Consider the following 128296-nt stretch of genomic DNA (forward strand, 5'->3'; position numbering starts at 1 on the left):
ATGCCTTTTGATATGACACAAAGATTGTGATTTTTATGCACAACTTCTATTTCCACCTTCCTACTAGTGACAGTTAATCACAGTTGTGGAACGGCAGTCTTTGTCTGAGCAGGTATGCATTCATTTTGTTGCTCAAATGATGGATGCCATCTAAGACAGCGTTTTGAAACTGGGTGCTATTTCTTCACGAAACCACTCTCACAATCACTCAAACCTGAAACTACTGTAACCCAACAGACCAATTACTAACCGCAGCGCGATCATATTGTTTGCTACATGGCATGACTGCATGTCATTGTTGGAAGATTTAATGCTGAGAACTCTATAGTGCAGGTTTGAGGTTTTGCTTAATATCACATTGATAACTGAGTAGAGTGCATTCGGTTCATCGGATTGATGATCTCAACTTGGACTTAATGTAAACTGTCATATCTGATATTCGGTATTTAACATTTCCACATGACATAATTTAATGCATGGGGCTTTTAACCTCCATTAGCCACTTAAAAAATTAAATACATATGAATAGAAGTTTGGCTAATAGCAAGGAATTAATGGTAATGTGTAAAAAAAAAAAACCCGTTCTTTATTTTCGCTCTCCTAGCAAACCAGCACCGGCACAATGTGGTTTTTTTATTTGATGTAAAAGTTTGAAGTAATATATTACATTAAATAATAATTTGTCTAATTCACAAGTATGATGCAGATGTATTGTGAGGTGAACAAGCATGCTGAAGTAGTAGTATGTGACAGAACACAGCTCGTCATGGCACGGGAACGTTATTTTCTCTCAGCTAATACCACACAATCATGCACGCATTGCTACCCTTTGCTTTTACAAGTCAGCATATATGCCAGTATTAATTAGTTGTGTTCATAGAAGTGAAATACACATAACAACGATATTTCTACATTGGCCATACCAATGTAAGCAATGGTTTCAACCACTGTGTCAAACCATGCATTGGACACTTAATCAAATGAATTTTCTTCCCAAAATGCAAAGCTTTTTTTTAAAAAAAAAAAAAAAACAATTTAATTGTTAGTGAGTTATGGCTTTCCTTTGAAAGGTTCAGCTCTGTTTCTTGTTGTGAATAATGGATACGAGTTTCAGACTGGCTTAATGCAACAGTGATCTGATAAAATACACCACACAAGGCCTGGAGAGGTCTCCATTTATGGGTACGGGAGGCGGGGGTAGGGGTGATTATATTGTGCATGTTACTGTACCTTCAAGTACCTTCAAAGTCAAAAAATGCTTTCTAAGCTAACTTCTAAAGTAAACTCTTGTTCCAGAACAGTTCAAAACAAAAAAGCAGATACTTCCACACGTGTTTGCCCCAATCCTCAAAATGTAGGGCAAAAGAACAGGAGTGTTTTCATCTTAAGACACACCTGCAGCTTGGCACAGCCTCTCAAGAAGTACAGTGCAAAGCAACAAAATAACACACCAGACAAGGTTCAAAGGCACTGTAAATACTAAACTGGAATATGATAATATTGTGATGAAAAAGATTAAATAGGCGCATAAACCACAAAGCAGGTAATTGCATGCTCGCTGGAATTGAAATAAACAGGTATAAATATTTAAGTCCTCACTGACAGTGATGAAGTACACCATGTATGATCTGTGAATGTGATCATGTCATGTGAAGTTATTCATTATGTTCTCTCACTCACAATTGGCCAGCTGTTTGAAGAAGTCAAGCTGAAATACTGGGACAGATGTTTCAAGACTGTAAGTGAGGTTTTGCATTATGCATACATTTTTTTAACCACCTGGTTGTTGTTTGTGTAGAATTGCCAAAGCTTAAGAGAGCGAATGACTGAGTGAGACAGAAAGAAAGAGAAACTGCAAGGATGCAATAGCACATCATTATGCTCCATGTCATGTTCGCATGCAGGCAGTGGTACTGAAACTACAGCACCATGGACAGCACCTCAGTTAAAGGCACCTACCGCTAATCTGTGCTCAACTTTTCTGGACAGTTTTTTTTATGTTTGTTAGCTTTTTATGTTTTATGCTTGGTTTGCTTGTCATATATATATATATATATATATATATATATATATATATGTATATATATATATATATATATATATATATATATATATAAAGATATACACACATATACACATACATACATACGTATACATAACTAAAAGGGTAAAAAAATAAAGGTGAAAGAAAAAAAATTATATTTAACTGTCTAATCAGCATATTTTAAAAATACCTGCGAAATACGTCCCCAGCATAAAATGTGTCACAAGATATATACAGCATACTAAATGCTATTAATTAGTATTAAGTAGTACTTAATAAGCACATTTCTGTATAATTGTATAAAGTGTAATACATAAATTTAAATATTTTATATTAGATTTTACAATAACATCCAATTTGCACATTATATTGATTGATGAAGACCATACACGACTCAGGGATTATCAGGGATTGTAACATCTAGTCCTTTTACTGAATTTTCCTTGACTGGTTGGGCTGAAGGGAAAGCAAAGATAGAAAAAGAGAGCATAGTAAAGTGAAATGCTATATACAGTAACAATAAACACCGGGCAGGCTGGAGAGACAAGTAACTGCAAATCAGGAGCAAGCAGCCACAGAGCCTGAGGCACCTGCAGAAAGGTACAGGGAGAGAGAAAAAAGCTATAGGGGAGAGAAGGCACAATGATAATGACATGATATAGTGGCATATAAATGCATGGACAGCAAAAAAAGAATAAAGTAGAAGATAGATGCTCAGTGCATCGTGGGAAGTTATCCAGCAGTGTCAGCTTACAGCCGTATAGCTACAGGAAGATTTTAATACTGATTTTGAAAGCAAATTCTGTGTTTACCTAGAAAAATACAATATCAGAGCTAGTTCCACAGAGGAATGTGTCTGCATAAGCTTTAAAAAGTGGTGTCTGAGAGCAACGTTCTCCATTGAGATAATATGGTGATTTTTAAGCTGAGATGGTCATTAAAGGATTTGTATGTAAAGAAAAGAGTTTAAAATTTCATTCTGGATTTTTTGGGACGAACCAAAGGAAAAACACTGAAAAACACTTTGAATCATGGGTTTGGAACATTCTGAAAATAAGAAATAACAATAACCCCTAAAAGTAGTGACCAACTTTTTTAACATCGCTCAAAATGAGAAAGGATTTTCCTCATTTTGACAATGTTTCACAAATGAAACAAATTCACAAAAGACTTGTTCTGTATAGTTTAAGGAGATAGTCTCATTTAAGTAAAATAAATAAAATAAAAAGTACTTTACACTCACATATCCTCTTTTGTCAAGCCAAGCAGAAGCCTACAAACTCGGTCACTCAGTTTATGGCATAAACTGAGTGCAGACGAGCTGAAAAGTTGTCTAGATTCTGGGTTTACATTCATGTGCAGGCCACTGTAAATGTTTCTTGAGCTGATGTCACTGCTTTTTCAGTAAAATAGAATTTTGAAGGAGAAAGTTAAGAAAAACAGCTGTCACACAGCAAAAAGACATGGGGATTGAATGTCTTGGTCAGCAAGGTCTTTTCTGTGTGGTGCTTGCATGTTAGCTTAATTGGCTATTCTCAGTGGACTGTGGATGTATGAGCATTGGCAACCTGTCCAGAGTGTACCCTGCCTCTCGCCCTGCATTTTCACCATCACTTGAATCTATTAGTCTTTTTAACGCAATGGACAGATGTCCGAAGTGATTCTTAAGGACTTAGCATACCTATAGGATTATTTTTTCCAGTTGCTCAAGCTATATGAATCTACTCAAGCTGCCGTTGATCCATACGGTACAAGAAAACTAACAGAAGAGTCAGGGAGGTCAGTCAAATGCAGCTTGCACAGACCCACTAACCCAAGAAAATGTAAAAAATATAAGAAACGCTGTATGGTTATGTCTGTGAAGATTCTCAGTCATCCAGGTCATCGTAGTCAAAGGAGCTTGCAAAGAAAAGCGTCTGGACTTCTTTAAGTTGCTTGAAGCTGTATGGTTATATATCGAATCTAATTATATGACTTTTGATTGATTTTTGTGTGCCTGTATGAAATATTTAAGCTCATGGTACATGGTGTTTCTGTATAACACGGTGTTTAACATAACTGTTGAAGTTTTACATAAGTTTTACATGTATAATATTTTACACATTAATAAGGTAAGTGCATTTTGTCGGCAAAATTATATGTTTGTTTGCTTGTTTGTTGGGTGGATTCTAGGAGACCACCAGATATCATGAATGCTAATTCTCCTCATTCAAAGAAAAACAGTTCTCCAGTTATAGAAATAAGTCTTTGTTTGTTTTTTCACTAAGGACTTGATGATTAAGATAGAATCCACTCTAATATCTGCCCATTCACTGTAAGGAGTTGCCTAGCTGTAGCCATATTTAGCATAATTCCCCTACCAGCGGTGGGGGTTCGGGTGATGAGACAGTACAGTAGATAGCCTCGGGTTAAAATGTCGCATGTGTTATAAAAAGTAATGATATATGTTAATTAGTGGGCTGCTCAACAAAGCACATAAACATATTTCACAAGCGGTTAGACTCTTTTTGAAATGTTTGCAAATGCTAAGGAACATTAATTCATTAATCAGCGGTCGCTGAGTTAGCTTACATATTCAAATCGGTGAAGTGGAAAAAAGCGCTAAGTAGATGTTGGACAGCAAACATTACAGCAGTCTAGAGTATCAAACATGTATAAACGGTTATTTAAGAGTTCAAAACAGCATGTCAGTTGCCAGTGTTAATATGTGTGCGTTTCAATTTTTATCAAACTGCTGTTAACTATCACCCTCCACTAAAAACTCTCCTGTCATTATGTGGACCCCCCTCCCCCTCAACCACAAACACACACGCACGCACGCACCCATACACACAAGGCAGTATGTAAGCACATACTGTAGTGTATTCCAGCAATGCTCATTGTTGCTCCGCAAGGCTGGGACTTATCCATACGCGGGCTAAGCCCCCTGAGAGCAACGTCATTCCCCTTGGCATATTAACCACTGTCCGCTGTGTGCGCTCAACACACCGCGACAGAGGACGTCAGGATCGCACCCAACCTCAACGCGAAATGCTTTGCGAACTAAACCTAACTCAAGCAATCCTCCCCGATTCCGCGCGTTTCGGAGATGAGCCATTTAGATGCTCAGTCATACAAGCGGGATAAATAACTCTACGGTAAAGTAGAAAGGTAATTTAAAGTGGAAAGAGTGTTTGCGTGTAGCGAATTTGGTAAAAGAAACCCCATAAACAGCGAACCTTTGCAACTTGGGGATTTACTGTGGAGGCACTTTTTACTGAAGATCTCGGGATATTCTTTGTCTAAATATGCCTATAAGAAGAGGTCACGTTGCACCACAGAACACATTCCTTGGAATAATAATTCGGAAATTCGAGGGACAGAGTAAGTATTTTGTTGATGTACAAATTCTGCTACCAGATGAAGAAATAGCACAAAGTAAACGTTATTGACAGAATAAGATATGTATATACATGTGTGTGTGTGTGTGTGTGTGTGTGTGTGTGTGTGTGTGTGTGTGTGTGTGTGTAACTTTATGTTAAGATATTTCTTAAACAAAAGGATAAAACTGAAATGTTAGATTCTTGTTTTATTATTATTATTATTGTTATTATTATTATATAGACTCGGTTTGTTTAGTAGTTGCCATGCACTTCACTTGATTGCTGACTGTTAATATATGTGAGCCATGGTTTACACTGAGATCACATCAGATCATATATATTTGTTCCCCTCTTTCATACAGACCGGAAATTTGTGATAGCTAACGCCAGGGTGGAGAACTGTGCAATCATCTACTGCAATGATGGCTTCTGTGAGATGACAGGCTTCTCAAGATCAGACATCATGCAGAAGCCATGCACGTGTGACTTCCTCCATGGTGACCTCACTGACAAAGAGGCCATCAACCAGGTGACACAGGCAGTGTTTGGGTCTGAGGAGCGCAAGGTGGAGATCACCTACTACCGCAAGGATGGTAAGTAACTGATCTGGTAAAACAGACGGGGGCTGGCACAGCATGCCCGTAAGCTGAGAGGTGTCTGGAGAGCACCTGGAGTTCTCCTCATTTCATGTTGTGTCAGTCAGTTGGTCACTAACCAACCAGAGGTGCATGTCCACAGTACCTCAGACAGAGGAAAACAGCAAGGCTAGTCTAGTCTAAAATTAGATCTTCCTGTAAGTTTATGCTGGTGTTATTTCATGTGTTCTGCAAAAAATAACTAGATGATGGTTATTAGAGATTTATGAAACGTGTTCTTACGAGAAACAAAAAATATTCTGATCATATAATACAACAGGAATGTTGTTGTTTTTTAATATTATTGGATTGTGTTTATTGTTTTGTTTTTTTCAAATAAAAACAGTGTTTCTGTAATATTGTTAGTCTTACATCTCAAATAATGCACTACACAAAGCAGCTCTGCAGGTGAATTTGTAGGACACAGGTCTTTCACATCAGCAGCTGTAAAGTTTATGTTTTGTCTTTTGAATCTTACCTTGCAGTAAATTCTTCGTCTACTTTACAAATTTCAAATATAGTAAAATACACTGATTGTGTGTTTGAATCTCTATGGTGCATTTATTGATGCGGTGGTTTGTACCAAAGGTTTTCAGTTGTTTCAGTAGACAGTGGATCAGTCCATTGACCTATAAAATTGCTGTACAGATTTGCTTGCAGTGAAAATGCTCTCCCTTAAGCGGTAGACTTTTGTCATTCATTTTTGGCCAGTCCTATTATGAATGGTGTACTGAGAGACAGCAATCCTGAGTCAGAGAGATTTAATACGACGTTACCACTCAGTGGCATAAATCCGCAGATTGACCACCTCCTGCCATGCTCTCACATGAGGCTTTTTTTTTATGGTCAGCGTGACATATCTGTACACAGTTAATCCCAAAGGTACTACTCTTGTGGAGCTGCACATTTTGATCATGCTTTATTGTTTTCATTTAGCACCCGTGTTTGTGCCATGTGAGACCTCTTCTGGTGAGACATTGTTGCTTTGCACTAATATTCTTTAGCATTTGATCACTTTAAATCATGGGCAAACAGCAGTTTTATATATGTGGATTCTAAAATAGAAGAAAAGTGTTAATATTTTATTTAATCCTAGGAGCCTAATTTTTAATCATGAGTTTAATTAGATTCTGTGCCATGGATACATGCTTAATCTTCCATCAGTAACCATCAGGCATGTTTTGGGGTTTTTTTTGCTAATCATGATCCAGCTGCTGCACTGTTAAATAGATTGTTGCAGAAACCTGCAAGACAATTTCACACCAAACTCTAGGGTCTAACTGGAAGTGCTTGGTGTATGGCAAACAGGATTTTAAAGAAACTTCATTTAGGTTCCCATCTTCCCATATTGCATGCTTGTTCTGCACTCTGTTCTAAAAGTCGTGAGCATTCAATGCTTAAAGCATTGTGGATGAGAGTCTGAAAACCTTCCAACGTAATCGTTTGTCCCAGTCCTATCACAATCCTCCCTAGTGTGCATTACGAATCCAAAACATAACTCTTAATACTCCTCAGAGGAATTTATAGTTAGCATGTGTGCTCATGAATAAAGATGTCAGGGCTGACAGTGCAGTGACTGGGAATGAGCAGCTTTCAGAGTAGATGCATTACACGGGTATGGAGGACACCATTTGCCTGCTTTAAGGGAATAAAAGATTCATGCCATCCTTGAGAGAAGTAGCCCTATTGATTCAAGACAGCTGACAAATTGAAGTTGATGGGCAGAAAGTGGTTGCATTTCATGTCTCCAAACTGCATTTGAAGTTATCAGTCCTAATGCAAATCAGTTAATCCTTTGTATTAAAGCCCGAGCACACACTGTACATCACAAATTATGAAATAAACCAGTCTCAGCATCGGCAGGTTACCAATGTTCTGTTTCTCCCCTTTTTCATGCATATTTTTCTCCAAGTATTGGTTGATTTTTGATGTGTGCCTAAAATGCCAGAGGTTGAAGGAACTGAAGTGAGGCAGGTGTAGTTTGTTTTCCCCTTCCACCAATAACTGCGGTAAGAAAGTAAGGTTTGGATTTGAGGAAGCTGTGCGACATCAGGAGCAACAAAGCTTTATTTCTCTTTTCACTTAAAAAGCAAAAGTTAAGCAGCTTATGTGAATGCTTAGAAATTAAAAGTAGGGGAACAATAGCAACCATGGGAGCACAGCAAAGGCCTTTTGCACCAGACCATTTGCTTCTAATTTTTGTGCTTCCCCCTATGTGAAGAAGCATGACGTGCTGTTAGAAGAGATACCACATGTGCTGTGTTACACCAGCTATGATACATAATCAATGAGATAAATGCTTTCCCCTGAAGGCTTTGTAGAGCTATCCTATTCCACAGGGTGTAATAATACTTTGTACCTGAATGAGTATTAACAAAAGGAAGCTGACACCATGGAGCAGAGAGAAGTTAAATGGATAATGGCGACATAACAGCAGCAGCTTAGCTAACCATGCTGAATGATGTGGGACATGTGGTATGCTTGGGTGCAGAGTTTCATAGGTGGCACGCCACCAAGGGGACTGCAGGGCCATGTACCCCTGCTGAGGGTTTAGTGGCAGGGGAGTGAGGGGACAGGGAGTGCCTACAGTACATAAGGTGTGCTGCGAGACACTTGGATGACTTCTCTCTAAAATAGCACATCCATTTTTCATCACGCGAGCCTTCTTTGGTGTCTCGTAGTATGAGGTGAAGCAGATAAGGTTTTCTACATCTGGTTATTTTCATCCCGTGCAAGCAGATGATTTCAAGTCCGGTAAAATGTTTGTTAAAACATGCTGTAGCACGAGCTCCTTTCAAACTCAACAAATCGAGATAAGCTTAATTAATAACTGGAAATTGATAGTGATAGTTACTGACATAACCCTAACAATATTTGCATTAGATAGCAGTAGTAAATCATGGACTATTTTTAATGTCATGAGATTCTTGTAGTGGAGTGTGAAATCCAATGTTCCTCTCTATACCATCTGTATTTTTCTCCTAATTAGCTACCGTACGTTAACCTACATTATATACCCTTCAGTTCATTTAACCTGCCAGCATCTGTACCAAATTAAACATAATTAAAAGATCACAAAGCAAAATCTCACCAACTAATAAATATAAATTCAGTACGGCGTGTGCTGGAGCTGCTAGTTATCCCTGATGGCTCTGAAGACACTGATTGAAGATGAAATTAGGCCAGTCTATGTAGCTTACAGCGCTCTCATTGAGGCGAGATATTGCCACAGGGTCTAAGGACTCTAAACAACGGGTTAGCTTGCATGGCCTCTCTCTACATACACCAGTCCTGATGGGCTATGCCCCAGTAATGTTGTATATTGGCTTAAGCAGAATAGCCCTAAAAGAGGAACATGTCAGATTTCATTATACAAGACTCACTAGTAGTTGTGGGGCTGTGTTTAAAAGCTACAGTACAGTTGTGTAGAACATGGTTGGAAGGATACAAATAGAAAAATCTGCATTCAACAATGTTACTCATGCTTCTTCCCAAAGCAGATCAACTTACATAAGAGAATATGAATCCTTAATAAACACTACTGTGTACAAATATGAACACAGCTATGTGCATTTATGCGTCTTTAAGACATCTTAAAGTTGCACCACAGCTTTTTTTTCTTTGTTGCTCATCATTCCAATTGTGTTGAAAGGATCACTTGATTAAGCAGCAATGTTTTAATAATTGATGATGGAAACAGAATCTACAGTAATGAAATTTCCATCATGTATAGGGAGCTAGTCTTAATACAGTGTCCAGTCTTTCAAGCAGGTGTAAATAGCGTCTCTTGGCTCACAGGGAAAACAGTTTATATAAAGATCTCAAAATGAATGCACATTCAGTAAAAAAAAAAAAAAGAGTTTGCTTGTCAAAGATGTTAAATATGTTGATAAGCATTAAACACTTAAAAGGACTGTGACTTAAAACAATTGCATGAAAATGGACTAAATATATATAGAAGTAATAAAACACCCTTATTATTCCATCAACACTAAAAGCCTTTACTGACGTACATTGTGTGATATAAAAATTATCCAAAAAAAGTCAAAATTATTCAAGTATTTCCACAGTTTTTGAGCAGCATGACACATTCGCAATTTTTAACACCTAGAGTACTCCAAGTTCTACAGACATTAACAATTTCCAGGGACGCAGATGGCACGCTTAAACATGTGGAGCTTTCTTCTTTCTTCTTTCGGTATTGAGCAAAATGTGTAATGTATTTTAGAGTTACAGTGGCATTCTAGTCATGTAATACTGATATCAGTAGATATACTGTGGATGGCTGCATACACTAGTTTCATTAACTGACTCAAATTGGCTTTCTTTCCCACCTGTTTGGACTCAGTAATGTCAAAATGTATGTTTTTATCAGTGTGTTTAGAACCTTTGCTGCAGGACAAGTTACAGTCATTTGCATTCAATTGACTTTAATTATATTTTACACATACCTAGTGGAAGAAATTAAGTCATGAGACACTCTGCACACTGCCATGATAACATTTGGTGAGGCATACATCAGGGCAGGGCTTAACCACGACTTTATTCAGGAGGTCTGCTGAGCATGAGGGTGCATCTACTCTTGGCTGCACAAAACACACACAACACACACACACATATTGGCTTTCCTTGTCCCAGTGCTATCCAGTTGCCATGGTTACCATGGGTCATTAAGGGTGCAAACCCTTACTTGTTTGCATCCTTCATAATTTCTAAAGCTTTGAGTGTTCCAAGGCACAAAATAATTGTGAAATGAATTAAATGTGAAACTGAAAGGGCCTTTCATAGTGCTGGTCATTTGGGCAAATTGAGTAATCAAGCACGTTGGTCTTTGGTAAGAGAATATACCACCAGTATTTTGAAGAAAGCTTCAGAAGCTCTCTGCAGAGAGAACAAAACCTGCAGCACAACCCTTTGGCAGCAGTCCATAAATCAGGACATAGAGATAGACAGAAGTAAAATCTATGAGAGGCTTCTTGGCTTTTGCAAAAAATTGCTTTTAAAGAACTGTGAAAGTCTAAAAATTGAATTATTTAGTCAGAACTGCAAGCAGTTTGTCTGGTGAAAACTCGCATCTGGCTAATACTATTCCCCCAGCAAAGCATGGTGGTGGCAGTATTCTTTAGAGGTGCAGGGTCAGGGACATGGAGCCTGGGTTGAGAGAAGAGTGAACACAACCAAAATTCAGAGTGGCTGGAACAAAAAAGGCCTTGGAGTTGAAATAGGGAGCGAGAATGAGGTTCAAGTTCAAGTTCAACTTTATTGTCACTTCAACCATATACAGTTTAAAAATACACAGTGAGGCGAAACAACGTTCCTCCAGGAACCAAGGTGCTACAAGACAAGACAGGTGAGGATTCAGATTCAGGACCACAGTGAACAAAACATAAAAACACATTAATTCTGCAATGGGTTTGAAAAGTCTCTGGCTGTCCTTGAGTGGACCTGTAAAAGCTCAGGCCTTAATTGCATAAAACATCAGTAAACAGACAAAAAGATGATATTTTATTGATTCTCCTAATAGAGTTTAACAAAATCCTTTTGAAAGAATTTATTTTTTTTTTCAGAAGGGCTATAGCTTTTACAAGGCAGTCACTTTATTATTTATTTATTAAAGCAAAAGTGTTTGCTCTGAACTATTTGCAGACATGTTCAGCTCAGGGGCTTCACGAATTTCATTTTGTGTTAAACCTCAGTTTTGTTTCTGACTTGTCGCATTTGTTTATGCAATGTATACTTTGTGCACTATATGCATTCTTCATTTGATTGATAAAAGTTGCAGCTGCTTGAAATAATCTCATTTTTAAGTGTCGCCTGACTGCATCTAAAGGCAAAAATGCTAATCCAAGACACGACAATAGAAAAGTATAAAAACATATACATCGGTAAGACTTGATGGGGCTCACACAGCTTTGATACTCAGTACACCTTGTTTTTAATGTCACTGAGCTTCTTACTCTACTGTTATATATTAATACTGCTTTTTTCTGTTATTTCCTTTCACTCTCTCCTAACTCTGTGATCCAAACATAAATGCTTGTAAATAGGTTAAGTTAGAAATCTGAAAACCTTTCTTGATGAGTTTGAAAAATACCTTAGCTTCATAAAAATTGTCTGGCAGTTTTATTCTAATGATACTTCAGCTGTGAAGTGATGTCTGCCAAGGCAATTTGTTACCCAGCAGGGGGTGGTGTCACATATAATGGGATCTTTTCATCTGAATTTCATTTTTATTCACATATTTTATGGCTTGCCTTTACTGTAACATTTAAATAACAAGCGCACATCCTCAGATAATAAGATTTGATTGAGGTCCGCTATTGTCTAAGTCCCCACTTAATTAACATGTTGGATATTCTAGAATATTAATTTGGTGATAAGCTAAAAAAACTGCTAAATTGATTTATGATTTAACAGTAACAGTTAGTTACAAATAAATTATAACTAATTTTAATTACAATTAATTCAGATTTGTGCCCCTGCAGTAATGTTTACTAAAATACCTTCAGTAGACTTAAACTGTGAATGACACTTTTGTTTTTTCTGGTAACAAATAACTCAACTGATCACATGGCACACTGCCATTGGGGTTTTTTTGGTCAGAGAAACAAGAACTCCCTGTTCTTCTGACTGAATATGCTTGTTGTTTAACAGGAAGAAGCACTGTGTCCTTTGTTTGGTTCCAAAACAATTAAAATGAAAACGTGAATAAGAGCGTATTATGAGATTAAACTTGGTAACACACTGTCCGTGCTGATTCAACTCAAGAGTTAGAAGAAGCTTTGCTTTCATCCGTTTCGGTAAAGGTGACATTCAGCAGGAGACCAGATGAGAAGGGACCCCCATGGCTTAGCCTTTAAACATGACTATTGTTTCCCATCTGGTCAGGTAAAGCCCAGCCCAGAAATATTTTTTGCTGAATTTACAGTTTCATCCTGGCTGATCACGGAGCCTTCTCTGAAAAACAGACTACACCACTATTTCCACTATCAGCTATTAGTAGTAACTACTACTAATATAAATATTTAGGTATTCTTATTATTCAGGCTAGATTTTACAGCATTTAAGCTTAGCATTTAATTATTTTTTGCTGGTTAGTTATGCAGTTACATCACTCTTCTGTTAATTAGCTATAATGTAAATATAAATGTGCCTAACAGAATGAACACAATGTGTCTTTAACCATGCAAACCATATGGTGTTTGTTTATTTATTTATTTATACTAGTGCATGCTAGTAGTTTTCCTTGTTCATGCTGTCGGCAAACTGATATGCTTATCACAATAAAAAAAATTTAAAAGAAAGAAAGAAAGGTAGTTAGTGTTCATATGCCAAAAATTGGTAATATTTAGCCTCAGTCACACAGGCCTAGACACCAATGGGCAAACCCCTGGGAAGCTCGGGTGTATTCAGTGTTTGCAAGTGGTTGGTAGAGGGTATTATCTGTTGCTAGGTGAAATAAAGTAGGCAGCTACACCAAAAACATTCATTGCAATTGCTTTGTACATTAGCACATTAACAATTAGCAATTGTAGTGGTCTTGATGCTTTTTCTGCAAACATTGGCCAAGTACTTACCAAGGGGGTAGTCTTCCATGCAAACTATCGCTAACTGTGCCAATCTGCTATAGTGATCAAAGTAATCGCAAGGAAGTTTTCATTGCAGCACTGTGTATCAATTTCACATAGTTACTGGCAGCATCTTCCCTTAACCCATTACGAGGTGGTTGCTCGACATGTATAATTCAGCTTTTGTGGATATAATTAGATATTATTGCTGTAAAATAATGACAGAAGGTATTGTCGGTGCACAAATGCTTAAAATGGGTCATTTTGGGCTGTCGGTGAGTGGTTGCTAGGCAATATGACGATGCCATAATATTTGATATAGATAAAAATCCTTGGATGTATCCTTTATGCCAATTTTGTTTATTTGATTATCTAGGAAGAGTTTGCGGACAAAAAAAACACATAATCACACAGAAAGACAGAGATTAAATTAACTGGGTGACCTGATGGCTAAATAGTTCAGGCACATAGCACATGGGTGAAAACTGACCATTTCATTCCCCTTCTCTCTTTCCTCTGTCTTCTTTCCTGTTAATCTCTACTAGAGCTGTCAAATTAAATGAAAATTTAAAGTAAAATTTACAGAAGTCTATTCACGGCTGAGCAATAGAGCAAGGATGGTATCCACATCTGTTCAAGTAAGGAAGAGAAATGAGGAAGTCTTGGCCATATTTTTTCATTCGTCCATGCTAATAAACCACTTTGTCCCTTGTTCTTTGTCTAGGATATATCTTGAAATAACTACAACTAACAGTCTACACTCTACCTTACATATTCTTTATCTTATACTCACCTGCTCTGTACCAGGGTGGATCTTTTTACTTGACAAACTGGTCTACATACTTGATCCGAGTATAATTAAAAGTGAGTCTTAACAAAAACTGCTTTTTTTATGTCCATAACACACATCAGAACTGTGACTACAGTTTTCCCACCTTTCTTCTTACTGGTGAACTTTGTTGCACTGTTTTTGTATCCTGTAAGCTCACAATTTTTTACTCTTATTCTGTTTATCAGACAATCAGTTCTGAATAACTCTCATCCACTTACTTTCCCTCCCTGAACAAATGAACAGTGTTAACTCAAAGAGATCAAAGTCAATACCAAAGTGCTCCCTTTTACAGAAAGGACAATGCAGAATTAGGTGAAGGATTTCTGGGAAATGCAGGAAAAGTGCTTTTTATGAACAGGGGATTTAAATTGGGCAAGGACTCGAGGTTGCCCTGCTCTCTAAGCGCCACTTTCGACTTTATAACGTAACATGACCAGGAAGCCTTTACACGAGATGAGATTGCACACAGCACACCTTCTGCTCTTAGTAACACATCACATATGTAACTGTGTTTTGTTCCATTTACTCCATTAATTCACTCAGTACCTGTGAAACACTGAATTCCACTATTCTCTAACACCAGCTGGTGCATTTTCAATGTTTTCCATTTCATTTAGATTACATTATCATCACTTCTGGGGTTTCTGATGCTGAAATCTGTCCAAGAGAACTGTGGCATGTAGAGACAGACCAAGCTTGTTATATTTAGTCAGACAGCAAGTCTACTGCTAATGAATGCTGCTGGCAGGGTGTCTGTGAGCCCTGAGGAAATTGCAGCGAACACTGGTAATATGTGTCCTCTGTGAGTATGAGCACAACACAAACAGACAGACAAAATGACGGACAGATCCACACAGAGAGACAAAGGTGTAATTTTACTATGAAACAATTTGATTTTATAGCTCAGTTCAAAATGATGAATATATCTACACGTGTTAATTTTTTATTTTTATTTTTTTAAAAGGTTCAAATGGGGCTGTTTTTTTTTACTGGTTTTTATAATGTAATAATAACTGGAGTAGTTTCAGAGCAAACATTTTTCCTCATACGAGAAAAGGCCACTGATACTATATGTCCCCCAACTGTAAGTAGCTGTTGTGTTATTGCTTCAAGTCCAGTGGGTAGAGAGTTTTATTGGTGAGCACTTATGCCCACAAGCAAGAGTAGATTTTGCTAACGCAGCTTTAACCAGTGCAGTTGAGAAATTGTGATCTCGCTGGATTTTCTGCTCCGCTGCCTCACACAACGGATATTTTTAGTGATTATTTCTATGTGCACACTGCAGTTTCTGTGTTGGCTGTAATCTGTCTTGCTTGTTTGATCTGTTACACTAAATCGTGCTGTCTCAGCCATCGTATTGAAACTTGGTTATTTTATGTAATATATTTCTCATTAAAATATGCATGCAATATATGCATAAGAACAACAACATACAGACATGAACCAATCTAACCTCTGGATGTTTTTATTTTATCTCATCTATTTCATCTATTCTGGCATACAGCCATTGACCTTTAATATTAACGTCTTCTCTGTTTTTCCAAAGGTGTCGTAAGTCATTTTTACAGTTCTTTATAGTCCTCTCACAAGGACTTTTAACTGGCACGTTGTATGTTCAACTCTCTGACACTGATTCTTTGTTTCTCTTTCAGGGTCTGACTTTCAGTGTAACACTCATATAATCCCAGTGAAGAATGAAGAGGGCGTGGTGATGATGTTTATCTTAAATTTTGAGTATGTTGTGGATGAGGGAAGTGACAACTCCACAGAGAAGATAAGCCCCACATCCCCTACAAAGTCTGATCAAAGTAAGTATGTTAAATACTACTGGAATAATTAGTGATATAGCATGACATACCTCCCTAATGACACCAGTATCTAACAAATACTGTGGAGCTGTTTAACTTTGCTGCCATACAAACATCTGTGACAAAATTTCTGCATACCCGAATGAGTAACTGGTGCATTGCAGGATAAACATTTTAAAAAAAAAATATCAAGAACTCCTGCATGTTTTCTCACTTTCTTATTTCAGTCCATCTGACCTTCATCAGGTATACAAGCAACATATGGACTAAACAAGCATGCACACATGGGAAATTCCTTAGTCATTCCAACATGCAATCAGGGAACTGTATGATCACATAAAACCAGGACAAACAGATTCAGGGATAGCTTCTTTCCCAGAGCTATCACCGTAGTAAATAAGCACAAAAACAATTGAACCTGCTTAGCTATACCATACCGTCACTGCCATTATATTATGCTGCTATTCATACTGTCATTATATTAATGCTGCTATCCTGTATATATCAGACTTACTATTGTTTGAGTACTTGCGATTGTTTTATTGTACTTTTTATATTTTACATTTAGATTTATTATTGAATCTTGCACCAAGGGAGTGGCACTCCAATTTCGTTGTACTCTGTACAATGACAATAAAGGCTATTCTATTCTATTCTATTCTATTCTATTAATCTGAAAAATGAACACTTTGTGTATGTGTGTCAGTAATGTTGAGTGTTTGAAGTGACATCCAGGTAAGTTCAAAACTGTTGAAGTTCAGAGTAAAACAACAGTAGGCTCTTAATACAAACTGTGTGCTTCATCAAAACATCATATTATCAGCCATAGTCCATTAAGAGTATACACAAATCACAAATAATCACAAACATCATACTAAGTAAATATTTCCTATGAAAATGAAAATGACTAGATACTACTTGTTATTACATTTATTCCATTCACTGACTTATGTTACCCGTTGGGTATTTTAATACATTCTGATTCCTATATGGCATATATGGTATATGAATGATACAATATTTTGATGTTTTGAAAGGTTTTCATTTACAGTCTGTCTTGTATTTTGAACTTGAGGAGTTTTGAATTCATTTGGATGTCACTTGAGGTTAGTATTATCACACAGGTGATCCTGCTAATGCTTTTGGTTGACTACTGACAGACATACATGCAAGGTGTTAATCAGTCAGATTAATTTCATTAGTCCTCTCACTGCATGTGATGACGATTGAGATACTTCGCGTGTATGTGGCAATGCAGGGATTGTGCTCATATACTACGAGGTCAAAAGAGAAAAAGAGTTTAATAAATGTAACAGCAGCAAGCAGATCAGTGTGTCTAAGTTCTATTTCTTTTTATGTCTTTGCTGTCATGATTTTTTCTAACACTAGAAATTCCATCTTAATTTTTTTCTGTCTATCAGTCGGCGATGTGGAGAGGCAAATAATAAGGGACCTTTTTTTTATTTGGCTGACAGCAAAGTTCGATCAATAAAGTCCAGAAGGATAACTCAAAACAAAAATCCAAAAACCTGGCATGGGGAGTAATCCAGGAAAACACTGAAGCAAGACAAAGAGCTACATTAGGGGGAGAAAACAGATGGTTTGACAAAGGACAAAGGAAAAAGAAGTCTGAATATACACAGGCTAAATGCTGAGATGAGATGGGAGGCAGGTGGAGAATGAAGAAATTAAACTCATAATTGACAAGATTTATAAGTGAACTAAAAGAAGAATCAAGAAATTCAGCAAGCAAACAAAACAAGCTTCAACCAATCGAACATCTTTTAATAAAATCAGAACCCAAACTCAGTTAACAAAAGAAGACTTGATTTTTTTTCATAAATATGCATCACTATTCATTTATGCATTGCATTTATCATGTAATAACACCATTCACAAAACAAAACCTTCCTCGCTTCTTTAAAGTATGTCAATACCAGAGCAGATGGCTAAAACTAAAATATCCCTCCACATTTGGTAGGCTCTAATTTAGTACTGTGTTCCTTTTCATGCACTGTGTAACTTCTAAACATATTGCTGGCTTTTATTGTTCTAAAAATGGTGCATTATTTAGTTTGCCAGTGTAATATAGTTTACACCAACAGCAATTAAATATACCATCTGCATGCAAGGAGGAAATGGTCGACTTACATAACGTAATCTTGTTAAAAATGTTTAAATATATCCATTTTACACCCTGGGGGAGAGCAGCATATAGCACACCTCTCTTTTTTTTGGTGTATTTCTAGAGGTGTTAATGTCAGTGAAACCTTCCTGCTCTTCTCTGTTTGGAAGCACTCAGCGTCTTTTCTCTTGACCTGAGTTAGGCTATTCGCTCAGGATGTATTCCTCCAGAGCACTGACATTCATCTTGTGCTGTGCTGTGTGTATTTAAGTGTGCATGTGCACGTGTGTATGTCTCTTTTGTTTGTTGCCAGCATTGTTAGTCAGACTTGATTGCTTGTGACTGTGCTTCAGCAGAGGAAACCTGTGGGTAAATTAGACAGATAAACATATGATGTGACATAAGATTAGGAGAGTCAGAGACAATGACTCTTGACTTCATGCACACTTTCACTTTATATATGATAGTAGTATTATTTATTTTTCTCTTTGAGCAGCTCTTAAGTAATAGCAGTGCATTAAAGTGTAATTTTATTCTAGTTGCTTGGTTGAAATGAGTTTTAAAAACTGATGCTAGTCATTTTGAACTGAATCTGCTGGCTATTGGAATGTATTATGTTCAGATATTGCTAAAAGTATTATTTCTCTAAATGAATATGTATTTAATAAGATTCACGTCATAAGTATAGAAGATAGAAAAAAAGAAATGCTTACTGATGAAATTAGTTTTAGGTTATCGGGCATTTAAAGCGCAGTGGCAGACACGTACCATTGGCTGAGAAATAACGTCACTGATTTCAAAATAGAAAGAGCCTTGGAGAAAATTTCCACCATGCCTATTCCTGTGATTTAATATAACAGTCTCTGAAAGGTGATTTTCGTTATACAGGGGTGTTAATTATCATCTGGTGCTGACAGCTGGTTATAGGCCAGCAGGTGTCAACTAGTACTGTACGGAGCTTGGCAGAGAGTAATCCCTCTCGCCTCAAGCTGCTATCTAAAAGGTATCCTCCACTAAATTCAACTGTTAAGGCCTAAAGCCAGAGATGGTACACTTATACTGTGTTATGCAAACCAGACTCTTGCTGCATAAAATGGAAATTGTGTTTTCAGTCAGCGACTTAACAAAAAATCGGTTATTATAGCACTCTATGAATACAGTAATTTTTACGACTTCTGATAATAGAGACTTTATGAGCTTTTTTCTGAAACTCTGAATCTATGAACTTTTAACTCAATTCTAAATGTTCATGCTTGCTCATATCTGCACTCTGGGAATGAGTCTGATGTTGGCCTCTTGTAACTGCAGTGTTATTCTCTGGAATATTGTCCACAGCTCTCGAACATAGCGTAGAGTCCTGGAAAATCAAACATAAATCCAGGCTCAGCCAGATTTTTTTCAACCAACAACAGTCCAGTACTTTGCTAATATGATTGCCAATGTTGCTTTAATCCAAATGTCAATCTCATACTGTATGTCTAAAGGACACCGGACTTTTATTTGAGGACATTAGTCTTTGATGTAGCCTTTTGCACGTTTACACTTGCATCCAAGCCATAATACTAGAAAGGCAAGGCAAGGTAATTCTAATTGTACAAGACCTTTAATCCACATAGATAGATTTAAGGTGTCTTAATAAATCATAATTTTGGTAATTACCTTTCAAATCTTATAGGCTATATTTTCAATTGCTTCAAATTAAAACCAATTGCTTTAGTAGGTTACATTTTTTTTTCCTTTAAAAACTGTTTTAAATTTTGTAGCTGTAATTTTCTGAAAAAAGATTTGTTCTTTTTTATGGCCATCAAACCTTGACGTGGTTAGCTGGAGCAGGTATGACAGATTCAGTGAGAGGAACGCAGCAAATGAGAGAAGGTGCAAATTTAAAGAAGAGAACCAACTAAAAAACATCTCTTGAAATGTTGTGCATGCTGCCAAATGAATACAGCTCAATTATACACATAGGGATGTCCTTGTAAGCCACACTATCATAGTGTCATAAATATGCTAAAATAGATATTTTTTTAAATCCTCTTACTATGATACACAATAATATAATACACTGTCTGACTGAAAATTCCTCCCACATATTCAGAAGGTAAGCAATCTAACTTTGCACACAGGTACACATTAAGCCCCTAAAGTGACTTATCTTATTATGATGTCAGCATTTATGCACTAATAAAAACCTATAAAAGAATTGTATCATTTTGATTTCACAACAACTAATTAATGAATACTGAATACACTTGATATGATATGATATGATATGATATGATATGATATGATATGATATGATATGATATGATATGATATGCTAGACTTACACAATTTGTAGATATCCTTTTTGATATCTATAAATTGTGATCCTTACAGTACTAATATTATATTAATGATTGTTTATGAAGTCAAGCTTACTGTATTTAGGGACTAAATGAAAAGTTTAATGTAATGTATAGTTTAAAATAACTATACAGCATTTCAAGACATGTAAAAAAGTCCAGCCTACAAAATCATCTTTTTATGCATTTATCCAACAATAAGGCATGTAAATATGCCATATGGGTATGTCTTTGATTGATTTTGCATACCATTTTTTCATTATTTCTACTTAAAGGTAGTGGATAGTGCCTGGCTGATAAGTGATAAGACATTTTTTTATAGACCCAGTCCTTTAATCATTTTTCATAAAAGCTTTAAAAAGCTTTTGTCAATATAGCAGCATGATAGTAAAAAATATATCCAGCACAGCACACGGGCCAGAGGAGTAGAAATTTAATGTAACATCACAGGTAGTCTATAAAAGGATAGCATGTCAAAGGAAGTGAGTAGGATCTTTCCAACCTAATAACCAAAGCAAACATTAGCACAACAACAATGATCTGCAGTCCAATTCGAGACTGGCGACATGGAGCATCCATAAAAATAAAAACTGAGGAAGGTGAACTGCATCATATGTTGTCAGTAATTTGCAGCATCATTGTGGTAAACATTTCAGCCTATATAACACTCCTTAACAGCACACCATATTAGACCCCTATGATAACTTTATTAATACTGTGACCTTACTTAATGTCATGTGACATCAAAGTGAGTAAAGTCAGTACACTCAGTTTAAAAGGTTTGGAAACTGCCTAAATCAATAGAACTGATGAAGCCTACTGAATGAGTACAGGCATGTGCTTAAGACTGATGTGTGTAGCTGTCCTTGATTTTTGTGCTTATGAAACAGCCCCCTAATGTCACTGTTACTGAATTTTGTTGTAATGAGATTCACTCTGTGATTAAACAAAGAATTGTTATTTTTCTGTTTCTCTTTTTAAACCTTGAATTAAGTTTTTTATTCATTCATTCTGCTTTCTTTCATACTAGCATTTATGCACCAAAGGAAAGACTCAAGTTAAAATCTAATTCAGAGAATAGTAAATTTACTTCTTTTTTTTTTTTGTCTTGTTTGTTTGTTTTTACAGACATTTATAAAAGTTATAAAGATAATTTGTCATTTGTATGTAGAGACTAGAGTGGAAAGATACCAAGATATCAAAAACCATTCAAGGAGACAGTTTTCATAGAATGCATGTTATGTGAATATTAACAATACAACAAAACAGAATAAACTATGGATAATGTTACTTTGTTTCACTATACCTAATTCAACTGAAACCATTAGAGTAAAATACCATTTTCCTTAGGCACAATGGATAGATGTATTCGACTGTAATCCTTCAAAGATATGCAGGATGCACCAAATAACAACAACAGACTGCTGCAGTACTGGGGACTTAGGAGATGAGTGCAGGACACAAAGACAGATATTTGCAACAAAAAGAAACCTGTTTATTATATTCTGGAAGGTTCATATATAAATCAACCAACCAAAATAAAGGTTTATTACACATTAAGGACTAGAACACATAAGGAACACAAAAAAAAAATCACCAGCACTACAGCAATCAGTCAATGATGACACATACACAATAGCAAACTCACAATGGAAAACAATATCAGACATGCTCCTGGGGCTATTAAATATATTTATAGATATACATATTACTGTGCTGTACATTGAGGTCTTCTCTCAATGTCCTTTCTATTTTTAGGGAGGAGTAGATTCTTCCGTTTCCGCCAGGCTGCTTTGAGCCTGATGAATACCAACAAGCAATCTCTTCCGCAAGAGGACCCAGATGCTGTGATGGTGGACTTGCCCAAAGAGGATGAGGACTCAGTGGCCCTGGAGAGTTTCCCATCACCCACCAAGAGCATTTGCAGTCCCATTGAGGCCAATGACACACATGCCCTCATAGGCTCAAGCCACCACTCCTCCCAGGCTAGCATCGGTCCTGAACCACTTGACCATTCATCCCCTAAACTCCCCTGGGAGAAACTCTACCATTCGGAGCCACACCAGTCCTCTACCTCCCTGTCAAATACCTTCCCCAGAGGCAGCATCAGCAGCATGAGAAGGGCCTCATCCGTTCATGAAATTGAAGGCTATAGTTCCAATTCAAAAAACTTATTCAGGGATCGCCATACAAATGAAGGTATGTGCTACACTACGCTCTATAACTTGTAGCTTCTGTCTGTGTTATGTCGTATTAATATATTGGCCCAGCCAACACCTTACGATTGGCTGCTCATGTTTTAACTCTATTATGATAAGTAAAGTCTGATCAGTATATCAATAGGTTATATGGGCTTACTGCACTGAAATGATTGTAAACTAATGATTGAGACAGATGTCGTCATTTTGTCACAATGTAATCTTAACATCTGTAAAATCGTAGATAATAGCATTGCTTTTAAATAATTTGTCTCAATCCGTGTATAGCTATGAGAAAAACAGAAGGTGAAAACATTGCTTTTTAGGCATATGTAATTTAAAGGCTTGTGTATGAATAAATCAGTTTCCCCCCCGATTCCTAGTAGGCTTTAATTCACAGGCAACCGCAGCTCTAAAAGCACGTTAGATGTGTTGTAGCACATTTTTTCTTGGGTGAAAAAATACTAAAAATTCCCAGTAGTTCCTCCACTATCAGTTGATGTAAGATTACATTAGTCAATGGTGATGTGCATGTACAGTAAATGAGGCTGTTATTCTCTCTGGCTAGAAATAGATTTACAGTATACAAAGCTCAGCTTATTATGGTTATATTGCCATAATACCTAAAAATGGACAGGAGATTAAAAATTTTCTTGTTTAATCAGGGTGAAGCAGGTAATTTCTTAATATTTATTCAACAACAAAAAAACCCACCAAATACTGTGTTAACCTCTACATCTTGCCAAGGTTACTAATGTGGCTGCCATTTGCTCTTGAACACTAGGCCCTTTCAACCACGTGAAGTCCAGCCTTCTTGGCTCTACCTCTGATTCAAACATCAACAAATATAGCACTATCAACAAGATCCCCCTGATTGCACTCAACTTCTCAGAGGGGACAGAGAAGAAGACCCACTCTCCACCAACAAGTGAGAAACCCATCATAGCACCAAAGGTTAAAGAAAGAACTCACAATGTAACAGAAAAGGTCACACAGGTGAGTCTGAAAATTCCAATTTATTTTTACATTGAAGCATCTGTTATTGTTTGACTTGCAAAACTCTCTCAGCTACCATTTCTCTGACCTGGGTCCAACTCTTAGAAATCCATCCATCCATCCACCTTTCCACACATATCCTTGGTTCTCTATTTCAAAGAACGTCACTGAGAGGGATGGATGGGAAGCTTGCCAGTGCACTAATCATTTCAAATGTAGTTCTGAAATTGGATGCCTCCATGAAGATGATGAGATATGATTCACTGACAGCTCATTATATTAAAGAAGAAATCATGTTGCAATCAGATCGCACCAGCCGCAATGCCAATAACTAAATATCATCTAAATTTTTCTCAACTCAACTGAGATAGCAAGACTTTTACATAGAGAGGCATTGAACCAGAGAAGTGTATACCAAAGTGGTCAAAATCATTTTTGCAGTAGTTTTCTCTTCCCCATTTTTCCCATGATGACAGATAGACTCAAAAGATGAAAACAATACAAGCCTTACTTTTGGAGACGCTAACAAACAGCTGACAGTCTATCATGCTGCAGAGATAACATATGGCTACTGCCCATCCACATTAATAGAGGAGTAGTGCCAGGAGTTGAAACAGATATTCAGTCTAGGAATTATTTTCCAGCCCAGCTACACTTTCTTCATGCAAACAAACATGCTGCTAATTTTGTAGGTTTACTCTATGTATTGATTTGGAATGACTCGATGATTTTATTGAATATCTAGTACAATAAGCTGAAAAATGAAACATTAGTATTGCCTATTTTGACAAATAACTTGCTGTCAAAATACAAGTGAATGGAGTTAGAGGAGTCTCAATCCCTAAGTCTAAGACAAAAATGTATGTTTTGTTTTAGTTTACAGTTATTCTGGTGATAAGTTCCAGTTTTGCAATTCTGTTTTGTTTCAAGTCTTACATCTGTACATGTGTTCATCTTTGGAGTGCACCTCTGGGAACCATGGACACAGTTGCACGAGGGCAAGAGTACAAGTGTATTTATTCTGATAGCTCTTTTCATTCCTTCTTGCTATAATATCACTATTCAAGTTGAATATTCACCTGAGCCCTAAACCACCCAGGATACCAGTACATGTCCCGAGTGATGAAAGTACTTTCATCTTGAAGCAAACTTAGTGGCAATATCAGAGAAAAAACATCTATTTCTGTTTCAGAACAACAAGAAGAACATTTCACTGACTCCCTATAGAACCTATTAATTCATTATGTTTACAAGTCACAAGTGGATGTTCTTAACACTTGAACAAACAGGGGTTCTAGGGCTAGCTAGACATGTCAATATTCATTGCGGTTTTATTTTTAAACTAATAAAAAAAACAATGTTTCATAAAATTAAGTGAGGGGAAAAACGTAAAATGTTTACTTGCTGGCCACTTTTTTATGAACACCTTACTAGTATGACCCCGCCCATTTTGCCTTCAGAATAGATTTTGGTCCATCCTGACTTGATAGCATCACAAAGGTGCTCTTTTGGATTGCAATCTGGTGACTGTGGAAGCCATTTGAGTCTAGTCGTGTTTTTCATGTTCAATAAACCAGTTTGAAAGGATCCGAGAGTTGTGGCATGGTGTATTTTATGGATAGAAGCAGCCACTGAAAGATATGTACACTGTAGTCATAAAGGTATGGACAGGGTCAGCAACAATACTCTAGCAGGCTGAAGAGAACATATCCCCCATTACCACCAGCCTGAAATGGTGATACAAGGCAGTGTGGATCCATGGTTTTTGTTGTTTATACCAAGTGCTTCTTCTACATACCTTGGTAAAAACACATGGTTAGTTGATTTACTGTCTTTCTGTCGGTCTGTCAGTCTGGCCTTTCATCTCGGCCTTTGCACATCAACTGCTGGATTGGATATATTCTCTTTTACTAGCCATTCTCTGTAAACCCTAGAGATGGTTGTGTGGGAAAATCCCAGTAGAGAAGCAGATTCTGAAATAGTGTGTATGCCTCCAACAACCATGCCACATTCAGAATCACTTAAAACCCATTTCTTCCCAATTCTCATGCTTTGTTTGGAATGCAGCATGGCATCTTGACCTTGTCTATATGCTTGAATGTATTGAGCTCCTGCTGTGTGATTGGCTGATTAGACATTTTTGTTCGCATGCAGGTGCACACTACCAAACAAAGTATACTTTAGGGATAACGTTGCAGTTATTCTGATAAATAACAAAATGTGTTTTGTTTTGGGATATTTCAGTAAATTAAGAACTCTGTGTAGGACACTATAAAATGCTTTGGGGCCCAGTAACCAAGCAAAAGAAAAGCTGAGAAACTTTATATTTAAACTTCTTTCACCACAGCTTTCTCATCTATAAATGAAAAAGAACCATCATCGTGATTAAATGTTCTCCCTCCCTGCTGATTTTAGTTTGGAGTTTGAAGACACTGCAGAGATGTGAACGCTGCATCTGCTTCCTGACTGCTAGCATGGGGAAATCTATAATTCATGTGCTGAAGATAAGGGAATGTGCTGAAAAGAATAGAAAGACCCATTGCCCTCATCCTCAATCGTACACCATTTTCTGCCATAAGAGAGCCCTTTCTGCTAGTCTGTCGCACATTGTGAAGCCAGAAACAGAGAACGGCTTTGCTTTCCTGACCACATTGAATAATTTACCATCTAACCAGAGCTCATTCATCTGGGGAAATTAAAACAAATATTTGGGTACCACATTGCATAGTAAATTCATATCTATCAGTTAAAATGTATGCAGACTTTACTTTTCTTCAGTCTATCAAGTGCTTTTTCCAAGAGTAATTCAATGTACCTTCTGCAAATGGAGAACAAGTGGTAGTAACATTTATTTATAGTGCCAGGTCAGAGGCAATCCACTTGTCATAATGGCTATCTTTGACTAACTCGGTTTGACTGTAGAGGACACATTGGGTGTCACAGTTGTTATCAATTCATTCCTTAAAGTCTGTGAGCTGATTAAATGACCCGTGGAATTGATATATGAAATGGGAAACTGTGTTTAATCAAATTATAGATTTAAAATATATTGTTTTATACCAAAAAAGCACCATAAGCTTAAAACCTATAGCTTGTAATATTATCAATTATTCTAAGAGGTTGACCCAAAATAAAAATTGACAGCGATGTAATCAAGTGATTTTTGTAGCTCTTCTGACCCTCTCTCACCATTCCTGCAGGTCCTGTCCCTCGGAGCAGATGTGCTGCCAGAGTACAAACTCCAAACACCTCGCATTGACAAATTCACGATCCTTCACTACAGCCCATTCAAAGCCGTCTGGGACTGGCTGATCCTGCTGCTGGTCATCTACACGGCGATCCTCACTCCGTACTCAGCTGCTTTTCTTCTCAATGACCAAGAGGAGCAGAAGAGACGAGAATGCGGATACTCCTGCAACCCTCTCAATGTAGTAGATTTAATTGTGGACATCATGTTCATCATTGACATCCTCATAAACTTCAGGACAACTTATGTAAACCAAAACGAGGAAGTGGTCAGCCACCCAGCCAAGATAGCAATCCATTATTTTAAAGGATGGTTCCTTATAGACATGGTGGCAGCAATTCCGTTTGATCTTCTAATATTTGGCTCAGGATCAGATGAGGTATGTAATCTTTTGTTAATTTTGTACATGTATTTAGTTTTTTTTCAGCTAGTTGTTTTTTTCTCCCAGGGAGCTTTACTGCACATCACCCCAGGGATGCTTGGACTGTTGTACTTGCCCCTGTTCCACTACTTAAAGCCTGAATATTTTGGCTTCATAGAGATTACTTTAAATTGCATGTTTTTTTCCTTTCATTCTTTCTTTCTTCTTTTTTTTTCCCTTTTTTTGAATGGTCCTCATTCTAGAATCCATTTACACGGATTAATGGCTTACCAAATGGCAATCAATGATGCATTTATGTGAGGAGCAGGCCAACAGGGCTGTGTGCACAGCTTACATGCAAATGTGAGATGTCCATTGGTAGGCTGGCTGCCAGGACTGCTGGCTTGTTTGTTGGTAGGATATGTCCCCTAAGGCTCTGGATCCACTTCAGGGCTTTATCGTGCTTTGTAGACACTCCATTACACCCGGAAAGCTCCTGATTATACAGTAAACCATAATAATCTTTTCCATCAATGCGGCTGCTGCTGAGTCAGTTCAGTAAATGACAACAAATCAAAAAGAACATGGACATCTGTTTCACTCATCAGACAGTGACAAACAAAACGAGACCATGATTTGAAACTAAAGCACATCCTCACTACGAGTATGTGACTATGTTTACTTAACTTCCACTTTTGCCAAAAATGAAAAACCAATTGACTCCTGTTCTATAAATAGATAGATAGAGTTATACAGTGAGAACATGTGCTTGCATGACTTCTATTTATAGCTTTCCATCTTGATGTTTATGTCAGATTGAACATGAAAATTCCCGCTCAGCAGCATTCTCATTCAGAAAACAAAACCAGCCGAGACAGTGGCAGATGGTTTTTCACAAGGCTCATTCAATTTAGCAGCTTAATAAGACGGTTTTAACCTACAATCGCTTAAGTAAACCTTTTGATTAGAGTAGGAAAAATATGTGAAATAGATTTCAGTGTCTGTTTGCTTTAAAAACAACTTCGTTTTACCATAGTATTGAACATATTGGGAAAGTTATCATGCAAAACTGGGCAATATGAAAAACTGAATGTTTTGAGAACGTTTATTATATAAACTACTGTCCAGTGTCCAGCAGTTTCATTGTGAATTTGGTTGCTTTGTCCTGACTTGAACCTGTAAATGTTGTTTCTGATAGAGATTAGTAGAATGACAGAGTGATGAGGCTGTGTAGCCCTGTGTAACCATAAAACCCAGCTACCTGTGAAGGTATAGTTAATGCTGTGATTTCATTCAGTTCACTTTGATTACGTTTCAGTTGTCTGTTTTTTTTTCTTTTTGGATGAATCACATCTATCAGTAAAACAGGCGCTGTTAGTGGTTGAGAAGGAGACTAATGTTCATTTACCATCACACTGCAATTATACGCAAACATAAGCCTCACATTTTAAATCAGTTTAGGACTTTAGATTTAATGAAGATCTAACATACTTAAGGGGAAAAGGGACTTTGTAAGTGGAAAGTGAGTTTTAAGTAAGTAAATAAAACATAAAAAAGTAAACTGTAGCATAGATTTGCAATGTTTTCGACAATAAATTTTGAGTCAGTGTGACAAGCACAGGCTATCATTTTAAAACATCTAAGTGCTTTAAGCTTCAAAAAAAATCTTTGTGGAGCTGCCTATATATTTACATTAACATTACATTCAGCCTTACATCACACTTGGATATGAGGTTCAAATTCCTCCCTGAGTCTTCTTTTCCTTCTTTCTGGACCGGTGATGCTCTGATTTTCTCTTGCTGCCCTTTTTGTGTGTTGGCTTTTCTGTATATATCTCTGTTCAGATTTATCAGTGTAAAACTGGCCCTGTGATATTATTTCTGACTTTAAACACCTTGTCTAAATCTGACTGACATTCAGACTTTTAATTAAAGCACAGCCAAGAAATTCTTGACTTAACTGGAGAGATTGAACAAGAGAGTATAGACAGGGAATGAGAAAATGATCACCAATTGCTACAATACTTTAAGGCAATTAATGGTTCTGTCCTAGTGTTGGTTAGAAAAGGATGATTTGAATTCAACAAATACAGGCCACAGAGACACAAATTTAGTTAACCCATAGCCAATGCCCCATAAGTGTTTCACAAGAAACCATTTTGGTACATGCCAAGAATAACAATCATAAAATAGCTGACAATAGAGGTGATAAAAGTAGACATATTCATTACGTAGAAGTACACAAAGTAGTGATTCAACTTTGTTGCTCAAGTAACAGCAAAAAAGTGGAGGCTCTAAAGTAAAGAGGTATTATATTAAAAAAATAGCTGCTCCTCTACCAGCTGCTATACGCAAAGCTAACTGAAGCTCAAGTCATATTAATATTATGATAAAATAATACCAATACAATGATATGAATGAAGGCTTTATTTCAGTTCTATTTCATCTTCATTGCAGTTTGCGTCCACACAGGAAAATGAGGATAATCAAGGGTTAAAGTGGAATTCAACTGGTATGGGAACCCTAAGATCACTTATAGTGGAGCAGTGTGGGGGAAAGAATCACAAATAAGTCACAATAATTGTTGTTGTGAGCTTCAGTAGATTTTGTGAACAGGCTGTGATGAACTGACCTGTGCTGCTGCTCTTTGTGGATTTAGCCAACTCAATTTGACAAGATTTAAGCTGGGGTTACATGCTCTATCTCTGACTGATTTCCCACCCCAGACAGCATAAATCTAGTGTAAAGACAGAATTCAATGAGTGAATCTGATCAGCATCATCACCTTAAATTTGTCTGCTACACTTGATGTTAACCATGAACACTATAGCTGCTTTGCATTGGTCCAACATACTGCATTGTTTTAAAATGGACTGTTTGAAGTAGCCAGTGTTGCCTGATTTAAAACAACTAGTATATGAAGCAACCTTTAAAAAGCAAATGAAAATCATAATTTCAGCAACACATTGTGTACGATATATTTGTTTAACTGCTAGAAATGTGGCTTTTGAAATTAGCTGCCATGTAAAACAAAAAAAGAAAGAAGTGATTGGCTTTGTGCTTGCTGTGTAGCAATAGATCCGGAAGAACAGTAACTTCAACTTACAGATATCTGCACCTTCAATGCTTCTGGCTGACTTTAACGTCTAGGTGTAGTGATATTAATGATGCATAAATTATGTGTTTTTTGGCTCTTTCAACTCTTTGTGTATGATAAGCGCAAGTGGGGGATACACCAATAAGGTTGTGTTTTATATGTTATTGTTCCCTCCATTTAGATTCAAATTAGTTTGGTGTTTGAAGGCATGCTGTGGCAAGAAATAACTCCCCTCAAATGGTTTAAGCCTAAAGTAGTAGTAGAAGTAGTAGAAAGTAGATATTTGTTAAAAGGTATGTATTATAGATACATAAAAATTCTACTTAAGTATAGTATGTGTTTGTTACTGCCCATCTCTGGCTAACAGGAAATACGTGCATCTGGGGCTAAGAAACTTTAAATGTGCATGCCATTGTTCCTCATAAAGTATTTGGCATGTAAAAAAATAAATGTCATTTATTTTACGCTATGGCCACATACAATATGGCTATAGTGTATAGCGTCTCACGTACAATAAGTTATTGTATATATACAATAATTAGATATTGTAGCTTACCCTCATTCAGTGTTCTTAATCTACCAAAAATGCCTCAAAACTGCCATGAGTGGTTACTATAACAGATTGAAACTGAAGCTGCTGTATTTGAAGTTTGCAGAAATGCAAGATATTACCTTTTTCTTCTGCTTTGTGAGAAAATATTTTAAAGTACATTTTTGTTAATATTATAAATCAGTGATGGGGAGATATCGAACCCCTTTTTAAGTTTAAAGTCTCAGTTAGAAACTACTGTGGCGGTCCTATTTCCTCCAAAATTGCACCAATGGTAAACCTGTGCTGCAATGACTGTCAACATTTTGATAAAAGATAGAGAAATTCTGAAATATTTATAGAAGAATGATGTGGAATTTTGTTCATTTACCTTTAGATAACTAATGGTAAACGATATAAAGAAGTGATTATGAACGAAGTGTCATTGTTTCTTGTTGGACTTTTTCTTCTGTAATTGTCAGGTAAACAAATGGTCCTTTTAATAGGAATTGCAGTTACAGTTGTTAACACATTTCTTATTGACACATAGCAGCTACACAGCTCCCAGGGACCCATTAAATGAGTGTGCCTCTGTGTTCAGGATTGAACAAATGAAGATTTATCTATGGGCTGCTGGTGTCCTTACTTCTCACTTAATTTGCCTTTGACCAAAGAGCTCTGGGGTGTCTTATCCAGTTTTTTCTTTCAAGGAAGCTCATTAGTTTGTGAAGTGACTGTGAAACTGGCCCACAGCTTTAGACTTGTTGATAATATAAAGGAAATACACATGCAGACAAGTTTAGTAGATAAGTAGTAGATAACATGTCAGATCTTTTAGCATGATGAAGCAATATCTAAAACCGTTGATCTGGCATCCAAACTACTGTTGCTATTACTAATAATCTTCCTTATTGTATTTTTGTTTTAGACTACCACTCTCATTGGCCTGCTGAAGACAGCAAGGCTTCTGCGATTGGTGCGTGTAGCCAGGAAGCTGGATCGCTACTCTGAATACGGAGCTGCAGTCCTAATGTTGCTCATGTGCATCTTTGCCCTTATCGCCCACTGGTTAGCCTGTATATGGTATGCCATTGGCAATGTGGAGAAGCCTTACTTGGAACACAGGATTGGCTGGCTAGACAATCTGGGCGTGTCAATTGGAAAGCGATACAACTACAGTGATCCTAACTCTGGTCCCTCTATCAAGGACAAGTATGTCACAGCACTTTACTTCACATTCAGCAGTCTGACCAGTGTGGGCTTTGGAAATGTTTCCCCCAACACCAACTCAGAGAAGGTCTTTTCTATATGTGTCATGCTGATTGGCTGTGAGTATTTTATATGCTTTTCAGGTTGTTCTTTTTGTTATCACTTGAATGGGTTTTGAGCAAAAATCTATCTTTTTTCCAGGTCCTTCACAAAACATTGTATATGTTTTAAGCAGAATGTGTTGACATTTTATCAAATTACCTGTGTCTTCATGGGTAACAGCAGTAAATATGCTGACTGTAGTAAAAACAGTACCTTCTCTTCACTCATTGCTTTTTTTTATTTCAGCCCTGATGTATGCCAGCATTTTTGGAAATGTTTCTGCCATCATCCAGAGGCTCTACTCGGGTACGGCCCGCTATCATGCTCAAATGTTACGGGTCAAGGAATTCATCCGTTTTCATCAAATTCCCAACCCTCTGAGGCAAAGGCTGGAAGAGTACTTCCAGCACTCATGGACCTACACTAATGGCATTGATATGAATACGGTAAATAACTGAAGTCACTCATCCACCTGTCCCTGTAATGGATATGGATATCCAACAAAACAAGTGATTGCACTGATGACAATATAAATACATGCTACTAAAACAGCTTTTTTTCTCTCCCTTGTCTGCTTTTCAATTGGATTAACATCTCTTCATTGGTAAGAGCAGGAGGTACATATTTAATTTCTTTAAATTTTTAAAATGGGTTTCTGTCTGATCACTGTTTAAAATAAGAACCTCATTATGCTGTCTACAGCCTGTGGGTTAGAAGACCCAGATGCAGGACACAGGAGGTAGACTGAAGTTCAACATGATAGTCTCTAATCAAAGTTAAGGTCAGACACTGAAGGTCAGGCATTGTAGCAAATAAATCTAACTGGGGACAGGCGAGAAGGGAATGCCTTGGAAGATTAACAGCATAATACAAAAACATTCTGATAAATGGGAGGTAGACAACTGGTGCTGTACATACCAAAGTGACCGACTGGCTAATTGGACATGTGTGAGGAAATCCAACAGATACTGTGATGATGAGGAAGGAAGTAATATAATAAAATGAAGACATTAAACTTAGAGACATACAAAGATTTTTTTTCACATTTGAGATTGTAATAGTACAAGTTTACCAGTAGACGTCTATTCCCAGGTACATTTTTGAAAATGACGGTTAAATAAATCCTTTATTTAAGAAAAAAAAAGGCAAATGTTACATTTTTTGTGAACCATTACGTTCCCATGAATTAGCTCCTGGTAATTTTCTGAATACTTACCACATCTCTACTATTGTAATGTCTAAAGTTTGCTTTACATTATTCTTGTTCAGTGATTTAGTGCTATAAAACAAAAACCAACAATATTTTTTTAAAAACAACTTTTGTTTTATCTCAGCTTTAGTAAGTTATGTAAACGTAGTGTTTGATGGACTCACTCAGTACATTCTATATATCAGAGTATGAATTCAGTGCATAACTACACTAGATTAACAGGTGTAGATGCAAACGCATAGCACACTTTTGATTCTGATCTGCTTTGTTACCGGTTCAGCTTATAGTGTAGTTTATTCATATTAATCATTTCAATGTCATGACAGCCTATTTCTTTTGAAAAATATGCATAATATCTTCATATGTCTTATGCTCTCCTTTCTCTGTAATGGCAGCATCCATTCAAGCCTGCATGTACTTCACATTTCCTTGCATGCCTGTGTTTATGCTATTAATTAAATTCTTAAAATCAACAGGGGAGAGTATCCTTTTAGTGCCATCCTTTGCAAAATACTAGTATTTGTCAGCCCACCTCAAGTGTATGGCTGCTTTGTTTTCTTTAAAAACTCACAAGTTTAGAGGCCACCTCTATACAAAGTTCTTTTGAAAGTGCTTTTTTTTTTCTAACTTGTGTTCTTTTGTATCTGAGAGAACAAAGCTTGACAAACTGATCTGATGATGTGGTCACAATTATCTCTGAAACACATCTCTGTAAGGATATCAAACAAATGTTTTGAGCACTTTATTTACTGTTTTTTCTCCGCATCTTAGGTGTTAAAAGGGTTTCCCGAGTGCCTACAGGCAGACATCTGCCTTCACCTCAACAGTTGTCTTCTGGACAACTGCAAAGCTTTTCAAGGAGCCACCAAAGGATGCTTGAGGGCCTTGGCCATGCGCTTCAATTCCGCTCATGTGCCTCCCGGAGACACTCTGGTCCACGGTGGTGATGTGCTCACTGCTCTCTATTTTCTGTCGCGTGGTTCTATTGAGATCTTGAAAGATGACATTGTGGTAGCTATCCTGGGTAAATACAACCCCTTGTTGATCATTTTACTGATGTGTACTAACATCTAGTGTTTATTTGATATTTTGTCTCAATTACAATAAGTAGGTTGGGTGGATGGTGCTCAGTTGATTAAGAGCTTTTAAATTTAAGTCCTGTATGGAAATTTTTTATACCCAGAGTAAACTCTTTTGTGCTGTTTGACATTTTGCCAATGTCTATCAGGAGTTTTGTGCATATAATGTCAGTCTCTGCTACACATAAAATCCTCTGCCTCCACCTGGAAATGTGATGAACTGTAATAGTCAATGTCACCTCCCTGTTGTATTTAGATCGCTCAGCTGACTGTGTGTTAAATGTCAGCACCAAGCTAACTAAAACTTTAGGCAGGTCTAATTTAGTCTCATACTGTTTTGAGCTTATTGTTGATTTTGTAAAAAGATCTTTAAGATTTACCTTTTGTTTACATAGTCAGAGAGGAAGCACATACTGTACAAGAAACATTCTAGTACCCACATGTGAATTCAATGTGCACAGATGTTCTGGACCTTGGCGTATTTAGCATCAGAAAATTCAAAATAAAATGTGCCTTCATGTGGGTTTTCACATTTCGTTTTCTGTGAGTGTTCTGGGGTGTTTGTGTGACAGGTTTGACACTCTGGCATTTCTATTAAGTGGCCTCATGGAAGGTTGTCTGGCAGTTTCAAAGAACGCAGTGAAAATGGTGCCACTTTTTTGACAGCACTGGGAAATGAGTTAAAGCTGCAAAATAGAGAGTATTAAAATAATGTCAGTAAAAAGGAGATTTGGCTAAAACAACTAGCAGCTCTAAATTTGAAGCTATATTTTTCATTCTTTATGTATTGATACTGAGCTTGATGCATCAATGTTAAAATACCAATACTGGAAAAATGTCTATTTATTTTTTCTTCATGGGTAAACTTCATTCATGCACTCCAGACCGGGCCTGGATTAGATTTTATTCATTATTCATGAGATTAATTCTCACTAAAGCTGCACCTGAAAGAATGGGGTTTCAGCTTCGCAACGGTTGCTGCATCACACAAAACGTGTTATTAGTGATTATCGTGGAAAAGCCACTCAAGCATAATTATAATGCTCCATCGCCATAGTTTATTCTCACATGGGGAACTATACCAACCTCTAACATGGCAATGGTCAGCCCATGGTGTTAAAGTATTTTTCTCTTGTAATGATCATGACTCCAGCAAGGCTATTAGCATTGTTCTACAGGTGAGGAATTAATCTCTTATCCTAATCAATCGTTGTGGGGAGAGCTCTGTGTTTGTGTGCGGGGGAGAGACACACCAGTCTGTGTGAGGCTTTCCTCTGTGGCCGAAAGGTGTCCGGTGCATGCTGTGAAAGGCACACTGGCAGCCAGCATATCATATCTCTTTCTTCTGAACCCCTGCTTACACTGTTGGCATTTAGTGAACCCCCCACACCAACAAAGGGATTTTTCATGATGCCCTTTAAACCAGGCCTCTCGTCCTTTGGAAAATGGGCCCTTATTTCTGCAAAGGAAGCTCTTTTATTCTCCAGACTAAAAGCTAAGCTTACCGTAGATTTTTTTGTTTTTTTCACTTTTTGCAAGTTCACTGAAGAGCTGGCTTAATTATGTGATAGCCAAAATCAGTGCAAAAATTGCCTTTGAAGTGCACAAGTAAAGTGTGTCAATTGCAATCAAGCCCTCCTTTACCCATCGCATCAAAGCTGCTGCGTGTTAGTAGTTACTCCTCAACATAAATAATGGATCAAAGATAGAAAGACAACTGATGTGCCGGCCCTGGGAGACGATCTACACAGAAATTAGAGGCTGTCTGATTTTGATTATCCACAAAAACAAACACCTCTGCGCCCCTTAGTGAAATCAGAGTGATAAATAAATTCCTATTGTAATCGCAGCAGAGATTTATGCCTGCGTCATGCCTTTTTTTGGAACTCACTGTAGCTCAAGTCAGCATTTTTACATCTTCCCACTAAAACTGTCAAGATTACCTGTTGTTTGTGTGTTTGTCACCTCCAGGTAAAAATGACATATTTGGAGAAATGATCCATCTCTATGCCAAGCCTGGAAAGTCTAACGCTGATGTGCGGGCTCTGAGTTACTGTGACCTGAGCACCATTCAGCGAGAAGATTTGCTGGAGGTGCTAGACATGTACCCGGAGTTTGCAGATCACTTCTTCAACAACCTGGAGCTTACTTTCAACCTGAGAGATGACTCCACCAAGGCAGATAATGTAAGAACATTTTGGACCTATGTGTTTAATGGGTGTTTTGATAACAAGTATTCATATTGTAATTTGCCTAAATTATGTTTTTTTGTTTATTCTTGGTAACTGACACATTTTCTGATTGAAGCATTTTAATTTTGCAGCCCTGTAGTGTCAAAGAAAGTGATTCAGATGGTGAGGGAAATAAAAATGTGAAAAGAAGAATCTCTTTCACAGCAGATCTGTCTAAAGGTCAGTAGAAACATACAGGAGAACCTTGTCAAGCATGCTTTGTGGCTGCAAATTTTTTTCTTTGTTATTATTCATGGATTGGTGCTCCGATATGCAAAAGTCTGTCCTCTATGGGATATGGTGTTATTCCACTGACTCCTGCTGATTGCCATTCTACAGGGGAAAGCAAAGAAATGGTTAAAGAAGTTCAAAGGGAGAGAGAGTCTAACTCGTGCCTAAAGAGATCTTCAGTAGTTCTGGGTCGCTCTTCACTCACAGTTCCAGGCCTAGACTCAGACGTTATTGTCAGAGACAGCTTGGACAGAAAACCACCTTTTGAAGGTAACAGATCTTGTCTTACAGATGAATTGTAAATATCTGGTGAATAAAATTGTAGCTTTTTTGGCAAGAACTTTCAAAGCAGTGTTGCAAATCGTGATGAATATTTGTAGGACAAACACTAATGTGAGTGGTGGGAAGACACTGAGGGACAATGTCTTTGACGCTGCATTAGCAGCTCTAAGAGGGTGACTGGTTGTGTGGAGAGTGTTGGGATGTTCCCAGGCTGCTAGAGTTGCTTTGAGCAAAAACTTGGGAATTTAAATATTTAGGTTGCCTTCTGCCAAAATGCTGCTCAGCTGATTATAATTCTAAGAGACAGGATGTCATCTGTCTCAAAAATCATAGACTTAAGACTGCATTATTCTCCCTTGCAGACATGCATATGAAGAGCTGCAGGGTCTTGCAGTTTTTCTTAATTTTTTTTTCTAGTCCAGTATCCAGACAAATGCCTTACATGCTGTAGATCACTATTGATATGATTCCATCCGCAAATTATTCTACATTTAATATTCTTTTGAAGACAATTTTATAAGTGCAGGTGGCAAAGGAACAGCATACAACTGCAGTCCTTCAGACAAAAAATCATCAGCCCGTGCAAGTTATCTCTGTAGAAAATAACTTTTGACAGTTTGCTCGTTTCATCATCATCATCATCATCATTTATTTATTTATATAGCACTTTAAAAACACACCTGGTAGACCAAAGTGCTGTACAATACTAATATGCACATAGTAATAAAACCAGACATAGCAATAAAAAAGAACATTAAAAAAAATATCAGTTACCCACAGAGTTAAAAGCCAGAGAATAAAAATAGTTTTTTAATAAAGACTTAAAAACTGGCACTGATGTAGCCTGTCTAATATGGAGAGGAAGGTTATTCCAAAGCAGTGGCGCTGCAACAGAGAACGCTTGGCCATAGCCGTGACTTTGGGACCAAAAGCAGCAACTGCTCAGCTGGAGCATTCAGGTGTGCATTAACAAAATACTGAGGAGGGAAGACATCAGCAGTGGTCTCAGAACCAATTGCTGCAGTTTATTCGTCTGAAAGGGGTAATAAAGCCATTTCCAAAATACTTTACGTCCATCATTCTACAGTGACAAAGATTATTCATAAGTGGTAAACATTCAAGACAGTTGCCAGTCATTCCAGGAGTGGACACACTACTAAATCAGAGAAATTGTAAATTGCAAGGTTAAGTTTGTAGAGCTTCTTGTAAACAAACCATCATTTAAACCAGATAACAATGCACAACACCACATTTGGTGAAAACCAAACACAGTGTATTACCAACTGCCAAATCGAGGGTGGGAAGGTGAGGATTTGGGCTTATTTTGCAGCCACAGGACCTGAGTATCTTGCAGTCATTTAAACTCCTCTGCATACCAAAGTATTCTAGAGTCAAGTGTGAACCCATCTGTCCAACAGTTAAAGCAAAACTGAATCATGTAACAGGACAATGACCCCAAGCACAGCAGAAAATCTGCAACAGAATGGCTGAAAAAGAAAAGAATCAAGGTGCAGTAATGGCCCAGTCAAAGTTCAGACCTCGGCCTGATTGAAATGCTGTGATATGACCTTAAGAGAGCTGTGTATAAACAAATGCCTGCAAAGCTCAGCAAATTGAAGCAATGATGTAAAGAAGAGTGGGCCAAAATTCCCCCGCAATGATATGAGAGACTGATAAGGTCATACAGAAAACAATTACTTCAAATTACTTTACGTTACTGCTGCTGTAAAAGTGCTGAATCATGGGATATACTTGGTTTTTCCACACACCATTTTTATATTTTGGCTTCTTTTTTTTTTAAATAAATAATGGCATGATTCAATAGGCCATGTGCTGTTGTTTATATGTGCTATAATCAAATTTAAAATGACCTTATTTTCTATGTTTTATTGAAAATAAAATAAATTTACCCAGTTAAAATGTACCCAGTATCCCAACTGTTTTGGAGCTGGGGTTCTACGTGATACAAAGTCGGACCGAGAGAACGACTGTCAATGCACCCTCAGCCCAAACTCTAAACGAATCTATGCAACTCATTGTATTAGTGCAAAGCCACCTGCACAGTCTGTTCAGTGAGATAACTTAATCACCGAATTAACCACCCCTCTGTTTAAAACAACAAAAGAGGCTCCACACATATCACTAGACAGCAGGTTAAAACCATGTGCCAAACAGAGATAACAGGGTTAGTTTGCAACTGGAAAACACCGATATAATAATTCTCCTGGTATAGCAGTGTGATAAATTACAACAAAGGATCTACACACAGCTTTGCTGTAGAGATTAATTATATTCTATTTTAGTAATGTTTAGTGATGACGTTGCTCTGACCTGCAAGTGAGGATGTAAATCATGCATGTTGGTTTGGTCCTCCAGATCTGTGCTGTGATAAATGGGCCTGTAAGAAGCCTACAGACTACCTGGATGAGTCAGCGCAGTTCCAGGACCTGAGAGAGGATGATAATTCTGCCAGTGAAATCACATATGGAGAGGTGGAACAACGCTTAGGTCAGCTTCAGGACCATTTAAACAGGTACATATTTTTAGAGTCAGCATGCAGATGGTTGAGCTTCACTTTGCTGTCATAAACTATGAATTACCCGAAAATGTGAACTTTTCTAGTGTGAATAACAGTGCTTGTTTTTTTTCTTCTTTTTTTTTTGACTAACCCTTTTTCTTTTACCAATGGTTTGCCATTTCAGCCACACAGCTCACGTGTGGCGCCACATGAAATTGCAGAAATTTCTCTTCTCATTTAAACGTACTAGTTGCGCTTAGCACATCTCTGTTTGGAAACAGTGCAGCATCTTATCAGATGGTGCAAAGAGTTGCTGTTTTGGACGGTATTTCTAGATTATTGTCTAAATTTACTTAAGTAAATGATGTTAAAACTTCTCTCCTTTAATTTTAATGTGAAAAGTTTAGGTTAACTTTGAAGTTAAAGTTGGAACTCTACTTGTTCTGAAGAAAATAGGATTACATTTTTTACATTTATCCAGGGGCATTCCTTTACTGAAGTTGTCTTTTTTGGCCTATGTTGACATGATAGCACTCAGTTGCTCCACATATCTCCCACACCATTACACCACCAGCAACCTGAAACATTTATACAACACAGGATGGATCAATGCTTTCATGTTTATGCCAAATTCTGACCCAACCATCCAGTTGTTGCTACAGAAATCGACACTTGTTAGATCAAGCAACATTTTTCTGATCTTCTGTTGTCAAATTTTGATGAACCTATGTGAATTGAGGCTTCAGTTCCCTGTCTTTATTTGACAGGAATGGCACATGATCTGGTCTTCAGCTCTTGTAACTCATCTGTTTCAAGGTTCAACACGGTTCTCATTCAGAGATACTCTTTTGCAAACCTTGGCTATAGTGAGTGGTTATTTGAGTCTCTGTTGCCATCCTATCAGCTCAAAGCAGCCAGGCGATTCTCCTCTGAACTCTGGCATTTCCATCTAGAGAAGTGCTGCTCACTGGATATTTTCTCTTTTTCATACCAGTCTCTGTAAAGAGATGGTTGTGTGAGAAAATGTCAGTAGATTAGTAGAAATTCTGAAATACCAGCAGCCCATCTGTCACCAACAACCATACCATGTTCAAAGTCCCTTAAACCACCTTTTTTCCCCAACCGCTCAGTTTGAACTTCAGCCGGTCAACCTGACCATGTCTGCATGACTAAATGCATTGAGTTGCTGCTGTGTAATTTGCTAATTAGTTATTTTTGTTACCCAGCAGTTGAACTGGTAGATTCAACAGTCTGCCCATTAAAAATGCATGGAGTCATATGAGTGAACATTTCACTTAAAATGACTCAGAAGGAGCAGAGTGGAATATTTTTTCCAGTTTTAAGTGCAGGGTAAAGGCTCCTCTCTGTTCCCCTCACTTTCTCCATTCAACATCTAAATCTCATTTGTAAACCATAGCTACTGCTGATGTAACGTCTGACATTACAGCAACCGAGCGCACCATAAAAGTCACAAATTTTCACTTGTGACTCATGGTGGCTTTAAATGGAGCCTTTTCCATTTTTTCAAAACATTCTGTAAAACTGATTTGGGAGAGAAGCAGCCTTATCTAGAGGCATTATGTGTTTATGTATTTGTCTGTTTGTTCAATTGGTTGTTATTTTTTCTACTGTCTTCAAGTCTACATATATAACATTAATAGTAGTTCTTAAAAACAGAAAGAATGGATTTATCTATCAATTGCATTGTCTAATTTGAGCGGATATTGAATGTATGATGGATTTTCACTGTGCACAAAAATATTCGGGTAGTCTTTTAGTCTAGAGCATTTTCTGGTATGTTCTGTGGCGACAGCATCGGTATATTTGTCACTATTCTTATTTATCATTGCATTTTCAGATAAATGCTATTATTAATTTCAGTAAATGATAAGGCAGTGCTTTATTCTTTTAAGATGTCACCTCCCACACTGCTAAAAGTAGGCTACACCAAATGTGAAGGAGTAGGTGGAGGACGGCAACTAGCTGGCAGAAGTCGTTGTCGGACTTGGAGTGGGAGGTTGGATCTAATGGAAGCAGGATGCAACATTGTAGGACCGGTGCAAATCAAACTTGAGAATGACCTGGTACTAAAGTCTTTATATGGTAAAGGAGCGCTCAGAAAAAAATGTGCCTGAAACAATTTATAATGATAGAAACAAAATGGTGAGATTGATTTCTAGCAGCTACGTTGTACTTTACCTTCCCTAAAATGAATAGATTTTATTTTTGTCATTCCTGGAATGTAGAAACACATCTTTGGCAGTAGTTTCAGAATCACACCTGCAGTCAGCAGCCACCTGAAACGGACACGCAAATGAACAGCAGATGGTATTTTTAGCTGGAATTATCACAGAGAATGAAAGATCGCATCAGGGTGCCTGAAATACTGGGCAAGCTCATTTTATTAAGCACAAATAAGGCATTTTATCCACTGCACTATACCTGACCTTGTTTTTTTAATGCTGGCTGGCTGCAGGATGAGCAGCACTTCTCTGTCATTTTGGTGTTTTTGTGGCTTAGACTAGTCTGAAAGCATATGTGGCAGGAAAAAAATGTCGGTGTGGCCTTTCTCTTTTACACATCTATGTAAATAGCCAAGAAAAATATTGTTTGGTACGCTGAAAAATACTGTGCGGCTGCTTTTACTTAGTGTCTCATGAGCCACAGCATATTAAATGAGGAAAACAAAAAGGCTGACAGTGTCTTTGTGCATTAGATGGAATACACGTTGGGTTTGGGGTTTTTTGCCTTAAGTCCTAAATATAGAACTTTGATCAAATCTAGACTTAATTAGATTTACCAGATGAGTATAATAGTTATTTGCACAGTAAATGCAGAATTCACATGTCCCACACAAAGCTCATTATCGCTCCTAGCAGGGGCAATGTCTTTCATCTATTGCTTTGACAGAATGTTTCCACACCGTTGCCGTCTCTTAATTTTGTCCAGAGCAACGGCTCCATCTAGTGCTCAGTGAAGCACATCTGAGTGTGCTTTCAGCCATTGTCACACACAGTTAGGTTCACACTGTCCGAGTTACGTAAATACTCTTTCTTTTCATACTTATCTTTTGCTAATATTATACAGTATATCTGTCTGTTTTTGCTCATCAGTCCTTTTTTTTTTTTAGGCTAGAATCTCAGCTGTTATCTGATATGCAGGCGATCCTGCAGCTGCTGCAGAGGCAACCAACTCTGGGACCGCCTGCCTACAGCACTGTGACTGCTAATCCAGACTATCACAGATCTGCAGTGAAGGTTCAGCCGGCTGCTCTGAATGCAAGCCATTTCTTTAGCTCTGCAGGAACTCAAGTAAGGATGCCATCACTTTAGTTGGTAGACATTATTTTACATAGAGCATTTGTTTTCCACTTATGTACACATTGAGACCTTTCCCTTCACTTTTTCATACTGTTAAACTAAATGTCACATCTGTTGGTTTGTTTGTTTTTCTACAAATACAGTTGTGTTTTAAGGGTAAATATAATTTCACATCTGAAACAGGATATTAAATGTATATATATATAATGAGATTATTTACCCCAGCACAGGCAACTAAGATCTTATTATTGTCAAAAACTGTTTTTTTAGGCCCCCAACCAAAAACTAGGGAGCACCATTCAGGAATCTAAAGACTCTGTGTTGAGCTTGGCCAGTGTGAATGCACCCACTGAGGACAGCCTTAAAGAATTTCTTGTGCAGAGACATGCAGAGGCACAACAGCATCAACAACCATCCACAGGGCATCAACAGTCAGCACTGATCCTTCTTCCACCTGAAAACCCTGCTTCCTCTTCTTCCATGTCACCTTCAGACTCCAACCTCAATGCCACTGGACTCCATAAACCTGCCTCAGACCAAGAGTCTCCAAGGCCATAAATCTTTTCTGCAGCACGGTATTCTAATATTGAGGTTGTAATGCTGTAATTACTAAGTAGCAGTTTCTTTTATCAGCATGCTGGCACAGTCATCTGTGGCTTGGTATTAGAAATGAGATGTTCTTACATTGTGCATGAAGACAAAACACTGTTTTACGTGGTTGACACGGAATTAAGAAACTATTCCTGCAGCTGCCAGTATAATATGTAACAATAGTTACATATTTTAACAGTAGTTCTGTCAAAACAGGATTGAATCCATAATCATCATCATCCTCATTCATTTTTGCTCTTTAAACTTACATGGTGATGCCCACTTAATCTTGATGCACCTATTTAACCCATGAGGACAGCATTTCAGCATTTTTAATTAAATTCTTCTTACTCTGCAAGAATGCTGGTCTCCACTAGGTTGTGATAGAAATACACAACCAATGTGTTTTGCAAATGCTTTTCTAGTTAACGGACTTTGTGTTTTTTGCAGACACACTATTGCAGCATTTTATGTTCCCACACAGTTGGTCACACTAGCATGGGCTATGTGGCTTGGGCAAAATCGAAGGTGTGGATAGTGACACTAGCTCCAAGTGTAAGCAAGAAGAGCCGACTGACCTACCTCACAGTAGACAGGCTCCAGTCATCAGACAAATAGGGTTCCTCCTGCTGGTATCTGCAAAACCAGGGAAAGACTGGCATCTCCACCTCCCCACAGTGGATACAATAACTCACCAGGTTCTGCAGCAGAATTGCCAAAAACACCGGGAGGTGCAGTGCATAACAGCAGCCAGCTGTTCCTCAGTGAGGGGTCTGTGGATGATGAACATTCATGGAAAGTATTAAGAAAGATACAAAAAAATAGAGGAACTTGTGGAAAAAACATACTCTCAAAAAACAAGTTGAAGGTGATGGTGGCACCACGACTACTTACTGTACTAGCATTTCATAACATCTTATGAGCAATAGGTGTGAGTCATTTAAAAGTGACAAAAGTGGGTCATCTGGTGGATAAGGTGCTAGTTTTAAGCTAACTAACATACTACCAGTACTCAAGTGCAGAATCCACAGAGAGCGGAGGCTGTAGAAAGCCAGGACTAACACACACTGCCAAGCAAATTAAAAGTCTTTACACAAGAATTTGCCAACAACCCCATCGAGCCTTTTTTCAATCCTTTCATGCCTGTAGTCTGAAGAGGGAAAGGTTATCTCTCCAGACGCTGGGTGTCAACAGAGAGCCGCAACTGTATTACTCTCTGCCAAAGTTCAATGCAAGTGATCATTGTTGCTTGTTATACTTCAGAGCAGCAGACAAGAACACATGAAAGCCTCAACTAAAATATTGTGAACGCTGAAAGGAGCCAACCCATTACTGTTACCAAGGCTGGCTGGCAGCAGCTGAATACAGACATGTTTGTTTAGGCAGTTAACCTGTCCAACCTGAGACTTGGAAACAAAGATGTGAGCGAGTCATAGGTACCTGCACTGCTATCAAAACACGTGAGCACTGGAAACGTCAGGAGGTGGCTTTTTCACAACAGAAAAATGACGGCACAGCTTTTCTTTCTCCATTTGCAGAATGCAGTTCCTAGCACCTGACGCTGAGGCACTGAGGACAGTGGAGGTTATCTTACATGATGCAACAGTCACGGATGAGCCTGGTCATTAATGTTAGAGCCCGTTTAGAGTGTAAAGTCTGTGTGGGCACATAAAAACATTCCAGGCTTTGGGAGTAATGAGTCTGTATATGAAAGAAATATAAGTCTTCTGTAGCCATTAGTGTAATACAGCATTATTACAAATAAGAGTTTTCTGATGTATGTTGTATGCCTGTCTTCTCTGAAGTGTGACTCAGGGGTTATGGACAATTGCACTGCAATATACTGTACAGTATCAAAAAAAAGACTATGGTTTTCTTCTATAAACAATGTGCTTTATTACTGCAATGACTAATGTGCACCTGGTGTACAATGTTAAGCCAACAGAATACACTATACATACTTATCTGGAAAAATATAACATGCAGATTTGAGATTTTTTTTTTTCGCCGTTTGGAGAAGTATGATATAGACATTTCTACATTTAGAAAAGAAATAGAAAAAAATCATATCAAATGTTTTGTGTCTTATAACTTACTTTCTCATTTTTCTCTTACAATATAATTATTCAAAAGTGTTAAAGGAACTCTGACTATGAAGACGTGCATACCTGATTATATTAAGATTAACAGCAATTTGAATGTTATTTAAAAAACGTTTGTGAATTAAAAAAGTGACACATTGTTGGAACAGTCTTGGTCTTAATGTCTAGATATTACAGCGCGTATTTTGTTCAACTTTTTTCAGGTCGACGGTGAAATAATACAGCCCCCCTTTCTTTTCGTTACCCAAGACTGTTTAGTCTTGGGTTTAGTCAGTTTAATAGTAACACACGTAAACATGGTCCATAACGACTAGCTCGCGCACATCTGCCAGCCACCTGCATCCGAAGTGTCTGATAAGCTCCATCAGTCTTTGTTGGAGAACAGAAGAACACTTACGGGCCATGTGGCATTTCATTGTAGTTGTTGCTTACAGCCAACAGCATGTTTTTCCTGTTTTGGTTGGCTAAATAGGGAACTATGCCATGTGTTTTTTTTAACACCGTGGTTTAGTATATGAGATCACACGAGCTGAAATAATCTGAGTTCCTTTTAAGTCAACATTATGTTGTATGGGAAAAATGTGAAAGTGGCCACTTAAATGAGTGCATCATGGTTTGAGATTTAAAGGGTTTGGGAAAACTTACCTATGAAATATAACATATACTATTGCAGCCTATGGGGAATTCTTATTAGTTTTGTAGTTATTTATTTATTTATTTTCATATGGATCTACAAAGCATGCATTTTTTTGAGTCTCTATATGCTTACCGTTTTGCACTGCCTGTCAGCCCAAAGTAGCACATTACAATATAAAATGATGTCAGCATACTTTACTCGGATGAGGTGTTGGGGGGAGAAGAGGAAGGGGCACTGCGGGACACAAGGACACATAGTACTTGTGCATAAACAGACCCCAGAGAGTATCTTGTGCCTATATGACAAATCCAAATGCTAAGACAGCATCTTTATGTATAAATAACCATACATAATGAATTATATAGTCCCTGTACAGTTTTTTTTTCTGTTGGCAATGAAGGTTGTTGTTGTTAGACATTTGTAGGAAATAAATACATCCCATTGCCAGAAATGTTTTTTTGTTTTTTACTGAATAAATTACATTGAGTATTCTATAGAACATACAGTAGTGCATATGTTAGTTTTGAAACTGTGGGAGCAATAAATAAAAACGCACAGTTGGAGTTGTGTCGCTGGCTTTCTGTTATTCAGTCCATATATGTGTTTACAGTTGCTGTGTACATAACTGAAAGTAGAACATATACTATGAATTATGAAGTGTTCCAGGAGGATTGTGGGTCCTTGAGGAAGGTGAGTGATTATTTCACAGTATGTCAAATACTTTGTTGCAGTTGTTTGTTTTTAATGAGCATCTGCCAAACGTACAATGCATTTCTTTATATTGTTGCTCTTAGGAGCCATGACTTTCCTTTTTTTTTAAAAAACAATCTTGACCAGTAGTTTGGACATTGATTGCTTTTTCATTCATTTTCAGTTCAGTCCTTGTAGCGGACCATTTTCACAGGAATGTGTTTTGTTTTGTGTGTGTGTGTGTGTGTGTGTGTGTGTGTGTGTGTGTGTGTGTGTGTGTGTGTGTGTGTGTGTGTGTGTGTGTGTGTGTGTGTGTGTGTGTCACTTAACACTGACCTATGAATCAATCAAGTACAATAACACACAGTTATATAAGACAATTTGCCATAAAGTAGTGTTTTTGCACCAAGAAAGTGATTTGCACAGAGCTAAAAGCTGAAAACTTGACACATCTTTGCATGATGTTTGGTGTCTTCTTAAAAAAATCTTAAGAAACTTGACAAGTGGAGGATAAAAGAAGAAGCCAGGCCTAAAAACTATCTACAGCATATGAACGATGAGCATTTGATGGGTGAGTTTTTGAAAGTAAATAAGAAAAAAAGCAAAGATCTGACCCAGGACATGAATCAGATGGGTGGCTGCCAATAAGCTATTCTTTATGAAGAGGAAAAGGATAAAATTAATGTAATTTGAAGACAGAAAAAAGTAAGGTCAGATTTTGACCTACCAGGCAATATCATCTGGAAAACATCTAGTTGGCTTCATTTTTCAACATCACAACACACAGCCAGTAAAGTAATAACATACCTGCATAGAAAAAACCCATAATGGAACACTGTCAGTCATTGATTGGCTTCCTCAGAGCCCGGACCTCAACGTTATTGAAGCAATGTGGGATCATCTTGAGAGAGAACAGAACAAAGGCGGCCAATATCCAAAGAATCATTGTTGTGAATGTCCTTCATGAAGCCTGGAAAACTATTCCTGAAGAATATTGCCTAGGAGACTTCTGCGCTTTTTTGCATACTACATTGTAACCCATCTACTCGTTTTGACCACTTAAAATATCTTTATAGAAATATTATTTAAATGTAACTGTGTTATGTTTGTTGAAATTTCTGTAACCCCCTTGTCTCTCTTTAAAAATGCATTTTTAACGTCAGTGAGCGTTTTACATTGATAAATAAATGCTATATAAAAGTTGTTTCGACATATATTTCATAGTATAGGCAAACAAGACGATCACGTTTTGGCACAACTGGCTGGCTGGCTCTATCGCTACATTAAAGAACAATAACAGAGTTTTCAGGGTGGAGAAAAGAAACCGGGGATGGACCAAAATAACTCGTGACGTAGAGATGAGTTGCTTGGAAGTTTTCGCTTTTGAAATATTCGTTTTCCCTTTCTTTTCTGGTCTCTGTGCTTCAAAGTTTGAATTATATAAGGTCAGATTTTGGCCTACCAGGCAATAGTACTAGAAAGGTGTTGCTATGGTCGCCAATGCAGAAAGTTCACTACAATAATGTTACAATAATACTGTGTACGATAAACGATTTACAAAAAGTCAATTTAGGTCACTTTCTGATCTATTGGAACTACTGTGGTCCGTTAGTGACACCCAGTGGCCGTTTTAAATGTTGACTGCTTGGGAGAAACGAAAGTGAAAGAGCTCCATTTTCCTCGATAAAGGCACCGTGAATCAGCGCGTTTGCTGTGAATGTAGTTTTAGGCAACGCAGGAGCCAGTTTAGTGATCTGTTATCGGTTAAGTGAGTACCGATGGAGTCTGAAACGGATGAAATGCGCGAGTGCCTGATCGGCTGCTTGAGGCCGAGGCTGAAGGAGCTTATTGTGGTGGATCGGGTCCTGGATCTTATAGACTTTATCGAAAACGAGCAAAAGGAACGGATCAGGCAGAAGGCCAGAAACGATGGTGATATTTCGGCTGCGGACTACCTTATTAACGCAGTAGTTCAGAAGCCACATACTCCCGGATGGTTCACTGCGTTCGTTGACGCACTGAATAACGGGGGCTGTAACTTCGCAGCTGACTACATGCAGTTAAATCTCCCAACTCCCGAAGCTGAGGCAGAGAATGAAAACTGTGTCCGACTTATTCACCTACTTATTCCCAGCCTTGCAGACATGGCTACAGAAACAGTGTGTGCACACTGTTTCAGTGAAAGACTGCTCACCGAAGATGAGCGCGACAGAGTAAGTACATTATAGTGCAACCAACCTTTCAAAACTACTACTGCTTTATCTGCATGCTGCTTAGCACATGAGCTTTGGTGGTAAGAGAGAAAATATTCAAGTGTCAAAGGTTCACTGTGTGTATTCACACTAATTTCACTGGTGTGAAAAACCTCGAAAGTATCAGTATAGCTTCAGTATTTACCTTTTCTTCCAACTGTTTCCCAAAACATGTCTTTTCTGTCTTTGACCACTAGATGGCAGACAAATGTAGGCCGCTCATCCTTTTGGTGGCAATGCCTTTCTCTGATTGCTTAGCAAACTGACTTTATTCATTACACTTGTCATCTAGATTACGGCTGAAATAGTCAACAGGGGACGCAGGAGTGGCGCAAGGGAACTTTTAAGAAGAATTATCAAATGTCCACCAGGATGGTATTCAACATTTCTTCAAGTTCTTAAAGACACTGAACACCATGTGCTCTATAATGAGTTGACTGGCAACGAAGGTAACTGAACTATGCTGGAAGACACACACCCAATACACCAAATACTATCAGGGAAGTTTGGGACACAGAAGTCTCAGTGGTGAGATATAGACAGATTGTATAAAACATGTGCACATAAGTGATTACAACTACAGAGGGAATTCAGTATCTTTAATCCAACTGCATTAGTAAATATACTGTGATCATTGCTTTGCAACAATCCCACTAATTAAAATTGGGATGATTAATTATGATTAAGAGTTTTAGTTATAGTCTTTATTACATTTAAAGCCATGTTCTTGGTGTAGACTAGTGTAACAATGGAAAATAACAAGTTATCATTTTACTAAACAGTTATCCAAATAACCTCAAATAATCCTGGAATAACCATATTTATGGAAAAAGATAATCATCATTAACTTAAAACATTCTAGAAGGCATTAGTATATACGCTCACTGGCCACTTTATTAGGTATACCTGTTTAACTCCCCATTAATGCAAATATCGTGTTGGCCAGTCACATGGCAGCAGCTCATGACATGGTTAATATAACCTGCTTCAAAACGAGCATCAGAATGAGGAAAGTAATCTCAATAGCTTTGAGTGTGTCATAGCTGTTAGTGCCAGGCAGACAGCTCTGACTATTTCACAGTCTGCTGATCTGCTGGGAATTTCCCATGTAACCATCTCTAGGGTTCACAGAGAATGACCAGAAAAAGACAAAAGAAATATCCAGTAAGTGGCAGCTTTCTGGGAGAAAATACTTTGTTTTCCAGACTGCTGATAGGTGGCAACAGCACCTCACTGTAACTCCTTGTTGAGCACATGGGCCACAGCAGCAGAAGACCATGGCGGATGTCATTCCTGCGAGATAAGAACAGGAAACTGAGACTGCAGTTTGCACAGGCTCACACATGGCCTGCCCTGTACCAGTGGTTTAGGCTGGTGTTGGTGGCATAATGGTTTGGGGCATATTTTCTTGACACCCTTTGGGCCCCTTACTACCAACAAACATCGATTAAATGCCACAGCCTGCATCCCATCCCACCCCTTCTTGACCACAGTGTACCCATGTTGCTCCCAGCAGGATACTGTGGTATGTCACAAAGCTCAGATCATCTCTTTTTTTTTCTTAAACGTGACAATGAGTTCATCGTCCTCAAATGGCTTCCACAGTCACAAGATCTCAATCCAATAGAGCGCCTTTAGGATGTGACGGAGTGAGGCATTTCAATCACATCGTGGATTTGCAGCCAACAAATCTGCAGCAACCACATGATCATCATGTTAATATGGAAAATCACAGAGAAATGTTTTCAGCATCTTACTGAATCCAATTATGTCAGTTCTGAAGACAAAAGGAGGCCGACTGTGTACTAGCAAGGTGTACTTAACAAAAAGGCCGGTGCGTGTATGAAGGCAATGATTAGTTCATAATTACTCAAAATAAGTCTAACTCTTCATCATTAACTCTGATGCAAACACAGAGCAGAACAAAATAGTAGCTACTCATTTATTAATAATTACTTCACCATTAGTTACTATTTTCCTGTTGCCTCATGCATCACACTAAGTAATTACTCAGTAGTTCCTTCTTACTGCAAAATTACTTTACCATTACTAACAAAGCAAAACAAAACATCATATTTAATTTCTGATCAGTTGTTTTCTTCTCAGTATTTTCACCAGTACCTTCTATTTCTCTGTCGGTTTAAGTAAAGTGAAATGTCAGATTTAATAGTTGTAAGGTAATTCCTTAATACTCAGGGACTGGTTTGCCATTACTGTTTACCTCCTCAAGTAAAGTGAAACATCTGTCTTTATGCAAATATTGATGTACTGTATTATAAAGTGTTACCTGGTAAATTGTTACTCCTCATTTCTAAAATGTTCCTTTTTTACATTTTTTAGGATCAGATAAGAAACCATCACTGAAAGACAAACCTATAGCTACAAGGGAGAGTCCAACATCAGCTGAAAGTTGTGATGGCACTGAATCCATGGAGATCACCGTGAACGAACAGCCTATGGATCAATCCACAGGTCACACAGAGCATGTCTGTTTAATGTCAGCATTAAGGAGAGCTGAGGAAGTGCGCTCACACGTGTCATTCTTACTGTTAATCTAACATATATCTAACATTTCTTTACTAGAAATTTAAACTTTTAATGCTTATACGGAAATATGTAAAAGGTTGAAGGAATACAAACAAAATTCAGTTTACTTAAAACTACAGCTAACACTGTAACTACCAATTTTTTAACTTTGGTTTATGTCCTTTCAGACTTGTATGCAGGCAATGAACTGCCCAGCAACTCGGAGCCCTCACAGCCAGGTGGGATGGGTTCACTTTTATTCACCCTGTTAAGGCAATTAAAGTATTTAAAGGGGTTTTTGGTAATTACAAATATTTTATTTGCTTCAGTAGGTCATGCACAATAACCAAACTAAGATCAGTGCAGCTGTAGCTGCCCTAAAGTATCCTGAGTATCCTAAAGGCAACATGAAGTACGGTAAAGGAAAAATGTTGTTGTAACATGTGGTTACATTAGTGGAACATTAACTCTGTCCTGCCAGGCAGACAGCTCTGACTATTTCAGAATCTGCTGATGTGCTGGGAATTTCCCATGTAACCATCTCTAGGGTTCACAGAGAATGGCCAGAAAAAGACAAAAGATATCCAGTAAGTGGCAGCTTTCTGGGAGAAAATACCTTGTTTGCCAGACTGCTGATAGGAGGCAACAGCACCTCACTGTAACTCCTTGTTGAGCACATGGGCCACAGCAGCAGAAGACCATGGCGGATGTCATTCCTGCGAGATAAGAACAGGAAACTGAGACTGCAGTTTGCACAGGCTCACACATGGCCTGCCCTGTACCAGTGGTTTAGGCTGGTGTTGGTGGCATAATGGTTTGGGGCATATTTTCTTGACACCCTTTGGGCCCCTTACTACCAACGAGCATCGATTAAATGCCACAGCCTGCATCCCATCCCACCCCTTCTTGACCACAGTGTACCCATGTTGCTCCCAGCAGGATACTGTGGTATGTCACAAAGCTCAAATCATCTCAATTTTTTTTTCTTAAACGTGACAATGAGTTCATCGTCCTCAAATGGCTTCCACAGTCACAAGATCTCAATCCAATAGAGCGCCTTTAGGATGTGATGGAGTGGGGCATTTCAATCACATCGTGGATTTGCAGCCAACAAATCTGCAGCAACCACATGATCATCATGTTAATATGGAAAATCACAGAGAAATGTTTTCAGCATCTTACTGAATCCAATTATGTCAGTTCTGAAGACGAAAGGAGGCCGACTGTGTACTAGCAAGGTGTACTTAACAAAAAGGCCGGTGCGTGTATGAAGGCAATGATTAGTTCATAATTACTCAAAATAAGTCTAACTCTTCATCATTAACTCTGATGCAAACACAGAGCAGCACAAAAAAGTAGCTACTCACTTAAAACTACAGCTAACACTGTAACTACCAACTTTTTTAAACTTTGGTTTATGTCCTTTCAGACTTATATGCAAGCAGTGAACTGCCCAGCAACTCGGAGCCCTCACAGCCAGGTGGGATGGATTCACTTTTATTCACCCTGTTAAGGCAATTAAAGTATTTAAAGGGGTTTTTGGTAATTACAAATATTTTATTTTGCCTCAGTAGGTCATGCACAATAACCAAACTAAGATCAGTGCAGCTGTAGCTGCCCTAAAGTATCCTGAGTATCCTAAAGGCAACATGAAGTACGGTAAAGGAAAAATGTTGTTGTAACATGTGGTTACATTAGTGGAACATTAACTCTGTCCTGCCAGTTTCGCACTAATAAACAAATTCCATGTGTGCATCATGATGAACTACACAGAGGTCAAAGAGGACAGCGCATAGCTAGCAGTTCAAATGAAAACCATATGCTGGAGTATAAGGAGATGTAAAGGAAAAGTTACATTCATGTGGCTCTGTAGTGTTTGGCTTATATGATGGATAAGTACATTTCTGCTTGGAATACTCTACCCTGAATAGCGAAGCAGGAAGAAAAGAGTTGAATCAGATTAGTTCTTTTGCAGTTTAGTCAGGTTATTTCAGTAGTAGAAAGGCCCCAAAGATGTCTGCAGCCTGCGAGTAAATGGGTTTAACAGAGTAGTTTACATGAAAGATTGTTCCTGCAAGGCGAGTCTCTAGCAGAATTGTTTTTTTAAATGTTTTCTAAAATGAGCAGAGCTCATACTCAGTCCTAATGAATCTGAAAACAGCTCTATGTTTATTTCTTGAATAATTCTATGGGAACTGCTTTCAGAAGTTCAGGAGGCCACATGGACCACTGTTTACTTATTAATATAATTAAAGCTCTTTTTTCTAATCATTAGAGACTTGCATTTGCTTGCATAAAGTTGCTTGAAACAACACCGTAACCTCTGGCATACCAAGTCATTAAAAATTGTCTGCACTGAGAAAAAAAAATAAGATTTGGGGGGTTTAAACTCTCACTGGGGGGGAAGAAGAACTTAGAGTTGAGTGGAAAGGGGAGCAGAGTAGGGGGTACATTCATATTGCTCCTGGTGTCTTAGCCATGTATTATCCCCTGCCTAGACAGAGCAAATAAGTAACAGCCTGCCAGCAACTTGGAGTCTAAGTGGATCATAGTAAGTCTATTGTACTTGTAGAGGAAATAAGGCAAATAGCAATGACTTGTAATGTCTCTCTCTAAGTAATCTGATTATTATAAAAACATATATAAGAAAACATAGTGCTTGATGTTAGTCCGCCTCAACCCATCCCTTTTTATTGTCACTTTCACCTTTAGATTAGTAGACTGGTGTGAAATATCAAATAGCACTCACTATATAGAGAGAAGCATTTGCTTTTAAGTCCTAGTGTTGTATGGTTTGCATTAAGTAGTGCCTCTCAGTGACATCATTTATAGAGCACAATGTTTTCTTGTAACACTGAAACATGATTTACATGCTCTACTCGGTGCCTTTGTTTGTGGTTTAACTATTGGAAGTGTTTTAAAGTTAGGTCATCTTACATGATATGGATGTACTGTACAGTGTACGTGTATGTTCTCTGTTTACCCAGGAACAAAAACAAAGAGAAGCAGGCATTTCCTGTTGGTCATGTCTGTAATTGTGGGTTGCTGACACAGACAGACGTTTTGTGATTCTGAACCTCTGCTCTCCTTTGCAGATGGAAGTGCCTTAGAAGTTGCCAGAAGCCCAGAAAAAGAAATTACTCTTCGAGATTATCAGATGGAAGTCGCTGGACCTGCCTTGGAGGGGAAAAACATCATCGTATGTCTCCCCACAGGAAGCGGTAAAACCAGAGTTGCAGTTTATATTACCAAAGAACATCTGGACAGAAGGAAGGCTGAAGGGAAACCAAGAAAAGTGATCGTCTTGGTGAACAAGGTACTACAATGTCTGTCTGGTATAGAATACTTCTGGGTTTGCACTATTATGCTAACCTACTTCTGTCCATTTCTCATTAAGCACTCCTGAACATTGTTATTTTTCAGCACATACTTCATGTGGTCTGTTGTAGGTTTTCCAGCTGTAAAACTATGTGGTTGCATTTGAAAACAATGCAACCACATAGAAAATCATCACAGTTTTTGATTCTTGATTTGTGCCTTTACTCTCTCTGCTCTAAAAACCAAAATCAACAGAAGCTCCTAAATTACTGCACAGCTAATTTGAGACCATGCCTTAACCAAACAGTCTAGCATATATTTATGTGTTCTGGTTTACTAATGTTGGCACAAACACTTAAATCATCAGGAGCTCTCTGATCCTAAAAACAACAGTAAAGACTTTTTCTAATTTTGTCAGTTAAATCTCTTGACTTTTGTGGCATTGACTTCATGAAAGTTTCATGTGCTCTGATGCCCTCAGGTTCCTCTTGTTGAGCAGCACTACTCTGCAGAATTCCTGCCCTTTCTCAAGAACAAATATAAAGTGGAGCGAGTCAGCGGAGACTCCCAGCTCAAAATCTCTTTCACAGAAATCGTGAAGAAAAATGACATCATCATCTGCACTGCCCAGATTCTGGAAAACTACTTAGAGAGGGCTAACAGTGGAGAGGATGAGGGCGTGAACTTAAGTGGTATGATATTTCAACAAAATTTCACAAAATTTAATACATTATTCTTGTATTTTTTTTTTAAAAACACACTCTTTAACTAAAATCTATCCAGGCTTAAGCTTCAAACTCTGACAGCTTCTGGAATGGAAAGCCACCCAAAGGACAGAGCGGCATCTCCCCTGATAGCATCTTGTCAAAGTCTTCCGACTCTGCTGCTTACTCCTGTTGGCACTCACAAGTCCAAGGTGGAATAGCCACCTCAGTGGAACATATGCTGTTTGTTGAAACGCCTGAAAGCATGTACTTTTTTTTCCTCCTGGTTTCCAGGCCACACGTCTGTTCAAGCCATCAGTGTGTGGCTCATCAAATTCACATGAGAGCTTCTATCACCCAAAATACATCAAGCTGCCACTCTCCATTCTCTTTTTCCTCCAGGGAGGATTTTGCATTGCATCGTTTAAACTAGTACATGGGAATAATTAGAATTCACCCTGCTTACACTTTTGTAAAATCCAAACTATATAAAGTTTTTTTTGTTTTTTGTTCTTTGAAGTAGACAGTTTTCCAACATATGTTATTGTGTGGCATAAACTGCTGTGTCAAAGGTTCCTAGAAAAGTACTGGTTTGCGTGGGTAGGTTTGGGAGAGAGATGGCATCTGTGAGGGAAATCACCTCTGTTTACGTAACAAGCAAAATAAATGGGATAAAATTAGCTCTGCTGGTCGAGAAAATTACAGTCTTTTAAGATTTGAGCACTTTTGTCTCTTGGCAGTAATGTGGCAGCGAGAAATTGGGACACGTGCATGTTATTTTTGAAACAAAGCAACATTTATGTGTTTCTCTTTTGCACATATAGACCTGACACTCATTATAATAGATGAGTGTCACCACACTCAGAAGGGAGGCGTCTACAACCACATAATGATGCGATACCTGAAGCAGAAACACAAGAACAAAAGGCTCGTAAAGGAGCAGAAGGAGCCTGTGCCCCTCCCTCAGATCCTGGGCCTGACTGCCTCTCCAGGGGTTGGGGGAGCCACGAAAATGGAAAAAGCAGAGGAGCACATACTGCGTGTAAATACTGTTTCTCTGTCTTCACCTGTGTGGATAAAAGTGTTGCATGCATATTACTCTACTCATTCTTGGCACATTTAGTCATTATTTAAAGTTAGCTATAGTCTTTAAGGCTTCTGATTAATATATCTGACAGTCTGGGAAAGAAAACTAGTCATCAGTCATGCTTCTTTGTGTCCATACCAAGTAACTCACATGTCACAGTGAACAACATCTTTTTTTAATCAGAATCCTGCTCCAGTTCTTTCTGCTTCAGTCATAGAGAAACTTGTTGATTCAGCCAAGTTCTTTCCACTGTTCCACACTGACCATGCACACAAGGCAGCCATAAAGTTTCCACTGCAGCAGAAAATAAGCAGAAATACGCTCTATCATGAGATCAAGATGTGGGATTAATTTTAACACTATAAATCTTTGTATTTTTTTCACAGATCTGTGCAAACTTGGACGCTTCCAGAATAATGACAAGGCGCCAAGAGGAATTCAAAAAGGAGCAAAGAAAAATAGTTGTTTCTGTTGAAGATAGGAGGGAGGTATGGCTGTTTAACATGGCATGGTTTTGTGCCAAGCTTTTCTTTGACTCTAATTCATATGAGGGACTCCAGCTGATGTTAATGCAGGATTACATGTGTGTGAAACTAAATATCCTTTTTAGGATCCCTTTGGTGATGTAATCAAGAAAATTATGACCGCCATCCACAACCATGCCGAGCTGACCCCCACCTGTGACCTCGGCTCTCAGAATTACGAACAGTGGGTTGTTCAAAAAGAACGACAAGGTGAAAACAGATTTTTACGCTCATCTTTCACTAGTTATCGTTTGTTCAACCTCCCATGGTGTGTAGTGTCTAAAAGTACTTGTCTCGATCCATTTTAGCTGCAAAAGATGAAAATCAGAAAGTACGAGTTTGTGCAGAGCACCTCCGACAGTACAGCGAGAGCCTGAATCTCTGCAACACGATTCGCATGCAAGATGCCTTCAGTTTCCTGAACAAATACTACGAGGAGGAGATGAAGAAAAAAACTGCCCCGGAGGAGGAGCATAAGATACAAATCACAGATACTGAGAGGTTCCTCTTCAATCTGTTTAAAGGTATTGTGAAACTAAGCATTCGCCTGAAAATTCAAAGTAGTTGTTGACTTTATAATCTGAGATTTGGAAAATCTTTTTTTTTTTGGTAAATGTGAGGTAAGATATCGTTTGGCTTAAATTAGCTAATAGATGTGAAACTGGGATCTAGCTAAACAAGACTTGTCCACGGAAAATGAGGTCCACCTGTGAACATATGCAAATGAAAAGCAAAAAGGATTTTGAAGTCTGCAGTGGTTGCCAGCATTCAGAACAAAAAAGACAAATTATTTGGGCTGTATATAAAAGACAGACATGGCCACGCAACATCAGCCAATGGTCATTAGTCTACCATTTTGAAATACTGAGTTTGGCATCATAGCTGCCGTCATTTGACTTTGGATGCTGATGTGATCATATTTGAACGACAGTGTAAAGTAATAAGTTATCAGCTAATGGATGCAAGCTTGGATAGCAAGATCCAGCCAAAGACTGCACAGATATTAGTTAATATGTGCCTGCAATTATATTAAAATTTAAAACACAAAACCTCTTCAACAGTCTTTTATTATGATTGATACACATTGAGCCATTATTCATTTTCTGTGCCAGTCTCATGCATTAAAAAGGTTCCAGGACTCATCAAAATAATAAACTATTATCAGGAGTTCCAGTTAAGGCATTCAGATTAACTAAAAAGTGATTCTTAGCATAGAAATAGCAGCTTTTTGTTATCCAATTTCCTAATAATGCAATAAAGTTTAAGCCTTTGTACAATTTAAACAAGAACAATATCTAAAAATGAATGTGTCCTTCATCATCAGGGGTAAAGAAGCTGTAGAGACCAAAATTATTTTTGTACTTTCTATATTACTGCCTATAAAATTAGCCATTTTACTTCTGGAATATGTGGAGATAGCCTAAAAGGGTAATTTGAGAACCTTCATGGTTTGGCAGTTGAGCCCTATGCGTTACAGATTTCTACCAGGCACAACTTAAACAAATTTATAGTCTACCTGTGAATTTTGTGGTAGATTTGAACCCTTCCCACATTTCCGGTCCTGTTGTTTAGCTGAGCTAAGCTGCTTATCACTGTACTTACTAGAGGTATAAACCCTCATATTTAACTCATAAAAAGACACCATATCTTTGATGTCAGCGATAGAAAAGTGTAATTCAGTTCTTTGTAATCTGTGTCTGACAGACAACAAGAAGGAGCTGGAAACTCTAGCAAAGAATCCGGAGTATGAAAATGACAGCCTGTCAAAACTAAGAACTAAAATTCTGCATGAGTTCAGCTCTCGGGATGAAGCCAGAGGGATTGTTTTCATCAAAACACGACGCAGCGCCATTGCTCTAAATCAGTGGATACAGGAAAACTCCAAGTTTGCTGACATTGGAGTGAAATCAGCATATGTCATTGGAGGAGGAGACCAGAGTGTTGTTAAACCAATGACCTCGGTGAGTGCTACATTTCTCTCTATTTTCCTGCACAATTATTTGCGCCTTACACTTAACCTTCTCTTATAAATCTGTTTTAATCAGGCAGAGCAAAAGGATGTGTTGAAAAAATTTGGCAACGGTCAAGTCAACCTGCTGATTGCTACCACAGTAGCCGAGGAAGGCTTGGACATACCAGCCTGCAATTTCGTTATTCGATATGGCCTTGTGACAAACGAGATCGCTATGATTCAGGTCAGTAATGAGTTGAATAATGAGCATTGAATGTGGTATACCCAGTAATTGAAGGAATATTAGCCTGTGTAAAACAAACGTGGTTGCCTACCCTTCACTCACAATCGCCTTTCTCAGGCCCAAGGCAGAGGAAGAGCCGAGGACAGCAGTTACACGCTGGTCGAGGTGAAGAACTCCGGGGTGGCTGAAAAGGAGTGCGTCAATGAATACCGCAAGAACATGATGAACAAAGCCATTCAGAAAATTAAATCCTTAAATCAGGCAGCCTATGAAAAAAGAGTACGTTTACTTCAGAATTTTTAGTCTCAGTTAAATTGAAAACCCACATGGCTTTGAGACTTTTTTTGTTTGTTTGTTCATCAGATCACTGAGTTTCAGATTCAGGCTATAATGGAAGAGAAAGTAAGAATGACGAAGAAGAAGCAGAAGGACATAAAGAACGAGAGCCCATCTAATGTAAAGTTTAGCTGCCGAAGCTGCAGCGAGCCAATCTGCACGGGCGACGACATCCAGATCATCGAAAACATGCACAGAGTCAATGTGACGCCACAATTTAGGTACAGTTTACAATTCAGTTCTTAACCGTTTGTATGTGTTGAACTGTATTCCACTCGTGTAGTTGTGCTGTGATTATTATCAATTTTACTGCATCTTTTTACAGAAAACTTTACATTCAGAGAGAAAATACTACTCTTCAGGAGCGTCTTCTCGACTATGAGACCAACGGCTTCATTGCATGTAAAAACTGCGGACAGGTAGATTCAGTTTAGCTTTTTCAATTATTTGGAAATTCTCTTGTGAATCTTAAAAAGATAATCTTATTCAGAATGTTCAATTTAGTAGATAACTAAACACAGCATTGCTGCATTAACAAGGAGTCGTTCAGCATATGCACAAACATGATGCTTAAGCATAATTAGAAAAAGTAGGACATTTATGACTCTTGGTCATAAGCAATAAAGCTAGTTCAAAGAGAAATGTGAGTCTGTCATATGACATAAGACTGCAGCCCTTTAATTTGAGATCATGTTTCACCACAAATTTAGATTACAGGACAAAAGGGCATAAAAGCAAGCCTTTATTTAGTCTTGGTTAGGCCTGCATTGAGAATAAAATACTCATTGTATGTTGTGTTGCATTCTGTTACAGAGATGGGGTTCAATGATGATGTACAAGGGGATCGAGTGCCCCTGCCTTGATGTGAAAAACTTTGTGGTGAATTTAAATGGAAAGAAGATTAGCAAATGCACCAAGTGGAATGAAGTCCCCATCAAGTTTTCTGCCTTCGACTACGCTGAACATGCAATCAACATGACCATGTCCGATAACTCGGATGATGACGAAACAATGTGAATTATAACCACGTAGAATAACCAGCGACTGAGAAAGCCTTGATTTCTATTGTGTTGCCGTATGGCCGACACAGGATTAATAACCTTAGCAGAGTAGTGAATGTTATGTTTCCTTTGAATGTTTACTTGTTAACTGGAGAAATGAATGGTGATGGGACTGAAGTGTGTTCGTAAAGAAAAAGTGTGAATGTTTTACATCATTTTAATGGTTAAAGTATTATTGTGAATTGTGCAAAATTGCAGAATAAGGGTTTTACTCTTCAATTATGTTCGCATTTGATGGGATTTACTGTTGAAATAATGCATGATTACAGTGTATTAATTTCTATGTAAGGGTTTGTTACTGGTATTAAATGAACTGGAAAAGCAAAGCAAGAAAATAAAGTATATATATATTTTTCCCTTTCAAACTCTGGCTGTCTCATGAGATGGGAGTCACCGAGTCTGTGATAGCCCCTCAGAGCCCACCTGTCACACACGCACACAAACAGGTGCTGTGGATTTTCCATTAAATCCACAGGTTAGTGAGTCACTACGATTGAGACAGCACTGCTATTCCTAAAAGCCTCTTTTAAGCTTGTTTGCGCAAACATATATATTACCTGCTTGATCGTATTGTCTGGATACACAAGCAGGAAGCTTGTTTGATCCAAAAGTATTACAAAACTGACTGCCCTTCTCATTTTTATCTCATTTTTCCTCTTTATGCTCATATTTAAATAATAAATCAACAACATTTAAAAAAAAAATACAGTTACTTCATTGTGTGAAAAGCCACGTAAATATTTTTTTACACTTCATGGTTAAGTATATTGATGTAGACACACAAAAAAACCCTGCTTTTCCAGCTGTCCTGTTTTGTTGCGTGAATACTTTACGCCCATAGTGAAAAAGCCACTTCCTAATACCAGCAACTTGTGCGCTCTTTCAAAGTTGGGCAGCAGACTTCGAGGAGGCATTTCTGTCGACTGGTCTCAGAAATGCAGCGAGGAGAGAAGGAAACCTTCGACTAAAGCGGGACGGAGCTCCGTTTTCTCATGCGGCTGCATTAGTTTAAAGTTACCTTTGCAAGCGTACGGTTATGTTAACTAAGCTGCATGTTCCAAGAAGTGACTGTAAACTTCACGCCAGCTGCCTTTGAGGAATATTTTAAAAAACCAAGAGCTTCACGGCGACTTCATCTGGACCATGGTCAGTAATCGATTTACCATCAGTACTGGGGGGGAAACAAAGAAAATCTGTGTAAAAGCATGGCTACTTACTGTGACAGTGTGAAGCTCACCGTGGGACTAATAAGTTACTAAAGGAGAGCCTGCAGCGTCAGCATCTTGTTGTGTGCTTTCAGAGGATTTTTATAGGCTGCCACTTTTGTGTCACCTTTCGCAGGGCTGCAGTAACAAGGTGATGTGGGGGGTGATAGGGGCGGCTGTCGTCATCACGTTAATAACCATTCCAGCAGTTATTTACAACAGTAAGTTACAGCCTTGGCCCGTGAGTCGCTTTTCTTTTCTTTCTTTTCAAAAAGCAGCTACAGATGCTACTTCAAAGCAGACTTCTTTCTGTTTGTTTGCTTTATTCAAGCAACGAAGTTGTAAATGCGCAAAAAAAATGGTCGTCACATATTTTGGAGTGTTGGTATCGTTACATGCAAGTTAAATAAATAATGCACCCCATGTGTATCATTTCAGAATCTGGTGGTAACAAAAGGCCTTTTTCTCTTGATGACTACTTTAATGACACCTTTAGATGGAGAGCCTACAATTTGTATTGGATATCAGGTATCACTGTCAGTCACTTAACCTCTGCTATACCTTCTGATTTTGGTAGCATTAATCTCCACCTTTGATACAAACTTCTTGGAAGCTTATCTATTATCCTTGTTCCTGCAGATAAGGAGTATTTGCATAAAGCAAGAGACGGGAATGTCTTTCTCCACAATGCTGAAACAAAGGAGGAGTCGCTGTATTTGAGCAATTCAACCTTTGTAATTTATTTGTACTTAGACCAAATATTTTCCTAATATATACTGTCACGCATGTTAAATAGCCTACTATGTATATTAGTATATGAATTCTGCAACACATCCATAAGTTCATGCAGTCATTTTTATTTCAGGCCCAAGTTGAAGCCACAGATTATTTGCTGTCAGGTGATTATAAATACATCGCCTTTGAAAGCAACTACACAAAGGTGAGGTGTTAAATTTCACCTAGTTACGTTTCTATCTTTATTTGTATTTTTTTTTAAAGCATTATTTTTTTTTCTATTTATTATTATTATTTCTATAATTCTGCTAATGAAAAACCTGCAAATGAAAGTGTTTGTCGTTAAAATCCTACAGAAATGGAGACACTCATTCAATGCCTCATATTCGATCTATGACAGGGAGAGTTCGTAAGTAGCTGTTTTTTGTGAGTTTTATCAATGAATTTTGGTTCCCACCCCAAATGTATCATCTGTAAAAATGTTTATTCATCAGTTGGTACATTACTATTATGCCTGTATGTGTTCATATTTCATCGTAGAACTTTTGTCACGCCTGCAAATCTTCCACGTGTTGTGCAGTACTTTACCTGGGCACCAACCGGAAACAAATATGTAAGCGCTCACCATGTACTTTTTGTCTCCAGTGAATAATAAGTTGCAATTCGGTTTATCTGAATAAATATTTATTTATAATACTTGTGGCTTATTTTTGTTGCAATAAATTTGTAGCTGTATGTTTATGGTTGAAATCCACTTTTTTTTTTCAGGCCTACATTTCAGACTTCAACATTTTTTTCAAATCCAATGTCAGTGCTGATGAAGCTGTGCAACTGACACACAACGGGAAAAAGAATGAGATCCTTAACGGTGTCCCTGACTGGGTGTATGAGGGTTAGTGACATTATTATTTCTTTTTCAAAAGTGTGCATCTGTATGGGTTAATATTTTTCTCCAATAATTTCAGAGGAGGTGTTTGCATCGAATGGGGCAGTATGGTGGTCCTCAACCGGAAAGTTCTTGGCATATGCAGAGTTTAATAATACAGAAGTTCACAAAGTGGAGTTCTCTTGGTATGGATCTGAGCAATATCCTCAGACAGTGGCCATTCCATACCCAAAGGTGGGATTCTATAACTTTCAAACATGGAATTATGAGCAAAATATAACCATCAATATCAATTTATCATTTTAAATTGTCAAAAATTGTCAGATCTCTTGTTATATATAATTATTTATCACAAATATTATATTTGTATTTGTATAGGCTGGATCACCCCTTACTAAGGTGAAACTTTTTGTTGTCGATACCACAAACCCATCCCACCGCACACAGGTGTTTGCGCCCGCTTCTGTTTCTTCTGGGTCTGTATATTATTTAGCACATGTGTAATCATTTACCGGAAAATGCGATGCCTTCATGGTCTGTCTTATGTGAAAACCTTTTCTCCTTCTGTCGCGTTTACTCAGTGATCACATCTTGTGCTCGGTGACCTGGGTTACAGATATACGCGTTGCAGTGCAGTGGCTCACAAGAAGACAGAATTATGTGGTTGTACAGATCTATGATTTTGATGGAAGTCGCTGGACAGAAAAACAGGTAGCTGTGACTTCTCTGCTGAGGAAATCGTCTTGATGGCCATGCTCTGCTAATTAACTGCAACTGATGTCTTTACTATCTATAGAAATTCGAGCAAACAAGCAAGACTGGATGGGTGGGCCATGTAAGTTTCCAAAAGATTACTGATATAGTTCTTTAAAACCTTACTTTGATGTATCACTATAACGTATTACTTTGTTTTTTCCTTAGTACGTGCCCTTGCCTCTTTTCTTTGCTGAAGATAAGCTTAGTTTCTACAAAGTGATGAGTGACACTAATGGCTACAAACACATTCATTATGTGAAAGATGTAAGTGTTACCAGTTTTCTTTATGCAGAATGTGTTGCACAGTCATATCAATCATGTGTTTAGATTTTAGTGAGTTACTAAAGGAAGCTCTTTAATTAAGGGCAAAGCAACCCCTGTTACCTCTGGGAAGTGGGAAGTTATCTACATAAGCAAATTAACCAAAGATGCCATGTGAGTGATGAATCCATACGTTTATGGGGAAACTGTATAAATCTTAAAAATGTAAGTAAGAATATAAAGACCTGGTGTGTGAAATTCCTTTCTACAGATATTTTGTGAGTAATGAGCATGGAGGAATACCTGTACAGAGAAACCTCTACAAGTAAGGAATTATTCTCATCTGTCCTCTTTTTTTACCAGTTAAAATCTATATGTAGATAATTATATAGGTGACGTGCTGTTTTTTTTCATCAGGGTTATGATTGGAAGCAGCCCCTCTGCCCCCCAGTGTCTCACCTGCAACCTGCGTAAGGACAGGTGCCAGTACAACTCAGGTTACTTCAGCTTTGACGCCTCTTACTACCGAATGGACTGCTACGGTCAGTTACCCATTCACATTTTCTCTTACTGTAAGCAATAACTCACCGATTTGGGGTAGTGAACATCTGTGAACACTAATCCTTGCTGAAGGCATGCAGACGATTTGATGTGTAATCCACTTCTATTTGTGTGTATCCTGTTTTGTTTTGTTTTTCTTGAACCAGGACCTGGATTCCCCCTGTACACACTCATGGACAGCAAGGGCTCAGGTGCAGATTCATATAACCCAAACACATTGTTAAATGACTCATTGCACTCACATGGTATACTATTAAAGGATAAAGCTACTGTTTTTGAAGGTGGTCAAATAAGAAGAACCCAGTAAATATTCCAGCAGAATTTTCTTGCTGTAGTTATTCCTTCTGTCCATACAAGCCATTCATATTTTGTGCTTCCAATGGAGTTGATATGGGATCAGATCTCAAGGTAAAAGCGAGGCTTTAATAGTCCAGAAAGTTTTTAAGTATTTAAGATCTCTGTGTTTTTATCTGCATTTGAAAATGTTCTATAAAACGTAGTTAATTTGGTACTGAAAAAGCTGATAGCTGAAAGCCGAAAAGCTCATTTTTAAAGTCCTTTGATTTGATACGTTGTACCACTGAAAGCATATATGTAACTTCACATTAACTTTAGGCTGCAATAAATCTGTAAACCAGCACTAGGTGCTGTTTTGGTTTCATACAGCCAGTAGATCGAATATAGTGGCCCAAGTTCAAGTACTTTTGGCTGCTCTTTTACTTCCCAAGGATTCATGGCAGTAGATGGATCCACATATTTGATTAGACACAGATTTTACACCAGATTCCCTTCCTGACATAATCCTCCCATTTATCGAGGCTTGGGACCAGAACTGGGGGTAAATGGTAAATGGTAAATGGCCTGTATTTGTATAGCGCTTTTACTAGTCCCGCCTAGAGACCCCAAAGCGCTTTACACACCCAGTCATCCACCCATTCACACACACACACTGGTGGAGGCAAGCTACAGTTGTAGCCACAGCTGCCCTGGGGCAGACTGACAGAGTACACTAGCTTTCGAAACTCTGAGGGTGGGTTTGTGTCTCATCTCAGTTTTGGGAAGCTGTTGCATGTACAGAGAATGTGGTAATCATTGCACCATAAATGCTCTGATGAAGAATGAGTTTTGAATATTTTGTAACGCATTTGCTACATTAAGTTAGACGCAGAGTGGTCTAAACGCGTCACCTCAAGTGCAAAATAAGGAAGGTAATTCACGAAGCTCCCAGAAAAAAGAATAAACAGCAAATCAAAATGTTTCAGAGAAGTTAAGGTTCCTCAATGATGAACACTTTGAAGTATGCACCTTTATGTTTGTTTTATGGACACAACATTGCAGCTACTTTATTTATTTGTTTTCAGAGCTTGCCATTCTTCAAGACAATAAGGACCTGAAAAAGAGTTTGTCTGAATTCCAAATGCCAACAATGAAACATGGCACCTTAAAGATTGGAGGATTTGGTGAGAAATGCATGTTGAAAAATCCATCTCAGAAACTGTTGAAGACATATGGAAATCCTCTGCTTTGTGTTTGAATGTATGTCTAATGTGCTCTTTTTCACATGAGCACACACGATGGTTCTTAGTAACAGCAACATTTTCAGCATAAACAATGGTGAATTACAACTAAGGTTGTATTGCCTGTTTAATGATTGTAAGTCAGTAAGTATATCAGCCATTATATGTGCTGACCAGATGTTTTGTAATGACGTCCTAGTATGTGAAACATCGTTTTCCATCTTCTTTCCTGTGTTTTTGCCAACAGATCTTTGGTATCAAATGATGTTACCACCCAATTTCAAGAATTCTAAAAAATATCCTCTTCTTATTGATGTGTGAGTGAGCAATATTCCAAATTGCATGTGACACCACTAACGTTTACAGAAGTAAATTTACAGTCTTGCTCTCCTTGTGTAGTTATGGTGGTCCGTGCAGTCAGAGTGTGAACTATCGCTTCAAGCTGAACTGGGGCACGTACCTCTCCAGTTCACATGAGATCATCATTGCCAGCTTTGATGGAAGGGGAAGTGGTTACCAAGGGGATGAAATAATGCACTCAATCTATAGACGCCTAGGGACATTTGAAGTGGAAGATCAAATAGCTGCTGTGAGGTAGGTCTGTCTAAACGTTCAATCACCTCTGTGATGAGTGTTGTTCTTTAGCTGTTGTTTGAAGAAATGTAATCTTTTACATACATACAAAAGTCTTCATCTAGATACATTCCTGGTGTAGTCTGGTTTAACAAATGTGTTTTGCCCCAGATAATAACTGATCTCCCTGTTACAGGAAATTCATTGACATGGGATTTATTGATGAAGGCAGAATAGCAATATGGGGCTGGGTAAGCTGTATTTTATCCTGCTTTTTCCTCTTTCTTTATCTTTATAATCACTTTACATGTTCTTACTAATGCAATCTGTTCTGATCTTCAGTCATATGGTGGTTATGTTTCCTCAATGGCCTTGGGTGCTGGAACTGGACTCTTTAAGTGTGGAATTGCAGTAGCCCCAGTAGCCAAGTGGGACTATTATGGTGGGTGAACATGCATACATAGCCTATCATATACATACTCACCCACCACTTCATTAGGTACACCTTGCCAGAGTAGCTTGGATTCCCTTTTGCTTTCAAAACTGCCTCACTTTTTTGTGGCAAAGATTCAACAAGGTGCTGAAAACATTCCTCAGAGATTTTGGTCCATATTGATAGGACAGCTTCACACAGCTGCTGCAAAATTGTTGGCATCCATAATGCAATTTGTTGGCATCTCCTGTGCCACCACATCTCAAAGGTGCTCTATTGGATTGAGATCTGGTGACTGTGGAGTGCATCTGAGTGAACTCAGTTAAGTTTTTAAAGAACTATTGCTAACAACTGCTGAAATAATGCTTTATCCTGCTGGATGCAGCCATCAGAAGATGGGCACACTGTGAACATGGTCACCGACCATACTCAGGCAGGCAGTGGAATTTAAATGATGCCCAGTTGGTACTAAGAGGCCCAAAGTATGCCAAGAAAATATTTCCACCACATTACACTACCACCACATTACACTACTGCCTGAGCTGTTGATACAATGAAGGATCCAACTATGCTGCGTCAAATTCTGACCCTACCATCTGAATGTCAAACTACTAATCATGACTCACACCGGACCAAGCAGCATTTTCTTCTGTTGCCCACTTTTGTTGAGCCTTTGTGAATTATAGCCTCAGTTTCTTGTTCTCAGCTGACAAAACTTGTAACCAGTGTGGTCTTCTGCCACTGTAGCCCGTCTTCTTCAAGATTTGATTTGTTGTAAATTCAATGCTCTTCTGTATATGTTTGTTGTAACAAGTGGCTATTTTAAAGCAGATTCTCATCAGATCTCTTTCATCAACAAGGCATTTTTTACCCTAAAAACTGCTGCTCACTGGATATTTTCTTTTTTAGACAGTGCTCTATAAACCCTAGAGGTGGCTTTATGGGAAAATCCCAGCAGATCAACAGTTTCTGAAACACTCAGACAAGACTGTATGGTATCAACAACCATGCCATGTTCGAAGTCACTTTCATTTACCATCAATATCAGCATGTCATCTTAACAATGTCTGTATGCCTAAATGCATGTGGTTGGGTTGAACGCAAGTGATGCGTCTGTGTTGATGAGCAGTTGAACACATTTAACTATCAAAGTAGCTGCTCAGTGTAATTTTACAGGCTGCTTATTTTCTTGTATGGCCTTCACTTTACATAAGCTGTATTGTAACAGTGTTAGTGACATGTTTAATCCATTACTTTTCTCCACAACTTCAGTGTGATTAATATTTTCGTGCTGAATATAAGAACCTGCCTTATGTGTACAGGGAAGGCAGGAAAGGGCATATTGATGCTGTATCCAAAATTGCTGGCTTGGGCAGTGAGTCACTGCCTTTTTTTTCACTGCAAAGCTACTCAAAAGTCTTGAATATTCTAAATCTTGTTTTCATTACGACTTTAGTGAAGTCATGATGAAAATGTTTGTAGAATAGTGCTTTCTCAACATCCTCCATCATGCACCAGATGATGCAGTATGCAAAGCAATCATTCTGATTATTCAGCTGACCCACCTAAAGACTGAAATATCATCTTAAGAAATATTTGGCGTGAAAATATATAAAGTCAGTAAAAGCCCAGAAAAAAGTAACAGCATTTGAATTGATTTCAGTGTACATTCAGCAGAATAAGAGAGATGTGTTGTTTTTCCTGCCAAAACCTAACTGTGGTTAACCTACATTACTCACAGTGCCTCCTTATTGCTGTTATTGAACCCTGAGCTTCTGGCCTCAAGTAGAGATAAAAACTAGGATGGTGATTACACCTCTTTGTAACTCTACACTAGTAATTTTGACACGTTCAGCCTTGAAAGTTGATGGAGTTCATCTTTAAGATTTCCTATAGCTTGTAATCATTCAATCTAAACTTTTCCTTCCCTATGTTAAATACGCATGATTTATTTTTGTGTTTCCATTGTATCCACTTTTGCGGTGTTAACTGAGTTTTCTTCCACAGATGCAGTTTACACTGAACGCTACATGGGCAAGCCAACTGAGAATTCCGACTCGTACAAAGTAAATATCATTCAGATTAGCTGTGTGGTGAAGTAAAGGCACATTTCTGCCTTGAGACTGTTGTAATTCTTTTATTTTCTAGAACTCCACAGTGACCTCCAGAGCAAAGAACTTCAAAAATGTTCAATATCTCTTGGTCCATGGCACAGCGGATGGTACGTTCTGTTATTTCTTTCAGTCATTTCTATTTCTGATAAGACCTGAACATGTGGTAGCCCGTTTTCTCAGAGGCGTTCCAGGTAACACAGTAAGCCATGCACAAATAGACTCTGTTTGCCTTGATAGAAACTTGAGCTTTCAGTCACGTAGTAAAAGCTCTGTCTTTCCCGTAGACAATGTCCATTTCCAGCAGGCTGCACAAATCTCCAAAGCTCTGGTGGATGCGCAAGTGGACTTCGAGGTGATGGTAAATATTAGCTTAGGGAAGTGAGGCTAATATTAGGAATGATGTTGTTGATGTAATGAAGATTTCAAATGGAAAAAAAACGTGGTCTATTATAAGCAAAATTAAATCTAAAATAAGTGTGATTTAAGATGTGCACGATGTTATCTGGAATTGACTTATAGTCTATGCACTAATCATATTCTGGTATTGCTTTCAGTGGTACACCGACAAGGACCATAGTCTCAGTGGATCAGCCTATCATCATATATACAGGCACATGAGTCACTTCCTGCAGAAATGCCTCCTTAGTCCCAAATAGATGTGAAGGATGTAACAGCATTTGTAGGCAACAGTTGTTACCACAGTTTCTTTGTCTAATGCATTTTTAATGTGCTTTTTTTAATTGTAATATTCTGAAAGCCAGGTTGAACTAATGCAACAAATGTTAGATTGCTCATTTAAATGAGCATCCGTATGTTGTGTGGAATTTTTGCAAAATATGTGATATGCAAAGATACAAGTCCTATCATGCATTTATAGTTTAAAAAATTTTATGTATGTGTGTGCGTGCGTGTGTATGTGTGATTATCATAGCATACATTAACTGCAATGCATTGCACTGATTTGTTGCAAAGTGGAGTCATTTGTGTTATAAGAATATTCAAATAAACTTTTTTCAACATTTAATTGATTCATTGCTTTTCTTTACAAATGGTTCTTTTAATAGGCCAAAAGATTATTACTGATCTCCTTACTGTTCAAACATGCAAATTAAGATTAAAATAAAAACACCCAGTACTAACAATATATAACATTAATGTGTGCTTTGAATTAGGTTTTATTATACAAATTATATAAATTGTGAAAAATATAAAAGAATAATAGGAAACATTATATATCCAAAATGGCCAGCTGTTGAATTCAATCAAACACATACATGGGCATGGATTTATTTGTCAGGGTAGAGGTCATGTTTGTTTTGGACTAAATAAAGCAACAGATTTCACCACCCAGCTGTTATTTTTTAAAAACCCAAAGTCAAATATATTCAGGGGAACAAGGCGGAAGCAGACTAATGGATTGAAAGTAACAGGTGATATGCTAAGGTTTCTGTGACGGTGAAGTCACCTGGGAGAGTGCTCCTCAGCTCCCCTATATAAACGCTGAGCAGATCAAGAGGGGACCATGAAACAGCTTAAGAAGCCAGAGAGAAGAAGAGAAAACTGCCATCCCTCTCTCAAACGCTCAGCAGAAAGAACCACAGGTGAGATGTTTTTGCAGCAATCTAAATGTAGAATATCTTGTTAAATTTTATTGAATGGATTTTTAACGTCACTTTTTCCATAAATTTCTTTTTGTATTTTTTCAGAGGCTCAAACAATGAATAGTGCTCATTCTTTAGCCGGACTCCTGCTCTTCATCATCATTCAAAGCAGCTGGCAGGTTCCTGACCAGGACACAGACCGACACTCTATGTAAGACCAACTTTCAGTCATTTTACACTGCCTCAGACATTAGTAGTAGTAGTAGTAGTATTACTATTAGTCTCATGTGCTGCATTAATGGAGCAGCTGTTGGCAAAATGAAAAAAATGATCCACAGTGTTGATAGCCCGTGTAATTTATAAAGTGTAATTTAAATCAAAATTTGATTAGCACACTTATTAATTAATAATAAATAATTATAAATTAATGTTTTTTGCTTGAATTTAATGCTAAACAATGTTATATTGTTATTATATACCTATATCTACTGATCTATTGATCTATCGATCTATTGATCTATCGTTCTATCAATCGGTTGATTGATTGATTGATTGATTGATTGATTGATTGATTGATTGATTGATTGATTGATTGATTGATTGATTGATATAACTCCAGATTTCTGAGAAGTATGAAGTATATATGAATAGTCATGGACAGATGAGAAGAATGATGCAGAATAAAGAATAAAGAGTTAACTTGTAAGAAGCAGGGGACTCCAGGCTATTGCAATGGTGAGCGTACATTAGCTCTGTTCACTTTCATAATGCATCACTTTTTTAGGCTATTGACTGAAAACTCCATCCTCAACGAACCCATTGAGATCCAAAACATGAAGAGACATTCAGAGGGAACATTTTCCAACGACTACAGCAAATACCTGGAGACAAGAAGAGCACAAGACTTTGTCCAGTGGCTGAAGAACTCAAAGAGGAATGGGTGAGTGTCACAGTTTTTTGGGGTTTTTTGTTTTTTTAAAGACACAAATTTGTAAGTTTGTGCCTTTAAATTTGTAAAAGACAGTCTAAAGTCTAAATATAACTGCATTCATTCTGTTGATTGCTTCTCTTGTTTCCGTTTGTGATTTTAACCTAAATCAAAATGATTCCAAGTCATGTTCAATGTACCCATATGGATTTGGTTTTTTTTGGTCTGTTGCACCACAGTTACATATGCAGCTATTGTGACTTCTTCACACAGGAGACGCCATGCAGACGGCACTTACACCAGCGATGTGAGTTCCTACCTGCAAGACCAGGCAGCCAAGGAGTTTGTGTCCTGGCTGAAGACTGGCCGAGGGAGAAGAGATTGAAGAGATCCAGCTTTTGCCATTTCCCAAATTAATGCAACTATTCTCACTGACTCTGTGCCATTATATGTTTTGCAGTCTGTACTAGACTTTTTTCTTGGTAAGATATTAAATGCCCTCACAAGAAGCCCGGTTGGCCTTAAATTGCTAAAGGAAATTTTAAAATGTGTCAGATATGTGTCAGATGTCTGATCAAGCGTTCATGACATGATTTATTCAGTTTTTTTTCCTTCATTTTTAAAATCACATTATTGGTTTAAACTTCAAGTTTATTAATTACATCTGTCAATAGTCTAATGCTTTTTTCTTATTATTCAGAAAAAAAATACATTTAGTTTTCAATAAAGAAATATGTACAATCCATGGCTTCCCTTTCTAAATACTTGAATCCAATGAGGTGGTTTAACAAGTCTTAGCATGAGGTCTAGAAGTGAGAGAATATATAAATATCATGCTTTAGACAAAAGATACACTCATTATTGGCCATCAAGAACAGAACAAAAGTTGTGTGGTCATTTGAATCAATATTCGCTGACTAGTGAATAAGTCATATATAAGCACGACATAACATTTTGGTCCAGTGATATAGTCACTGGCTTAAAAAAAATGTGATTTGATTGTTTGCACCACTGTCACCTTCCCTTAATCCTTGTGTTTATGGAGGTAGAAGAAAAATCAATGAACACGTTACTCCAGAGGGAGAAATAAGCTGTGGTATTTTTTACCAGGTAAAATGATGATATGTCACCTGTCAGCTGTTCACTGGAGGAGGATTTTCAAGCAATGCGCAGACTGCACACCAAGGATGGTTATGCTAAATGAAAGAAAATCATGTCAATCACATAAGTACCTCGTTGGGAGAAATGACTGGGTCAACACTCTTGAGTTCCTCCTGGCACTGAGACAAAACAGTAATTTGCATGAGCCAGCAGCTTGACACGCTTTGGGATAGGCCACCTCTCTAAGCTGTCATCTGTAGCACATCAAACCATCTGTTGATTACAGTAATCCTCAGCCCATTCAAGTTTACTTGTGAGCCAAAATTTGTCAAGGTTAAAAACGGGCAAATGTTTTCAGCATCACTGACACTGGATATCTCTGCCCTATCCTTGATAACCTACACTGGTTTTTACGTTTTTATCTCTATGTAAAGCTCATTGTTAAGAGCGTTGTGTTAGCATACAATAAAATGCATTGTTTAACACTAATGATCAAATGTGTTATATAAGTAAAATTGCCAATGGCATTTCAAATGAAAGCATTATGTGCAGCAAACTAATATTATCTATCGCTCCTCTGACATCTTGTTAAATCAAGATATAGTATATATGTAAGTTTTGAGTGTGTGTATGTATGGATATACGAGTATGTTTGTGCCTGTATACATGTATAGTACACATCAATATATGTGTAAATGTGTTTATATTTTTATATATGTATGTAAACAGACATTTTATTTTATTCCATAATATTGCCTCACGTGTTAATAATATGCTTTATTAGTACACTATATCCTATAACCGAGGAAAAAGAGTTTTGACATTGAACTTTTTTGGTGATTTCCTTCCTCTGAAGAAGGCCACCCAAACACATGAGACATCAATGGAAAGCCCAGGATGCTCATCCATTCGCTTCCGCTTATCCTTTTCAGGGTCGCGGGGGGCGCTGGAGCCTATCCCAGCTGTCATAGGGCGAGAGGCAGGGTACACCCTGGACAGGTCGCCAGTCTGTCGCAGGGCCAACACACAGGGACAGACAACCATTCACACTCACATTCACTTGCACATTCACACCTAGTGGCAATTTGGATTATCCAATTAACCTATCCCCACAAGCTGCATGTCTTTGGACGGTGGAAGGAAGCCGGAGTACCCGGAGAGAACCACGCAAAGACGGGGAGAACATGCAAAGTCCACACAGAAAGATGGTGGAATTGAACTCAGGACCTTCTTGCTGTGCGGCAACAGTGCTAACCACCGTGCCACCGTGCTGCCGCCCAGGATGCCCTGTATTTAATACATCAGGACTTACTAGGGTAGCTCAAATAAGTCAGAAGGCACAGACCAAATAAATCCATTACAAAGGACATAAATGAATAGACTGGTCCTCAGGAGGATATATAGGATATATATAACAATATTAGTCATCACAAGAATATATTAGCATATGCCCACAAATACAACAAGTACAACCCACTATATGCATGCATATATAAATCTGGGACATCTTTGCCCCTGGTATCTCCCAAGGGAAGTTGGTCCTAGGTGAACAGCCAGACTAGGTGCAATTTACAAAACCTTTATGGAAAAGTCAACAAGAGACCAAGTTACCTCACCTAGATTGGGGAGAGGCTCAGCAAGCATCTTGTGGTTGAGTCTTAGCTCATGAGGCCTGACTAGGTTCAGCCAAAATGAGCTACATGCAATGTAAGACTTCCAGGGATTAGAAGAAAGAGTGAGCATATTTTTTCCATATTGGCTTCTCTTGATTGGCTCATTGTTAAATCCAGAATCAAATTTAAATTTAAAATCCTTATCATGACATACAAGGTCTTTAATGATCAAGTCCCATTTTATCTTAAATACCTCATGGTACTAAATCACCCCAATAGAGCAGTTGGATCTCAGACTGCTGGTTTATTTGTGGTTGCTAGGGTATTTAAATTCTAGTGTATCTACCATAGTTGTAGGTAAATATAATTACATTCTAATTACAGATAAAATTTTATTTAAAAATTAAATTAAATAATTATTTAAATCTAGAAAAATGAAAACTCTAGTCACCGACCTTATTATAAAATGCTATGAATGTTCTCAAAATTTCAAATTCTAAAATTCACTCAAAGCTTTTGCAGTTATTCAGTGTTTAGTGCATCAAGTTTTGCTAAATCAAAAATGATAAACAGAGAAACAGAATTGTTGACTTCCTTAAAAATTTTCATTTGAGCGTAAGTTTGACTTTGACAAGATAAACAAGAATGCTTATAGAAATTTATTTAGTGTAGCACACTGACAAGTTATACATAAAACTATTATTTGATTTTAAAAATCGAGTAACCCTCAATTCTTCATTGAAATGCAACAGTAGATGGCTAGATGCCTTTAAAATTCATGATTCATAACTTTATACAACCATTAAACACAGGATACTTTGAGTATAGTTTACATTTACAATAAAAACAATATGCACACACACACACACGTCTTTGTTAGACTACCATGTATTTTGTAGCAAACACAAAACAAATATAAAATAAATACCATAAAATAAATGACAATATAAATATTGCTAAATATTTTCTCATACAAATTATTACCATTTTGGTACAAAGAGCTATTGCTTTTGGTTCCACAGAATTAAAATCATTACGTAAAATTCAAAATGGTCCCATTCCAAAAACAGCAGAAATGTATGCTTCTGTGGTTTACATTCAATAAATCCAAACAGTATATAGGGTTAGATGTTAACAACAAGAGAAAATTAGATAGCAGGTTCTATTAGTTCATAATAACCGGGATACATCAGATAAAGCAGTTTTTTACTTACAGAGATCTGCAAAACTAAACTTGAAGGATTGATGATATGAAACACACAATGTAGATTTGTTTGAAAACACAGACGGAACAATGACAAAGACTCGTAATGCTGTCCACACTGACTTCCATCTTCTCCAGCTTTTATTTGTAGTTGTGGAGAAAAGCTGAGAGCGGTGTAACTATCAGAATCCAAAGAGAAAAGATATAAAAATGTGTAAAAGTAGTAAATATGTAAACATAACCATCTTTAAATCGACGGCTTACCTAAAGTGATTTTGTATATTCCTTTTCTCTGACTCATGGTGTTATTTATCCATCTGAATGTTAGTGATGTCATTCACCTATTTCCTTTCTGACTTTTGAATATGATAAAATAAAAGGTACTAGTCTCATGGAGCTACAAGAACAAAATAAATAAATAAAAACACTGTACCTAACCAACATCAGCTGTCTTTGGCGATGACAGTTTTGCCCACAGTGTGCTCATATTACAATCATGTAAGGCTCAAAAAATTTCTAACTTGATGGTCTTTTTGCAAAAAAGCCCCGAGGTGCCCCAGATCCATATACATTTTTTTGTTTGTTTTTCTGTCACAAAATAATCAGCTGTCATTCACAACATCTGGCGCCCTCTATCATCCACAACAGGCCATGATATTGTGTTAACCTTGGACAAAATTAATGAAAAATACAAGTATGCAAAGTAAAGGAACTTCAAAGGATTGTGGCTATTTAGCTCTTAGAGGTATTTATGGCTCAGGACGTGGAGTGGGCCGACTTTTAATCAGAGGTTCATGGTGAGATCCCTGGATCCTCCAGTCTGCATGGAAGAGTTACTAAAACCTGAGTTGTCCCTAATCCATTCATCAGTTTGGCTGTGTGTGAGAATAAATGTGTGTATGATTGGGTGAATGAGGCTTGCAATAAAAAGCACTAAGTGTGCTCAATTAGAGTCGACAAATGTTATTTAAGAACCAGCCCATTTACCCTTAAGAAAAACACTTAACATGAAACTTCATCAGAAATGCTTCAATTTGCTAGAATGAAATAAAAAAGTGATGAAAAAAGGCCATGTGGTAAAAAGAGAGATGGATAAAGTGATGCACCCATCATGCCTAGTGTACACGACAAAAGCCTGTGGGTCATTGTTATGATCTGGTCTAGGTGAGGTCAGCTAATTATCTGGGCATATTCTAAGATGACACTGCCAGGATTCATCAACCAGAGTGAAAGGGTGTTTCAGGGAGCTTAAGACATCATTTTCACACATGGACCGGCCACCACAGAGTCCAGACCTTAACACCATTGAGAATCATTTGGGATTTGCCAGAGGAGACTTTACGCAGCGGTCTGACTTCCATCATCAATATGAGATCTTGGCGAGAAATTAATGCAACTCTGGACAGAAATAAATGTTGTAAAATTGCATGAGCTTATCGAAACAATGCCAGAGTGAAAGGCAGTCCAATAAAATATTAGAGTGCGAATTTTTTTTTGTTAGATTTTTTTAAGCCTGAGAACATATTTTGCAAAATTACTGTATTAAATCTTAAAATCCTGAAACATACATTATTCTATTTTTGAATTTGGAATAAAAATTTGGAATAAAAATTCGCAATAAAAAGTATTGCCATCACTGTCACTATAAAGGGTGGGTGGGATCATAGCATTAAGTCTAAACTTCATCCTGTTCCTTTTGAGCATCTAAACTGTGCCATGTATAGGAATATTCTTCTACGTGTAATTGCATGAAAACTGTCGTGAGTGCCAACATCTATGTGGCATATACAATGTAACGTATCATGGCATCATGCTAAAATAATAATTGTAGCATATATATATATATATATATATATATATATATATATATATATATATATATATATATATATATATATATATATATATATATATATATATAACTAGTTCCTGCACTGGATTTACAAGTATGAAAATGTTGCAAATATGCAATGCAAATATTCTTACCATATTGTTTTCTTTTTGAAGTATCTCAACCACTGGCATTCCAAGTATTTCCAAAAGAACCTTTGGACATTTCATCTGTGATGTTGATGATGGGTATTCCTCTAAAAAATACAACACACAAATTGACTTATATAGTCCATATGAATATCAACATTTACAAAAGCATTTAAATGCTGCCCCTAAAACTTACTTATACCCTTCTAATGGCACTTGCTCTACTCCGTCATCTTCTGCCAATATACTCTGCTCCTCGTCCTCCTGAAGGTTTAATAAATGAAAGCAACTCATTTTAAAGCCATGTAAATAGTAACAAAATATTAGTACATTGCCATTTGTTTAGGAAGGAAGGGAAAAAACACCTCTTCAGCATCCTCTAGTTTCTTCTTCTTGCTTTCTGGCATGAGGTCATCCAACCAGCTTAGCTCTCTCTTGGTGAAGATACAGTCCATCAGTTTCCTGATAAACACCAAAGCCAACACCTACAGAAGTGCCACAGAAGAACAAACAGATGACTCAAGGAACCATTTTAATAACGAAGGACACTGTGCTGAGGAGCTAGATCTATTTATTTTAATATGAAGCAAAGTATGTAAGAAACTTAACATATACAGCATTTTTTATGTATGATCTGATATCCTTGTATTGGTGTTCCTACGTCATCATAACAGTGTTGGTCCAGAATCAACAATGAAACTGACCAGTCCCTGTCTGGGCTTTTAATAGCATTAGCCAAGAGGTTAGCCAATGCTATTGAAAGCTATTACAAGCAAACCGACATGAGTGACTTAAATTTGCTGTATATTTGTCATATTGGATAAATTAATAAAGAAAACACTTGGAACACTTGTTCCAGGAGAGAGGTTTATATAAACAAATGCATTTTTTTCTTCTTCAATTTTTCAACACTGTAAACTGAAAACCAGTTTCATGATGATGGTGCAGGAACAACACCAACACAGGGATATCAGATACATCATCACAGATCATTTTCGACCATGTGCATCAATGCTTTCACGCGCTCTTTTTCCCTTCTGGTTTTCCTAAAGGTTGTAGCCCCAACCAATATATTTGAGTGTGAGGAAAATGCGCTGTTTACTGACCATCATAGGAAACACAATAGCAGCCCTGGATGTCTTGATGGTCCACAGAAGAACCAAACAGCTGAGCTGGATGATGGTGAAGAGGTGCACCTTCCTCAGGGGTACATGTCGTAGGTAGATGAAATCGGGCTGGTGCTTGGCTGGCATACCGAACAATCTGAGACGGTCATAAAACTGCAAAGGAAAGGTAATTATTCTTATTTACTATACTTATTTACTTCTTGATTAAAAATAGTCCAAATGTGAGCATTATTACTATAAAATCACAACACATGGAAGGTTAAGATTAATCACTCTCTGTCTACAATGCAATCTCATGATTTCGGTTTTAAAGTTAGACATTTTAGGTATGATTGAGTCCCCCAGAGGCCATAGACAGCTGTTTTAATCCTGATTAAACATACAATTTCCCCCTTTCCCACAAAGGAGCTTTAAGGTTATATAAATCTTCTTGAGAGCTTCTGAGAGCATCAGCTGTTTATAAAGCCTATACTTAGAAAATCAGAGTAAGGTTTAGATGTGCAGTATAAGTTTATAATGAACAACCTATAGATATAACACTGCTTTATTTTTTTTTAGGTCAAACAGCTAAGCTTTTATAAACCAAAAATAAATTGCCTTTTAAGCGTCAAAAGCCAAGCAGACTAGACTCCTGACAAGCTTGTGCAGAAAGTCTAACACTAAGGCAAGTGAAAAGTTTCTCTGTGAATGTGTAGCAACAATAAGTCAGACCACTGAAAAGAAGTTTAAAAAGGCAACTGTTAAAAATAGTGAAAATAAGCACTATTTTAGTGAGCTCCCATCATTTTAAGATGGGAACACGCTAGAGACCAATTAGCTCTTCTTATCTGGGCAGCCAGACAATATGGAGGCGATCCCCTATGATGGCTAAGCAAGAATGTAAAGCCTACACAGATTATCCTATAGGAAAAATAACACATGTTATTTTCTCACATGCATAATTTCAGCAAATAAATTACATATTACTGTGACATTCCAACAACTTTTACCTGAATGCCTCTGAGAGAAGATGCTCCCATATACAGGAATACTCCATACAACACAGGCATGGGTATGAACTGAAAATCAACAATAGAGAAATATATTTCATACAGTTCCTGAGGGATACTTGGAAAAATTAAGTGTAAACACAAAAACCTGTGTATGTTTCAAATGCTTTAAGGCGTTGAAAATAGCGATATAAAACAGTAAGCATCTTTGTAACTCAAGTCACATTTAATAATACTGTGATCATAACTGCAGAATGAGTTCAAACGAGCGTCTCACCTTGAGCACTGATGTCATGAAGACCGAGCACCCCATAAGAGCAAAGATCATGAGCCCGGTAAAGCGCTGCTCTCTGATACCAAGGAACTTGGGCTGCTCCCCGGGAGCTGAGCACTCGGATTCAAGTTTCAGGCTGTTGACGTGGGTGATGGAGAGGACGGTGGCTGCTACAAACCATGGCAACCCCATCAAAGAGCAAACACCTAGCATAACCCCAACCATGAACAGATCTAGATGATATCCACAGCCTTTCTAGAGAGGGGAGATACCGGTTAATAAAGTTAAAGTTGAGCTGTTTTGATGCAGTTCAGCAAGATATTATGCAACTCATTTGCAGTCTGTAGGAAAGCAGGAAAGTACCTTGAGTTTGTGTTCCTTTCTGTTGATTATGACAGCCGTGATCTGCTGGTCCATGAAGATAAGGATGGTACAAAGCATAGCTGGCACCACCGTTATGACTGCTGTCCACCAGGGGTTAGGCCCCAATGGGGTGATGAACCAACCTCTATCATCTCTTGTTGGCTAATGAGAAAATATTGCGTTTGGTTAGGTGATTACATTAAAATAGCATGTCAAGAGTAATTTTAAAGGAATTCTCATAGCAAGTGATGGGGAGTCATAATCTCCATTCTCTGTCCTCGTGTATTTAAATTGTGTATTCACTGTGTATTGGGATGTGCATTCCCCCATCCCTTAAAGTCACCATAGATGGGTATCTTCTTCTGGCCAGTAAGGGCAGCAACATATGCAAACCCAGTTCTGAAAAAGTTGGGATGTAGTGTAAAATGTAAATAAAAAGAGAACAGAATAATTTTCAAATCTCATAAACCCACATTTCATTCACAATAGAAGATTAAAAACATATCTAGTGTTTAAACTAAGCAAATATTAGGTCATTCTGAACTTGAGACATGACCATGTTTATCAGTGTGTAGGATCCCCTCTTCTTTTAACATCAGTAAACATCTGGGAACTGAGGAGACCAGCTGCTGAACTTTATGGTAAATGACTGTTCCCCCATTCTAGTCTGATGTAGAGCTAGGTCAGACTAGATCAGTCCTGGGTCTTCTTTGTCATGTTTTTGCTTCATTATTTGTTTGTTTCATTTGTTTACATGCTCCGAATGTTTTCATATGGTGAAGGGTCTGGATTGCAAACAGGCCAGTTCAGCACCCAGACTCATCTACTGTGAAGCAATGCTGTTGTAATACCCGCAGTATGCACTTTAGCACTGTTTTGCTGAGATATGTCCTCCCTGAAAAAGATGTCCTCTAGATAGGAACATATGTTGCTACAAAACCTGTATACACTTTTCACCACTGATGGTGCTTTTCCACAGGTGGAAGCTGCCAGTTCCATAGGTGCCAATGCTCCCCTGTACCAGTATCAGAAATGCAGGCTTTTGGAAATGAGCACTGATAATAAGCTGGATGGTCCCTCTCCTCTTTAGTCTGCAGGATGCAAGGTCCATGTTTTCCTAAGACAATAATGATTTTCAGCCTTGACATGATTTTTCAAGATTCCTGGAGTCTTTTCATGGTGTTATACTGTAGATGTTGACATTTTAAGTTGGGAAACATGTTGGAGAATGGTGAACTCTGCCTGACTACATTGCTTTTTTTTTTCTTTGTTTTTCAAGTCGTTTTGCTTTAGTACCGCTTGAACCCTTTTGTCACCCCCGCTGCAACTTTTTTTGAGATGTGCTTCCTACTTTACACATCGATGTGTTTCTTTTCTCTATTTTTAATTAAATAAGGGGCTTACGAGATTTGCAAATAGTTTTATTCTGTGTCCAAACGTTTTCAGAACAGGGGTTGTGTGTGTGGGTATGTGTGTGCTGTTTTGAGATAGACTTGTGTATATTTAATCTTTCATTTTGAAGGTTGAACTGAACAATTTATTGTATGCTCTGGCTCACCTTAAACACACTGGGAACTTTCAGTTTTGGAGATGGGACCCCTAAGGCATAGTCAACCAAGACCATGGTTAGGATAGTGATGAAAACAGCAAAGTCACTGATAACGGACCTGACCTAAATAAAACAAACCAAAAAAATAGAGGGGTGTTTGTTAAAAAAAAAAAAAAAACTTAAAACAATCCATAAATGTATGGGTTTCATTAATACTAATTAATAGAAACCAATCAATTGAGTCACTACTGCCTTTTAATCATGCTATACTTAAGTATGACCACTAGAGTGTGCCACTGCATTGTGCAACAAAAGTAAAGACATGCTAAGTTAGTGACAACTAGTACCTTTCTCTTGATGATTCAGTCATAATCTTGACACACTATCACAATTGATAACAGACTGTGGACAGTACCTTGGTGGGAAAGTAGTTGCTGAACTTGAACTCCTTGAGGAAAGCTGACATGAAGACCGTGGAAAAGAAGAGAATGACACACCAGAAGAGAACGTCAGGAACGTAGGGTCCTTGAGGTCCACAGGCACTGCCCACAAACTCCCCACGATTTTCAATACAGCCCTGCAGAGAACAAGGCACAACTATTCGTTACAGGGTTTATGAACTCCCATGTCTACAAAAAACTTTCAAAATGTGCTTTTACAGTGATTTGCAGTGCAGTTTGAGTAATCCAATATAATCCAACACACATGCCCTTAATCTGCTCTATCTCTCCCATCTGGAAAAGGATGTCACTTTAAGGTGGAAAAACTAAATAAATGCTTTTCAAACTTGTCCCCATGTAAATCAGTATTTAAATATGTCTTATATGCATATAAAACTACCATAACTAACAGATTTGTTCATGCTTTGCTTTTTGGTTTTGTTTTGTTTTTTAATACTTTTTAGTGGTTCAGTAATACCTTGACCTCCAGTGCTTCCCAATAGATTTCTGAAGCAGTGATGTTGTTCATCTCCCAGTACTTCAGGGTGCCATTGGTGGGGTCAGAAGGCTCAACGCATGAACATCTGTGGTAGCACATGAGCATCTGGGTAAGTTAATAATCCGTCATCATGGATTTACTGTATGGCTAAGAAATGGTCTTCAAAATTATTCCTGCATTACTCTAAACAGCCCATGCTATGAGAATTAATGTCCACTTACGAGTACAAGGTGAGTTTGTCCAGGTTGTTGTTCTTATTAAAGGGATAGTGTTTCCCCAGGTGGACGAGTTTCTCCAAGGCCTCGTAGATGAAAATGATGCAGATGAGTGAGGCAAAGGCTTCCTCTGTAAAACGTGTGATGTAGCAAACGAGGGAACTGGCATCTGTGGCTACCAGCAGAATACAGAGGAAAGCTGTCCACAGGCCGATACAGGTCCTCAGTGACAGATAGGACAAGCCATACTCCCTATGTTGAGATTAACAAGAACAGTTGTCTTTGAAATATTGCGAATTAGAGGAAAATCAATATTAAAATAAAACTGCATGCTTTTTGTCCATGAGATCAATTCATGGCCAATACATTCATTTTCAAGTCAGACAATGTAACAAAACAAAATTCGACATTTGTCAAGGAAAAAAAACATACTTGCAGAATTTGAACAATATCTTTTCAAAAACAAGCACAGGCCCCGTGCTCCCCAGAATGGTAAGGGGCTGCCCGGCAAACAGGGAATAGGCAATTCCAGTCAGTGAGGCTCCAAACAGTGACTCAATTGCACTCTGGGGGATGGGAAAGGACAAAGAAATTACTAATGGATATATATGCTGAAAAGGGATTCATGATGTTGAACTACAAGTATTGTCTAGTGAAACTCTACTACAGTGTGAAGCTAGTCTTTACAGAACAGCGTGAACATTTATAGGAAGGTGATTTACTATGCGTCCTTCTGTTGCCTCGCCCAGAAGTCCTCCAAAGGTGATGACAGGGGACATGCAGGCACAGTAGAGGAATAAGAAAGAGGCGACACACTGTAAGCTACAAGCATCAGTGTAGTCAGACAGGTAGTGAGGGGCCTTGCGTTTGATGTCTAAAATGAGACCGCCAAACCACCTGGGAAGATAAATAAATGAATAAATATTAGCGTCAGCATTCTGAGCTTTTCATTTTGACAGTTTTATTAATTTAAATGAGCTAGTTTTTTTCCCCTAACTTGTTTTCCTTTCGCTGCCTTCCCAGTGCTCAGCTATTGGCTTAGTGTAATAGTTCCCCGTGACGGATAAAGTCTCTCTGCAAAAACTGAGATCTGGAGATAGAATGTTTCTATGGAAACCACTTTATCACTGCAACTGCAGACCAAGTTTCCCCAGGAATAGCCGATTAGCATCACAGTCTACATTTTGTAGAAGCACAGCTGATTCAACCTCAAACTCCTTTTATGTGTACAACACATGAAATAATCAGACCCAACCAATATAACCCCCCCAATAAAATTATGAATAATCTTGCATAAATAGGCTGTTGATTTTCTTTACTCATTTCAGGTATTACCAGCAAAATGGTTGCATGTTTAATCATCTGGAAATTTATCCATATTTATTTATTTATTTAGACAGAGATCTTGACCCCCCCAATGTTCAGCACAAAGTGACTCACTTCCCAGTACGCTGCAGTTCTGGGCTGCCATGAGCATCGTGCTCTTCTTCTTCTTCCCCCTCAACTAATCCATTTGGTAAAATGTTACTTTTCTTTCTTTTCTCCTGTTTAACAAACAAGGCACAAATGATGCATAGCATTAGTTTAAGCAGGTCAAAAGTCAAGCTCAGCCGCAATCCCAGCACACAATCAGCTCATGCCTTACGTGATACTCTTCTATACATTCAAATGATAAATCTCATGTATGGCGCACTATCTAAGCTGCTTTAACCTGCTCACAGTGGCTGTGCATCTGCAAACCCTTCTTGTTCTGTCTGGCTTAATCAATGTCATATCTGTCATCACTGATGCTTGCTCTCTATCTGTGCTGGCATCTTGCAGCTGTTCTTCCTGGATGGATGGGGATGTCCCAGCACAGAGCCATAATGCCAAATGGATCATTCAGTCAAAAATAATTTGACTTCAGTTTCTCCAACCTAAAATCCCATAGTTTTCTAATGGCACTAGGATAGGCCTGGTGTCAAATTTTAGACTAAAAAAGAGACCCATCACATGGTGACTGTTTCAGAAAATCTAAAAACTATAAGCAACTATGAAAAAACAACAATATTGTCTTTATATTTAGAAACTCTAAGCAAGTGTAAAATTGGTTTTCTTGGAGTTTTTAACAGAGCTTGAATATGTTTTCCAGCCCTGGAATTTCTATGTGAATTTCTCCTGTAATTAAGAACTTAGGATAGAAAATATAGGCAAATTTTTTGATCCAGTCTGTATAATTCGAGAGCCTGTAACTTATAAAACAATTATTGAATGAAGGCTCAGTTTTTCATGGATTCTTGGAATGATCTGCATAGAAAGTATTGTCAGTGGAAATAATAATCTTGTTCTCACTACAGAGGCGCAGTTTTATCAAATATTAAAGAGTTCCTGAATTTGACTGAATTTAAAAAATCAGCAACTGATTAATAAAATTCCTACTGACCTGAGAAGGTACATTTTTTGGTGGCTCTATCCGTATAGACGGGTCCCATTCCCCAGGAGGCAGGACTGTCACTTGATCAAGGAATTCATCGATACCAGCAATTATATCATTTCGATCTTTAGCTTTATAGGCAACATCATGGAAAACCTGCAAGCAGAGACATATGTTTATATGCACTATATCAGTGTGGTGCAGTGTATATGCAACACTCTCTGAACAACAGCCATCACTTTTTATATCTGTTAAAAGAGGATTTACACTTAGGGACGGTTTACAGCAGCTTCACCTTTGGATTACCTGACAGGTGCTGCACAAACTAAATTTAACTGACTCATTTACGCTTATTCCAAACAGTGTGTTTGTAATTAAGTTCAGACTTTCTCTTTTCCACAGTTATGGTGGATGACAGCATAAGATCCAGACAGAAAAGGAGAGCACAGGGGCTGAGTAATCACCAAGAGCATGTCATTAAAGCTCTGAGCTGTACTTCACGCTGAGAAATGTTCCATCACTTTTGAAATTTGGTGAGTTCTGCTGGGCTGTGAATTTATGCAAAGTGCCTGCAGAAAGTCTGAGTATGACATCTGACTGACATTTACACCAATCTACCCACTTCTTCAAAACAGTAATGAATAAATACTCCCTTCAGAATGACAACTTGGTAATATTTCTCCCTTAGTGAATTCTTACCTCATCTGTCATCAGTGTTGCAATAGATCTCCCAATCTCATGATACTGAGGCCCTCTACCCAAGGGACCCAGGAGAATGAATAGAAACCTAGAGGCAAAATCACATCATTTTAATTTGATTTGTCAAATCAAATGTGGCTGACTTCTTTCTGTGATCTTGACCTAGTTTAGGCACATCATACTGTAGTGACCTTGTGGCAATCGGGACTTCAGCCAGTCCGTTGAGCAGAACCGCCGGTGAAAGGCGGACAAACGCCACCACTGGCTTGTTCAGGAATTCCAGCTCGCCAACTAACACATTGCAGGCCTCCGCTCCCGGTGGGATCTTCTTCATGAAATGAATGTCTATCTGAAAAAGGCCACAAAGAACAGTGCTTAATAATATCCTTCATGGTTAGCATAACATCCAAACAGGTCTCACAATAAGAATGGTTTAAAATAGTGGCACCACATTTTACACCTTACCTTCACAATAAGCCCCAAATGTAAGATATTAAATGACATTCAGACTAAATGCATTGAAATTGCCCAGGATTTATGTGTCAGAGGACATAACAGTCAAATTAGTTGCAGGTGAGTGAATGAAATATAACAAAACAGTGTTAAAAAAACAAATATTACTTTGATTTGTTGCATAATAACTCATAAGGCTAGGTTATTTTTCATTTCCAAGCAAATAAGATGCCTAATAGCATATAAAACCTGCTCCTGATGATAAAAATAATCCTCTTTCAGTCACTTTATCCTTTGTTGTTGGTAGTTTGTATTTTTAGTTAGTTAGTTTTTTTTAGTTTTTCTGTATTACTGGGCAGTTGCTAGTGCCAACACAAATAATATTCACAACATACACAGTAATGCATGTGCTGCAACCATTCAGATACCAAACAAATTCCTATTTCTATATGTGTTGACTTTCAAAAATAGTGCAATATTGAGAATTTTTAGAAGTTTTATACTAGAGAAATAATTATTCTTTGTATTTAAAGTAAATTATAACCTGCAGTTGGAAAACATATGTGTATTATTTTACAAGAAAAATTCTACTGTGAATGATTTTTGTTTGTTTATCTCAACCATTATAAAAGCACAGTGCATTTTATAACTGTCCCAGTGTTCCTGGCAAAGCACATGAAGCAGTTAATTCACTGACCTAGACAACAGGCTAAACTCATAAACATTATGCAAATGGTTTCAGTGAGGATTTTATTTTGATCATTGGTGTGTGTGGTTGTGGTTATTATCTGTGGTGACAGTCTTTTTTTATATACTTAACAGGGTTATAATCCTAATCCCTTACTAGATGACCTTTCCATTAAAATGCCAACAATGACACACAATAAAGTAATAGTCTGCTCAGAGTCTGGTATGACACACTCTTTTTCTCATATCTGATAGTGTTATGTATATGCTTATATTCACACTGGATTTCCAAGAAGTATCTTTTTATTGTTATTTTTATTGTCATTGTTATTTGCAATTACTATTTCAAGCATTAAATACATTTATGATGCAAACATTTTACTGGCACACTAATGCGTGTTTTTATTCTTTATATGTTGAGTAGTCTACATATGAAAATGTATAATATTTTGAAGAATTGGCATTTTTTTATATAAATGTATTGTATATAGCATACATAGAGCAATATATATACCTTCTAGGCTTTTGCACATATACTACACACACTATGCCTGCACCTGTATAAATTGTGTACCATACCTTGCTGAAGTCCACAGAGCTGTTATCTCTACTGATATCCCCTTTTCCATCTTGAACTGCTAACTGAGACTGGGAGGCGGTCAGCTGACCTGAACAGTCCAGACCAGATATTTAATTAGCTCAAAATACACATGAATTAATTTTATCTATAAGTGTCATAGATTTGGGGGGTTTTTGGGGGGGGTTTTTTTGGGGGGGGGGTTTTGGGGGGGGGGGGGGGGGGAATAAAAGCAGAAGCTAACAATTTGCATTCTCTTCATTAGGTACACCTTGCTAGTACTAGACAGGATCCCATCCATCCATCCATTCGCGTCCACTTATCCTTTTCAGGGTCGCTGGAGCCTATCCCAGCTGTTATAGGGCGAGAGGCGGGGTACACCCTGGACAGGTCGCCAGTCTGTCGCAGGGCTAACACACAGAGACAGACAACCATTCGCACTCACATTCACTCGCACATTCACACCTAGTGGCAATTTGGATTGACCAATTAACCTATCCCCACTAAGTGCATGTCTTTGGACGGTGGGAGGAAGCCGGAGTACCCGGAGAGAACCACGCAAACACGGGGAGAACATGCAAACTCCACACAGAAAGACCCTGGCATGATGGTGGAATTAAACTCAGGACCTTCTTGCTGTGCGGCAACAGTGCTAACCACCGTGCCACCGTGCTTAGACAGGATCCCATTTTGCCTTAAATACTACAGTATCGTGGCATAGTTTCAACAAATTGCTGGTAATATTATGCCAAGATTTTGGTTGATATTGATATGATATCGTCATACAGTTACTGTTGTCCATCCATGATGAGATTCTCCTGTTCCACCACATTCAAAAAGGTTCTCTGTTGGATTGTGATTAGTGACTGTGGAGGTCATTTGAGTACAATAAACTCTGTGTCATCTTCAAGAACCCAATTTAAGTTTATTTTAGCTTGGTGACATAGTGACCAACCGTCACCATGTCATAAAGACAATGGACACAGTCAGTAACAATACTCAGGTAGTCTGTGGCATTTAACAATGACCAGATACCAGAGGGCATAAAGTCAAAACCAGAAAATATCCTCCACACCATTACACCACCAACAGCAGCGATTTTTGAACCACTGATAAAAAGCAGGATGGAGCTATGCTTTCATATTGTTAATGTCAAATTCTCCCTCTGCCATCTGTATGTCGCAGCAGAGGTCAAAGTCCTCATAGCAGACCATTTTCCAGTCTTCTATTGTCTAATTTTGGTGAGTATGTGTAAATTCTGGCCCTGCTTTCCTGTTTTTAGATAACAGGAGTGGCACTCGATGTGGTTTTCTGCTGCTGCAGTTTATCTGCTTCAAGGGCTGACATATTTTTTGTATTCAGACATGCTCTTCTGCATACCTGGTTGTAACAAGTGATCATTTGACTTACTGTTGCCTTCAGAGCAACTCAGAGCAGCTCAACAAGAAGACAGGATATGGATATTTTCTCTCTTTCACACTCTGTAAAGGCGTTAGATATTTGTATGGGAAAATCCCAGTACATCAGCAGTTTCAGAAACACTCAGACCAGCCCATCTGGTATCAATCTTATTATTGTCACATTCAAAGTCACTTAAATTGTCTTTCTCTCTCATTCTGATGCTTGTTTTGAACTTCAACATGTCAATCATGTCTGTTGCTGCCACATGTTAACGAAAAACTGAACAGCTAATGATGGCGACCATCTGAGTTTATACTTTAACTGAAAACATAAAATCTGAACAAAACTTAGTAAATGATGAAGTATTTGAATGCAAATATTAATTATTCAATAAATTGTTAAAAGCTGAATTACTTCTGTTTTATTGTTCAGTTGGATATCTATTAATGAACTGCTTTGTAACTAGTTTCATTACGCTCCGTGGTCACCTACACTTATTAGCTGATTAATTTCATTAAATAAAGGCAAATGAGGATGATCACACAGAGATAAGTACAACTTTCTGGAGCAATTATTGATTTAAAAAATGAATTTCAGCAGTGTTGCTGTCTAAAAAAATCCATGCTCATCAACGTGATCACTGCCAAGCTGCCTGACAGGTTTGGCCTAATTTCTGTATTCATTAAACAGCAGGGTCAAAAATTAACACTAATTATAGTGTCTAATACACTCACAATACATGACGTGGAGCTTATCTCAGATTGTTGCTTTAAAACGGCCTGTTAAAATAAAACAACACTGAGAACACCCTCAAATGAGAAAATCTTTGAACAAACAGTTTGGTTTGTTCTGTAACTAATTTAGTGATCTGGGATTCTGGCAAACCTTAAGCTTATAAAATGTAGCTGGCAAAGATAGTGGAAAATAGAGCTTCCAGTTACTAAATTCAGCCCAAAATTCAATCAAATAGTTTTTGCACCATGAAGACCAATATTAACATTTTTTATACAGCCTATTAAACATTTTCTTTTCAATCTTCTCTTTAACTTAACTGTTTCTGTCTACCAAAATTATCTATTTTGAGTTGCCAGTCATGAGAGTTGCCAACATAAATCACAAGAAGCCTCTCTGCAATGTGTTTTTTGAGTAAAAGCTAGTAAAGGGGCAAGGGCATAGTGTATAAACCAGCACCTGTTCACTTGAGTGGGGCTGTGGCAGGTGGGTGGGCAGATTGTGGACAGAATGACGAATGAGCAAAAGATGGAAATATGCACAAGTTAAGACCATATGTATTAAAGACACATACACATATTGCGCATTCACAAATTATACACACTAGAACACTTCCAACAGTTGGTATAAGGCAACATGTTGTGACCACTTTAACTAAAGAGTGATTCTTTCTTTTTAGAATATTATTTTATAGGAGACAGACGCTTAGGTTTTCTCACCATTTTTATCCAGATGAAGCTCAGATGTTTTCCGGCCAATGTCAGCGATGGAGCGTACAAGTGGCAGGCGATTAGCCAGCTTCTTCTGGTTCTGGTGATGGTGCTGCTTCAGTAGTGTTTCACGCACTTTCTTTCTGAGCTCATCTCCCAGTGGTGAGTACAACTCCTGGTGGTCTAAGACCATGTCTAAGATAGACAAACGCAAGCTGATGCATTCAGTTTCTTGCACTTAAATCTTGAGCAAATGATTAATAAACCCATATTTATACATTGAAAATAGTTACAAATTTTCCCAAAAAGTAAAATTTCTTGAAAACAGAATTCAAGTCATTACCTGCAATCTCTTCAATGGTACTTGCCCTCATATCGAGCAGCACGGTGCTGTTGATAATGCAGCAGCGCAGCTCAAACAAACTGTGAAGAGACAGCGTTGCTACGTAGGGCTTGCTCCATCGTTCCCCTCCATCCTCAACATCCTCCTCAAACTTCAGCCACCTGCAACAGGAATTTGAGTTCCTGTCAGGAGAGGCCAACAGACCACAAACTGGCAGGCCATCTGTTCTAGCTGCAGTAACAACACTTATTCATTCTAGGTCCCTCTCTGCTCACGTATAAGTCATATATTTCTCTCTAAAATGTACTTTTTTAGTCTCCTTCTTTACTGCTTTTCTTTAGTGTATATCTCTTTAAATAACATGTCAGATTTACCATGTCAACAGAGATCCATAATCTTTGATACATACAAGAAAAGACATCTTAACATCAACAACCATTGCAGACATAAATGAATTTAAAAATGCGCCACAATTGCAGCTATGAATTGCAGTTACTTAATTTAGTGAACACAAAAACATCAGTGTAAGTGGATATTTTTAATCAGAGCTTTCAGCGAGGACCTTGTAGATAATGTGTCCATGTTGACAGTACCTGGCACTTTCCCTCCACTCCGAATCCTCTCCTTCCCTCACACAGATCTCATCCATCTCCGTGAAGAGATCATGAGGAATGTGCTCCTCATCATCATCCTCTGTACCCAGCAAGAACTGCACTCTTTGGGACGGAGTATCTAGAAACGCAGTGGATTCAAATAATTGGTACAAACTGAGATTAACTGTAGCCAAGATCCTATGGTTATTACAAAGTAATAACTAGCTGCTTTAAAGCAATAATGTCTGTACCATAAATCGGAGACTCTCTACCCTCCACCAAGGTGCGGACTCGCTCCTTGCTTCGCCTCCTGCTGTACTTGTTTCCATGGTGGCGGTGCCGGCGATGGCTGCGGTGTCTGGTACTGCCCAAAGGGACGTGGACCCCAATGTAGAGAGTCCTGTGACCTGGGGACAAACATGATTAAAGACTATAAAATACACTCACTCTGCCCAGGTTAAATGCTACTTCTGTGTGTTAATCCATTCATCCTGCGTATTTTTATTTTATTCGAACGCATGGCTCAGACAGATAAGATGTAATCACGTAATGGCTACTGCCGCCAGGCCACACTGAGCATTAACTCGGGGTCAGCAAGGGGCAACTTCCAAGCCTGAAAAATGAAAAATGAAGCACCAAAAAGGTCAACGGCGACTCGTGGCTTCCATCCTAAATAGTCTAAATTTAAAAGCATGTTTACAGTCTGATGTTTTGAGTTGTGTGAGTCCTTGTGTTTTGTTTCCCCTCATTGTGTTTTATTCCATCATGTTTCCCCAGCCCGTCACGTCTGTGCTCTCCCTCGTGTTCCCTCGTGTTCCCTCGTGTTCCCTCGCTCCCTCTCGTCTGCCTCTCCTCCACTCCCACATCATCTTTCGTGTTTTATCGTGAAGGTCCCATGTTTTCATGTTCATTCTGTTCAGTATAGCTTCCCCTATCTCGTTATGATTATTCGTGTCAGCCGTGTTCCCCGTGTGCTCCCAGGTCCCTCTTTATCTTTCTGTGTATTCATGTCAGAGTCTCCCTCAGTGCTGTGTTGTGTCCTCCCTCATAGCTGTGTGACCTCACTGTGTTTCCTGTGTGAATTAGTATTTCCCGGTTTAGTTTTGTATTGTTGTGTATCGCCTTTTTCCCACTCAGCAAATAAAGCTGTATTTTGAGTTTAAGCCCTGTTTCCAATAGTTTGCTTTTGGGTCCTTCTCCTGCCTGCTCACAGCCGGTTGACTACCAGAATACTAAAAAGCACAACCAGACGCACTTCCACAGATTGGACACAATCGCTACATTGGTGTAAAACTGCAATCAGCAGTGTCTGTTTGTGTTTAACAATTTTTAAAAAGAAACTGTGGTTTGAGAAGATTATTTTTCTTTGACCTTTTTGCTCAAACATTTAGTCATCAGATATTTAACAGCAGATAGTTCTTTGCATCCACAGATTGCAGAAAAACCACAATAATCCAGTGACACTTAAATGGAAAAGCCTTCTTTATCTGATGTATTATTAATTATTATTTCAGCCCAGTTCATCGTGATCTCTTCAGGCGCCTGCAGATTTCTGTGTAACTATTATGTAATGCGCTAATGTCATACTTGGTACATAAAAACGTTACCTAACTCGACAAGCAGTTAAGTCATTAATGATACATGAACCAGAATGAATCTGTGTCCAAATTAGCTTAAAACAGAGTTGTGAATATTAAAGCAAGCATACTGTATGCCTGTTACTTCTTATTTCTTCTGCTTCTGCTTTAGTATATATTTTTTCCAGGTGTACTGTAAAAATGTATTCCCTTTACTCCTTAATGACAGATGGGAAGGTATCGACTGTTTGCTCCTCCTGTAACATGTCAGCATGCCCCTGATCATAGCAGGAGGCAAACTGAGTGCTAGAACTGAATCTTGTGTCTGATTAGCTTCACCTGTTTTTAGTGGTTTCTAGTATCTGTATAACTGCAGTAAGATTTTGGTTTGCATTGAGTCGAGGCGTGGAGGGTTAAAGGTTTGGCGGCCTAAGGATCTGGTTTTGTTGACTTCAATGAGTGATGACTTCCAGCTTGCACTGGCGTGATTTGAAGCTGGGTGTGAAGCAGATGGGTTGAGAATTAGCACCTGAGTCGATGTCTGAGGCAATGGTTCTCAGTTGGAAAAGGGTGGAGTGCCCATTTCAAGTTAGTCAAACAATAATGTAGACTGTATTTTGGATAAAAGCTGCAGGTTTTGCCTTTTTCACTTTCATTTTGTAAAATGCAAAAATTAAATGTAACTTTGCAAAACAATAACAAAAATAAATACTAAAAATTATTTAAATGGCATTAATTATATAACTGAGAATACTTTAAGAAGAAATGTTAGGCTGTCGTTATTATTATTTTGTTTATATATTTGTTACTTACAGTGAATTATCAGGGAACACAGAGAGCATGAGGTAGTATGAGAGTCTTCTAAATCAGTTAAATGTATTTCTATAACTTTCTGACTTTGTGTTATATGTTTTCTTGCAGTTACCTAGTAATGAGGTAATACCTGGTGATACTGGGCCCTCTGTGAATTTGTGATGCCTCACTGTTGATTCATGTCTGCTTTCTTTTTTATCTTTTAAATGCTAACCAAGCCTGAGTGGTAGCAGGTTATATAATCAGATTTCAAACTAGACAGGATTATATAATCAGATTATTTTTAAGTGATAATAGGCCCTTCTTAGATTTGAGGGGGAAAATGTGCATCAAAATTATAACTACACTGTCAAAGATTATTCAGCTACATGTTCATTATGGAAACAATTTGCCAGGTTGCCAATTTTCTTAGTTAAACAAAGGAAGAAGAAACAAGGGTTACATTAAAATAATAATAATAATAATAATAATAATAATAATAATAATAATAATAATAATAATAATAATAATAATAATGACCATTTTAAAAAACAAAACAATAAAACTGTAATAAATTAATGGAAAAGTTTTTTTGGTTGGTGGATTTGTAATACTCTAGTACGTAAAATGCATATTAATTCCACTGATAAATATAGATGACTATAAATATTGTGACCTGGTCCATTTTAGCATACGGTGCAATATATTGCATTATTTATTTTGCGATAAAATTACAACAGTACATTTCAAAGTAATCCAATGATTGTACTGTACAGTATATGTACCGTCCTGCTTACAGCTACACCTCTTTTCTTTATAGTTTGCTGTGAAAATTGTACCATGTAACCATAAATGGACAGTATATAAAACAAAAACAGAATTTTGTTTCTAACAAGCTTGAAGTTCAATCATTTTACAGCCACCTTTGTTGTATTTTATTTAAATAGTCTTCAGGAATCGTTCATCAGGCTACCTGTAGGTCAAATGTATTTATATAGCACTTTTTTTTAAGTTGGTGAAATCCAATATATACAAAAGATAATAAATTAAAATAATAATAAGATTTACATGTGGGTGCCAGTTTAGTTCAGTGGGTGAGCAGGTTGCATGCTACAGTGGGATGCAAAAGTTTGGGCAACCTTGTTAATAGTCATTATTTTCCTGTATAAATTGTTGGTTATTACATTAAAAAATGTCCATTAAATATATCATATAGGAGACACACACAGTGATATTTGAGAAGTGAAACTAAGTTTATTGGATTTACAGAAAGTGTGCAATAATTATTTAAACAAAATCAGGCAGGTGCATAAATTTGGGCACCACAAAAAAAGAAATATTTGGTAGATCCGCCTTTTGCAGAAATTACAGCCTCTAAACGCTTCCTGTAGGTTCCAATGAGAGTCTGGATTGTGGTTGAAGGTATTTTGGACCTTTCTTATTTACAAAACATCTCCGGTTCATTCAGGTTGGATGGCTTCCGAGCATGGACAGCTCTCTTTAACTCACACCACAGATCTTCAGTAATATTCAGGTCTGGGGACTGAGATGGCCATTCCAGAACGTTGAACTTGTTCCTCTGCATGAATGCCTTAGTGGATTTTGAGCCGTGTTTCGGGGCGTTGTCTTGTTGAAAGATCCAGACCCAGCGCAGCTTCAGCTTTGTCACTGATTCCTGGACATTGGTCTCCAGAATCTGCTGATACTGAGTGGAATCCATGTGTCCCTCAACTTTGACAAGATTCCCAGTCCCTGCACTGGCCACACAGCCCCACAGCATATACACTGAACAAAAATATAAACGCAACACTTTTGTTTTTGCTCCCATTCCCCATGGGATGGACGTAGAGACCTAAAATTCATTCCAGATACACAATATAACCATCCCTCCCAAACAGTGGTCACAAATCAGTCCAAATGTGTGGTAGTGGGCACATCTGCCATATTGAGATAATCCATCCCACCTCACAGGTGTGCCACATCAGGATGCTGATCTGACATCATGAGTAGTGCACAGGTGTACCTCAGACTGCCCACAACAAAAGGCCACCCTGGAATGTGCAGTTTTGTCTCACAGCAAAATGCCACAGATGCCACAAGCAATGAGGGAGCGTGCAATTGGCATGCTGACAGCAGGAATGTCAACCAGATCTGTCGCCCGTGCATTGAATGTTCATTTCTCAACCATAAGCCGTCTCCACAGGCGTTTCAGAGAATATGGCAGCACATCCAACCGGCCTCACAACCGCAGACCTCGTGTAACCACACCAGCCCAGGACCTCCACATCCAGCAGGTTCACCTCCAAGATCGTCTGAGACCAGCCACCCAGACAGCTGCTGGAACAATTGGTTTGCACAACCAAACAATTTCTGCAAAAACTGTCAGAAACCGTCTCAGGGACGCTCAACTGCATGCCCGTCGTCCTCATCGGGGTCTTGACCTGACTCCAGCTTGTCGCCGTAACAGATTTGTGTGGGCAAATGCTCACATTCGATGGCGTCTGGCACGTTGGAGAGGTGTGCGCTTCACGGATGAATCATGGTTCACATTGTTCAGGGCAGATGGCAGCTGAGTCCCAGTTCTTGCATGGCCAGCACACTCACCGGACATGTCACCCATTGAGCATGTTCGGGATGTGCTTGACCGGCGTATACGACAGCGTGCACCAGTTCCCACGAATATCCAACAACCTCGCACAGCCATTGAAGTGGAGTGGACCAACATTCCACAGGCCACAATTGACAATCTGATAGACTCCATGCGACGATGTGTTGCACTGCATGAGGCAAATGGTGGTCACACCAGATACTGACCGGTTCTGGGTCCCCAGACCCCCGATAGCGCAAAAAACTGCACATTCCAGGGTGGCCTTTTGTTGTGGGCAGTCTGAGGTACACCTGTGCACTACTCATGATGTCAGATCAACATCCTGATGTGGCACACCTGTGAGGTGGGATTATCTCAATATAGCAGATGTGCCCACTACCACACATTTGGACTGATTTGTGACCACTGTTTGGGAGGGATGGTTATATTGTGTATCTGGAATGAATTTTAGGTCTCTACGTCCATCCCATGGGGAATGGGAGCAAAAACAAAAGTGTTGCGTTTATATTTTTGTTCAGTGTAGAACCACCACCATATTTTACTGTAGGTAGCAGGTGTTTTTCTTGGAATGCTGTGGTCTTTTTCCTCCATGCATAACGCCCCTTGTTATGCCCAAATAACTCAATTTTCGCTTCATCAGTCCACAGCACCTTATTCCAGAATAAAGCTGGCTTGTCCAAATGTGCTTTAGCGTACCTCAAGCGACTCTGTTTGTGCTGTGGGCGGAGAAAAGGCTTCCTCTGCATCACTCTCTGTGTAAAGTGCGCCGAATGGTTGAACGATGCACAGTGACTCCATCTGCTGCAAGAGGATGTTGTAGGTCTTTGGTGCTGGTCTGTGGGTTGACTCTGACTGTTCTCACCATTCGTCGCTTCTGTCTATCCGAGATTTTTCTTGGTCTGTCACTTCGAGCCTTAACTTGAACTGAGCCTGTGGTCTTCCATTTTCTCAATATGTTCCTAACTGTGGAAACAGACAGCTTACATCTCTGAGACAGCTTTCTGTATCCTTCCCCTAAACCATGATGGTGAACAATCTTTGTCTTCAGTTTATTTGAGAGTTGTTTTGAAACCCCCATGTTGCTACTCTTCAGAGAAAATTAAAAGAGCAGGGAAACTTACAATTGACCCCCTTAAATACTCTTTCTCATTATTGGATTCACCTGTGTATGTAGGTCAGGGGGTCACTGAGCTTACCAAGCCGATTTGAGTTCCAATAATTAGTTCTAAAGGTTTTGGAATCAATAAAATGACAACAGTGCCCAAATTTATGCCCGTGCCTGATTTTGTTTAAATAATTATTGCGCACTTTCTGTAAATCCAATAAACTTCATTTCACTTCTCAAATATCACTGTGTGTGTCTCCTATATGATATATTTAACTGACATTTTTATTGTAACAACCAACGATTTATACAGGAAAATAATGACTATTAACAAGTTTGCCCAAACTTTTGCATCCCACTGTATATGTCCCGAGTGCAGCCGCAGGGAGTCATGTCCGACTCGTGGCCCTTCGTAGTGTGTCTTTCCCCAGTGTTCTGTCTATTTTCACTGCTACACTATCCAATAAAGTCACAAATGCTAAAAAATTAATTAATTAATTAATTAATTAATTAATTAATTAATTAATTAATTAAAAAGATTTAAATGTGTCTGAGCAGTGCAGATGTGTAGTGTAGTGGTAGATTATTCCATAGATGTAGTGCTGTGCTGCAAAAGCGTGATCACCTCTCTGTTTTAATCTAACAGAGCAACTGGTTAGATAACCTCAGAACTCTTCCAGGTGTTTAAGTGTGAAGTATTTCAACAGACATTTCAAAGCTTTTCTTTCAATGTTGATTGCCATTGGTTCTGTTCTCTGTCAAGATGATCCTACACTGCTTCAGCAATATTGAGGTTCAGGCTCTGGGGAGGCCAATCCATGACTGATGGTGTTCCACAGTGTTTTTCTGTCCAGGTATGCTTGTACTGTACTGGCAGTGCGTTTGAGACCATTTTCATGCTGTTAATCAGATGCTTTCCTGATGTTGCTGCATGGTGGATCAAAGTCTGCAAACTTTGACAGCACTTTTCCACATTTATAATTTCAGTATTTTTAACGAGATCCCCAACTCAACTGGCTGAAAATGTAGCTCTAAACTTTGAGAGTGCCTTCAACATGTTTTACAGATGCCTATTATGACCTCCCCTGCACATACTAATGATGATTTGAACCAAAAATTCAATTCACAAGACCTGTTACACTGATTTTAAGACCAATTCTTGTGTAATTTAACATTCCTTGGTCTTTTCTGCCTGTTTCTCTTCCTTAAGAATGGATTCTTGACAGCTATACCCTTCCAGTGAGACCACTTCTGAACATTAAATGGACCAACTGAAAGGCCAGATCAGTCTCTGAGGTCTGTTGTCGGTCTTTGCTGCATTTTTTGGTCATGATTCTCAGATACGGCTCTAGATCATTTTTAGGCCTCCCCCTGTTGTCTTCCATTTCTCCAGTTTTTTCAGATTTTTTAAAGAAACACTGCAAACTATCCCAAGATATGCCAAGTTTTTTATGTTTTATAGCTTTAATAGTATTTGGGGAATCATGCACAAAAACACTATTTTATATGTCAAACTTTGTTATCTTTGGCACTTTTTATAGATTCAGCTAAAGAAATTTAAACAACTGATTTGTTTTTGTGACAAAATGCCTAAAGATACTATTTCAAACTGGTTCTTTACTAAGTTGTCTATTATGTGTAGACACAACATTGGTTCACCCCCAGAGTTAGGTACCAATTTTACTTAGGTTCCTTTTTTTAATGTTTCTGAAAATTGTCAGGCATAAACACTGAAAATAAGTGTAAATGCAGTAAATGTTGTATCTCCTTGTGGAAGTATAAAACAGCAATCATGGAGAGCGAGACAGTAGAGGAGAGAAAGAGATAGAGAGAGTCTGTGTTTGTACTCGAGTCAGCCCACTCAGTTCACTGCAGAACAACACAGGGTTGCATGTATATACAGTGTGCTCTGGAATGACTGTTGAAGCTATTCCTAGATGCTACATATATGGAAAAACACAAGTAATTAATTAAGCTATTCTGTTATGAATATTGTTGTTCTGAAGCACTTTACAGTAACATCAAACTGTTTTTCAGTTCAGTTTATTTTTGATTTTATATTCCACTTTGGTTTCATAGAAATGTATATTTAAAGAAAGAGTGTAATTATTTTTACTATTATTTATATATTGAAAGAATACTTCTACATTAAGTATGTATGTGCTGTTTTAACATAAAACACACAAATAAAAGAGAATACTCCCGTTTACCAATATATATATGTCAAAAATAACTGTGATAACGTGCTAAACAAAATAGATTTTTAAGCTCCAACCTGCTAATTGTAATTCACTTTCACAGAAAAGAGAATCTGTAACGTTTTGATCATCTGTTTCTGCAGATATAGACAGTGCTTGCTCCTGGCCTTTAGTGGCCCAGAGATCCCACAGTTTTTGTCTTTGTTTCGATTGTCCGTGTTTTTGGGCAATTGTTAAATTTCTAATGCAAACTCAGCTCACGCACAGTTTCTGCCTCCCACTCTGCTCTTATCTTTTAACTGTAAAAAAGCTGTCAAGAGGAAAGCAGCAGTTGGGAGGACAGAGTAGGCGGTCTCAGCTGCAGAAGCCTTTTCACTCTTTGACACTTTTGGTATTTCCCAGCACATTGTGTACATCCACGTACCTTCAAGATCTTCTTGCTCAAAGTTGGTTCTCTGCTCGGACCGCGTTCCTCCTCTGTCCACCACCGCTTCATCGTCATTTCTCTGTTAGACACGCAAATGCATGCACAAATACAAATTCAGCATTATGAACATCATTCTAAAGCACACTCATACAGTGTTACACCAACAACTGGAAGAAACATCATCCTGCAATATGCCGGCGTATCCCGACTCAACATAGCATGAAATAAAATGTTTGTTGACCTGGTGCTCCCTTGCAGAACATTATGAACAAACACATTATCCAACTGAACGGTGCAGCTGCCATGGAAACTAATTGCACTTTTTTATCTTGGAAAGGAAAGAGTATGATCTTAGTCCAAACAGAAAGCTTCTCACAATGCGAACAATAATTTACCCACCCACAAAGAAAGTTTTACTTTTGTTCAAGATGTCTCCTTTGTGGTGACTTGGAACTGAGTTCAAAGGGAGAATCACTGTTTGATTTAATTTGATCAAGTAAGCATTCCTCCTAACTGGTTGTTTATGTTAACGAAGCACATTACAGTTCATAGTTTATCCGTTGTTCAATGTCTTATAACAATACTTCACACATTCCAAATAAATTACCCTCTCTTTGTTAAGATATTATATTTGTTTGTTTGTTTTTTTATTGCAGCAAGAACAGTTTTATGAGTAGATACAAGTTTAAAAACTCCGAGTCCTGCAATAACAATTACAAATGAAGAGGTTAGGTAACTTAAGGACTGCTCAAAAATTAAATTATGCTCAATTACACTTTTAGTCTTATACCTTACTAAAGTAGCTTTACATAGTTCCCTGTTGACCCTCAGTTCCTCCTCCTCTGAATCAAGCTACACTCTCCCTCACCTTTCCCTTCAATCCGGCTTTTCTTTTAATTGGCTGCCACTTGAAAATTTAAGTCTTGAACAGCAGATGGGTGGGGATGTTTCTGCCATAGCTGAGTGCTTCAGATGACTGTTTAAGAAATATCGCCTCTTCCTGACATCATACAGAGTTAAATGTAAACAGAAAATGGTGCAACTGAGCATTTAGAGGAGTCTGAAACCCAAGAATTTACCTCACTGTGATTACTTGAATATCCATTATTATTTCAAACTTTTAATATGAGCAAAAACCTTAGCAACAATTTAAATATTAAAATTATGAAAGAAAACACAAAATAGCATATTAAGACCCTTTCAAGACTGAGCATTTCCTACATCCTCCTGTCTTATTAACCTGCAGGTTTAAAACCATTCATACTGGACATGGATTTAGATGATTAGATTCAGATCTCAGAGAAAACCGGCAGTCTGTGGTGTGAAAGCTTATGTAATACTTGTGAAAGATAATGGAAGTGAGGAGGTGGTAAAAGGGATTCAGAAAACCTTCAAAAATCATTATTTGTCATATGAGAACAGATAGAAACCCAGTGCTTTTACCTTTTCTTTAAAAAATATTATTTGAATTTGGATTTATAAAAAAATTCAAAGCGTTGAAGGATTACACAGATGAACACCAACAGCATGAGCACTTACAGCTGAACTCTGTGTGCTCATCTGATGGATGCATAACCACGGTACAACATAAACAAGGCGCAGGACAGAAAGGGCAAGTTTGATGTAGAGTAGGCTGAGGTCACTGACTACAACAAAACACAAAGCCCGCTCACTCCAGCTTCATGGTGGGTGGAGAGATAAAACGGTATTTCTGTCCCTGTGCTTCATGCAGATTTGTACAGGAAGTTGGCAGTACACATATTTCCTGACATGTGTCAATGTGCCAAATAAACTAAATACATGCACAAATCTGTGAAGTATTATAATGAATCTTAAAAAAATGAATTTGCACTTAAAAGATTGTTACATTTCTCAAACTCGTTCATCCAGAAACTACAACAAGAATGGGTATCTTAACAAAAAATACCAGAATCAATAGAGCCATGTAACAGGTAACAGAAGTCTACAACACCCTAAAAACTCAATAATTATTGTGTTTATAAGCATAAAGGCCAAAGTTTAGCACAAAGGTTTTTTGCAGGTTATTCATTCAGTGGGCTTAGACACATTAAACTAAAATCTAAATAGACAGATTTCTTTAAAGCAATTTTTTTGATTGAAGCACTAAAAAAAATACATTTATACATAAAATAATGAGGAATGCAACAATTTCACTGCCATTCATGGGTCTGATATTTAAATATGCTGACTTATCAGAAGTAGGCACTTTGCTACGTTGGTGTTTCTTAGTCCTGTCACAGTATTGACCAAAAGATTGAAACTCCTTTACATGCTTTGAATCTCTTGATTTAAAAAAAACCCACCAATATTAACACAGTCAATATTTTTGTCTTGATAGCTTAATACCAGCTTTTTCCGTGAGCCATCTTAACCTCCAGTAGACCGTCAGAGCATTACGATAATGAAGGGCACTGCTGTTTACAGCTGCAGAGCCACATGGGCATGCCAAGCCACGAGGCTGATGCTGTTAATCTGTCTACAAATGCACAGCTACGGATCAACATCCTGCTCAGATTAAAAGCCGGCATTTATTACTAAAACACCAGCCACATTAGTCTGTGAGATGGTATTAATGTGCATCATGTTAATGATAAATGGCAATATATGTTATTCATTGTAGGAATGTTGTATACACTGAAGCAGTGCACTATGATGTGTCTATAACCTCTATTTTGTGTGGTTTGTATGGGTTTACTGACTAAAAAGGGTGCTAAACTATAAACACAAAAACCACTGATATACTGTTGTCACCTTTTAAGGAAGCTGGGCTCACGTGAGAAAAAGATCTGATCAATAAATACTATGTCAATGTGACAATCTGAAGTTTTAAAGGTGGCTATTTGAGCTTGCTTTGTTTCTTATGTGAAGCACCTTGTAAAATAAGGTTAAAAAGTCCTATATAACTAAAGGTTATTATTCATATTATTACTATTGTTATCACTTCAATTTCAGTTATAAACTGACTGGTTCCTATAAGCACATTTTACACCTGAAGCATTTAGCTCTTAAGAACAGATGCAAATATTAAAAAAACAAAAATAGTTACAATGTTGTATAGTAGTCTGATTACTTTCCAGAAACCACACCCAATGCACTCACAAAGACAGCTACTTTCAAGACTAATGATCAGCATCCACCCAGTAAAATCATGTTAAAGGCTGCTGGCACACCACACAGCTGAAGTGATATCACAGGATGTGGCACATACTTGGATCTGATCCCTACAGATGGCTGTGGCAATTTTGAATCCATCAGTGGCAGCGATATCATTAACCGCACAGGCTTTCATGTGGCACAAAATGTACTGTAATCCTTAAATGTTTCTGCTTCGAACTTCAACATCCTGTAAGAGGACACATTAGCGCCAAATCACTTTTTAACCAGAGCTGCTACGTAAGGTGTTTTGCAGCTCTGACCCCTTATTTTTGGCAGACTTTAGGTCTGCATCCATCCCCCAGCTGCAAAAAATGTTGCACTTGCCAGTTTTTAATCGGGCTTTTCCACTGATTCTGGACACACTGAAAAATCTCTGCAGCAAACTTGGGTTTTCAGCAGAGAGAAACTTCACATCAATAAAACAGTTCACATCATCAACATAAATGCCTGGCGTCATGAGCTGTAGCCTACCTGATTGTTGAAAAACCAAGGTGCCTGTTCGTTTTCAGACTGCATGAGCTCTCCCTTAGTGTCCTCTGCTATTTAATCAGTAGTGACTGAATGAAAGACAGTGTAGAAGCTGAGCTCCTGCTGCCCAGCTTCACACCATGTCTGATAAATGCTGATGCCCTTCTGCTGTGTCAAACAACTGTAATTTGTGATCGAGCATCTATCGACAGTGCCGCCACTCTGTCATCATGAGATTATCGCTGTGACATCATCAATGCTGCACAGCAGATAAACCTTGGTTTATATAGTGTCTCCTCTCTGCTTTGTATGTATATAAAGTAAAACCACAAGGTCATTGTGTTACACTCAATCCTCTTGGAGTGTTCTGCTGATCCAAGAATGAACCTGTTATCTTCTTTCACTTATGATATAGTGATAATCAAATGCAAATGATAATCAATGTAACTTTTAATAATAATGGATTGGATTTATATAGCGCTTTTCAAGGCACCCAAAGCGCTTTACAATGCCACTATTCATTCACTCTCGCATTGACACACTGGTGGAGCTTGGAGGCAAGCTACGGTTGTAGCCACGCTACGGTTGTAGCCACAGCTGCCCTGGGGCAGACTGACATATCGTGCCATCGGCCCCTCTGGCCAACACCAGTACGCAGTAGGGTAAAGTATCTTGCCCAAGAACTCAACGACCAGGACAGAGAGCCCGGGGATCAAACCGGCGACCTTCCAGTTACAGATACGCTTCCTAACCCCCTGAGCCACGGTCATTTTTATTGGCAAGTTCACCCTAACGGCATCCATCTAAGGTGTAAAACCCAAGGAACAACTCACCAGACTTCTTCGCCCAACTGAGGATCCAATGGGAGAACTGGCCTGAAAAGACATAAAGTTGCAAATAAAGTTTATTTAATAAAACACTAAATCAAATTTTTAAAGTTGAACATTTCCAAAAGCTCAACTCAGTCCTTAAATTCTTAAAACTCACTGAGTTCTGTTCAATTCTTAACTGCTGAGTGACTTTTAAGGTGAGGTTGTGACCTTACGTTTCAAAGCCAAATCTATATTTGGCTCTAAAAGTCGTATTAGAGGGTCGCAACTCCCAGCATTCAGAGAAATGGAAAAATCTGTTTTCATAATAACAGCCAGCAGATAATGACAACAAATCTCCACTAAAACGATCGGACGAGACCAATGAACACGGGTCCTCCTCCCTCTGTGAACATCCTCTATGAGATGACTTCTCCAAATGACATGCTCAAGCAGAATTTGAATGTGTGAAGACTACCTGCTTTTATTAGTGCAACTTGTAGCTATGCCTGATTTTACATTAACAAGATGAAAGTTATAATATATTTACATAATATGATGATAAAAAGTCACTTCTGTCAGAATTATGATGTATTAATAGCAACACAGCTGTCACAGCAGGGATTTACCTTACATTTGCAAAATGTTATAGCATGTTACAGCATCACTGAATTAACACAGCATCATACTGAAATTTAAAGGAGTAGCAATGAAAGCCTCCCAATGTCTGTTTCAATTCAGAAATTTTACCATCATGCCTCTGGAGATGAAGTTACATTTTGGCTCACTAAAAGGATGGATTCAATAAAATATTACGAGCTGACATACTGCCATTCCTCTTGATTGGAGTGGCAGCGTGCTTTCAGTAGATCCCTGCAGGTGAACCACAGCTCCTCAAAACTCCACAGTTAACTTAATTATTTAACCATCTGAGAGCCAAACGTTTTGAATCTGCTTCCCGATTTCTTTTTTTTTCCTGACTCTTTTAGCAACATCTTTTTTACCAGTACTCCACGCAGTACACGCACTAAACTTGACACTAGTCCTGAAATATTAATGTACATTAGTAAATATTTGTCCCAAGACATCAGTTTCTGTTTACCGATGGCAGCAGCGGCTCTATCTGAGCACCCTGATCCGCAGTATCCATGTTCCTCTCTCAGCAGAGCAGCGTATCAGAGAGACGGAGCAGAGACCTCCGGTGCGTGTAATCCTGTCAGGTGTAGCGGTAACTGAGCTACTATCACATGTTTATATCATCGCCGCTCTGCAGCTCGCTGATGATTAGCGCTTCTCTGACGCGCTGCCTGTTCATAAAAACCACGCGCATCTCTGCCAGCTGACGCGGACGCGTCACTCTTAATATGTTTTGTCTTTTTTTTTTCAGGCACAGAGGAAAGACACCAATTGTCAGGAGATATCAAACTGTTTCCCTCCTGTTTGTTTCCAGTTTATGTCCAATTATTAGGCTACATATTCCTGTTTCAGTGTGGCTTCCAGTACTTTATGGATAAATACGAATAGCTTCATTTTTAGGCTGCAGCAGAACTCTGAGCTCTGTCTGGCCCCCTCCCCCATGCGCTACACAATATCTTACTTAAGACCAAAAAACGGGCATGAAACTGATTTAGGCCTACACACTGAAACTAGTCGCAAGTTGATTTAAATATTTAAAATAACGTTGATGATCATTTATATTTAACATTTTGAGAGTTACTTTTTCTTCTCGCCGGAGAGATCGTCGTACAAGCAGACGTGTCTTCTGGGGGATCCTGAAATGTGCGTAAGAAAAAGGAAAAGCTGTGAGTCTGTTTAGGTCTGTTAAAATTGGTGGCACTCGGGTCAAAGTCCTACCTTGATAAATACAAGATATTATGTTATTTTGTAATTTAATATGTTTGTCCATATGCTGCTAGGACAAGTGGAAGAGCAACAAAAACATACACGACAGTTTCCATTGGGGCTTGTGGTTTTGTGCCCGGTGTTGTGCCAAAAAGGGATTTCCGATGTTTCTCCGCTTTTTCATATTCGTTTTACTTATATAGGCGAATAGACTTTAGTGAACACGATATACAGAGGAGTTAGATGTAAAATAAAGAAATTACTTGTGCTGTTGTGTTACTGTTAGAACCAATCCAGTCCTTTTTGGTCACTTGAAAAATCTTCTTTTTTAATATGTCATATTTGTTTCAATTTCTGCTACCTTCTGGCCAAATCACTGTAAAAAAAAAAATATATATATAATAATTTAAAAAAGACATTTGTAATGTCCATGACACATTTTAATTGGATAAATAAAGGATATGTAAAAGTCACTTTGCCAAAAAAAAAATATATATATATATATATATATATATATTTGCACTTTCTGCTGCAAGAAGAATATTGTTTGTGGCTCAAGCTGACTTGATATCATTCATGAGGGATACATTTCACATATATTTTACATATTTAAGCCAATAAGTAATTTACAGCAGTTTAAACCCAAGCAATCACGTTTTGGCAAATACTGAAAATCGCTTTTTGGCATAAAAGTACCCATCATGCCCCACCCCTTCTTAGAGGACGGGGTCATCTCAGCCGTGGGTCATCCTCCAACAGAGTAAATGATTTAAAAGAAACAAAACTGCTGCTTTGTATTAAAGTAGACGACATGTGGAGATGAACAGGCTTTCGCAGAGAGCGCGTTTTCTCCAGTGCCAACAGATACAGTTTGCATGTGATTTTTGTTGTACTTTCTTCAGCTTGTGTTCGGGGCCAGTGTTTACAAGACTGTTTGTCAAGTTTGTCAGAGCTTGCAGAAAACATTTGAGTCTTTTGAACAGCATGGGTTCTTTTAACTGCTACAAAAAATAGTAAAGCACCACCATCTGGTGTAGATCACCATCCACGTGTAGTTGAATCCAGGGGAAACTCACAGGATGCCCTTACTTAACTCATAAATAACGAATCAATCTTCTTTTTTTTTTAATGAAAAAAAATGAAGAGGAAAAAAAGAGAGAGTTTTCTTACAGGTTTTGTTGCCTCTGTGGTGACCTAAAAGCTCTGGACCACATATTGGAGGAGTTGTTTGATTATAAAACCTGTATTCAGTTATCGCCATCTGCTGTTTATCCCAGGGAAGGCCTATAGCTGACAGTATGAGGAGCTAAATGCCACATCTCATATTGACAGCTGTGAGCGTCTCCTTCACACGACAAATTCCAATTAAGTGCACACTGAGTTTGTTCAGCATCCGTTTTAATTAGTATCTGTTCTTATATAAATTTGAAAAAATGGATATTAATGTTTAATAATTCCAATAAAATCCCATGATTAAGCATGGTGGGTCATTTACACGGGAATTTAACGAAAAATGTGCTATTTATTGTTTATTGAAAAAACAATAAATAGAAAAATGTTACCTCATTATTAAGCCTGTTTGCCTGTCTTCTGTTTTCTCTTGGTGTCTTCTGCTCCTCTGCACACTTTCACATATAGTCAAGACTCTTTTAACGTGTCATTTCCTTTGGGTGCCAAACAGAGAATTTGTCAACCTCACAGTTTTTCAGTGTTTGAAACTATGACCAAAAACAACAAAAGTTTTCACTCTAAAATCTTTGGCAAACATGCTGCAAAACGAATCCAACCAAATGTTGTAGGAACAACTCTTACTGTTGAGTCAGACAATGAATAGGCCAACGAAACAAATGAATACCGATGAAGTCTATAGCGCCAATCAAAGACTCACATTTTGTTCCGTTGTATTTAATTTTAATTTATTATTCTTTTTTTTATAATTTTACTTGGCTGTAAAGTTTGTGCCGTGAAAGTCTCATCATATCCCGAGCCGATCAATGGATCCAGAAGAGGACACGATGTCCATCTGAAAATAAATATCTTTGGAAGCTTCCTGTGGCTTCCATCGTGGGGAGGGAATGCCGATGAGGGAAAGGACTGCCTACCTAAAGCCTGATGTAATTGGAGGTGTTCTGGTCTGGTTCTGGCTGATCACAGTGGGATTTAAATATTCGAGAACTGCCTTGACTGTTTGAAGCCCTCTCAGCGACGAGATACTTCACGGTGCACTGCGCTTTGAAATTCTGGAAAGATGATCCACATGACGCCTTTGTGGAAAATAGCAGATTATAATAAACCCTTTCGTATGTTTCAAACGCATTCTGTTTGAACTGGATGTGATCAAATAAAACATGACTTGATGATATCATCATTTATTACGTTTCAGTCACATTACAGCAGATACGAAGAATTTCACAACAGCATAGCATGGAGGCTACGAAAAAAAATGACCGGTTAAATTAAGTACAAATAAAACATACGTAAATAAAAGACCCTAAGTCTACATTATCAACATTTATAATTTCTTTCACCACATGTATTATGAATGTAGCAGTGATCGGTAACGTCATTTAAACCTCTGGTAGCCTACTGCTTTGATAAAGTACAAAATACACATTTTTTGTCACTGACAGGGATTATTGTGCCAGTATATGCTACACAAGAACATTATTTATGTACAGATGCTCAATATCTTTAATTCTAACAGTGTAGGCTACTTAACAGAAGAGGCTCTGCTTTCCTTTTTTTTTAAACAACTACTTTTGAATCATTTATCTGTTCTGTGTACATTCAGTCACTATCACCAAAATGTTCAGTATTATGTACATTATATTCATAATTACAGTGTTTTCTGACGTAACAGTGTGGAAACAAGGCGCCAGAATTATGGCAAAACTGTAGTTGAAGAATTTACACTTTGGCCATTAACTGTGAATGTCAGTCCTTTTATACTTTTTATTGATTAACCTGTGGATAGATAGATAGATAGATAGATAGATAGATAGATAGATAGATAGATAGATAGATAGATAGATAGATAGATAGATAGATAGATAGATAGATAGATAGATAGATAGATAGATAGATAGATAGATAGATAGATAGATAGATAGATAGATAGATAGATAGATAGATAGATAGATAGATAGATAGATAGATAGATAGATAGATAGATAGATAGATTGGCTTTGCTTCGTTTTAACTGTGAGGATAGAAACTGTAATAACCAATGTCCTTTGTGCAGTTTTTCTCACACTCTCTCGGTGTCAGCAGCTCAGACTTTAACGGGGACACTGTCTCTGAAACCGGTGTTGCAGAAGGTGAGATCCTTCTCCGCTTGGCCTGTTCAAAGATACCAGAATCGCTCGAATCGATGGATTTGATGGAGGACGGCGTCTCAATCCAGCTCGACTCAGACGTCATGTCTTTAGGTTTGGTCTCCTCCGAGCCGCCGATGGGTGATCTCTCTGTGGTGATGGAGTCTCCCTCCTCGGACAGGTAGCTAGTGCCTGTTCTGCCACCGATGGTGTTAGTAGGCCAGCAGGAAAAGACCGAGCTGGATTTACTATTTACACCACAATACTGCGGCGGCGTGCGTCCTCCCCAGCCAGACGGGTCTGCGTAATAGCCAAGAGGCCGATTGGAGCAGCCTGCAGTCGGCAGGGGAAGAGCCTTCACTCCGGCCGCTGCGTAGGACAGTAAGGTGGCCGCGTTACCGGCAAAATCAGCGGCGTCGTATGCCGAGGCAGCAAAGTCCAGTCGGTTGTTGGCAGGGGTGACAAACCATCGCTGCGGGGGGGTGGCAACACTGGGCTCCTCGGTTTGCTGCGGGGATAGCAAGCTGTTGCCGAGTGGGACGCTGCGCTCCGTGCCAGGCCCAGTCCCCACGCCAGGGTGAAAGCGAGATTTGGCATAAGTGCTGACAAATTGGTCCTGCAGGAAAGAGCTAGGCATGGCATATCTCGCACCCGGCACGATCTGTGAACGCGGAGAGTCACCCGGTGATGGAGTTAGGCGGTCAATGTCGCAGCCTGTGTAGACACTGAAAAGATGGAGAGAAAAACAGAGAAGCAATTCAGAAACTAAACAGTGTGTTGTAGTCTGTTCTCAGAACATTAAACAAATTAAGGTCAACGGGGCCTCTCTGTTTCAGTAATGTAGCAGTTTAGTAGACATGAGGAAAGTTTGTTTTCCATTACTATTCTTTCTGAAGGTGAGATAACTGCAGGGTTCGAAAACATCTGCAAAACCATCCCAGTCTAGATCCAAGCTCGAAATACGCCGGGTGCCTTACACAGTACGAAGAAAACGTCGTCAAATAGATCCGACTTGCTTTCTCAGTTATCGTGTAGTTATTTCCTTGTTTCGAGTATGATTTTCATTTTCTCGTCACTCATTAGTACGCCTTTCATTTACAATGAAAAACAAGCTCGAATCAAATAAAGGAGGAACCTTGTCATACATACAGTGAATCGGTACAGTTACGAGCTCTGGACGCAATTGCGCACATTTATTACACGCAAACAAGTGCATATGTGTGTGTTATGGTGTGTGTTATGATAAAAGAAAAGCGCATTGCTTCATTTGCAGTCAGAAATGTTATTATTAATCCAATGTTCAATTAATTTTCCCTGTAAAAGTACATATTTTATTTATCATGCGAACTCCTTCCAACTTCAAAAGCAATACAACGAATTTTCAACAGATTTATCAATACATAAATTAAATTTTTGCAAAGAAAAAAACCCAAGCTAAGTGGCTATTATAGTTTCTAATTAAAACTACAGAAGCATAAAAAGATACACACACACACACACACACACACACACACACACACACACACACACACACACACACACACACACACAAATTACAACCAAATACAAAGAAAATATTTTGAAGGAAGGAAAAAGAGAGAAAGAGAGACGATCTTACGTGTCATAGTTGTCCCGAAATCCTTTAGCGAACGGATTGTGGTCAATTTTCAGTTGCGTAATCTGTGGGGGAAAATGCATAGAAGGATCCATAAGGTGTGTTCCAGACGTTTAGCGCAGTGCAGCATAAATGCAAATAATAATAACAATTCGTTTAATTTTGTTCTTTGTTTTTACGCGAAAATGTGTTTGTCAACAGGAAATGATTAATCCCAGTGTGCGTCTTGCTTTAAGATTTAGGTTAAAAAATTGTATTCGTATTAAAACTTTATTGTTCTGCTTTGTTTTTTAAGTATATATATATATATTGTAGAATTCCCGATATTTTGAATCGTCTTTCAACAGGCTAATGTTCAAAGTATAAATGCTGCTGTGCTATTGGTGTCTGGTGACATTTCCAGTGTTGTGTCAGATATTAAGTGGTCTTACATCGGTATTCTGGTAAGCTGTGACAGCGATGAATTGCGTTTCTGAGAAGGTGAAAGTCTGGACTCTTCCTGGCTGGTTGGTGTCTTCTGTCCCATCCTCGTTTACTTCCACCACATGGAGCCTGGGCTGGTACTTGTGGAGAGACTGAAGAACCACCATCTGGAGATCCAATTAAAGACGTTTGTCAGACTTTGAATTTCAAAGTTTGGAAAGATGATTTGAGAAGAAAAATAAACTAATTTAGCACAATTGTGTATTCATATTTCGTGTTTATTATAATGACACACGCGACTATTGTTTCGAATTAAATGACACAGAGAAAGCAATACGACACATCTAAAAATAATAATCAGGAGATGAATAAAAAGGAAAAAATAAACATTTCAGTTTCCAGCTCGTATTACATATAAATATATATTTATATCATTCAGACATTTCTTATCACATTGTTACCTGCCCCGTGTTGTTGGAGGCACCTTTGTTGTTTGTGAGCTTTAGCTTTCCAAATGATATTTCTTGACGCATCCAGTGCGCACCGGTATTTGGCGAATCCGGGTGCATGTAAACTCTATTGCCTATTGAAAAGAAGAAGAAAAAATAGGCAAAGAAAAGAAGTAAAAATATATATCACTATTTAGAAACAAATTCCTCACAAATTTTCATTCACAATTTTTACCACATATTTTAGTTATAGGTATAAAAACAAAACACTTTTTTTTTTTACCATGTTCTCAAAATCAAACTGTCGAGTAAATGTAATCGTTACAAAGCGCAGATGTAATACCTATGACATTCGTGTCTGCTTTTCCACAAGGCACCCACTTTCCTCCTTGAAATCGCCAGTGATTTGGATCGGCGAGTATTACATCCACAAATATATTGTAGTGGGCAGTTGGGTCAAGGCCAGAAATGTTGAAGCTTAAAAATGGAAACATTCGTCTGCGGGGAAAAAAGAAACACAGGCTTAGAAAATGTCTCTATTTTTTTCTAGTTTTTCATTTTGCGTCTTTATTTAGTTTTTGTTTTATTTCTTTGTTTGTTATTAATGAGCTTGCCTTGGTGTTATACAAAGTTCATTATCGCTTTTATTATTTTTTAGTTTTTTCAGGGAAATAATCTTAAATGATCTTAATACGCGCCCATTTAAACTTCGATCTAAAAATGTTCCAGTAACGCAAACAATTATCGAATATTGTTGCATGCCTCTAAAAAAAAAAAAAGCGAGTGCGCGTACTTACCGTCCTTGCTTTGTGATGATCATCTCTGTTTGGTGTCTGTGAAACTTCAGCCACAGGGCCCTGTTGCACAGATACACCTGCGCTTTCCCCGGAACCAGTCCTGCTTGCGCTGAGGAGAACTGGTAAAAAGCACCTCCTTGGTATGTGTGTCCATACTGTTGCGCGTAAGGGTAACCCGCTGTCGGGTAGCCTTGAGGAGAAGTGTTGGTTAAAAGGCTGTTGTAAGCTCCATTGGTTATGACCGGATGATGTGCCATGTATCGGCTGGGACTTCCAATAGAAAAAGCCGGGTGCGCTGGTCCATGCTGGCTCGGGTAAGGGAACATGGCACTGGGAGCTGCTGAGACTGACTGCGGCTGGGTAGATGGAGAAAAGATGCACCTTTCTCCTGCAGATCCATCGAAATTATGACGGATGTCAGAGACTCCGTGAAGATCAGGAGAGAGTTTGCCCCTCTGGACGTCCCCTGATGCGTCCTTGGAGTCGGGAAAATTGTCTGCCTCTGACTGATTCGTCATCTCCCTGGAGTTTTTTTTCAGAGGTGAACTTCTCTCCAGGTTGTCACTTGCAGATATAATAGGATGGTCCTGCAACGAAAGCTCTGATCCATTGGAGCTCGAAAAGCCACTGCCCACATTCATAAATTTCTTGGAGAGATCACTCGCCGGCGAGATGCAATTCTCGACCTGCATAGCTCAATAGGAAGCTACTATTAGCTCAACCTATATCACAAGCTTTTGCACACGCCTTTCCTAATCTAACACTACGAAACGCCTTAAGATGACTTGAGTTACGGAAGGCAGCAAATTAGCCAATTGACACCATCCAGCAATCAGGAAGGATTTTCTTTCCATCACTCTCGCTGCTTTGCTAATGAAACAAGTACTGCGATTGGTTAACTCAGGGCTGTAATTTAATTAGACAGCTCTTAATTAGGACGATAAGAAGAGCGCTATGAGCAAAGTGATTTGTTTGTAGTGTGACATGGGCCTATATTTGAATAAAACATATGGAGACAGACTCTTTTTTAGCAGTATATGAAATAAACAAAAAACAAACCAAAAAAAAAAAATAGAAAAAAGATATATCATAGTTATGAAGATTGTTTTTGCTGTCAGCTGTGACGACAGCGGCGTTATTTACCTTTATCCACGTTATTTACCTATTTATGTGCCATGAGTGCCAAAGTATGTCTGCCGAAGAAACCAAGATATATTATTAACACGCCAAAAATGACAGTCCATGACAGGCGGTGCATCTGATGCCTTAAAATGTTTGTGATATAGCGTGAAATCATGGCGTCCCACTGAAGATGTGTTTATGAGTCCCAGTCCTGGTAAATATTTTATGCACTAAAGTTATGAACCCGTGCACTGGTAACAGGGGCTGCTGTGCCAAACACAGCTCACTGCCAGAGAGACACAAAGTAGGACTCGGAGTTTTGAGTAGAAATTAGCATTATGCAGTTTAGTTAATTTAATTTTTGTCCGTTTGAGAAAGCAAGCGTAAGAAGGAGATGGGAAAAACATTAAGTCCGAGTTGTAAAATCTAATTACTCGGGAAATATATTTAAAGACAGAATAAATTTGATCTCAGGAGGGTGCAGGTCTCTGAGATAACTGACAGTAAGTTTGAGAATATCGACAGCAGATGGAGAATAAATAAACTCTAAAATAGAAATGATTGTTAATCAGACCACTTCGAAAATGCACCAAGCCCCCCGGCGCAGTAAAATAAATCAGTCCTGATTGAGAAGATGGAACTAAGTGTTAGGATAGCCGCAAGTTACAGTGGCTCAGTCCCCGGTGCAAAGAGAGCAGCTGCAGCATGGCTCCCAGCTTAACTTACTAACAAGGTTATTACCAAGTTAACACTAGCACTGTTCAAAGGGAGTGGTTTGATATACATTTCCTCGCATATACATTTCCTATGATTGCGAGGCCTTTGTAAATTGTCCTGAATTTCAAACTTTCCACTTCACTGTTCACCAGAGCCACGGTGTGTCATTGTGAAGGTTATCCTCTGTCCGAAAGGCATCGATTCAACACTGGCAACTTTTACACTTCCGTTTAATCGCATTATTATTACCAGGTGATTCTCATAGATGATAAGAAACACCACTAACTATCAAGAAACCCATTACAATATCACTAACTGCCTCAGTTGATCATTTCTACTTCACTGAGTAACTTCTGGTTTAGTTACACTGCAGTGTTGTGTGGAAGCTAAAGGGAAGACCAATAAAGGTCCATTGCATTGGTGAACACAGCCACCAGTTTGTATCTCTAATGAAGAGCTATGAATTTCTGAAGCTAACAAGAGGGGTCATTACAGAAAGGCTACTGGTTCCAACAATCTATTCCTGTGAAACATGCAAGCACGGGCTTGCCTGTGCCCAAGGAAAAGAGGCCACTCTCTGCTCTACTCATTACAGGATTATGGTTCACTTCCATCGCTGATCTTTAATAAGCAAAGTGGGCTTCCTTCCCCCCCTCAACAAGCCAATTGTTGAATCACCCATGCAGCAACTCTGTGTTTCCCTAGGTAATGCACTGCCTGTTTATCAGATTAAGTCATCTATTTATTGGCTCAGCTAGCTAGTGGACATAACCAAAGAGGAGGGGGCTGATTTGTCATGCCCATAGCCAGCATTGTCCCTCAGGGAGATGTAGAGCAGGTTAGGATCTCGGCTCCCTGCCTTGTACACACCCTCCATTGACCAGCTGAGCATAATCTAGTGTGAACAGCAGTTATGCCTTTTCAATTTTCAAATAATATTATAACGGCTGTATCTGTATTATATCACCCATATAAAATAAATCAAAGACAAAAAAAACCCTCAAACACAAACTGCCTTCAATACAATGAAAAAATAATTTTAAAAAAAGAAGAAGAAGAAGAAGAAGAAGTATATATCCATTTAATTCTAAAGAGCATATGTTTTCCACATAACAATATTAATTTCAGCAAAATAAAAAAACAATATCTGTGTGTTTTTCAGCCACTACATCACCATTTTTTTTATTGTTGTGCCAAAAGAATCTGCTTGCCACCTGGGTCTAATCCAATCAATGTGAATGACAAGGAGAGAAAAAGCCTGAAAGTGAGCACCAGCTTAGGGACTTTACCTAATGCCCAGCACTGTCACTTCAATGATATGACCACAGCACACAAAATGACAACAAAATTATTGCCAGCAAGGATATGGGGACATAGTGTGCTACTCCAGTCAGGTGAAATTGCTTTTTCTGACTATGAAATGGCTTGTCTCTTGTCGGATGGGTAAACATTTCCTTGTCAGGCCAGTAATAAGGAATGAGGCACACTGGGATGAACTAAGAGGATAGAGCCAAGGTTATTTGGGATTCATGACAGGTAGTGGCTTATATTACAGCAGCACTAAAAATTTCATGGGAATGCATTTAAGATGGACTTTAAGTTATTTATATGTTGTTTGCTAGACGTCACGTTGCAGTTTCCATCAATAAATCAAAGTCAAAGACTTCGTTTATTATTTTTACTGTGGTTTTTTGGCTTGTTTATCTTTGTTTGTTTAACCAGGAAACGTGCATTTACCTTAACTCTGTAATTAACCAGCGCCACTAACCCGATCAAGTGTGGCGATGCTTTGTGCTATGCTAACATAACTATTGCCCCCTGTGGTTTCTTGCCATCAGTGATCTGCTCTGTCAGAGGGAATCAGGGTGCTTTCTGGCAGAAAAGACAGCTGGGGGGGCTGCTAAGGGGCGGAGTGGACAGTTGTGGCTTTTAAACCCTTATTAGTCGTCCTCCCTGGACACACAGAGACACGCGTCTACGCAGAAGTGCACTCCTACACCTGCTCATTATTGATGTCCTTTAAGGGTCGCCCAGTCAGACCAGACTCAAACGCGATTCTTTACCGCAAAGCTCACAGCAAATTAACCTCAGGACAGGTGATCAGGATGTTCAGTGTGGAGTAATAATACCATAACAGAACTGCACTGTAGGGATTTTTCACCTTAAACCAAATGCACATATCCTTCTATCGTTCTAACTTATTAAAATCCTGCAGCAGCATTTCCCATTTTAAATGCCCATTTTGTTATTGGGTTACACCGTTTATTCCTTCAGCTTCAATCTATGTTACCTAGTTTCTTACATTTAATACTATTTAATACAGTGTATTTATTTATTTATAGTTATTAATTTGCAGTTTTATTTTTTTATTGCAAACAACTAATCCAGATTTATTATTTAACATGTATATTTTGCAAGGTCATAAGAATATGAACCGTCCCACGTGGCAGACAATTAATATGTCATCTCACACAGTTACTTACCATTTACTCATCTCTTAAAGGCACACATTTTTTGTGAATTTTTCCTAACTTTGGCATGAGTTTTTATTTATTTATTTATCTATTACTTTCTTTTTCGTGTGTGTGTCACAGGACAATGACAGTGTGGCACACCACTGAAATAACAATCTGATTCATAAACTGAGCTTCCCCTTTACAAAACCTATACAGGAAAAAGTATGTCATAATAATATGCTTAATTATAAATGTGTGAATTTCGTCTAATACCAATTCTGCAGCAAAGTAGCACTTGTGAAACACTGCACTCCTCAGGGTACTGCAATCCCTGAGAGTAATGCCCACAGCTCCTTCATGCTCTCGGATGTGTATTATTTGGCTAAGCAAATTGCATGGATCTAATGTCAGGAAACACAAAGTTAGCGGAAGGGCTAATGTCCCTACCAAAACTTCTTTTATCACCTGCTACTGACCTGTTATCAACTGTTTGGTTTCCTGCTAGTCTCTTTAAATTTTAAAGAGCCGGTGTGACCCAGGGAGTGCAGTTGGGGTTTGTGACCATTTTGTTATTTCTGCTGCCATGCACTGTCAGACGTCTGCAAGTGAAGAACATGGCCACTGTCCCCACTAAGCCCATAGCATAAAAAATTCACACTAACTCTACTTTTTAAGCCATTTCTGATGAAGAGCACAGAGAAATGAAACTGACTTATGCCAAATGAATATCATTGAATCGCTGTGATTGTGAGGCTGATGTTTGTAACTTTGAAATTATTTATAAAACAGCAGTTCCATCTTAAGAGTGGCCATGCCATGAAGTGTGCACTTGCTCCTCAGAGAATACTCTGAGGTTTTTTCGAGCACTATAAACCTACATCTGAACAAAAGAAAACAGAGGGCTTCAATCCAGCTTAAGCTTTGGCTTTTTACAGTACAGTTCTGCTTAGACAGGAAGAAAATACCTACTAATTACCCAGTCACAGCTGTCTGCCAGTGAATTGTTTAATCGATAAGTGCGCTGACATGATGATGAATGTTTAATCCAAAAACAACAGCCAGGTATGTGATTTGGTGCCTAAATATTTTAATTACATCCGTGACAAACTGATGATTTTGACCCGCAACATAAATACTTTTAAAATAAAGCGCAAATGTTGCACAGATCACTTGAAAGAAAGCAAAATTCTCGGTTTGAAGAGAAAATATTTGGGGAGGACTAGGAGCAAACAGGCGACTGTCGTGTTACAAGAATAATCTTCATTAAAATCACAGGCAACAACACCAGGCCAACACACAGCTCATTGGGAATGCAGTGTGAAAAGAGAGGCCCACAGATTATCACTCTACGTAACTCATGTTTAATTTATCCAGGAGCAATATTGTCAAGAGCCCTACCATTCCAAAGAACTAGGCACAGATAAAAGCTGGAATAAGACTTAGGGAAGCCCAAAAATAACACAGGCTTCGAGTAAAATGCTGCAAAATGTAGCGAACACACTTGAGAGTGAAAGCATTAGAGACATCTTCGATATCTTTAGCACAGCTTCACAGTAGTGGAATATAAATGCTTCGGGATTGTTAATATTTCAAAAGACGACTTCTCAATGGAGTTGACGATAAATTGTTCACACAATAACCTGACATGATAGCCGGCACTTAACCTTTGCTCTGATTTAAAACTATACAACAAAAACCCTGCACATTCACTGCGGGCTCTTCATGGTAGGGTCTCTAAATCTAAGAAATCCAACAAGACAAAGCAAAATAGTCTTACATTCAGCTACGAGAAGTAACCTAAACCAATTTCTCTGTGCTCTATGGCGTGTTTTTTTTTTTCTTCCTCCTCCTCCTCATCCTCCTCCTCCTCCCCATGGCTGAGTGAAATGGAATTGCCTCTCACATTCAAAGACAGCTCTAGGAAGGTGATAATAGAGCTACTCCCTGCTGTCTGCAGGCAGGAAATAGGAAAGTGGCATATGGGGCCAGGAACCAAATAAAGAGGAAATGTGACCAGGCAAGGGAAGGAACTAAAGGAAAGGTTAATGATCAGTTCTGAATTCTACGGGGAAGAGAACTATGTTCCAAGTTGAGAGGAAAAATAAATCCGACATGATTTATGTCTCCACCACTCACATCTAGGCTGTCACAAACAAACACATGGAAACCAGTTGGTTTTCTTGTCAAACTTTGCCGATGTTCAGAAAGAAAGAACTGTAGTGATCAATTAGATTTTCCCTTTTGTTGTTTACACCATACACCTGCATCTCCGCAGATCACTGCATGGTGCGGGAATGGTATGTAGAGAAGAGAAAAGGATGCAGCGTGAATATTTCACACTGATTAAAAGATGAGAAATACAAACAGTACCTTATAATCAAGACCGAATCCATCTTCACAGCCTCACCAGTGTGCTCCAACAAGTGTGAACTACTGGCCGATGTCCTACTGTTGCCTTTATAGCAGCCCAACACACTCACTGGCCTGCAGCATCTCCAAAAGCTTTTTAGGAACTGATCCACTCCTTAAATGACCGGCAAACTAAGCCACTACACAGGGACTAAATTAGAAATTGGACACTGAACACCGATTCATATATGAGGAGGGGGGAGGAAAAGATAAATCATAGAACAGAGGAAAAACATTTGCAGCGTATGTGAGTGAAAACAAGGAAATTAGTGCTGTGAGCACAATACAGTGGGTGTGCTATCATTAGTGGGATGTAGGATACATTATCAGTGAGGGAATTTACTTTCAAATTTTCACCCTGTTACCACACCTTGGTTGAAAGAGTTTGTGCCCTTTCACCAAGAAGCTAGGCTCCCACCCTTTAACTATCAGTTACATCTGCTGGGGGGAAAGGGGAATCAATTTTGAAGCAATTTACACTTAGTTTTTGCTGCTAGGGAGCTTCTTATAACATTCACTGTAAGTTGTCTGTTTAATTATCTGAGAGAATGGGTGACGCTAGGAAAGGAAATGGAAACTGAATGAAACGGTGGCTGTAAGAATCAACTGTCACACATTATGTGGAATTTGATGGCATTACACAAACGCACGTTGCACGGTGACACAGGTGCACAGACACACAACCTGGAAAATTATAAAGACGTGACTAAGTCGTTGCATATGAGCAGATTAGGCAAATCAACATTTAAAAACAGAATAAACACGGGATTCAAATATTCTTTCCTGGCACAGACCGGCACAGCAACAGCTGGACATTAGAGACAAAGCAACATCACGCAGGCCAGCTTTCTCCAGATCTGACAGCTAGATCATTTGAAGCTGACAAGATAACACTTAAATGCAAAGGTGACATGACAGTGTCTTCAGAGCCAGATGGATCAATACTCGGCTTGGCTCGTCAGGATCTGAGCAGTGGTTCTGCAGCCATGTTGTTGTTTTTTTGGTTGTGTTTTTTTTTTTCCTTTACGCTGCCGTTTTGAAAATAGGCTATCACTGTCTGGCACAATGTCTGGTACGTTATCAATGAGCAGATTTCCTTTCTTATGTTACAACTGAAATATTGATTCATTCAATTTATCAAAACAGCCCAGAATTCCAGGGGAGACCAGGAGCCTTTTTTCGCTTTCAAATTTTAGGACTTCAAAACTGCTTTGCAAGGTGCGACGACAGAAGCCACAAGCACAGCCACAAAACAGATATATGAAATTCTCAACTAACTAGTAGACATATTTGTGAAACTAAAATGATCAATGATCTGTCAACTCGTAGTTGCAGTCAAAAGGCCCTCGAAGTAGCGCACTTTTCCAAAACGTCCCCAAGTGATACAGCCAAGAAGTCCCGTAGATCAGTAAGAAAAACTCGGCAACTTGCCTTGGTGGCCTTCCAGGCTGCACCGACTGGCACTATTTCTATTTTTCCCCCTTCTCCCTTCCACATCTATACACTTAAATAAAAAATCAAATCCATTTTTCAAATATTCAACAGTCCTTTTTTTTTCCCTGGGAGAGGTACGGAGTATTGTTGAATAATGCAGCCAGACAGGGATCTCCCTGAGCTGGTCTCTACAGGCATCACTGAGCAGGTCTGATCCCACTTGAGTAGCATCTATCATGGTGACATCATCATTCACACAAGGAGATATGATAAGACAGTAGTACACTACTCTACTACTTGAGCCAACTCTAAAGCAGGCAGTGGTGTTACTCATTTAAACCAATCTACTGGCCATCTGTTGATGCTAAAATCACGGTCTGACTGCCATTTCCAAATCAAACACCATCAGTATGCCTTTATTGCTTTCTACTGAACGTGAACATGTTTTTGAGGGAAAAAAAATGTTAGCTTGTGAGACACTCACATATTCTCTTTTACCTTGTGTGATTCTCGTGGGTGTGTAAATGTAAAAACCACAGGGACAAGAATCTACGGAAAAAGAAAACAACATCTACATGCAGCAGCAGCAGGTCTCTACCTTGCAGATTAGGGCACTGGGAGCACTTTGCAGGTTGTTGTCACAGGTATGACGAGGGAGGATTGCGCTTGCTATCCCCCAGTTACACAAGGTGTGAACAAAATATGCAGCCAATTTGTTTTGTGCAGAATTAGAAGAGGAAAAAAAAAACATCACAGGATTATATTTTGGTTTATCTGTTTCCCATTTGCTTTGGACCCCTATTTACTATGTGCAATTCAGGAAAAAAAAATTTTTAGTATTATTATTTCCGTTTTATCAGTAGCTCGGAGGTACAACCGAACACGTATGTTCTGGTTCAAATGGTTATTTTAAACGGACTGCAAGTGACATCAAATCAACAACTAAACACCAGACACAGCATCAAAAGAAACCAATCCAATCCAACAAGCTCAATCAAATCACAAGGACAAAGAGAGAGTGCGAGCATTGGCACAGGAATTACCAATCTTGGGGGAATTGGCAAGACCAACAGCAAGCAAGTGTATTACATATGGCGTGCCATTTTCACAGCTTCCACAAAGAGAACACAAAAAGTGTTATATCTCACTATCTAAGACTAATAAACAACAAGATATGCTGAATCTGTTCATTGCTGTAACAAAGACTCAAGGTAACTGGAGCTTGCGGAGGACTTTTCAGTTCATATCTGAGCTTAGAATGCGGCAAGATGATAAACCGTGTTGTCTGAGCTGAGCAAAGACGGTAAATTAAGCCGTCCTCCCACTAATTCTATGAGGTGTCAGTCAGTAAAGTGGCCTGCCAGGATGACTTTCAGTTCTGATCAAGCCAGATGGTTTCTTAACACTGAATAAATGAATTGATTTGTATGTAGCATCTCTAACAAGGTTCATATTCTTCTACACACGACACAAAGGTGGTCAGAATGAAAATAAGAGCTATGATCTGCTAACCTCAAGGAGGTACATTGTGAATCTCTTCGGTGCTAATGGCATGAATATGACTAACATCTTCACGGTGTTGGTGTCTGTTATGTTGACAAAGTCTCAGTGTGAGGCCTTTCTCATCACAAATGTACATAGCTCACACTTCAAGAGGTATTATCTTCATCCCATCTTTCTACACTTTATTACTATCATTAGATGGATCACTGCACTTTCCCTATGGTGTGAACTGCTATCAATTATGCAGCCATCTTTCAATTATTGTATATTGTGAAAGTACCTGCTAATGAATTGCGAAACAACTGTGTTATGGTGTGATTGTACCGGGCAACAACCAGCTACTGTACACTTAGGCACCTTTTTTCAATTAGATAAGTGTGGTTGGTTTTTTTTTCTTTTAGTCATTAAGCACATTTGGTGTAAGGAGGTCCACCTTACACTTAGCCAAAGGTGTTTTTGCAGTTGCTGTTAGCCAGCAGCATCCCAGCCCCGATGCATAGCCACTGCTGTATGTAATAGGACTCCGAAGACCACATGAGAGAATCTACTGTGATTTTCACTGGGGATTTTGATATTCACACCTGTACTAGGTGTTGTTTGGGAGTCTGATAAGCATGTGTGAAACCAGAGGGGTGACTAGAATGGGGACCTTATTTGAAGGGAAAGATCTTTTCCTGAAACATCTATCAAGGACAGCACTGTTGTCTCGTATTTTCATGTGCAACAATAAGAAGGGAAAAAGCTAATCAAGCACGGTGTATCTTAGATACCAGCCATGTGTCTAACTGAAGCTCTACTTGGCCATATGGCTGTGTGCGAAAAATAGAATGCCCAATAACTACGTAAGGATTCAAGTAGCATGAGGAAAAATAAAATATTTCCAACTTTGCCAGCCTGATAGTTAGTGAAAACACAGCTCTTGAACTAAGGGTTTCTCTCAGAGCTACTGGAACAATAGAGAATTCTGCTATGATAGGTTTAACCAAATGGTGTATAAGGCAAAATAATTTTCTGCATATGAAGAAATCACAGACCTTATCATTACGAGATCAGAGGCTGAAAAACAAAGCATGAGAGTTGCTCCTCCTTTCTCTACACTAGTGATGTTCAGAGGCAGCCTGTTATTGGAGGTGTTAATTGGCAAATTCAGTACAAGTCAAGAGCATGTTCCCTGTCGTCCTCGCCCAGCAAGGCTAGGTCATTAAACCGAGAATGGATTCTTTCATGCTGCCTTAACCCTTGAATTGCAAGTTACCATTCCGCAAACATCCCCATGCTCAATCCCACCCCCATGTGTCAAGAAGAAAAACAACCTACACTGATTTAACGGCGACAATAAAATAACAGGAGGATGACATCTTGAGAGCCAGACTTTCAGTTGTAATTTTTTTTTTCAAGTTGGCAGCTAAATGTCTTCAAAAAGTTCAGAAGTTTGCAAATACCCAACACTTCAGCCCTCCCCAAATAAAAAAATAAAATAAAAGTTGTCTTTACTGTAGTGGCTGAACAGTGAGGTTTCAGAACAATAGCATCATCAAACTCCACTGATCAGTGCTTTTGTGTTCTGTGTATTGAATGGACCTCTCATCCGCCTGAAATGTGAGCCTCCTTTGGGGTTCCGGGTGCGATCTCACCACTGCCTCTGTCATCACTTGCTGTGACTGCCAAATCTCTGCTCCAGAAATCAGGGCTCTCAGACCAGCACTGAAACAAACACAATGGAGAGGGGCCGTTCTGAGACTTTGCACAGGCAGCGATGGCTTCAACACATTTAATCGAACACAAAGTCAGCTCCACCACTTCTGCACAGGGAGCACAAGGAGCCCAACGCATGGCAAGACAACTGTGAGGTGATACTCTCAGCTCACAACGCCATGAGAGTTGGCAGTCTCTCATGCCAACGGTGACCAGTGCACAGACAGTTGAATATGCTTCTCTCCTAAGTTGTTAATTATCTAAATGACATTGATGTGAAGAGGGCACTCTAGCCATGTGACCTTAATCCACTTGCTATCTCTCTGTTTTGTTTCCATTTGATTAAACCCTTTAACAATCTATTTTTTCCATTTGTGTTATATTTCCTTAGCAATTGCACAATTTAATAAACATTGTTTAAATATTTAAAAGAGTAATTGTTGAAAATAATGATTTAGGGCAATGGTGACTCTTCGCTCTATTGTCTATTGCCGTTATAATCCAATTAATGGCCAATAAAGAAAAGGGTATGTTTCTTTTATAGAGTTGAGATATTTTAATCATTATTGTTGTTTGAATGTATTACAACACTAATTGCTTTGTATCAATTATTGTCAGAAACCAAACATAAACAAATGTTATGTCTATAGGGAAATATTACATATAGTCAATTGTAACAACAAAACTAGAAGAAAAGGAAATGTCATAGATATTTACTACTTATTAAAATACATTTTTACAATTTTTGATTTATTTTTTATTAAAGTAGTTTTACTATATGACTGAAAAACCACAAATGAAAATCTCCCTTTGCACTCTTTTGCACCTGACTGGTCTTCTTTAAATATTGGTCACAGAAGAATCAGTTATCTAGTTAGTTAGTTATATAATAAATATTCACACAGTGATGTTTGAATTTTTAAACTTATATCCATCTCAAGAGAGGTGGTGCATTAATTTCATAACAGTTTCATAACACTCAAACTATAACTCAGACTTTTAATGGCATTGGCATGAATATAGCCATTAAACTGCCTAGTATATTCCCTACATAACTATTACTCTTAAATGCATGTGAAACACTCATTGTACAATTATTTCAACTTGGATAGACGTAAGATAGCCTAAAAAAGACAATAACAAATTGCACGCAGCTATACTGTGCATGCTTCTTCCCTCTCTTCCCTACTTAGGAATGACTATAGTCCCCTGAAGCTGGTGACTTCCCTGTCTCCCCGAACTTGCTGCAGCACCGACTGATGGTGCAGAAGCACTGCTGATTAGCATGCAGTAATGATGGTGAGCTGGGCTCCATTGTTCTAACACCTCCCCTCTCCTCCGCACCAATCTGTCACCATTCAGTGGGCTAGAGCTGCCTCAAATGCTTCTCTCCACAAATGAGATGGATAATTAGTTGCCCCTCACGAATGCTGCACTCTTCTCACCCCTGATTGCTTTCACCTTCTTGCTCCTGGCAATTTTGACACCTTGTAATCAGCCTGCTACTTCTCCGTCTCAATCCATATCCTTCTCTCTTTTTTTTTCATCCTCTTCCATTTTTTTTATAGCTCTTAAATATATTTCAGATCTACCAGCTCCGCTAGCAAATGCCCCAAGGAGAAAGATGGATCTCGTATTTTTCTGAAAATGATGACAACAACAGTCATTACAGCTAAAGCGAACTTTTCACAAACAGTTCACATTGCTGTATACACCCGTGAGTAAATATAGTGTATGGAATTATCAAAAAAAATAAATAAAAAATTATAGCTGTCGGTACGAGTTTCCTCTTCCAAATAACAATGAATGACAACATAATTATGAGCAAGCAGCTGTTCATGATCCCAGAGAGAAAAGCATGCAGGCAGCACAATGTTCGACTGTTCACAGATTAACCAGAGAGGATCATTAGGGATATGTATTTGCCAAAAAAAAAGGAGAGAATAAATTCTCTTCTCGGCTCGCATGATGTGATGTGAGAAGAATTATGCGGTTTATATCACTCCAAAAGAAACATGCATTATGTCTGACACATTACGTCAGATCAATATGTAGGTAATATTCACGTTTGTAATACTCCAGTTGGCTGGTCTTTTCATTATTTCCCTCTACAGAAAGGTTGCATTGTGTGAGAATATTGCATTAGTCTAATGACTCATTAGTTCAGGGTAGTTAATAGCATTATAACATCACTTACTTACACCCTTTGGAGCTATTTATATAATACAAAGACAGGCTCAGCAGCAGATATCATTTAACCTCCTAGGACCTGGCGTCCACATTTGTGGACATCACATTTTGGGTTATTTAGACCAAAATACTAAATTTTGCTCTACAAGGGCCTGATATCCACTTATGAGGACATTATACTGCTATTGTTCTATCACAATTTTACATGAATATCCTCATATGTGGCTCTTATTTTTATTAAAAACAAAAATAAGGTAAAAAAAAAATCTGGTAATTCTTTGTTTTTACA

General features: G+C 38.4%; 6 protein-coding genes across 8 annotated transcripts; 4 read left to right on the forward strand and 2 right to left on the reverse strand.

Moving 5' to 3' along the window:
* Positions 1 to 4904: 4904 nt before the first annotated feature.
* Positions 4905 to 47205, forward strand: kcnh7 (potassium voltage-gated channel subfamily H member 7). 2 transcript variants are annotated; one of them, XM_026144482.1, is made up of 15 exons: positions 4905 to 5407; positions 5769 to 5999; positions 16094 to 16249; positions 22475 to 22915; positions 23699 to 23910; positions 27111 to 27536; positions 32072 to 32471; positions 32701 to 32901; positions 34434 to 34688; positions 36715 to 36929; positions 37067 to 37154; positions 37314 to 37475; positions 39864 to 40020; positions 43136 to 43316; positions 43596 to 47205. In XM_026144482.1, exons 1-15 carry the CDS (start codon positions 5332 to 5334, stop codon positions 43881 to 43883), a joined length of 3489 nt encoding a protein of 1162 aa, XP_026000267.1. In that variant the 5' UTR covers positions 4905 to 5331; the 3' UTR covers positions 43884 to 47205. The 2 variants fall into 2 exon arrangements, with proteins under 2 accessions (XP_026000267.1, XP_026000268.1); XM_026144483.1 differs by lacking the exons at positions 34434 to 34688; positions 36715 to 36929; positions 37067 to 37154; ... (2 more) ...; positions 43136 to 43316; positions 43596 to 47205 and adding an exon at positions 33069 to 33592 and having other exon boundaries at positions 32701 to 32900.
* Positions 47206 to 48985: 1780 nt separating this feature from the next.
* ifih1 (interferon induced with helicase C domain 1) lies at positions 48986 to 61713 on the forward strand. Of its 2 annotated transcripts, XM_026144726.1 has the most exons (17): positions 48986 to 49558; positions 49890 to 50046; positions 51938 to 52069; positions 52312 to 52362; positions 53553 to 53603; positions 55219 to 55439; positions 55923 to 56133; positions 56970 to 57187; positions 57619 to 57720; positions 57843 to 57966; positions 58065 to 58280; positions 59461 to 59717; positions 59802 to 59951; positions 60069 to 60230; positions 60315 to 60508; positions 60613 to 60706; positions 61101 to 61713. In XM_026144726.1, exons 1-17 carry the CDS (start codon positions 49124 to 49126, stop codon positions 61302 to 61304), a joined length of 2979 nt encoding a protein of 992 aa, XP_026000511.1. In that variant the 5' UTR covers positions 48986 to 49123; the 3' UTR covers positions 61305 to 61713. The 2 variants fall into 2 exon arrangements, with proteins under 2 accessions (XP_026000511.1, XP_026000512.1); XM_026144727.1 differs by lacking the exon at positions 53553 to 53603.
* A 438-nt stretch (positions 61714 to 62151) lies between these two features.
* Positions 62152 to 71413, forward strand: fap (fibroblast activation protein, alpha). Its single transcript, XM_026144728.1, has 26 exons — positions 62152 to 62494; positions 62690 to 62774; positions 62992 to 63081; positions 63193 to 63287; positions 63419 to 63493; positions 63645 to 63697; positions 63829 to 63901; positions 64057 to 64180; positions 64254 to 64408; positions 64553 to 64650; positions 64756 to 64885; positions 64971 to 65009; positions 65096 to 65194; positions 65295 to 65365; positions 65463 to 65516; positions 65609 to 65733; positions 65899 to 65943; positions 67114 to 67212; positions 67517 to 67586; positions 67669 to 67863; positions 68039 to 68093; positions 68185 to 68284; positions 70283 to 70341; positions 70424 to 70496; positions 70674 to 70747; positions 70944 to 71413. The coding sequence occupies exons 1-26, from the start codon at positions 62492 to 62494 to the stop codon at positions 71043 to 71045; spliced, it is 2241 nt and encodes a 746-aa protein (XP_026000513.1). The 5' UTR covers positions 62152 to 62491; the 3' UTR covers positions 71046 to 71413.
* Positions 71414 to 71708: 295 nt separating this feature from the next.
* On the forward strand, positions 71709 to 73661 carry gcgb (glucagon b). The gene is made up of 4 exons (XM_026145180.1): positions 71709 to 71990; positions 72096 to 72201; positions 72775 to 72930; positions 73192 to 73661. Exons 1-4 carry the CDS (start codon positions 71912 to 71914, stop codon positions 73301 to 73303), a joined length of 453 nt encoding a protein of 150 aa, XP_026000965.1. The 5' UTR covers positions 71709 to 71911; the 3' UTR covers positions 73304 to 73661.
* Positions 73662 to 76278: 2617 nt separating this feature from the next.
* Positions 76279 to 107504, reverse strand: slc4a10b (solute carrier family 4 member 10b). Its single transcript, XM_026144993.1, has 26 exons — positions 107144 to 107504; positions 106066 to 106107; positions 101585 to 101666; positions 93132 to 93287; positions 92881 to 93019; positions 92288 to 92448; positions 91954 to 92139; positions 89104 to 89192; positions 87576 to 87733; positions 87385 to 87472; positions 86695 to 86841; positions 85713 to 85816; positions 84995 to 85169; positions 84705 to 84838; positions 84279 to 84524; positions 84037 to 84142; positions 83534 to 83695; positions 83128 to 83241; positions 81570 to 81731; positions 81210 to 81461; positions 80933 to 81001; positions 79923 to 80096; positions 79182 to 79301; positions 79013 to 79080; positions 78823 to 78923; positions 76279 to 77015 (listed from the first exon to the last, which is right to left on the reverse strand). Exons 1-25 carry the CDS (start codon positions 107189 to 107191, stop codon positions 78848 to 78850), a joined length of 3258 nt encoding a protein of 1085 aa, XP_026000778.1. The 5' UTR covers positions 107192 to 107504; the 3' UTR covers positions 76279 to 77015; positions 78823 to 78847.
* Positions 107505 to 111015: 3511 nt separating this feature from the next.
* tbr1b (T-box brain transcription factor 1b) lies at positions 111016 to 115314 on the reverse strand. The gene is made up of 6 exons (XM_026144917.1): positions 114482 to 115314; positions 114028 to 114182; positions 113697 to 113818; positions 113244 to 113402; positions 112816 to 112877; positions 111016 to 111922 (listed from the first exon to the last, which is right to left on the reverse strand). The coding sequence occupies exons 1-6, from the start codon at positions 115171 to 115173 to the stop codon at positions 111079 to 111081; spliced, it is 2034 nt and encodes a 677-aa protein (XP_026000702.1). The 5' UTR covers positions 115174 to 115314; the 3' UTR covers positions 111016 to 111078.
* Positions 115315 to 128296: the final 12982 nt, after the last annotated feature.

The sequence above is a fragment of the Astatotilapia calliptera genome, chromosome 16, assembly GCF_900246225.1.
Source record: "Astatotilapia calliptera chromosome 16, fAstCal1.2, whole genome shotgun sequence".
Classification (NCBI taxonomy): Eukaryota; Metazoa; Chordata; class Actinopteri; order Cichliformes; family Cichlidae; genus Astatotilapia; species Astatotilapia calliptera.

Coding starts and splice junctions, on each gene's coding strand:
- kcnh7 (XM_026144482.1), top strand. CDS start 5,332: ATGCCTATAAGAAGAGGTCACGTTGCACCACAGAACACATTCCTTGGA. Junction 5,408..5,768: donor TCGGAAATTCGAGGGACAGA/GTAAGTATTTTG, acceptor TCTTTCATACAG/ACCGGAAATTTGTGATAGCT. Junction 43,317..43,595: donor TTAGCTCTGCAGGAACTCAA/GTAAGGATGCCA, acceptor CTGTTTTTTTAG/GCCCCCAACCAAAAACTAGG.
- ifih1 (XM_026144726.1), top strand. CDS start 49,124: ATGGAGTCTGAAACGGATGAAATGCGCGAGTGCCTGATCGGCTGCTTG. Junction 57,188..57,618: donor CAGAGGAGCACATACTGCGT/GTAAATACTGTT, acceptor TTTTTTTCACAG/ATCTGTGCAAACTTGGACGC. Junction 58,281..59,460: donor CCTCTTCAATCTGTTTAAAG/GTATTGTGAAAC, acceptor TGTGTCTGACAG/ACAACAAGAAGGAGCTGGAA.
- fap (XM_026144728.1), top strand. Junction 64,181..64,253: donor CCCTGACTGGGTGTATGAGG/GTTAGTGACATT, acceptor CAATAATTTCAG/AGGAGGTGTTTGCATCGAAT. Junction 65,366..65,462: donor AAATTAACCAAAGATGCCAT/GTGAGTGATGAA, acceptor TCCTTTCTACAG/ATATTTTGTGAGTAATGAGC.
- gcgb (XM_026145180.1), top strand. CDS start 71,912: ATGAAACAGCTTAAGAAGCCAGAGAGAAGAAGAGAAAACTGCCATCCC. Junction 72,202..72,774: donor GACACAGACCGACACTCTAT/GTAAGACCAACT, acceptor TCACTTTTTTAG/GCTATTGACTGAAAACTCCA. Junction 72,931..73,191: donor AAGAACTCAAAGAGGAATGG/GTGAGTGTCACA, acceptor TTCTTCACACAG/GAGACGCCATGCAGACGGCA.
- slc4a10b (XM_026144993.1), bottom strand. CDS start 107,191: ATGGATACTGCGGATCAGGGTGCTCAGATAGAGCCGCTGCTGCCATCG. Junction 86,842..87,384: donor CAACACTGATGACAGATGAG/GTAAGAATTCAC, acceptor CTCTGCTTGCAG/GTTTTCCATGATGTTGCCTA. Junction 78,924..79,012: donor GTGCCATTAGAAGGGTATAA/GTAAGTTTTAGG, acceptor TGTATTTTTTAG/AGGAATACCCATCATCAACA.
- tbr1b (XM_026144917.1), bottom strand. CDS start 115,173: ATGCAGGTCGAGAATTGCATCTCGCCGGCGAGTGATCTCTCCAAGAAA. Junction 113,819..114,027: donor AGCAGACACGAATGTCATAG/GTATTACATCTG, acceptor TCTTTTCAATAG/GCAATAGAGTTTACATGCAC. Junction 112,878..113,243: donor CAGCTTACCAGAATACCGAT/GTAAGACCACTT, acceptor TTTCCCCCACAG/ATTACGCAACTGAAAATTGA.